Source organism: Jaculus jaculus, chromosome 2 (genome assembly GCF_020740685.1).
Source record: "Jaculus jaculus isolate mJacJac1 chromosome 2, mJacJac1.mat.Y.cur, whole genome shotgun sequence".
NCBI classification, from domain to species: domain Eukaryota; kingdom Metazoa; phylum Chordata; class Mammalia; order Rodentia; family Dipodidae; genus Jaculus; species Jaculus jaculus.
The window spans coordinates 91,021,134-91,165,312 of NC_059103.1; the positions used below are offsets into that span (position 1 = coordinate 91,021,134).

Genomic DNA, 144,179 nt, shown 5'->3' on the forward strand with positions numbered 1-144,179 from the left:
AATAAAACCAACCAAACAAACAAACAAATAAAAGAAGTATTTCCTAATGATTAAGTGAATTTTATTGGACTTGGTTGCAACTTTTCATTTTTTACCTGTAAGTTTATTAATTTTGGACTTGTCCCTCTTTCTCTTAGTTGGGTGTTTGCCAATCATTTTTATCTTTCCAAAGAACCAACTCTGATTGATTCTGTTTCTTATTCTTCTGCTCTCCATTTTATTGATTTTTGCCCTCATGTTCATTATTTTGGGGTCATTTAATGCTTTGGGTTTGGCTTGTTCTTGTTTTTCTAAGACCTTGAGGTCAATTATTGGATTATTTATTTGAGATCTTTCAGAATTTTTAATGTTGATATTCATAGATATAAACTTTTCACTTAGAATTGATTTTCCACCTTCCAAAGGTTCTGGTAAAAATGAAATTTTCATCTGATTTTATTATAAGAATTTTTAAGTTTTCCGTGATTGCTTCAGTAACCTTTGGTCATTCAAGAGTATTTTGTTCATCCTTGAGGGATTTGTGTACTCTCTGTAATCTCCTCTGTTATTGGTTTCTGGCTTCATTACACTATGACCAGTTCTTCTGTATTTGTGTAGACATGTTTGGGGTATTGAATGTGGTTTATACTAGAGAAGCTTTCAGGGTTGCTGGGAAGAATTTAATATTTAACATCTGTTCAGTGGAATGTTGTGAAGATATTAGTTAGGTCCTTTTGTTTAAAAACTACTTTTATTTATTTGCAAGGAGAGAGAATTAGGGAAAGAGTGTGTGAGAGAGAACGGGTGTACCAGGGCCTATTGCCACTGGAAATGAACTCTAGATGCATGTGCCACTTTGTGCATCCAGCTTTATGTGCGTATTGGGGACTTGGACCTGGGTCATTAGGCTTTGCAGGCAAGGGCCTTAAGTGCTGAGCCATCTCTTCAACCCTGTTAGATCCTTTTGATTTGTGGTGTAGTTTAACCCTAAAATTTCTTTATTGAATTTCTGTTCTGATTACTTATCTAAAGATGAGAGTGGTATACAAAAATCACTTACCATTATTGTATCTGAATATGTTTGACCTTTAATGTCCATTTGTGTTTGTTTTATAGAACTGGGAGCCCCAATTTTTGGTACATATGTAGTTACAACTATTGTATCTTTTGATAAATGGTTACATTCTCTTGGTTTTCCGGTTGGTATATTTTTTTTCCCTTTGGTATACTTTTGTTGTGATTTGCCTATCAGGTTTTATTTAGAGATCTTCTTGTTGAGTGACCTGTTCTTGAGGGTCTGATCCAAATACAACACAGAAAGAAGTGCTGCAACAGCAGTGATATGAATCCATACAAGACATAAAAACTCACTTAAACTTGATTGAAGGGCTGGAGAGATGGCTTAGTTAAGCGCTAGCCTGTGAAGCCTAAGGACCTTGGAGGCCCTGGCACACCCATTCTCTCTCTATCTGCCTCTTTCTCTGTCTGTCACTCTCAAATAAATAAATAAAAATAAACAAAAAATTAAAAAAATTGATTGAAGTTCACCAAATCATCACCAGTGGCCATTAAACAGAAAGTGGTAAAACTAATGTAGAGTGTGTTATGAAGTTAAACATTACTTAGCTAATTATGGAAGTAATAAATGAATGAGCTAGGAAAGGAGGCAGGGAAATGGGAAAAAGAAGAAACAAAAAGAAATTTTCTAAGAGGAGTGAAAAAGAATGCTTGGAAGGGAAGAGTTAATGCAAGAAATAAAAATACAAAAGTAATAAATCCCAATAAAGAGAAAATATGAAGACCAAAATCAATAAATGTGAAGAGAAAATAAAAAGTGTTAAATTATATCTATTTATCGATAGAGAGAGAGAGAGAGAGGCAAGTCCTTTTTAATGTGAGAGAATGGGAAGAAAGAGTTGGTATGCCAGAGCCTCTAGCCACTGTAATTGAACTCCAGATGTGTGCACCACCTTGTGTGCATGTATGCCCTTACATGCTTGTATCACCTTGTGCATATGGGTTATGTGGGACCTGGAGAGTCAAACATGGGTCCTTAGGCTTCACAGGCAAACATCTTCACCACTAAGCCATCTCTCCAGCCCTGGTTTACATATTTTTTAAAGACAGTATGACAAATGAAAATACTACTACAAGCACAGTAGAAAGAAAAAGGGGTAATACTCAGGGAGGATTAAATAGAAGAAAACCAGAAAAAGAAAAGAAAACTGAGGAAGAGAAAGGGAAAAGAAAAAAAAAAAGTTCAGTAATGACAAAAATACATCAACAAAATTAATAAATATATGAAGGTGAGTAAAATATTAAAATGTAAAAATGTAATGTTTTATAAATAAGATAAAGCAAAAATATACCAACAATGCAGTAAAAGGCAAAAAGGAAACATGGAGTGGGTGGGGTAGTTAGATTATAAAAAAGATTATTTCTTGGAGTAGTTTTCTCTGGCCCTTTAAACATTGGAGACTGTTAGGTATATGCACTGGGTTTGGGCATGGAAGGTCAATTGAACTGGTGGACTTGTGTTTCCCAGGATCCTTGCTGATGTCCACCAGAGCTGTCCTTAATCATCCCTCTGTGTGTAGCAGGGACCTCTGCTTTGCAGTCTGTGGGTAAAGTATCTGCCATCTTCTTGAAATTCCCCACAGTACTGAATGTGCTTCTGGGAGGCAGATGTTCTAGCTTGGGGTGGAGTGTGTGTGTGTGTGTGTGTGTGTGTGTGTGTGTGTGTGTGGCGGGTGTGTGTGTGTGTGTGGCGGGTGTGGGGAGGGGTGTCTCTTTAGAGTGTTGACAGATAGGGAAGCCATTATAGGACTGATCTATGGAGAGTCAGAGGATCTGTCTTCAGCTAAGTATTAACCCTGCTGCTGGAGGAAGTACGTCCTGGGTGTCAAGCATTCCATGGGAGCTCCAGAGGTCTCCAATAAGGAGTGAAAGGGAGGCTTTCCCAGTGGATCTGCCCTTGGACCCTGGCCTCAGGGCTAGCCCACTCCGGGGTTCCTCTCAGCTCTGCTACTGCCCACTGAGAGTAGGGCTATCTTCTCTGTAAGCTTCACAGCCTGAGCAGAGCCTCCTGCTACCTGCACTGTTCATCCTGTCAAGGTTGGGCCCTCCTATCTCCCCAACTGTCTCCCAGGGCTGGCTGTCTATTGGCTGAGGCTGTGGCAGGTTAAATGCATGCTTCATGCTTATTCTTGTTGTCAAGCACCTAGGCTCTCAAGATGGCACCTGGCCACTGTCTTCCAATCACACAGACAGACAAAATGAGACCCCCACCCCTGCTCCCCATTGCTGACCATTCATTAGGGGAATCGCTATCTCTAAAAACATGCAACTCGATTTGGAGCATGTAAGGTCGGTGGGCTTGTCTGGATGGTAGGACTTCTTGTTTCTTGGATTACTTTGTGGATAAAGCTTCTTCCACTGCCCTCCCTGGGGAGCTGTGTGCTGGGCTGTGTTTTCCTAGGCTTACTTCTTTCCGCAGCACGACACTGCTTCGCTCCACACTTTTACTACCTTTGTGAATTGTGAAACTTCCTTTCTCTCTCTCCCTCTCTCTCTCTCTCTCTCTCTCTCTCTCTCTCTCTCTCTCTCTCTCGTCTATTTTTGCTTGTCCTGATTTTTCTTCACAGGGTCACAAAGAAGCAGTTTCTCCTCTGCCATCAGCTCAAGGCCTGTGACTTAAAAATATATATTTAATTTATTTATTGGAAAAAGAGAGAGAGAGAATGAGAGAATGGGTGCACCATGGCCTCCAGCCACTGCAGATGAACTCCAGACACATGCTGGTTTATGTGGGTACTGGGGAACTGAACCCGAGTCCTTGGGTTTCACAGGCAAGTGCCTTAACTGCTAAACCATCTCTCCAGCCCAAGGTCTGTGACTTTTATTGATAGCTTCAATTTGGAGGAGTTGATTCCTTTTAGAAATTACATTATTAAATGGTCAGTTTCTAGTGGGTAATTATTATATTTTGTGATGATTCTTTATATATTTTGTCAAAATGGGAGGATTTTTTCCTTAGTGCTGTCCATGATATAGGTAAAGCATTTCTCATAAAAATAGACAGCTTGGGTTGTAGAGATAGCTTAACAGTTAAGGCATTTGTCTGCAAAGCCTAAGGACCCAGGTTTGATTCCCCAGGACCCATGTAAGTTAGATGCACAAGGTGGCACACACGTCTGAAGTTTGTTTGCAGTGGCTAGAGGCCCTCTTCCTTGCTCTCTCCCTCTCTCAAATAAGTAAATAAACAAGAAAATAAAATATTGTAGAAAACCTTTAAAAAGAGACAACTTAATAGGGTTTGTGGCATACAGATTTTAAATATTATTTATTTATTTGAGGCACAGACATAGAGAGATAGAGAGAGAAAGTGAGACAGAGAGAGAGAGAGAGAGAGAGAGAGAGAGAGAGAGAATGAATATGGGTGCACCAGGGCTGCCAGCCACTGCAAACAAACTCCAGACACATGCACCACCTTGTGTATCTGGCTTAGGTGGGTACTAGGGAATCGAACCTGGGTCCTTAGGTTTTGCACAGGCAAGTGCATTAACTGCTAAGTCATCTCTCCAGGCCAACATACAGATTTTTTTTTTTAAGTGGCCAGGGTGATAAAATATACTGTAATATTTTCTATGCTGATTTCAGCACATATGTTCAGATGATGTAAGGTGGGAACTAGAATAACATGCATCATATGCTTTCTATTTCAGGCATATCAATAAGAAATTTGTAGGAACAATAATGTGAGGCAAAGAGAATTAATTGCATGAAGTGCCCTTTAGTTACTGTATGAAATAAGTTGAGGCAGCAAGCTTATAGGTGAAAAGGTTTATTTAGCTCACTGTTCTGGAAGTCCAAGTGCATGTTTTGAGGAACTTCCATGCTAGTTTCCAGAGTGGATACACCATTTTACATTCTCACTAGCAGTAAAGCAGGGTTCTTGACATTGGCTCATTCTTGGCTGCCTCACCTCATGAGGGATATAGGCGGGTGAGGAGAATATATGTAGTAACCAGGAGCAGAGGGGACAGGGCAGGGCCAAAGTCAACCACTTACTGTAATCCTTTCCCAAGAATCACCTTCTATGACCACTCTCCCAATGACCCAAAGATCTCTCATAAGGACCCACTCCCAAAGATCCCCCAGGACTTCCCACCCTGGGGATTAAGCCTTTAATCACATGGGACCTTGGAAGGACATTTGGGTCCTCATAAAACATAGCAGAAGTGTATGTGTAAAATATCTTCCACAGGGTTTGGCATATACTGTATAATTTATTCATAGTAAGTGCTGAGAATAGATCAGCAGTTGATGAATACTGGGATAATACAAGGGAAAGAAACTAGTAAGAGGAACTTAAGAAACAGGAGAGACTTTTATTTATTTATTTATTTATTTATTGGTTTTCCAGGTAGGGTTTCACTCTAGCTCAGGCTGACCTGGAATTCACTATGTAGTCTCAGGGTGGCCCTGAACTCATGGTGATCCTTCTACCTCTGCCTCCCAAGTGCTGGAATTAAAGACATTTGCCTCCACACCTGGCTTAGGAAAAGCATTTTATTAAGGACAGGTAACATTTCATCACATTGTGTCATCATTGGCATCCTATTCAACAGGATAGAAATCCATAGAAGTATCCACGATAGCTGGTAATAAAAAAACATGTAAAGTTCATTTGATGAGAGCTTAACTTCTGGATGCTGAGGGAAATTATTCATGTTGGCAAAAAAGAAGATTGATCAATGGTGAGGTCATAGGATGGAGGTACCACAGCTTGTCAGTTTACTCTTTGGAAAAATTTCACACCTTCATTTCCAGTTTGTTCTGCTTCCAAAGATGAAATCCTTTACTTTATAAATATAGTTTTTTAAGAGTAACAGTGTAGTGTAAGCATTAATTGTAAAGCAACTTCTAGGTTATGAAGCCTTTTCTCTAAGACATTCAATCTTTGGGCAGTTATTCAAAAACGTGTTTTTATTCTGAAAGGTTAAAAGCATATACAAAATTTTTCAAAAGGACTTAACCAATCATCATCTGTCCATCTTTTGGACTTAATAATTGTCTCTAATTTTCTAGTCTTGTTCCGTCCATCTTCCTGTACACCTCACAGCTCATACACACTTAAGTGCAGTACTTAACCTAACAACAAGGAGAAGTCAGGTGATCTACAAAATCACAGCTTTTACTAACTGAGTTTATCAAAGAGCTGACGTTGCAAAGTAAACAGACATATTCTAAAGTCCTTCTGTGGAGAAGTGGCCTTTACAATCCATTCTGTAGGGACCCAAGAAGAGGTTGCAGCTATAAAAGCAGGAAGAAGAGAACACTAATTTTAACAAATCCTTAAAGGGCCCAGGGCAGGCCAGTGTGACATTTAGGATCTTTGGCAGCTCTAGATACAGGGCAGTCCTCATTCACTTGTCACTTCTCTGTGTTCATAAGGAAGACAGGATTCAGGCCTGGACTTCTGAAAGTCTGTTACACTTTTTGATGGCACACAAACACACAGCTATGTTCACTTTCTAGACTTTTCTCATGTGCCCAGTAAAACTTTAAAACTCTGGGCAGCCAGGAAAGCATTTTGATCCCAAAGATCCAACTCCTTAGTGGGAAGATCAGAAGCCAAACCCACCTGCCATTCTGAGCAAAAGCACAATGCTGGCGGTATTGCAGAGCCACGGTAAAGGAGAACAGCATGGTACTGGCCTAAAAACAAACATGGGGACCAAAGGACTGTCCTAGAGAACCTGGATACAAAGACATAAAGTTATAGCCATCTAATTTTGGACAAAGATTTCAAAAGCATACATTTTAGAAAAGGTGCTGGGAAAAGTGGATATCCACACACACGTGGACAAATCAAAGAAAGGTCTGTATTTCTCAGCCTGCACAGAAAATCACTCGAGTTGGATAGAAGACCTTAATTTAAGACCCTAAACTTCTAGAGAAAAGCATAGGGAAATAATTTCAACATGTAGGCCTAGGCAAAGAGACACACACACACACACACACACACACACACACACACACACACACTCACATTCTCTCTCTCTTTCTCTCTTTGGTGTGTGTGATGTGGGGGACTGTTTATATAAGTTATATGTGCTGAGGCTTGCATGCTGTGACACTCTGAATGGGTGCTCATCTTCCACCTAGTTGGAGACAGTCCTTCTTGTTGGCAACTGCAGATGCTAGATTAGCTGACTCATGGGCTTTTGGGGTCATTAGGCATGTGCAGCAAGTACTTTTAAAAGTACTGAGCCACCTCCCCATTTTCAAGACTTTCTTACAAGCATGAAAATAGTTCAGTAAATGACCCAATAATTGACAAATGAGATTGCATGAAATCAAAAGCCTTCTTCACAGCAAAGGAAATAATTAACAGAGTGGAAGCTGGGCATGGTGGCATACGCCTGTAATGTCAGCACTTAGAAGGTGAAAGTGATAGGATCAGGAGTTCAGTGGCATTCTTGGTTATATCATGAGTTTGATGTTAGCCTGGGCTGTTTGAGACTCTGTCTTAAACAACAGTGATGGTGATGGTGACACCACTACCACCACCAAAAACAACAACAACAAAACCAAAACTACTTTGAGATTCTATCACACCACTGTCAGAATGACCAGTTACAAAAGTAACTTAACCACAGATGCTGGTGAGGATATGGGGGGAAATAACCCTTCTGTGCTGCTAGTGAGAATGTAAAATGGTGTATCCACTATGGAAATTAGTGTGAAGGTTACTCAAAAACCTAAAAATAAGCCAGACGTGGTAGTGCACACCTTTAATCCCAGCACTTGGGAGGCAGAGGTAGGAGGATCACCATGAGTTTGAGGCTACCTTGAGATTACATAGTAAATTCCAGGTCAGCCTAAGCTAGAGTGAAACCCAACCTCAAAAACCAAACCAAACTAAACCAAAACAACAACAAAAAGCCCTAAGAATAGCACGATCATATGATCCTACTATACCACTCCTGGGAATATACTCAAATGACTCCAAGTCAGAACACCACAGAGACACCTGTGCATCCATGTTCACTGGAGCACTATTCACTATAGCCCAGTTATGGAATCATCCTAGACACCTGTCAACAGATAACAAATCAATAAAGAACATGTGATACACACATACACACACACACACACATACACACACACACTGGAGTTTTATTCAGCTACAAAGAAAAACAAAATTATGTCATTTGTGTAAAGACAGGTGTAATTGGAGATTATCATATTAGTAAAATAAGACAGATCCAGGAAAACAAGTATCACATGTTTTTTTCCCTCATATTGGAAACTAGATTACATACCCACATACACACACACACACACACACACACACACACACACACACACCATAAAAAAGAAATGGAATTATTTGGAAGGAGGAAGATGTCTAATGGAAGAGGAGAGGATAACAGGAATATGGGCAAAGTACATAACTATATTATTGCATATCATATATATTATCATATATACCATAATGAACAAAAATATCATTATGAAACTCATTGTTTTTTAATTTTTATTTATTTATTTGAGAGAGGGAGAGAAAGATTTGACATACCAGGGCCTCTAGCTACTGCAAACGAATTCCAGATACATGTGCCATCATTTGCATCTGCCTTATGCAGATACTGGAGATTGAACCTGGGTCTCTAGGCTTCACAGGCGAGCATACCTTACCACTAAGCCATCTGTCTGGCACTAATTGTTTTTTAAAATATATATCCACAAAGTATTACAAATGTAAATCAATAAAAAATTTTAAAATATGCAATATATGGTCATGTATTATTTAGTCATCAGCAAGAACAAAATTATGTTGATCTCAGATAAAGCTAGAGATCATCATATTAAGCAAAACAGGCCAGCTTATAAGCACAGCTATCAATGCGTTGTGTCATAGGCAGAATCTAGATTTTCAAACAGATATAAAGTAGGAGTGGGATGGTTTAGGAACAAGACGACCAGGAGGCTGAGGTGAGGGGAACGAGAGAGGGTAATGGAGGAGCATGATCAAAATATGGATATGTCATAATGAAGCACCTTGTTGCAGTCCAGTCACATTGCTGGTAGAAATCACCCAACCAAGAGTAGCTTCTGGGAAAAAGAGGTTTATTTTGGCTTACAGGCTCGAGGGGAAGCTTCACGATGGCAGGGGAAAATGATGACATGAGCAGAGGTGGACATCACCCCTGGCCAACATAAGATGGACCATAGCAACAGGAGAGTGTGTCAAACACTGGCAAGGGGAAACTGGCTTTAATACCCATAAGCCCACCCCCCAACAATACACTCCCTCCAGGAGGCATTAATTCCCAAATACCCATCAGCTGGGAACCTAGCATTCAGAACAACTAAGTTTATGGGGGACACCTGACTCAAACCACCACACACCTTATTTTGTACAATTAACATATGCTGATAAAAAAAAGCCCTCAAAAAACAGAAGACCTTTTACTGCTGGACAAGAAAAAGTCCTGCCCTAGGACCAGTAAAGATTCAGTCCAGCTGAAGAAGGGCTAGAAACATAAGCCTCGTGCCTCAGCGAGGGAGAAGAGCCTCTCCTCTGCCCCCACTATGAGTCTTGCACTGAATAATGGGAAGAACATGATGATGCTGGAGGAAAGGTGGGAAATTTTCCTGTGTAAGAGTCCCTTATGCCTTGATTTGTGGAAACTGAAAGGACCTATCCCTGAATGCTGCCTAAAGCTAAGTGTGAGCAAATAGAAGTGAGGTCCTTTTCCTCCCATCCTAGGCTACCCACCAAGTCATAAAGAATGATAATCTTTTATTGGGAAAATAGAAAACAAATTGTAAGGTGAGATAGATTTAAATCCAAGGACATAATAATTACATTAAATAGAAATGTGTCAAATATCCCAATTAGATAATCAGACATTGTCAAGATTATATATTAAAACATGATGGAAGTATTTATTGCCTACAAAAAACAACACCCCACTTTGAATAGAAAATAAAAGAAACCCACTTTGTTTCTGTTTTTCCTTTGTTGGAGACTGAATGCTCTGCTATTGCGTTACATCCACAGTCCCAAAAAAATCCACCTAAAGTTTGAAAACATTGAACAGTTAAAAGGGGAAATGTTACATACAGAAAATATGCATTAGTGAATTAAAAGTAATCTTGATTTGGCTATATTAATGTCAGAGAAAGTAGACTTTAGAAGAAGAGCTATAGCATGGGTGAAGAGGCCTAATAAGATGACCTGCATAAGAAAACGACCACCCTATGTAGTATGTGCACATCTCATCAGAGAATTCAAAAATCCTAAGTCAGAACCTGATAGATGGGGCCCAAGAGACAACTCTGCAATAAAAGGCACTTAAATGCAGAGCCCGAAGGCCTGGGTTCAATGCCCCAGCACCCACATGAAGCCAGATGCACCAAGCGGCACATGCGTCTGGAGTTCACTGCAGTGTCACGAGGCCCTGGTGTGCTTGAATTCACTCTCTGTCTCCCTCGCTCTCTCCAGTAAATACATCAAAATAGTTTGTAAAAAAAATTGGGCTGGAGAGATGGCTTAGCGGTTAAGCGCTTGCCTGTGAAGCCTAAGGACCCCGGTTCGAGGCTCGGTTCCCCAGGTCCCACGTTAGCCAGATGCACAAGGGGGCGCATGCGTCTGGAGTTCGTTTGCAGTGGCTGGAAGCCCTGGCGTGCCCATTCTCTCTCTCTCTCCCTCTATCTGTCTTTCTCTCTGTGTCTGTCCCTCTCAAATAAATAAATTAAAATTAAAAAAAATTGATAAAGCCAGGTATGGTGGTGCATTCCTCTAATCCCAGCACTCTGTAGGCTGATGTAGTAAGATCACTGTGAATTCAAGGCCAGCCTGAGACTACAAAGTGAGTTCCAGGTTAGCCTGGGCTAGAGTGAGGCCTTACCTCAAAAAAAAAAAAAAAAAAAAAGAAAAAAAATGATAGAATTGAAAGAAGGACAGACCCACAAATTTAATTGAAATTTCAGCATTTGTTTCTCACAAATTGATTAAAAAATGTAGTGCAAAAGTCAGCAAAGATCTAGAAAATGTGAATATCAACTTGACATAATTGACATTTATATAGGTCAGAATCCAAAGTAACAGAATATGCATTCTTTTGAATATAAATAGAATAGTCAACCATAATAACAATGTGTAGAGATCACAGCCAATGTAAAATGATTGAACTATATAATATATGTTCTTTGACTACAAGAATCAATAACAGAATCAATAATAAAAAGGCACCTTGGGGCTGGAGAGATGGCTTAGTGGTTAAGCTCCAAGGACCCCGGTTTGATGCTCAATTCTCCAGGACCCACGTTAGCCAGATGCACAAGGGGGCACACACATCTGGAGTTCGTTTACCATGGCTGGAGGCTCTGGTGCACCCATTCTTTCTCTCTCTCTCACTCATTCTCTCTGCCTCTTTCTCTCTCTGTTGCTCACAAATAAGTAAATAAAAATAAACAAAAAAAATTAAAAAGGCACCTGGGAAAATACTGAGACATTTGAGGAATTATACAACACCATTCTAGAAAGTATCTCATGGCTTAAGAAAGAATTCACAAAGAGAATTAGAATATTTGAATTGAATGAAAGCAGAATGTTTGTTCTATTCACTGATCTTGGAATCAGAGTAATGAACAAGGAAGTGCTCCTTTCTACTTTCCAAAAGAGTTAGAATTCTATGTTTCTTTCTTAAATGTTTGGTACAATTCATCAGTGATGCCATATCCCAATTTCTGAGATAGCTAAAGCAATTGTTAGGAATATGTATGTATGTGCATACATGACCATATAGATGCCATTTATTTGCCATTACCAAAAGGAAGCTTCAAATAAGTGATCTCTATTTTATTGCATTACTTTGGGGATGTGTGCAGCTGGAAAATCAGGGCATTTGACATAATAATCAAGCCTCTACCACATACCCAAATCAATATTCTCAATTTTAATCTTAAGAATAAAAACAAACAAAGAATGAGGGAAATTATAAGAACAGAAATCATCAAAATAGGAAATAGAAAAATAAATAAACAAAATGAAAAGCTGAAGCTAGTTTCTTGAAAAGATTAATTAAACTGATAAACTTCTACTTAGGCTAATCAAGAAAAAGAATAGAGAAGACACAAGTCACATTTATCTGAAATAGTAAGTAGACAAACACAAACATAACTGGGAATTTGATATTCATGTTTCAGTAATTGATAGAAAAGAGTTGAACAAGCCAATAAAATTGCATTAAAAGAAAATGAAAAGTATTGTAAAGTGCTCTATTAAATTTAATAACAAGAGAAATTTGTTCCAAGATAAACATGAAAGCCTTATCATTTGTGGTTAAATTTTCCCACAAAGAAAACTCTAGGCTCATATGTCATCACCAGCCAATTGTACCAAACAGTTAAGAAAGAAACACAATTCTGACTATTTTGGGAAACAGAAGAGAATGCTTCCAGGCTAATTTATGACATTAGTGTTATTTTGATTCCAAGAACAGTGAAAGACATTTCCAGAAAAGATAATTTAAGACTAACATATCACATAAAAATGGATGCAATTATCTTCAGCAAACAATTAGCTTTCCCAATCCAATCATGCATAAAAGGCTAGTGCATCATAATCAAGCTGGATTATCCCATCAATGTACAGTTGGTTCGTATTAAGAACCAATTAGTGTGAATCACTGTATCTGTAGCCTCACAGGGAGAGGGTCTTCTGTGATTATATAGGTAAACTAAAAGAGAGACAATTGGCCAATATTAACATATACACCAATGATTAAAATTTTTAGTAAGCTAGGAATAGCTTCTGATATAGAGAATGTGCAACGTACTGACAGTTATTATTCTTTTCTTTTAGGATTTTATTTATTTATTTGCAAGGGGGAGAGAGAGAATTGCACGCCAGGGCCTCTAGCCTCTGCAAACTCCAGATGCATGTACTACTTTGTGTATGTGCCTTTACATGGGTACTGAGGAGTCAAATCCCAGGTTGTTAGGCTTTGCAGGCAAGTGCCTTAATTGTTGAGCCATCTCTCCAGCCCCTAGCTATCATTCTTAAAGAAAGATTGCTTGCTTTCCTAAGATCAAGGATGAGGCAAGTTTACATTTTGAGCACTTCTAAATTGGAAATCTCAGAGACTGGAATAAGGCAAACAAGAAATTTTAGGGTATGCAGATTGGTAATAAGCATTAATTGTCATTATAAAAAAGATCATCAGCTACATACAAAATGCCAATAAATAAAAAAATCTATTGTGAATATAGGAAAATCTCAGGATATTAAGTCAATAAAGGCAATCACATTTCTTTATAAACTAACCACAAACAGTTGAAAATGGAGTATACCAAATACAAAATCAATTGAAACTATAAATTGCTTGTTATAAATCTAGATGTACTTGAGTATTTTTCTTATCTTTGGTTCATAATTCCATTCTGTCTTTTCCACAGACATTAGAATTGATGCGTGCAATATATATGCCCTTTCTATATATTCCTTTCTGATAATTATTTGAAAATAAAATATCTTTGAGAAAATGCACAGTGATTTTGTATATGTCAAACATTTTTAATATAATTACTATAATTTTATGCCCAATTCTGGCTTACATGATCTAGAAAGCCGTGAATACGGACAATAAAAAAACTTGTCAAAATAGCAAATCAAGTAAAAAAAAAAAAAAGACACAGGACAAAAAATTCAGGAAGTCATTAGGAATTGCTCTTTTGGAGGAGAAATATACATCAATTTTTCATTTTGCTTATGTTGTAAATTCAGAAGGTATTTACTTTACCTATTCTCTTGAATGTAAAGGTATTTCTAAAAATTCCTACTTCAGTCCTATATCTTGAGGTATAAGAAATATAACTTTAGCCACTCTTTTTTTCATTAAATGGCGATTGAGATTCAGTTCTCAGGACTGGCTTATGACAGCCCAGTATAGCACCTTTCTAACCCGTGCGTTTATCTGCCAGAGGCTGCCACCTGCAGGCAGAAATGTGGAATGATACATCTACTGAACTGGTTGCCCCCACCCCACAAGGAATTATTGACTTTATTATCTTTGCTTTTCTTCAGGATATTCTTGCTCCCTCTTTCTCTCAAGTCACTTTCTTAGTCCTTCCAGATTTTACCTTACTTATAATTTTTCCTAACTTCCAAGTTTCCGGGAGAGGCAAGCAAGACTTCTGGGAAAAGCCAGGAACAAAGGGTTGTTAATCAATAGCGACCCTGACATGTGGCTGGAGAAAATAGCCACCCAGGGGCCTGAGTCAGTTCCTGCAATACCTCTGGACTAGGACCAAAAAAGGACTTGCCCTAGGCAGTGGGCTCCAGGGCTGAGTCAGTTCCTGCAAAGTCTCTAAAAGATGTCTGAACATGCCCAAAGATGGTAAAATCTGGGCCACAGCCAATCAAAGGTGTACAAATGTAACTGCTGCTTGCTTAGCCAATCACATTAGAAGATGACCTAACCCCCGCCCACAAAAAAAATTCTACTGGCTGTGCTTAAAAGGGGCCTGCTGCTCCTCTCAGGGTTGCCATTTTGTATGGATAGTTGACCCCGCATGCTGACTGATTCTGCAGAATAAATGCTCATTGCTTTTATATACTATTTGAGTCTGGGATCTTTCTTTAGCGATTCTCAGACCCATACATTTGGGGTGCTCCTCTGTACTGTGTGTCTTTGTTCTGCTCTATTCCTTGTTTTTCGAGTATATCTGGTGTCTGGACATAATCTGGAGGCCCACTAAGGTCAGGCGGATGTGTCAATTATTACCTTAGGGCCAGGGGCTTCCAAGTACACTCCAGGCCCCCACCTGTTGGAGCTGGAGAGCTCTAGTCTGACTCTGGTTTTGATATATACTGACAGGTCATGCCCATCTGGTGGAGCCTGTTTATGGGATAGGCCACCCTCAGCATCATTTTGGTTTCTTTTTCAATCCCCGGGAGGTTTGTTTCTGTGTCTGTTTGTGTCTTGTTCATCGTTTTCTACTTTCTTGAGAGACACCACGGGACAGGCGGCGAGTTCCATTCTACTGGACCTAGTCCAGTAACACTTCAAGGATTTAAGATGCCTGGTAGACAATCTAGGTTTAACAGTGTGGCTGGGAAAACTAGCCATCTTTTGCAGGAATGAATGACTGACTTTCAATGTGGGATGGCCAGAGGGAGGCACCTTCCACCTTCCCATTTGCCAAGTTAAAGGTATTGTGTATGGGGATCCTGTGCATCCTGACCTGGTCCCATACATTACTGTTTGGCAATATCTGATGGACAGCCCCCCCCTCCTTGACTGAGACCCTTTTGCCACCAACTCCAACTATCCTGTTGGTTAAGGAGTTGGAGCCACCAAAGGACTGCAAGCCAGCAGTCCTACCTCCCTCTGTTCCCAAGGAGGACCTCTAACCACCTCCCTATGTACCTACCCCCACACCAGAATCCATACCGCAGGTTGTCGCTGTCGATCTGGGCCCAGGGGAGGACAGAGGGAATATGATAAGTCCTCCCCATACATGGGCCTGGACCGCAAGACAGGCAGACTCCACCACAATTCTGCTGCCTTTATGAGCAGGCCCCCCTCCCCCCGATCAGGAGGGCTGACAGTATATGGCCCACATCCCATTTGTCACATAAACCAACTCTAGGAACAAAGGATATTCGTTCCTTGCCAGTCTTCCTAGGGTACTTACTCAAAGGATGCCAACACCTGCTATCTCAGGTCCAAAAAGAGACAATCCTCAGTATCCCCACTCCCAAAACTCGATGAGAAGTTTGTGAGTCCTTGGGCTCAGAGGGTTCTGTAGACTCTTGGGTGTCAGTATTTATGGAAATTGCTAAGCCTCTCTATGAGGCCACAAGGGGGCAGGAGAATGCCTTGGACTGGACTCCAGAGATGGACAGAGCCTTCTACTGGCTGAAGGAGGTGCTCCTTAAGGCCCCAGCACTGGCCCTACCAACATCTATAAGCCTTTCCATCTGTATGTAGATGAAAACAAGCGCATAGCTAAGGGGGTGCTGACTCAAACTCTAGGCCCTTGGAAAAGACCAGTAGCCTATCTGTCCAAAAAGCTGGACCCAGTAGTGCAAGGATGGCCAGACTGCCTATGCATCCTGGCTGCCACCACATTGCTGGTTAAGGAAGCAGATAAGAATACTATGGGACATAATTTGATCATAATTACCCCACATGCCATTGAAGGGATTCTCAAGAATCCCTCAGATTGATGGATCTCTAATAACCAACTGATGTATTACCAGTCTCTGCTTTGCACCAGTGTCTGCTTCTGAACCCACCCCATATCTGATACCATCCTACCTTGGCCCTCAATCCAGTCACTTCACTGCCACACCCAGACCAGGACATTACATATGACTGCTCAATAGTGTTGGACCAAGTCCAAAATGTGAGGCCAGACCTGACAGACATCTCTGGCCGAATGCAGAGGTAGACTACTTCACAAATGGGAGCAGTTACATGCAAGACGGAGTCAGGCATGTGGGCGCTGTGGTAATAACTCTTGACTCTGTAGCATGGGCCTCTCTGCCCTACCACCTGGGACTTCAGCCCAGAGGGCCGAACTAATTGCTCTGACTCAGGCCCTTAAAATGGCCAAAGAAAAATTGCAAACATCTTCACAGACAGCTGATATGCTTTTGCCACGGCACATGTTCATGGGCTCATCTATAAGGAAAGGGGGCTGCTCACGGCAGAAGGAAAGACCATTAAAAATAAAGATGAGATCCTAGCCCTATTAGAGGAGATTTGGCCTCCCCTAAAGGTAGCCATCATCCATTGCCCAGGCCATCAAGTGGGGGAAGATAAAAGAGCAAAAGGAAACAGACTGACCAATAAGGCCACAAAAGAGGCTGCACTATACTCCATAGCCATGGCCTTGGTGGCTGTGGTTCCACCAGGGTTCCCTCTGACCCCCCATTACAGCTCAAAAGATAAGGAGGACCTAACCAAATGCCAAGGACTCTTTTGAAAAGAAGGATGGCTCCATACAGCTGGGGGCTGAATACTTCTCCCTTCAGAATTTGCTAAACAGCTCATTCATCAGATTCATCAAAATACCCATCTGGGTCTTAGAAAACTTAAGGAGCTGCTGAGAACTGCTAACTACAAAAGTTTTCACCTAGGGCCCTTAGTAAGTGAGATCATTTTCCACTGCCCTATATGTCAGGCAGTAAATCCCTTGGCTGCAGGACAAAGGCCCTGGGAAACTGGCTACACAGACAGAGACCAGCCACAAACTGGGAAATAGATTATACCAAAGTCAAACTTGGATTATATGGATATCAGTACCTTTTAGTTCTTGTAGACACCTCTTCAGGCTGGGTGGAGGCATTCCCCATCAAGAAAGAGACCACCACCATAGTGGCTAAGAAGCTGCTAGAAGAAATTATCCCCAGGTATGGACTACCTTCATTGTTGGGATCTGATAACGGACCTGCCTTCATATTTCAGGTAACACAGTTGCTTGTCAAGGTTGTGCAGACAGATTGGAAACTCCATTGTGCCTACCATCCCCAGAGTTCAGGCCAGGTAGAGAGAGGATGAATCGGACCTTAAAGGAGACCTTAACTAAATTAAACCTAGAAACTGGCAGTGACTGGATAGCCCTTGTATAAGGCTAGAAACAGCCCCTATACCCCAGGCCTAACTCCCTTTGAGATACTATATGGGAGGCCCCCTCCCCTTCTGCCTAACCTTCAACCTGATATCCTTGCAGAATTTGATCATCAAAAATACCTGGAATCCCTACAAGCTCTCCATAAGGTCCAAAACAGATTTGGCCAGACTTACACCAAATCTATGAGTCAGCTCCCCCTCCTAACCAGCATTGCTTTGAACCAGGTGATGAAGTTTGGATTAAGAGATACAATCACAAGACTCTTGAGCCATGCTGTAAAGGCCCTCACACAATAATCTTGACCACACCCACAGCCGTGAATGTTGATGGAGTCAGAACCTGGATACATCACTCCCATGTCAAACCTGCAGGGTGAAAGACCACTCATCAGTTGCAACACCAAAGAGGAAGGCCTCCTGATGACTCAATTCCAGAAGGATGGAGGATTCAGCCCCATCCACTGGACCCACTACAGCTAAGACTTTACAAATCTTGATCTTGGTCTCTGCTATGGGTTTGGCCCTTACTGGACCTAACCCTCATGAGCCATATAACCTCATGTGGGTGGTTACTAACATGGCTACAGAGACGACTGCTAATTCCATGTCCCACTCAGACCCTATTGGAACTTGTTTCCTCGATATAACATTTGACTTGTGCCCATTGACTGAAGGGGATTGGGATACCTATGCTGAACCCCAAAACTGCTACCACCCAAATGGTTGCAACATGGTGTGACACACCCCCTTCTATATCTGCCCAGGGAGCAGGAGATCCCAGTCTCAGAAAACAAAAAGGCGGGGGGAGGCGGAATTGTTCTTTTCTGCAAGCTGGCACTGTGAATCAACAGGAACAATCTCTTGGGACCCCCCCAGTTAAGAACGACCTCATTATAGTTAAATGGACCCCAGGGTCAGACTCACCAGGATGGGGATATGTACTGCTGCCCAAACTCTACTCAAACAGTCTCAGTGGACCATGTACTTTTAGTACCTATAATCCAATCACTTAAGTTTACCCCAAAAGGTAAAAAAAAAAAAAAAAAAGAAAAAAAAAAAAGAAAAAAAACCCACAATAAGTGGGGAGCAGGAAACACATAGGGATTATGGCTCTATAAACCAAATAGTGATTTGGGGATATTGTTCACTATTCAGCTTCTAACTCAAAAGATAAAATTCGGGCATAAAGTACCACTAGGCCCCAACCCAGTCCTGCCACCCATTAAAATGTCACCACAGGAGCAGGAGGCTGTGCCTACTAAAAGGCCTAACCTAACAAATAAGACTAGGGTGAATTATATCCCATCGAGGAGTCCTGCCCCAAGTCAGGAGTCCCAACCCCAATCCAGACACTGGGACTTACTCTGGGCCACCTATCAAGTGATAAATAACTCTAGGCCTGAACTCACTGATGACTGCTGGTTCTGCTTAGATGTAATCCCCCCTATTATAATGGAATAGCCATCCTTGGGAATTGCACTGCCTCTGAGGATATTGGGGCCTGCTGCTGGCACCACCTGGGTGTCAGGAGGTTAACTTTGGAACTGGTTGAAGGGAATGGACTGTGCATTATAGGGGGACATAAACCTGTCCCCTCATACTCATAGACACCTATGCCATACCACCCCAAAAACCCCAAATCAGGAGATGTACCTCATCCCTCCAGATGATGCCTAGTGGGCCTGCTCTACTGGCTTGATGCCTTGTGTTCATATTTTAAGTGTCAACCACACTGATGGATTCTGTGTGCTGGTCCAGCTAACTCCTAAGATCCTTTATAATTCAGGTGAAGACATGGAGACTGGACTCTCCCCTGTCCTGACCGGAAGATCAAATTGGGTGGCAGTCACTGCAATCTTTAGTCCCCACCCTGCTAGGACTCAGCGTTGTGGGAGCCACCAGAGTGGGCAGCTCAGCCCTAGCTCCCCAAGACAAAAATTACAAGGCCCTAAGCCTAGCAATAGATGCTGATCTATCTGAGCTAGAAAAGTCTGTTTCACATCTTGAGACTTCCTTATCTTCAGTAGCCAAAGTTACCCTTCAGAACAGGTGAGGACTAGACCTCCTATTCCTCCAACAAGGCAGAACTATGTCTAGCCCTAGGAGAACAATGCTGTGTTTACACTAACCATTCTGGAATTCTCAAAGAATCAATGTATCTAATTCAGAAAAAATTATAAGATAGAGAGAAAGAGAGGCAAAAATCTGAAAACTGGTATGAATCCTTTTTTAATTGGTCCCCTTGGCTCACTACCCTCCTTTCAGCAGTGACAGGGCCCCTCATGCTGTTGCTACTCGCCCTCATCTGTGGGCCCTGTATCCTTAACACGCTCATAAGGTTTGTCAAAGAACATGTATCTACCATTCAGCTTATAGTATTCAAGTCCCAATATCAACCTGTAGACCCCTCTCAAGGATTTCAGATGGAACCTATCTCAAGGGGGGGAATGAGAGAATCAAAATTGCTCCAGTTTACAGCTAGGCCTAAGTTTCAGTTTCCCAGAGAGGCAGGCAAGACTTCTGGGAGAAACCACGAACAAAGGGCTGTTAATCAACAGCAATCCTGATATGTGGTTGGGGAAGCTAGCTGCCCAGGGGCCTGAGTCAGTTCCTGCAAAACCTCTGGACTATGACCAAAAAAAGGACTTGCCTGAGATAGTAGGCTCCAGGGCTGAGTCAGTTCCTGCAAAGTCTCTAAAACATATCTAAACATGCCCCAAAATGGTAAAATCTGGGCCACAGCCAATCAAAGGTGTACAAATGTAACTGCTGCTTGCTTAGCCAATCACATTAGAAGATGACCTAACCCTCCTAAAATTCCCCTAGCTGTGCTTACAAGGGGCCTGCATGCTCCACTGAGGGTTGCCATTTTGTATGAATGGTTGACCCCACATGCTGGCTGATTCTGCAGAATAAATGCTCTTTGCTTTTACATACTATTTGAGTCTGGGGTCTTTCTTTAGTGATTCTCAGACCCTTACACAGAGAATAATTATAAATGAAGTGAGAGAAAAATATTCAAATGAGAACTATAACTCAACCAGAGACCTTATAAACTTAGCTGAATAAAATTTGGAGTTATACTGGCCATGGTAGCACACACCTTTAATCTCAGCATTTGGGAGGCAGAGCTTGAGAATACAGAGTGAATTCTAGGTCAGCCTGTGCTAAAGTAAGACCCTACCTCAAAAAACAAAAAAACAGGGCTGGAGAGATAGCTTAGCAATCAAGTGCTTGCCTGTGAAGCCTAAGGACCCAAGTTCGAGGTTTGATTCCCCGGGACCCACCTAAGCCAGATACACAAGGGGGTGCACACATCTGGAGTTCATTTGCAGTGGCTGGAGGTCCTGGCATACACACTCTTTCTATCTGTCTCTTTCTCTCCCTCTGTTTGTCTGTTGTTCTCAAATAAATAAATAAAACAAAAAGAACATAAAACAAACAAACAAAAATTTGGAGTACAATGATTGTGATGGGGAGGTAATATGATGGAGAATGGAATTTCAAAGGGGAAAGTGGGTGGGGGAGGGAATTACCATGGGATTTTTTTTATAATCATGGAAAATGTTAATAAAAATTTTAAAAAAAAGGGAAAAAATAAAATAAAATAAAATCTCAAGGCCTTGACAAAAAAAATTTGGAGTTAAGTTAATACATGAGATTTACTTTGAAAGCACTGTTGATATTCATGCTGATTAATTGATTTCTAAAGAAGAGTGGGGAGATTTTTTCTTTTTTTTTTTCTTTTTTCTTTTTTTTTTTTTTTTTTGAGGCAGAGTCTCTCTTCAAAGCCAGATTGGCTTTGAATTCACAGTGATCCTCCTACCTCAGCTTCTCAAGTAGTAGGATTTCCGGTGTAAGCCACCATGTTGGGTGAGATTCCAAAATGAACCTGCAATTTCTTCTCAAGGTGGATCCTCTCATGTGTAGGGCGGGGCTGCACTTAAAGACTCTGTAAGATGCAAGCATCTGAGAGATGCTGGGCAGGCTTCCACACCAGGTTGTGGAAGGCACCTGCTTGTGCCTTGTTGTCGGTGCATTGCTGGCACTGGGAGAAGTCAGAGGATGGGCTGTGAGGCAGCATTGAGCAGCTGTTTGTGTAGTGAAGCACACATTGTGAGGAACGCAGGCGCTTGTAGCCCAGGGCCTCATGTGAGGGCTGCAGTACCCTAGTGAGTCCGCCTGAGCTGGAGCCATGCGGCTCAGATGCTCTTTAGCCCCAGACACACAGAAATGGTCAGATGATAAATGGTTTTAAGTTGGTATGATGGGCTAATTTGTTATACAGAAAAAGTTAATTAACTCAGGCTTATATGGTAAAATCTACTAAGTAAGCCTGGCATGGTGGCACATGCTTTTAATCACAGCACTTTGGAGGCAGAGGTAGGAGGACTGTAGCGAGTTCTAGGCCAGCCTGAGACTGCTTAGTGAATTCCAGGTCAGCTTGGGTAGAGAGAGAACCTACCTCGAAAAAAAATCTACTAAATAAAAGCGTTTTAATTAACATTTTCAATAATTCTGTGAGTACTTCCATACATACAGGAAAGAAGACAGAAGCTGTTGTCACAATAGTAGTTCTACTCATCCAGGAGCATAGAAACTCTCCATTTTATGGTATATTGCCAATGTGTTAAAGTTTTTAGAGAAGTTTCACATCCTTGATAAGGCTTATCTTAGGTATTTTATTTTATTTTACTTTATTTTATTTTATTATTTTGGAGAGCTATGTGAATGGGATATTGCAAATTCATTATTGGCATATATGAAAGCCACTGATTTTTATGTTTACTTTTTAAAAAAATATTAAGAACTTACTTTGTATGGTTACATCATGTGTTGGTACCATCTTCTCTCTCCTCCCTGCCCCCATTCCACAGGGGACCTTCCTCAGTGGGGTTGCTGGTATTCCTCATGGGGTTGTGGGTTATACATTGTAGGAGCAACAGTCAGTTATGGGGGGGGGGGAAGGCAGTGGCTCTAGGTATAAAATTCCAACCTGTGGCTCTTGCAATCTTTCTTCTTCCTCTTCTGCAAAATTCCCTGGACTTTGGTGGGTGTATTTTAAGTATACTTCAGTGGTGAGCTCTTAGTAGCCTCTGGATTTCTGCTTTGTTATGTGTTGATTATTCTCAGCATCTGTCTCCTTCACCCTGGCACTGTATGTTGATTTTATATATTGCCACTTTGCCGAATGTATTTATTAAATCTAAGAGTGCCCTGGTAGGGTCTGTAGGGTCTTTAAGTATAGAATCATATAAACTTCAACTAGGGATAATTTCACTTATTCCTTTCCTATATCTATGCCTTGTGTATGTTTCTCTTTTCTTATTGCTCTGGCTAAGATTTTGAGCAATATTTTTAATATAAATGGAGAAAAGTGGTATTCTTGTTTCATTTCAGATTTTAGAGGAAATGTTTTCAGTTTCTCCCCATCTACTATAATGTTGAATATAAATCTGTCATATATTTTATATATATAGATAGATATATATTTTATATATCTCCAACCTTGCATTCCTGGGATGAAATCATCTTGGTCATGATGTATAATCTTAACGTGTTCTCAAATTTAGTTTGTGAGTATTTTGTAGAGAATGTTTTTTCAAATTTTTAAAAATATTTTATTTTTATTTATTTATTTGAGAGTGACAGACAGAGAAAGAGGGAGAGAGAGAGAGAGAGAGGGAGGGAGAGAGAGAGAGAGAATGGGTGCTCCAGGGCTTCCAGCCACTGCAAATGAACTCCAGATGCATGCACTCCCTTGTGCATGTGGCTAACGTGGGTCCTGGGGAATCAAGCCTTGAACCAGGGTCCTTAGGCTTCACAGGCAAGCGCTTAACTGCTAAGCCATCTCTCCAGCCCTCAATTTTTTACTAACAACTTCCATGATTATAAAAAATATCCCATGGTAATACCCTCCCTCCCCCCACTATCCCCTTTGAAACTCCATTCTCCATTATATCCCCTCCCCTTCTCAATCAGTCTCTCTTTTATTTTGATGTAATGATCTTTTCCTTCTCTTATGATGGTCTTGTGTAGGTAGTGTCAGACACTGTGAGGTCATGGATATCCACACCATTTTGTGTCTGGAGGGTTGTAGAGAATTTTTGTTTCTGTGTTCATTAGGGAAATTGGTCTGTAGTTCTCGTTCTCTCTCTTTCTCTCTCTCTCTTTAGTTTTTTTTTTTTTTAATCTGATTTTGGTATTAGGATAATATTGACTTCATAGAAAGAGTTGAGTAGTGTTTCTTTCCTTTATATTTTAAGGAACACTTTGAGAAATGTTGGTATTAGATCTTTTTAAATGTTTGATAGAATTCAGCAGTGAATCCATCTAGACTTGGGCTTTTCTTTGTGGGAAGAATTTTCATTACTGCTTTGTTCTTTGTTCATTATGTCTATTTAAGCAGTTTATAGCTTCTAGCTTTAATTTTGGTAGGTGATGTCACTCAAATCTATAGGTTTCATCTAGGCTTTATCAGTTTCATCTGTTTTCCAGCTTTTTGTAATGTAAGTTTCTATAGTATTTCCTAATAATCTTCTGGATTTCATTGGAGTCTGTTGTGACAACGTTTTTTTCATCTCTAATTTTATTTATTTGGGACTTGTCTTTATTTTGGATAGTTTGGCTAGGGGTTTATTGATTTTGTTAACTTTTTCAAAAATCAAACTCTTTGACTGATTCTATGTTTTGTTCTTTTAGTCTCTATTTCATTAATTTTTGCCCTGATCTTTATTATTTTTAGTGATCTACTGGCTTGGGGCTTGGCTCTTTGTTGTTTTCCTAGCCCTGTAAGTTGCATCATTAGGTTGTTTGAGATTGCTCTAGATTTTTAATGTGAGCACTTAGGCATATAAACTCTCCTCCTAAGACTGCCTTGACTATATCCCAGAGGATCTGGTAGGCTGTGTTTTCATTCTCATTTGCTTCTAGAATTTCATTTTAAAACCTCACTGATTTATGCAATGACCCCACTGTTCATTCAAAGTATATTGCTCAGTCTCTAAATGTTCGTATATTTTCCAAAATTTCTCTCACTGTTGACTACTAGTTTATTCCACTGTAATCTGATAAGATATAAGAAATTATCTTGATTTTTTTTTTCTATTTGTTAAGTCTTACATTGTGAGCTCTTATGTGACCAATTTTGGAGAAACTTCTACATACCACTGAGAAAAATGGATATCCCCTATGTCTTATGCAGAATGTTCTCTAGATATCTATTAAGTTGAGTTGTTATATGGTGCAGTTTAGCATAGAAATGTCTCTTTAGATATTTTTGTTTAGAGGACCCATATTTAAATGTGTATGTGCCAGATTAAAGTCTCCTACTACTACTGTGTTAAGACCTATGTGACTTTTTATGACATTTGGTGCTGATATTTGGTGCATAAATATTTACAATAGTTCTACCTTCCTGATAAATTGTTCCCTTTATTAATGTAGTGACTCTGTCTCTTTTGGCAAACTTTGGTTAAAAGTTGACTTTATCAGATATAACTATGCCTGCTTAACTGATGTTTTCCATTTGCTTTATGTTGTTTTCTGTCCTTTGTGCATCACTGATAGCTAGGTGTGTTTCTTGGATATAACATAAAGCTGGATTCTTTGTTTTTAAAAAAATGAGTTAGTTTATATGTTTTCACTGATGAGTGGAGTACACTTGCATTTAAAGTTATTAGTGAAAGTGTCTTTTTATGACTTTATTATGATTGCCTGTATGTGCTTCTAGTATTTCTTTTCCTTTTCCCCTGTAGTTCTGGGAGTTTGATGAATTGGACACTGTTGATTCTTTCCACTCTCCCCTCTGCTGATCTGTTCCTTACTTCATGGATCTTCTTCACAAGTGCTCTTGTGAGTGTATGCATTCTTCTTTATCCCAACATGGTATTCTTTTAAGAATTGTCTGTAGAACTATTTGGTTGTCATGAGTTACTTACTTCATGTTGGTCTTGAAGTATTTGTATTTATTTATCCATCATTTTTTTTTTTTTTGTATTTTGAGGTAGGGTCTCACTCTAGCTCAGGCTGACATGGAATTCACTGTGGAGTCTCAGGGTGGCCTCAACCTCATGGTGATCCTCCTACCTCTGCCTCCCGAGTTCTGGGATTAAAGACGTGTGCTACCATGCCTGGCTTATCCATCAATTTTGAGAGATTACCTTGCTGTCTATGTGACCTTGCTTGGTAGTTATTGACTTTCATGGCTTGAAATATAACATTTCATGCTTTTCTGGCTGTTAGCATTGCTGAAGAAAGAGTTAAACTTATTGCAATATTCTTGCCTTTGTATGTGAGTTGACATTTTCCCCTTATAGCTTTTAGGTTTGTTTCTTTGCTTTGAATTTTTGACATGTTAACTATGGAAAGGGCCTTTTCTGTGTGTCTGGGCTTCTGAAAACCTCTTCTGTTTGGATGTCAACTTCTTTCTCTAGGTTTGAGAAATTTTCTATTATTAGTAAATTATCAATTATTATATATTATTATTATAAATTGTCAATTTATTTTGATAAAATCTCAGCTCTTTCTTATACCCTGTGTATTCTCAAGTTTGTTCTCTAGAATGTATCCCAGAATTCTTGGAAGTTTTGGTCATGTTCCTTGATTTTTTTCCTCTTACATTTATTTATGAATTATTGCCTCAACTTTGTCCTTCATCCCAATTTTTAAAAATATTTTTATTTATTAGAGAAAGAGTGAGAGTTAAAGTGAGAGTGAGAGAGAGAGAAAGAGAGAGAGAGAGAGAGGCAGATAAGAGAGAGTATGGACATGCCAGGGCTTCTAGCCACTGCAAATGAACTCTAGACATATGTGCCATATCTGGCTTACATGGGTCCTGGAGAATTGAACCTGGGTCCTTAGGCTTTGCAGGCAAGCACCTTAACCACTAAGCAATCTCTCCACTCTAGCCCTGAAATTTATTTTTCTGCCTGGTCTTGTTTATTGGTGATGTGCTCAGTTGTGATTTTTGATTATTTCTTTCATCTCCATAATGCCTGTTTGATTTTTTTCTCACTGTTTTGATTTCCTTGCTGATTTTACGCTCCATGTATAGGGCTTTCTCCTCCAATTTGCTAACAGTTCCATCCACTTTGGGGACTGTCTTCTCAAGATCTTGAATAGATTTCCTTAGTATGTTCATATGCTTAGTTGAGCCTTCTTAATCTTAAGGTCATTGATCCTTTTTAAAAGTGGTGTTCTGAATTCCTTCTCTGACATTTTCCTTATTTCAGTTGTTTTGGTTTCCATTAAAGGGGAGTTAGGAGGCTGGGATGGAAGAATGGCCAATTGTTACCTCATCCTGTGTCTTTCTCATCTGTTGGGATGGGTGTGTCTTGCAAGATTAACTAGTGCCTTTCCACCTTTAGTTGGTTGTCTGTGCCACATGTGGCTATTGAAGTGGCGTCACAATGGTGCTCCTCACTTACTTATCAATACTGGTTTTGCCTGGCTACAAAAGACCCTTTTGTGTTACACCTGTGGCATCACCATGCCTCACAGTCAGAAGCATTGGGTACCTGGCTAGGGGAGTGATTCAGAGACTGTCTTCAGCAAGTTTTTCAGTAGTGAAAGTAGAAAGGGGCTAGGGAGATAACTCAGTGTTTAAAGGCACTTGCTTGCAAAGTGTGCCAAGCCTGGGTAATTCCTCAGTACCCATGCATCTGAAGTTTGTTTATAGCAGCAGAATACTCTAGAATGCCTCTCTCTTTCCTCTTTCTCTCTCTGTGTTTGGAAATAAATAAATAAAACCTTTTTAAAAATAAGGAATAAGGAAAGAAGAAATGACAGGCTATTGCATGAAATGGAAGAGATATGGTTTGGTAGTTGTGAGATTGTCTTAGAGGAAGGAATGTAGAGGAGAAGGTTGTTGTAGGCTTAGAAAAGTGAGGGACAGTCATGGTGATAAAATTTGTGAGGTGTATTTGAAGCTTAGTTAACAATGTAAAGGTTGCAAGTCATTGTAAAACAGCAACTAGGAAGAGAAATTAATCTACTAAAATATTATAGAGAATCAGAGAGAAAAAAGAAACAAAAGTAGATACCACAGACATCCAGAGCCATCAAGAAAGAAAAAGACAGTGAAACCACACACACATCTACATATAAACAGACCAGTCAGTATGAACCAATGAAGGGAAGAGACAGGAGGTGGGGGCATCCCAGCTCTAGTCTATGTTTTGTTTGTTTTGAGCCACACCTGAGAGAAGCTCAGCTGTAGAGTATGCTGAGTCCTCTTCGGGGGTGGAGCCCAGGGTGGGCTAAAGCCACAGGTGGACTTTCTCCTGCAGGTCCATCACAGGCGCTCTCTCTCCTTCAACAGGTTGCTCATCATGGGTGGAGGGGGAATCAGAGCCTGTACCTGTGCCATGCATGCTGGTGCTCTCTCCCCATGTATGTTCTTATATGCATATTTTTTAAGGACTTGTGTTTTCACTTCTTTTGGATATACATTAGAAGTCCAGCTTTTAAAATAAAGAATTAAAAAGCTGCCTGTTGTGGTGGCGCACACCAGTAGGAAATTGCTGAGGTGGCAGAGGCAAAAAGAGCAAGAATAAAAAAAAGACCATATATCCCATGACTCTATTTATATTAAATGTTCAGATTAGTTAAATATGTACAAAGTAGATAAGCTGTTACCAGGGGTTGAGCAGAGGGGATAGGTAGGATGACTGTAATGGAAAACAGATTGCTTTTTTTTGAAAAAGGTACAAATTATTGAATGTTTGACTTTCTACAGAGTGTTTTCCATGGCAGTTTTTACATTCATGTCAGCGATGAGTGAGGGTTCCAGTGTTGCCACATGCCATCATTTGTTACTGATCACCGCCCTAGTGGTGTCTTGTGATTTTCATTTTCATTTCTTCTCTTTCTCCCTTGTGTTGCAGCGTTCCTCTCAGGAAGCAACCTGCACTTTTAGTATTTGTATAATCTTTAAAACACACACACACACACACACACACACACACATTCTTTTAAGATATTGATCAAAATTATAAATTGTTGACAGTTTCAGATAATGGTCCTTTTCATTGTATTTTACTTTTTATTGACAACCTCCATAGACATATACAGTATACCCTGATCATAGTCCTCTACCATCATGGTCCTTTGTAACCCCTCCTTCTCCCTCCACTGAAGCCCTTCCTCTCTCCAAGTTGTCCCTCTTCTACTTTGATGCTACTTTTAAAATATTTTATTTATTTATTTGACAGAGAAAGGGGAAAGAGAAAGAGAAAGAGAATAGGTGCTCCAGGGCCTCCAGCAACTGCAAATGAACTCCAGATGTCTGCACCCCCTTGTGCATCTGGCTAACATGGATCCTGGGGAATCAAACCTGGGTCCTTTAGCTTTGCAGGCAAATGCCTTAACCACTCCAGCCCAATCTTTTATTTCCCCCTCATATTATGTAGGCCTTGTGTAGGGAGCCTCAGCCACTGTGAGGCCATGAATACATTGGCCACTTTGTGCCTAGAAGACAGCATTCCAAAGCCATCCTCCTTTTCTATTGGTGGTGGTTTGATTCAGGTGTCCCCCATAAACTTAGGTGTTCTGAATGCTAGGTTCCCAGCTGATGAATATTTGGGAATTAATACATCATAGAGGCAGTGTATTGTTGGGAGTGGGCTTATAAGTGTTATAGCCAACTCCTCCTTCCCAGTGTATGACATGCTCTCCTGTTCCTGTTGGTCAGGGAGTGATGTTCACCTTGTACTCATGCCATCATTTTCTCTGCCATCAAGGAGCTTCCTCTGGAGCCTACCAAAATATACCTCTTTTATTTCCCCACAATCTGCTCTTGGTTGGGTGAGTTCTACCAGCAATGGGAACTTGACTGCAACAGTAGCAGTTGGTACCAGAGGAGTGGGATTGCTGCTAGACACCTGACTGTGGGGCTTTGGCCTCTGAAAGCTGATTTTCAAGAGGAATGGGAAGGATTTGAAACCTTGGCCTAAGAGATGCCGTGCAGTGCTATAAGTAGAGCTTGATGGACTATTCTGGTCAGAGTTGAAAGACTTGAATGCAGTAAGAAATATAGACTGTGAGGTTTGGCTTATGATAATGAGAAAGAGCTTTGTCTGGACTGGGCTATAAGCAGTTTGTGTGAGAAGCTTGCTATTATGCCCATGTCCTATGAAGGTGTGCAGGGATGCTTTGCATAGAAATGGACTGGTGTGTGCAGAGGGATATAGTACAGAATGAAATCTTTGGGCTTAAGCTTTTGCCTGTTCAGCTGAAATTATATGAGAGATTACAACCTTTGAGATTGGGCCAGCTGACCTGCACTGGGGCCACAGGAAGATCATAGACTCTTTTGAAGGGTTCTGAAAGCCCAGTAAGTGTCCTATTATTCAAAGTCTGCCTTATTTCCCCCCCTTAAATTAACAAATTGGCACTCTACCTGGGATTATGGAGTACAAGGCATTGACTCTTACATTCTTTCTGCTGCCTCTTCCACAATGGCCCCTGAGCCCTGGACAGAGTTATAGATATGTCCCACTTAATGCTGAACACACACATTATCCCTTCTTAGTACGTTGATGAGTTTTGAATGTCCAACTATCTGAAAAGAGAAGTGTTTCTGACGAAAAGTGAGAGCAGCACTAATATACAGAAATATATTTTTAGAAGGCAATTTGATGGATGTAATATATTTCTCTCTAGGGCTTATGACCTCCTCAGCTATAGGCTTGTGATTAGGTTTGTAGTGCTATGCATGAATTCCCTTCCTGGAATGGGCCTCAAGTCCAATCAGAGAGCAGTCGGTTTCTCCCATAACAGACATGCCACCATGGTGCCAGTTGACACATTTTGGTTGTCCATTTGTGCAGCTTGTAGGGTTCATGCTGGTTAATATTGGAGATGACTGTCCTTCCCCAACAGGCTGCCTAGCACTTTCCAACACCATGATACCTAGTCAGCATGGAGGAGGCTTCCAGCTCAGTTCTAACTTCATTTCTCAGTGTCCTGAGGTCAGACATGTGGTGCCTTCAGCATTATAAGAGTCTAACCATCTAGTTGTTGGGCAACCAAGAGCCTTGGCAATGGTCTGTGTTGTTTTAGGGTTGTCAGCAGCCTTCCTAACAATGGGTTTTCTCTTGTCCAACATTTTTTTTCTTTTTGTATTTTTTCACTACAATTGATCCTATTGTTTGCCTTCTCTCTTTGTATAGTTTGTATGAGTTCACTTTAAATATTGAGTTTCATATATGGTAATACTGAGGAAATAACTTCTACAATTGCTTGGAGTAGTTTCACAAAAAGTTTTCTTTTATTATTCTCCTCAATTTTCAATATGTCCTCTAATTTTGTCCCCTGTCTAGAATAAGAATGTGTTTGAAATCCCATTTTCTTTAGTGAAAATGTAACTTCTTTATTAAGCCTTAGCCAATAGTGGATTTCTCTGTTAGGCAAAAAAATAAGCATCATTATCCTGACTGTGAAATACTATTAATAACTTTTAGAAGCATCAGACTTTTGTACTATAGAAAAGTACAGAATAAGATATTCCTTTTTGTTGTAATAGCTAAAAAATGAGTTTTCAGGGACTTTTTGATTATACTTTATGGTGAATTCTTTGAGGCAAAGTTTTGTTCGAAAATAAGAAAGCACTTTTTCCTTCTGTTTATCCTTTCAGGAAGGACATTTACCCACAAAACTAGTTTTCTTGTTGTATTTTCCTTTCCCTTCATCTATTTCTGCTGTATCTGATAGCCTATCGTGATGTAATAGAAAGTGAAATTTTTTGAGTAAATTCCTAGATGCTTACTCTCTGGATGATAGAAAAGAAAAACAGGGAATTTCAGTATGTAATGTTACTTTTAAATGTTCATATCTTTAGTCTTATTAACAAAATACTTTCACAATTAAAGCACATGGATAGTCATATTGATAATCATAGTGAATATGGATGGTCTTGCATGAATATTTTTTTATGGGCCTGGGCCTTCATTTCTCTTGGGTGTCCATATAGAAGTGCAATTGTTGCACCATATGGAAATTTTACATTTAACTCTTTGAGGAACTACTGAGCATTTTCCATAGTCATTAGACAATTTTACCTTTATGTCAGTGATGTCTGAGAATTCTAGTTTTACCATATGTCAACACACATAGGGTTAATTTTTATTGTGTATATACAAGTATAATGCATATTAAGACATTTACAGAGTGTTAAGTGAACTCATAAAACATAACACTGACTTGTAATCATTTTTTTCACTGATTTTTACTTGAGTTATCATAACTACAGAGGGACCAGGAAGTCATGGAATAAGTACATCACCAGGAGCCTTGAGGCCTGGGTGGTAATCCAAGTTCAGAATAACAAAGCTGTGCTCCCTTGGCCGATTTAGTAATCTGAACCATAATGTTCCCATTTTAAACAATCAATCAATGAAGCAACTAATTAATTGGTACAGGGTATTGCTATGGCTGGCCTCAAGCTCATGGTCCTTCTGCTTAGCCTGTCAGGTACTGAGTAGTTTCCCCTTTTGAAAGTGACACAAGAGCCAGGCGTGGTGGTGCACACCTTTAATCCCAGCATTTTGGAGGCAGAGGTAGGAGGATCACGGTGAGTTCGAGGCCAGTTTTAGACTACATAGTAGATTCCAGTTTAGCCTGGGTAAGAGCAAGACCCTACTATAAAAGAAAAAAACAAACAAACAAAAAAAAAACCACAAAGGGCCTGGGATATGAATCTGTGGGTAAAGTGCTTGTCATACAGGCAAGAGGATCTGAGTTTAGATTCTACTAGCCGGGTAAAAGCTGGATGTGGTGGTGCATACCTATTATAGTTTGAATGTAAAATATCTCCCCATAGTCTAATGTGTTTGAGCACTTCTTCCCCTGGTGGTAGAAGGTTGTGGAACCTTTAGAAGATGGAGCCCTGTTGGAAGAAGTGGATCACTGGAGGTGATCCTAAAGTTTTTTTTTTTTTGTTGTTTTTTTGAGGTAGGGTCTCACTCTGGCCCAGGCTGACCTGGAATTCATTCTGTAGTCATGAATTCATGGCGATCCTCCTACCTTTGCCTCCCGAGTGCTGGGATTAAAGGCGTGCACCACCACACTGGGCCTCTGTTTTTTTAAAAAATATTTTATTTATTTATTGTGTGCATCTGGCTAACGTGGGTTCTGGGAAATTGAAACTGGGTCCTTTGGCTTTGCAGGGAAATGTCTTAACTGAGAAGCCATCCATCTAGCCCCTACGGTTCTTTTTAATATTTATTTGTTTTTATTTATTTATTTGAGAGATAGAGAAAGATGCAAAGGGGGAGGGGTTGGAGAAGAAAGGACTTGCCAGGGCCTCCAGCTGCTGCAAAGGAACTCTAAATGCATCTGCCACCTTGTGCATCTCTGGCTTATATGGGTCCTGGGGAGTATGACCCTGGGTCCTTTGGCTTTGTAGATAAGTACCTTAACCACTAGGCAAAATCTCCAGCCCAGCCTAATTGTGTAGCATGGTCTTACTTCCTGTTCTCTTTCTGCTTCCTGACTGTGGGTACAATGTGACCAGCCCTGCTTCATGCTCCTGTTGTCATGCCTTCTTCCCTATATGGAAAGTTGTTCTTTTTTTTTAATTAATTAGTTTTGTTTTTTTTTTTCATTTTGTCCTTCTTTAAGTTGCTTTAGGTCAGGCATTTGGTCACAGCAAGGAGAAAGTAGCTTATGCACCTGGAATTCCAGTGCTAAGGAGGTGGAGATGAGAAGATCCTTGGGGCTTGTGGGCTAGTGCATGGACACACACACACACACACACACACACACACACACACACACACTGACATAGCTGGACCTGACAAGCTCCAATGTTTTTCTGAATGTGAAAGGCCATGGTTGTAGTGTAGAAAGGTTGGTCAAATGAGAAACAAATAACCATGTAAGAGAAATACAATGACTACTAGCCAGATGAGAGAGAGACAGAGAGAGAGAGAGAGAGAGAGAGAGAGAGAAGAAAAAGGAAGAGGAAGAAGAGAGGAGGAAGAAGGAGGAGGAAGAATAAGGAATAGAAGGGAAAGAAGGAGAAGTGGAAGAAGAGGAATAAGAAAGAAAAGAGAAAGAAAGATGGGGACTAGCAGGTAAGGGTGGCTGGCAAACTCTAGTTTACTGTGTTTCCTTACTCATCTTTGTTGGTTCTCTAGCGTGCAGCCTCACTGAGTTTCTGTCTGTGACTCTGAAGTGGAAGGATCTGTCCTTCATCTCCTTAATTCAGGGCTTGTTGGTAAGTAGGCATCCAGACTGGGTCCTACTACACTGTGAACGTCCTACAATCTGGAAGAATCACATCTAGTCAAGTTCAGGTACTATAGGTCTAAGGAAGTAAATGAAGGAAATGGAAAATCATAACCATCGCAACGGTACATTTGTGTTAAGCCAGGATCTTTGTTTATGGGCCTCAGAAAGGGCCTTGCAACCTACTTTAATCTCTTTCTGCTGTTAAGTTTTTCGTGTTTATTTCTGACTTCTTTGGCTGGATTATAAACTCTGTAAGAGAGAGAGAGCCAGATTTCATCCTATAATACAGAATATCCATGCTGCTTTGCAGTCATCGGTATTGAGTTCTTGTGCATTGAGTGACATAATACAAAAATCAGACCTTAACAACTTTGCCAGAAACAGTAGCAAGCCAAATCAAAACAGTACCGGTGCTGGTCACGGGTAACTCACATTTCAGGTAAAAGCACAGACGGCACATCAGGGCACTTTGTCCTATGCAAATGTCTGGATAACAGATAGGTGAGAAATGTCTAGTTGGTTGTTTGTATAAAGGTACAGAGAAGGCAATAAACATTTTAAAATACCCTCATTTAGCTTTCTTTTTTTAAAAAAATATTTGCACTCAAGGAAATGAAGAAGGCAGTGAAGGTTTGGGTATGCAATTATCCTGACTGTCATGTGAGTGGGGTCAAGTTCTTTATTTTCATTTATTGCATCTGACCCAGGACACGACAAAGGTCAGGTGAGCATTTTGAGCTATTGTAGAAGGAGGCATTAGACTTTAAGAAATGGAATTTTGGCCTGTTCTATTATTATTATTATTATTATTTTAAGATAGGCATTATTGACAACTTGAAAGAAAAAAGAGGAGTATACACCCGGCACCCCCAAGCCCCCACCATGTCTGGCCCTGTGCCCGCCTACTTGGCTTTCTTTTGCAATAGTAGAGGAAGAGAAGTGGAGGCAGGGGATCTTTTGAAAAATGCTTTCAGAATTTAAATGTCCAACAAGAGAGAAAGAATTTCTAGGGCTGCATCTGTCCTGTCCCTGGCAACCAGCAATGTCTTTGAAGCCTGTCAGAACCACATAGACAGGATGCGGTCTGAAGGAAACAGCTCGCTATATGGGGCTTGTTGCCCTTTCGTCATCCAGGCATCACCAGCCATGGCCATCTGATCACTCATGCAGTTTTTATTATAGTAAGTAAAAATACTTTGGAAGTTTCCATTTGGAATGCTAACACCTCATGGAAAATTTTGAGAAGCACTTTATTTACTAAAAGAAACTCAATATTTTAATGCATTTTTGTAGTTATTGATACAAACAGGCTACTTTTCTAAAACAAAAAAGATTACTTTTGCCAGGTAGATAATGGGTAGAAGGTAAAGAAATGTATTAAATGCATAAATTGGTATAGATCAAAATAATGACCTTTCATTATGTTGCTTTTCAGAAAATAAATTTAGCAAAAATAATAAAAACATGTCAGATTATCATTGTCAATACCTTGCTATATCTCCTGGTAAATGTATGTAAAAATTAAAACTATGTAAATTTAATAAAGTGCATAATAAATATATTTAACAAAATCCCATATGTGTTTTTAACATTATCCTGCAAGTTTTTCAAGAACTCTAGCATTGAATTATTGATATTTACAAGTAAGGAAACTAAGACACAGTGAGGTTTTCTAAGGGCAGGGGCAACAGTGGTCTGTAAGAGCTATCCCTTTGCCTGTGATATCACATGATCCACATGCACATGTGGTTCACAGTCCTCAGTGGAGAGTTAGGTAGCTGACCATCAATAACTGATAGTGAGACTGGAAAGATGGCTTGGCAGTTAAGGTGCTTGCTGGTAAAGCCAAAGGACCCAGGTTTGAAATTTATGCACAAGGTGTAGCATATGTCTGGAGTTTGTTTGCAGTGGCTGGAGGCCCTGGTGTGCCCATTCTCTCTGCCTTGCTCCATCTCTCAAATAAATAAGTAAATAAACTATATTAAAATCCGACAGTGTTAAAGATACTCAGGTATAAGGCTTTCATGTTCTCAGAAACTATATCTCCTAATGAGAAGAAAAGCAGGTGCTACTGTCAGAAGCAGTTGTCAATCCTTAGAAGGCTTTACACTCCAGAGAGGACTAGGCACCTGCTCTTTTCCCCTGAGAATTTAGCGATATGCTGGTATACTGAAGCTGCCTCATACTCAGGTTTGAATAAAAATGGAGGTTGCTAGGCTGCTATTCTTACATGCTTCCTCTCCAGGGTCCTTCAAGGCCACCGGGACATACTGATACCAACCTGGGAAGCTGGCCTGGAAAGATTTCCTACAATGTTTCCAGCATAAGATCTCTCATGGGTAAATTGGCCCTGAGACCAAGAGTTCTTGGAGGTTTGCATGGGAGACAGAAACAGAGCTCCAGACTGGCCTGTCCTGAGCAGGTCAGGAGACTCAGTGGGGTGAGACTCCAGAGGACCTCCAAGCCAGCCAACCACTGCAGGTATAGCCTGGGTTTTGCGACAGACTGGCCATGAATTTACTGTGTATTCAGGTTGGCCTTGAGCTCGCAGTCCTAGCTCAGCCTCTTTGAGAACATTTGTCACCATACCCATATGGCCCACTTTCTATGTCAGGATAGACTCTCGAGTCTTTATTTTACCCTCTGTGCTTTAGCATTATTTTGTTGCTCAAGAGTGTTTTAGCTTTGGTTGCAGAGTGCCCTTTCACTTGGCTCTTTTACCCACTTCTGACGCCATGTCTGTGTGAGAATGTGTTTGTGTGCATGTTGCTTGGCACTCCTTTACTCTGGCACTAGAAGATATTCCAGGCTTATTGTGTACACTCCCTGCTAGTACTAGAACCAGGAAGCCTAGGATACATTTATTGGAAAACAGTATTAGAAACACAGCTCAGGTGTCTGGTATGCTGGCTGCTACTGCTGCTTCCAGAATAGACTATATACTAACCCTGAGTACACACAAGTGCTTCTGCAATTCTTTCTACATCCATCTGCATCTACATTAAACTATGGATGATTTCATTCTGATGTCCTTTGCTGTGTATTTAAAGGAAAAAATTGGCAACAGATGGTGTCTCAGTAATTTCTATTTCAGTTTGCTATGATTATATGTTCAAACTACTCAGAATCAGTGTCTTAAATCTTTTCTCAGTCTACTCTAAAAATTAGAATGTACTAAAATCAGAGTTCTTGGCTCAAAGGCTTGCATAGAACCAGGAGAAATAAGTAAGAGAAATGAAGAACTGCTCAGGAGGTGTGGTCACCTCACGCTGTGCCTACATAGCAAAGGCAACATGCCATATGAAAGCGGACACACTCTGAGGATTCACTAGGCCCATGTTTCTTGGTCATGGGCATTTCTGGTAACCATTGGCAAAGATGTGTGGCTCACATGTATACAGTAGTTTCAGGAGCTCACTGTCTTGATTGGCAGAGAGCAGTGAACACCACTCAGCATCAGGAAGCAGTGCTAGCAACGCCCCTGTAATCTAAACCAAGAGTTCAAGTCTTCTTTCTAAGCCTATCTCTCATCTAAAAATAAGGTCTTCTACTAGGCTGGGGCTTTGGCAGTCCAGGATGGTGGGAAAAGGGCTGTGACAAGGACCTGGGTGTCAGTGACATACCCTGAGAGTGAAAGGGCAGTATTTGCGTTGCAGAGTGATTTGATTGTGAAGATCAGGTGGCCAATCACAGGGCTCTTAAGAAATGGCATTTACAGCTTAAAAGGAATGCTTGAGGAGGGCTCAATTTGGCCAAAACCAGTTCTATGTGAGTGTCTTAAAAATTCTTGCAAGTGTAACTTGACAGTTAAGGAAAATGCAGGAGAACCAGTTCTGAGATGCAGAGATGGAAGGCCTAGCTCCGCACAAAAGTTCCTGCCCATGAACACCTGATTTAAGAAGCAACTCTTCAGGCAGTGAGAATTACTTGAAAGAAAACGGAAGTATGAAGGAGCAGGTCAGGATCAAACACTTTTAATGGCAAAGAAGACTTGATTAAAAACAGGGAAAGTCAAAGCAATGTCACATTAGGTCTATTTCCACAGACTAAGAAGGTAAGACTATGAAAACATTGATGCTAATCACATTTCTTGGCTTCTACCATCTAGTTGTATACAGAATGCATCAAAGTATATTGGCATGGATTCAATTTTTTAACATGAGGATACTGGTGTAGACTGTACATTTTAAGTAGGGATTACACAAGGTAAAATTATATTTAACTTGGTGCCACAGCTTAAACTGTGCACTGGAAATATAGAGCAAGAAACATGCACTAGTGATTTAATTTGAAAAGTGGAACACTGTATGTGATTCTATAAATGTACCATAATACTCTTGGTCTCTGCCACAGAGCAAAAGTTAGAACCTTTGAAGAACTGCTTTCATTTTGTAACGTTCATATTCATAGCAGCATTGTGTCTCTCTGCTGAGTGTGGTTTTATAGGTGTGTGCTGAGAAAGGGGCAGAATATGCACAGTATTGTGGTAACAGTTTAAAGAAAACAAAACTGAAAAAGGTAGTTTCACAGAGTACATTTCATTTCTGTACATCAACTCTTTGGGCTTTTTATTTTTATGATTATTTTAATTTATGAAGCACTAAGAGGGTTCAAGTTAGTAAGAGGATTTTCAATGATTTTAATTATGAAAGTTTGAAATGTTTTTTTATAGACTCATCTGACATTTTCACTTACTTTTAGCAACAACAAAATAACCAAATATTTTATTGTTGCTTTCTTTTGAAGTAGGGTCTTACTCTAGTACAGGTTGACTTAGAACTCATTCTGTAACCCAAGCCAGCTTTGAACTCAATGGGATCCTCCTATGTAAGTCTCCTCAGTGCTGAAATTAAAGGCATGAGCCATTACAGTTATGTATGTATCCTGTATGGCTCTCAATATACAAGCTTTTCATAGATAGTAAACATAAGAATTATGTTAATGTTTCTATTTAATAATGTTGACTACCATTTATTGAAAGGCTGCCAGATGTAATATATAATATATAATAGTTTAGTCATGTTAACTTTGTCCTTTCACAGATGAAGGACTTGAAGTGTAAAGAGATGTAGACATGCTTTTTACAAATCCTGGTTAGTGACTAGCACAGCCGAGTCTTAAGTTTACGTCTCACACAAAGAGATTTTTAAAAATTTAAAATTCTGTTTGGACTTTGTTGTAATATTTTCCTATAAGCAAAGGAGAATTCTATCTAAATGCCATTATAGTTTCAGCCCATAAGACATTGTTTTACTTGAACTTGTACACTCCTAAGATTCCAGGGATAAAAATAACAGCTAAATTACTCATAGGGGCCCCCAAATATTCTCAACTGAGCCTGGAGAAAACTGTGAGTGCCTGCTGAACTACCAAATCTGGCTGCTAAGACCTTTTGTGCTAAAAATAAATAGGAAAGTCATGATTAAGGCCAAGTCATAAATCAGATGCAATTGCATGTTGGGTTGGGGGTGGGGTAAGGATATGGTTTGAGTTCTTTTCTGCTGTTGAAAATGTTATTTCAAATATTCTCCAAAAGGTTTTGCATTATAACTACTTGGGGAACCTGGAAAGGCATCACCTCAAGCCAGTGTTAGTAATATCCACACCTGGACTTGAACCCTTCAGTTCCCAGACATGCTCTGATGAAGACTTGCCCTAATGTCTTGTGAATCTCATCTTTGCGACTTGGTAGCTTAGATGTTGGTCATTATGTATGTGCATGTCTCGTGGATTTTTCACGTCTTTAAACAACTCCTCTTTATGTTAATGGTCTGCAGGTCTTTTTGGATCTCAAGCATACTTTCTAGTTAACTAAAGCTTTATCATGATTGAAGACCTGACTCATAAGAGAAGGTAGGCAACATAGAACTAGGTACCCCCTCTCCCTTCTAGCCATCTTGACCAGTGAGCGCTGGTCATTTTTCATCATTTTCATACTGCACTCTGAAGAACAGGGCTTTGAAAGTGACTTAGGTACCAGAAGCAGATGAGAGAACAGAGTATAGACACGGAGGTGTTGCTGTGATCCTCCCTTCAGGAAAGAAGGCTTTGATAACTGCTGGGAGTGCTGCTGCACGGCCACCTCCAGCTGTCAGCCCTCTCTGAAGATTGAATGTGGCTGGAGAGAGCTGCCTTTAGCCAGTATGTGACAAAGTCAAAGAAACATGGTAGTTTCAAAGCTCACCACAGGACCACTGAAGCCTGTTGTGACTGTATGCTTAACTTCTCTTGTCCAATCTTGTTTCTTTTACTGTTCTCAGCTGCTGATCCCAGAGGCTCCCCCGTTGATTCCCGGGTGCTCAATGACTGAGTCAGCTTCCCAAGGAACATGACCTGCAGCAAACACAGCCCTGGCAGCTCTTCTCCTATCACTTGTTTATGCAGACAATCCCTGACTTATATGGCTACTTTATAATGGTGTTAAAGCAGTTCTCATTCAATAGAAGCCATATTTCAAATTTTGGTGCTTTTCTGGGGTGGTGGTATACTTACTGTAAGACGTTCTCTTGAGATGCTGAGCAGTGGCAATGAGCCACTTTCAATTAGCCATGCCCTCATGATGGTGAACACGACTCTGTAGTGTGCTCTGTTGCTAAACTATGTAGTTCTGGGCCAAGTGCATTGAATACATTCTGGACTTGTGAATGGGATTTTGATTCATATTGGGTTCATCAGGACATAACATTATTTGTTGAGAAGCATCTGTATATAGAATAACCACGTAACATTACATTTAAGTTAGCTAGTTAAATTGTTTTCCAAATTATCATTATGGTTTTATGCAAAACTAGTTTATTGTTCATCTTTCAAACCAACATCCAGGGTGTATGTTTCTACTTATGTAATTGCTTCTTCTTAGTATTTATTTATTATTTTTTGAGGTATGGTCTCACTCTAGCCTGGGGTGACCTGGATCTTACTCTAGTCCCAGACTGGTTTCAAACTCACAGTGATCCTCCTACCTCTGCCTCCCAAGTGCTGGGATTAAAGACATGCATCACCATGCCCAGCTTGGCCTTTATTTATATTTTACATTTACAAATATAGTCTTGTGTGTTTTAAAGCAGAAAACACACTAGATAATGAAACCATGGCTATTTTTAATATTGCATATCTAAACTCAGGAAAGTTTACTAACAAAAAGAATCATAACAAACCAGGAGATGGCATATATTTTTAAATAAGAACAGAGTATTTATGAATCCCTTTACTCCCAGGAAAACAATTCTTTTAAAGGTTTTGTCTTAAATCAACTATGGTATTAATGATCATACTGTATACAAACTTTTCATTTCTTTGATTAAAAAACTCATTAAAATGCATGACCAACCAGCTTCTCAGGACACAGGAGGAAACCAGTGACAGAAAAGCCAAGGAGCTGTGGTAAATCACTCCATTCTATAGGGCTGTGGGAAATTGGCAAGGCAATATATAACTGATAAAGCTGACAAAATGATAGGGCTTTAATTGCAGAAAAGATAGCTCAGATGTACTAAGCATACGAATGACTATGTTCTGGGTCTTACTAAGCTTCTTCAAAACTCATTCAATAACCAGAACTTATACAACAGTCAAAGCAACAGAAACTGAAAAACACAGCATGGAAGCAGAGGTAGTCCACTTTAACTGTCTGCAAGGCCACATATGCATGTCTGGTATAAGAGCAGCAGACAAGCTTTCTTCAGCTCAGGCTTGCTACTGTTTTGGCGACTTCCAACCTTGATATTTCAGCAAATACCTGGTTAATAAAACATGGCATAGAGAATCAGAAGAATCACTGAGAAGGCAGGGTTGGGAAAGAATAGTATTTATTAGAAAGACTAACAAAGTATTATTAGATTAAAAATTATTTAACATAGCAAGTCTGGGCTATTGGCATACAGTGTCTAGTGAATTTGTTTGTGGCCCAAAATATCAGGCTTAGCTACTTGAGAATTTTGCTTATAGTTTCAGAGCTTTCTGAAAAAAAAAAATTTTAAATTTCATAGGTAATTCCATTAAAAAATAATGCAACATATGAAATTTTAGAGCAACAGTGACAGTATGTACTATAAAATACACTTTCTGGAGAAATAATAAATCAACCAACCATGACATTGAAATACATCTTTTCTAAAAATACAAGTATATAGTAATAATACTGTACATGTACACAAACAGCAATGGCAACCCAAACTGATTAAACTTTACTAATTACAAGTGGCCATCCCAAATCACTATTTTTATATACAATTAATATTTTTGGAGTCAAAGAATTCTAAAAAGTGCAACAAATTGGATCATTTTTTTGCTTCCTTTTCTTTCTTTTTTACTTTTACATTGCTGGGTATCAAACTAAGGATTTTTAGCATGGTAGGCAAGTGTCCTTATGGACGGGAGAGGGTGAGTAAATGAGGTTGTTTTCTCATTTGATAAATATTATCAGCACCTATGAAGTGCCATGACTTTGTTAGGCACTGGCAAGGCAGTTTCTGACATGATAGGTGGGTCTCTGCTCTTGGGAAGTCTCTTGTGTGAAGGAAGAAGCAGACAAGCAAGGTATTGCAACAGTGCAAGCTGAGAAACTATTCCGATCAGCATGCTAAGTGTTGACAGGGGAAGTGCAGTTTCCACACAACGAGGAAGGGGCCAAACACAGAATGCACCAAAACTGGATTTAAAGGAGTTTTTTCTTTTTTTAAATATTTTTTACTTTCATTTATTTATTTGAGAGCATCAGAGAGAGAGAGAGAAAGAGGCAGAGAGAGAGAGAATAGGCGCGCCAGGGCCTCCAGCTACTGCAAACGAACTCCAGATGCGTGCGCCCCCTTGTGCATCTGGCTAACATGGGTCCTGGGGAATAGAGCCTGGAACCTTTAGGCTTCACAGGCAAGCGCTTAACCGCTAAGCCATCTCTCCCGCCCTAAAGGAGTTTTCTTGAAGGACCTGATGTCTAAGCTGAGGACTTAACGGCTATGTAGCTGGTAGTCACTCTGGGTGGGAGGGGCTAAAGAAGGTAAAGCATGGACAAAATTCTGGAAGTCAGAAAGTTCAGGATAGCAGAGTCTTGGGAAGGAAAGGTAGTTCATAAAGGGCTGCAATATACGACCAAGGTACATGCTTTACAGCAATAGTTTAGAAATACTACTGTAACTATACAGTGAGAAATGAAGGCAAGGGAACCAAGTAGGATTCTCTGATGGAATTCAAGGTGCAGTGATGGCTATGTGAATTAAGGTAGTAAGGCAATGATGCTGGGCATCAAAAAAGGTCAAAGAAATGTTTAAAAATAGACGGGATTTGTAACTGCTTTATTTATGTGGGCAGAATAGGAGAGTCAGGAGCCATATAGCCATATATGACACCTACAATTCCTACCTGAGTAGCTGGGGAGAGGATAGTATCCCTTGCTGAGGACAGAAATACATACTACTCATGTTACGTCATGCTGAATTTAGGTACTATGCAACTATCAGGCAAGCAACTGAGTGGATGGAAGTTCCTTGGTGTGAACAGAGCTATGGACTGGGGAGCTGCAGTATGCACAAAGAAACTGCACGCATGGAGTAGTGGCATGGTCACCAGTGGAGTGCTGAGAGAGCAGGCTGTGGGGCTTATCTTCAGTGAACACGAAAAATGTCAGGCAAGGAAATAAAAGTTATAAGACTCTGAATCCACCAATAAGCACAACGTGATAATATGTATATTAGTTCATGTTCTTTTGCCAAAGTCTATTACTAGAAGTACTAATAGGCATAAAACATCATTGGAATCATTTTATTTTTTCTACCCTGTAAAGTCAAAACATTCTAAATGTTTATTATAACAATTACAAATTATGTTTATAAATTATAAATGTTTATTATAACATTCTAAATGTTAAAATCAACAAATTTTTTTAAGACATAAAATATAATCTCCAAATCAAAGAGCCCTATGGCTAGCTTTGACTATTTTTAAGATTTTTATGTTACAACTCAAGTTGAAATTGGTGTCCCAGTGTCTTTAAGTTTTCCTTTCCTGCCCTGTTGGATATTCTCTTGTAGAATTGCAGCTCAGTGACAGCCCAGATTTTCTCTGATCAAAGCCTTTGATCAGAGACAAGTTCCATGATCCCTACATGGGATGGTTATGGAATGGGTGGCAGGGATTTAACTTTAGTGTTTTCTCTTGTTACAGAAAACATGTATGTTTCTTTTCTTTTAAATCTGTAGGAGAAGAAATGGGAATGTGGCTCTCAGTGTGGTTAATCTGTGTATGCTGAGGTATTTTTTTAACAAATGCTTTCCTTATTTATAAGTGCTCACAAATTCTTATGAGGGAAGCACTACCACCACAGCCATTTCTGCTACTAACTCAATGTCATTGAAAGCAGATAAAATGCACACCAGTGGCTCTTGAAGCCAGTGCAAACTGGCTGCAGTGTAGAAATGTTCTGATTGGAAGGCCTGCTTAGGACATGAAGACTGATTTCTACAAAATATTAAATTGATTTACTAATGAATAGTCAGTTTGTTTATAGTTCCAAACTCTTTTAATTGAAGGTAGAGAATATCGATAGTGTAAATAGTAATAATCTAATAACCATAGCACTGTAACTTCTACTTCTTGGTTTGTAAACAATGTTTCTATAATTGTCTTATTTTTAAGACTTGAATGACTAAGAATTGTCTTCAGTCTAATTTGTTACATCATGAACCAAAGAAATTAGCAGTTTCATTTTAGGATAACAGTACAATCTATAGTCTAATTTATTTCACCAAAAGAAAATATTTTATATCCATCAGTCTGTGTTTTCCTCATAACAAGTGAAAAAGTGATGGCATATTGCACTAATCAATAATATATGCAGGAAGAAGAGCATCAAAACATCTTCTAGGTCTTTATTTAATTGGACAATACCCTATTAACACCAGTGCACAGATACACAGTACTGACAGTGTGACTAATAAGAGCCCCTAGGACTTAAAATATTTTCAACAGTAAAGCATTAGTGGAACCAGCACTATTATTATGTCCACTATGCCTTTTATTTTACATTCCAAAGGGAAACTAAAATTCCTGGTAGCACTAGAAAAGAATGTACTTATTAATATTTTGTGCAGATATGCCAAATCTTATGACTTCTATTGCAACTTTGTAGTCTTACTGTATACAAATGAAAACATCTAGCTCCTATGCTGAGCTCATATGGGTAACTACAAAAATGTTACAAGCCAAATAAAAACACAATGATACAATAAAAACTTTTTAAAAGACGTATACTCATATACATATATAATACATTTACTGTCCCTGACTTTTTTTTCCCCCCTTAGGATTATCTGACTCTAGAAATTTAAGTTAAATGTTTTCATTATTTTGTGCTTCAGAAGGAAAGACACTGAGAACTCACAGAACAAATTTTTAAAACTGGATTGAGTAAAAACTTTATCAAGTGGATTAGTAGACAATCTCTTGTTTTAGTTATTGCCATTGCTAGATAAAAGTACCCTTGTACCCCTTTTCTTGTTTATCTTGAATTCCTAGACAATTAGCTTAACAACCTTTTTTTTGGTACAAATAGACTTTGAGACAAAAATGTAAAGATTAGTTTTCTAATGAAACCCAAAGTATCAAAGTCATTTTCATTTTCAAAATGTATTTAAAGAAATGCTTATTTCAATCTAAAACTCCATAGTACTGAATTAAAACACATTAAAAACATGGCTAACCAATTGACTTTAGGAGACTGTTAAGTTATAAATTTGAGCATCTAATTTAGTTCTGTAATTCTTTACCCTCTAACACAGACATTAACAAAAAATAATCTTATTTTTCATAAATTAACATTAAAATATAAATCAAACTTTTGGTGGAAAATCCCCTTAAAAGATAGGAAATACATTGTTTTAAGTGTAAAATTATTACAAAAGAACTATAAAATTATAAACTTTTGAAAAAATACACTGAAAATGTCTGTAGGAAAAACATGCAACTGGTTAAATTCCTGAAAATCTACATTACCATAAGTGAGCCACCTTGGTTGATGAGACTTAAAAATACACAAAAAAGTAATTAGCACCAACACTGTAAATGTTCAAATAGTATACCAAGGAAATTCCAGGCCTGAGTATAACATCATTAAAAGTTATATTTAACCTGAACTTTCCTACAATAATAAATATATTCTTTCAAAACTTTAGAAAATATGCTAGCTTTATTCATTTTTACTACAACATTAAGGTAATGTATGGTAATTACCATTTACTTTGGTTTGGGATAAGCAGGAACAGCAGAAAAACAAGTATTTCCCAAATAATATGGGAGATTTGATGGGAGTGGGGGTGGAACAGTTTTCTAATTATAACTGAGATTTTTTTTCTGAAACGTTTTATTGGAACTCTTTATAACTACATTGCTTGATTTTAACTTTGTATTCCCTGCTTGTTATTTGATGGTGTTAAGATTTGGCATGAGGAAATAAGTGTCTAGAAATGGGTACAGAGCATAATAGTTAAGTAAGAATTTTGAGTAAGCTAGTATATTCAAAATATATTCAACCTTGTTATATCAAAGAATTTACTTTTTGAACAAGATTCACTTATAATTTTAATTACAAAACAGCCAGCATACAATATGAAATAAGCTGAATGATTTTGGCTTTCAAAAAGCCAGAACACATAGCTAATTAATTACAAACATATCTACCCAAAGTCCAACAAGTCATTCAGCTATGCTTTACTGCTGCACATAGACAATGACAAGGCAAAGAACAGCCACCAGTCCAAGGGCTTGTAGGCCAAGGAACCACAGCATAAGCCAAAAGAACATGACTACCACTGGTTCCACAATTCGTTCTCCAAAATACATCCTTGTGAAGCCCATGTTGAGGAGGTTTTTGTTCAGTTCACCAAACAGTGTTCCCATCTTTTTGTAGTCATCAACAACTGGTGCATCACTGTGGCTCTGTGATTCTTCAATGTCCTTAAAAAAAAAGATAGGGAAAACAAAACATAAACATAAAATGAGAAATATGTAAAGACCACTGATAAATCTTCCCCAGTATTGGGCATACTTCTGATAATCATCCAATACATACTTGTTAATTATATTTGCATGTGTATGTATGTACGTGCATGTGCCTGTGGACACCAGAGGACCACCTCAGGTCTTGTTCCTCTGATGCTATCTACCTTTTTTCTTTTTTTTTGGTTTTCTCGAGGTAAGGTCTCTGGGTCTCTCACTCTGGCCCAGGCTGACCTGGAATACACTATGTCATCTCAGGATGGCCTCAAACTCATAGTGATCCTCTACCTCTGCCTCCCAAGTGCTATGATTAAAAGCGTGTGCCACCATGCCTGATGCTGTCTTCCTTTTTAAAGACAGTCTCTCACTGGCCTGGAACTTGCCAAGTAGGTGAGACCAGCTGGTCATTGAGCCCCTGGGGTTTGCCTCTTTCTGCCTCCTCTGTACTACGATTATAAGCATGTGCCAACCATGCCTGACCTTCTTAAAAAAATGTGGGTTGTGGGGATCAATCTCAGGTCTTCATGTTTACAAAGCAAACACCTTATTGACTGAGGCATCTCCTTAGCCTGGGAATGTTTCTTTCCGTTGACATGTAGATCACCACGTCTGTCCCCATCTTTCAAGACTATAGAAAACATTATCTTTTTGACTTCTGTGGAATCAACATTGATGGAATCTCTGACTAGACCACTGGTTCAAAAAAATGTAGGAAATGGCCCAGTCATTTGCAACTGCACACAGGTGGCTGTTAAATCACATTTGTCTTTCTCTTGTTAGTGACCATGTTTCAGAACAATCTTGTCTGCCATCCTTCTGTTTTAAGGCGCAACATTTCTGATTGCTCTGTTCTGGTGAACTACTTTCTCATCCATCCCATGGAACTAAAATTTTCAACAAATCCAGTATGAGTTGACTGGAGTATGACTTGCTGTTCTGGTTGCACTATTCTTGGCCATGGCTGCTATGCTCTTTCAGCCTCAGCTTCAGCTACACAGGCTTCAATGTTTGTACAGTTTCCTGTCATAATGCTACCAAGACTGTAAATGTTTTCTGTTCATCTCACTGGAAGAACTAAATAGTTTTAAAGTAGGATTAATTTTACACCAGGCTGAAAGGCTACCTAGAAGTCCATGGCACCCCCAGAAAATCTCAACTACACATAAAAACAAAAGTATTTATTTCTGTTGTCTCCCAATTAGACCATCATCTCAGCTATTAAGGTTCTGTTTCTTACATTCAAAATCATTACTGTGGTTTTGATAGTTTGTTCCTCCAAAGGTTTAGGTTTAGAGAGATTGGTCTTCAGTGTGACATTGGGAAGTACTACCTCTAAGAGGTAGGGCTTGGTGGAAGGCTAATACATCAACTGGGATTTTGCCCTCAAAAGTGATTACGGTACTTCCTATGGAACCCTTAGTAACTCTTACAAGAAGACTTACACAAAGTCTGGCCTTGTCCCACCACAAACTATCTTTGGACTCCTGGTCTACTACATAATCACTTCCTCCAACAGGTCCTATGAGGTCACTTCCAGGAAGGATTAACTGAAGAAGGAAGTCCTTCCTCCAGAGTGAGTCCTTCTCTCGAGTGGCCAGCTATTCTTCTTTGGCATTGGAACCAAGTTTCATCAGCTTTCCAACAAGTACTGAAGATCAGAGGTGCTCCAGAAATCCTCCAGGTCTTCAGCGCTGAGTTGGGACTGCTGAGGCATGAAGCCACATGGACTTGGCTGCTATTGGATTCCTTGACCCTCAAGTCCACAGAGAGTTTGTATTGGACTGTCCTAAGGTAATCCAATACATTTATGTTTTTAATATCTTATATTTATTTATTTATTTATTTATTTAATTTATTTATTTGACAGAGAGGGGGAGAGAGAGAAAGAATGGGCACACCAGGGCCTCCAGCCACTGCAAATGAACTCCAGATGCATGCACCCCCTTGTGCATCTGGCTAATGTGGGTCCTGGGGAATCAAACCTGGGTCCTTTGGCTTTTCAGACAAACGCCTTAACCACTAAGCTATCCCTCCAGCCCCAATACATTTGTTTTTAACACCAATTCATTCTATTGGTTCTGTTCCTCCAGAGAACCTGGATTAATACATGGGGAGAGGGGTGGCATTTTCTTAAGTGATTGTAGCCTCTGGTAAATTGCCATTGTCTGGTAAATAACCTCCCACCCATGCTCATGTATGCAACACTTATGAATCTCAGTGGGTCACCAAACAACAACAACAAAGGCATCAAAGTTCTGGGGAATTATGGGAAGAAGAGATCAATGGGAGAGAGGAACAACAGAATTGGGGCAAATGTGTTCCAAATACATTTATATGTGTATAAAACTGTTAATTAATTAAAATACAAAACACAACAATAATGATGTTAAAAGGAGAACATCACAATCTCCTGACACAAAGTACCATGAGGATGTACTAAAAGGCATTCTTCAAACAGTGAATGAAACATATTCCTTTAGCAGAAACCATAGATTATCTGTCTTCTATCAGCAAGTAAATAAAAATATTTTTACATTGAAATTATGGACTATAGATGTATTTTCTGTTTTATATTATGCTTACAGTACATCTTCAAGGGAAGAGAGAACTTAAAAATATAACTTTTGTCTGAAATAGTCCAACAAAATAGTATAGTATGGCTTTATGAAGTGGGTTTTCACCATGTATTAGTAATGTGCAAAGAGAACAGAACTCCAGAGGGGCTCATGAGATAATGGGAAAATGGGGCTTAGTGGGGTATCATTGTTAATTCTATGTATTTATACTGTACATATAATTTTTAAAATTATCAATTTTAATTTCTATCAGAAAAGGAATGGGAATGTATTTTTCCCATATGCTGAAAGCTTATCTAAGGAGTTCTTAGCAGCTGCAACCCTTAATTAGCTGAGTGACTCTGTCCAGATGATTAACATAGATTTACATGATCCTTTCTAATTCATGTAAGTTTCTCATAAGTTATAATTATGCATTAATCTCAACTAGTTTTTCCTTACTGGCAAGTGGTGCTTTGGTTAGTTTTATGTTGATTAGCTTGTGTCTATGGGTTCCATGACAATGCACTACAAGCAAATTTGTCCTTGTCTGATATTAAGCCCTTTTTCTTCTTAGAGTAGAATTTATAGAGTCTTTGACTATGTTTGGAATTGTGCTAAAGTGCTCCAGTCCGTCATCTCTCCCTGCTTTTGTACCCAGTCTATTGTTCATCAATTTTGGTTACTTTTTAAATTAATGATGTTTTTCCTAAAGTTTTCACAATTTCTTGTAATCTATACACTCATCATCTTTGGGGGTTTTTGGTTGTTACTGATGGTTTTGAAGATTTTTTTTTTTCAGTACTTTTGTGGTTTTAGTATGAACAAAGTATCCCAATCTGATATAACAAATACTTACTTTAAATTCTTTGTAAAATGAAATAATTTTACAAATGCTTGTGGGTTCTTCAGGGAAAGGAGGGGTTGCAATGTATAACTAACTCAAAGTAGGAAATCAGTTACCACTACAGACACATTGAAGACATGGTGGTGGAAAGCCCTTGTGAGGACAAGTTTGGACAAGCTGTGGTTACTATAACTTATTTATTTCTCTTCTTATTAGAAAGAACTTCAAGTATATACAAAATTAGAGAAAACAGTATAATGAACAACTATATACCTATCAACCAAACTTAATGATTACTAAAATCTTGCTATCTTACTGCTGTACTTCATAACCTGGGAAATCTAACAGACAAAAAAATTGCTAGAACATAATGTATATAGGAACACTAAAGATATTCCACAGTGAATAGAAGGCTCAAACAATCAAAAAATAACACTTGAAAACATGTAAAAAAAATTGGGAAGTACTGTTGAATTAGTGTGGTTTGATCAATCTAATGTCTGTGCTTTTCTGTCTAAACTGTCCCCTTAAACACCACAGTTGTAAAGGACAGGAACAGCTGTGTGCTGGTAATGTTTAACAACAAGCTTTGTAGAGAGCAAGGAGTTCTGACTTGTAGCATTTGCAAAGTCTATAGTATCTTATGATTTCTGTGTTAGTATTTCTATTGTGGCCAATTTCATGTTAAAATCAACCAGCTTGTCAAAATCTCTGAACAGATAACAACTGCCTCTAAGGTTAGCAGCAGTCAGGACCAGTACTTTACTACAGAAATAGCTGAGGTAAATATGTCATGGTTACAGTCAGTAAGTTTGATCCCTCTTTCTTTCTCTTTCTTTCTTTCTTTCTTTCTTTCTTTCTTTCTTTCTTTCTTTCTTTCTTTCTTTCTTTCTCTTTCTTTCTTTCTTTCTTTCTTTCTTTCTTTCTTTCTTTCTTTCTTTCTTTCTTTCTTTCTCTTTCTTTCTTTCTTTCTTTCTTTCTTTCTTTCTTTCTTTCTTTCTTTCTTTCTTTCTTTCTACCTACCTACCTACCTACCTACCTACCTACCTACCTACCTACCAATCATCTATTAAGTTTCAAAAATGACAGATTGAGAAAGGGAGATGAGGCACTTCCTAGGAACTATAATGGTCAAAATCATGTGGGAATGGATCAGGGCAACACACAGAATTCAGCTGGAGGCCGATTCATGAGCTGACGAGGAGAAACACAGCAGTCCTGCACCAGTGTTGGGCACTACAGGAAATCTTTGTTGGTCTAAGCAGAGTACATACCCTCCTCTGTCTCCCAGTAAACCAGACCACAGGTCATCCCCACTTTTTTAAAGAAATTAACTGAAACTAGAAAAATTATGTTAGGAAATAAGTTGTAGAAGTGAGTTAAATTCATAGAGCCAAAGAAACTACAAGTAACAGTATTTTGTTTTTTTCTGGTCTATTTCATGCAGGTTTCAAAACCTTGTTATTCAGTAATTTTTATTTTTCACTGTTTTGGTTTTTTGAGGTGGGGTCTAACTCCAGCCTAGGCTGTCCTGGAACTCACTCTGTAGTCTCAGGCTGTCCTTAAATTCACAGCAATCCTCCCACCTTTGCTTCCTCAGTGCTTTGATTAAAAGTGTGTGCTGCCACACCCAGCTTCAGTAATTTTTAGAAGTACCTATTTACAACATTTAAATTGCCTGGATATAATGTGAAGAGGAATTTTTTTTTTTTTAATTTCAGTATGTATATTTGTGGTTGCATGTGTGTGGGAAAATGTGTGTGTGGGGGTGCACATGCACACATATACATGTGTGTGGAAGCCAGAGGTTAGCATTGGGGTCTTAAGAGGTGCTCTTTCAATGTTTTTCAGCTGAATGGCATCACCAACCACTCTTCCCTCTTCTGAACTTCCCATATCCTACTCATCACCATATCTTTAGTCTAAATTTAGTCCAACTACAGCTATACACTTCAAACAATCTCTTCCTTGCCTAGTCCTGTAATTTTCTAACATTGTTCTAGCTAACATCCCATAGGTCCCCTATGATCTGCATACCACACTGCAGCCACACTGAGTCTTTTAAACTGCAAATCCAATCATGACATCTGTAAGCCCTGGTTAGCCAATATGTAGTATAGCTGCCTCCTCTGTGTTGGACATGGCTATAGCTATCTTTAAGCACAACAGCTGTGATCAGCACACTAGGTTGGTCTATTTACATTCTCTTGTAGAAGGAGTTCAGAAGACTCATAAGACTACAGCAACTCAGAAGACTCTCAGAAGCCCCTCCCCAAGATTCCAGTCATGACCAAATAAGAGGTGAACACTTGATTGGGATGGGACTTCTCAGGTGTAGATGCCTTTAAGATATCCGGGGGACTCCAAGGCTGCAGTTGCCTGAGGTGCCCACATTCCTGTAATCTCACTTATTTGCCATGCTGGAATCAATGGTATATTTGGTCTGACAGCAACTTCTCTATTTGGGGTGAATCGATGTTTCTTTCACATCTCCCTAAGAAAGTCACAGGAAAAATGCTAAAACCTTAACCTGATCTATGAATTCCTGCTCAGTCAAGTTTCTCTCTGGTTTCATTGTTTCATTGACCCCCTTCTGTCTTTCTCTGCACATCTGAATTCAGCAGGGATTTGGATGTGCTCTTTTCTTGCCTACAGCCCTTGTTTCTCCCTTCTTAGTTAAGGCAATTCTTTTTGTTTCACCTTAAGCCTAAGCCTTTATCTCACAACATTAGATACTTGTCTTTCAATGTATAATTCAATGCAAATATTTGTGATTGTTTCCTTAATGTCTAATTGTGCTCTAAGTTCCATGGGGTAGAAGCAATGTCTATTTTTGCTGACTACTTATTTCCCTTGATATCAACACAGTATTAAAATTTAAATCACCAATATTACATGTCCCTATTGTTTTACAGACAAATTTCCCTGACTGAAAGCAAGAAAAGGTGTCTCTTACTCTCTTTTAGCTCTCCACAGACAGGATAGTGCACTAAGTTAGAAACATGGACACTCTTGTGTCTTTCCACAATGTCTGAATTTATTAATTAGCAATATATTCCCAAGGTAGGGCAGTTTCAGTGGCAATAATTTGCTAGATTCTCCTATTTCCAGTACAGCCTTTGTGTAGACCAACATGGGTTCTTTTTATTCCAATCCTAATTACTAACCATAACTCGCAAATTACAAATGCCAGAGCTGAGAAATACGAAAGTCTTTGTCTTGGTAAGATAACAAAGAGAACCCCACAGTAGCTGGATGATCTGTTGCCAGTAGCCACAGAGTCAGGCTGCAGGGTCAGAGATGAACTGCAGGAACATGGTGAAGTGAAGAGCAGGGGTAGGTCCAGGTCCAAATGGATGGATGGATAGACATCATGTCCAGAAAGGCAGATGGTAATTGAGTAGGCCACCTGTGGGGAGTGAGCCAAGCTGAAGCCCCTGGAACAGAAGAGTTCCTGGACAAACACTGGATGGTCAGAAGATACGGTGGTGAGGGCTGTTACCTTTGCAGTACTAGGTCCTGCATGTATGGGGTCCTGGAGAGGGCAACCTTATTACTGGTGCAGGAGAAGTGCTAACACTGACTGCCTACTGTGTTCCAGGCATAACACTTTAAATACATTATCTTTTTTGATGATCTAACAATCTGCCTTTCAGATGAGAAGACTGAAAAGTTTCAAACAAGCTAAATGTGGTGGCACTGCTAATACTTGGTAAGTAGAGATCTGTAATATGTACCCAGACAGTCTTGCTCCAGGGCCTATGCTACCATTCCCCACACCCTCCTTCCTTCAGTATGGCTATGTTACAAATCTAAGATCCTTCTGATGTTGCTCAGTTTCCAGACAAGTTTTGCTTCTCTGAAAAAAAAGAGAAGAATTGTGGCAACATTTTTTTTTTACACAAAATGAGAACATTTTACTCACTAACACAGCAAACTGAACATCAGCATGACTTTTTGCTTTCATCTTCCCTCACAGTTTAAAAGTGAGTTTATCAAACAAAAAAATATTCAAATTTTATTTTCATTTTAGGCACAAATTCAAATGAGGTAAAGTTATTGCCAGACTAGTACATTTTTGTAGCTTGTAAAGTAGTGATTGGAATTCAGAATCAAATGTTGAAAAGAAAAAAAAAAAAGGATTTCTAGCCTCCAAGTAAGAATTTATATATCTGTTTGGCAGAACTGCAATAAGGCAAAAGAAAAAGAAATTCACATATAAACAGTACATGAGAAGAGAAATGCAGGTGGCGCTTTCCCTGTTCTAACATTAATCATTTGCCTTCCTGCCAAATTTTACTCTTTGTGTTGTAAGGCTCTGGTGGAAGAACATTTGTCAAATGGACAGTTCCCTTCATAGGACCACATGACCATGACATGTAAATGGAAAGGCATTCCTAACACAGCAATGATACTGCCATTTTTGTCCATGATGGAAGACAGATATAAAAGTTTAAGGGTGTCCCACTAATTAAAAAATAAAAGGTGAAAAATTATAGGTAAAACCTTAAATAGGATTTTTGAGAAGGATCCTTAAAATAATTAAATTAGTCTCAGACTTGGGAAACTATAACTGTAGAGGTCAGATTCCACAAGCCTGTTAATAAAAAAAAACAGGCTTTGTAAGTCAATTGAACAGAATCCAATTCTGCCACCATCTATTAGCTGTGTGACACAAGCAAAAGCATTTTAGCCACTGACTCTCAGTTTTCCCATCCATAACAGAAGCATGATATAATGCTTGCCTCACAGAATCCTTGTGAAAATAAGAAAAGAAAACATAGGATTATTTTTTTTGTAAGCTTATATTATTACTAATTTTGGTAGAATCAATGCTTTATGAGTTTTATTCCTATTGTTCCACCTACTTGAGATACCTCAGTAATCACCCTCCTCATTATAATTAAATTTAGTTCTGTTTTCCTTAAGTAGTATATGAATTTGATCATAGAGAAATTGAGGGGATACGGAACAATCTGTACACATTAGAGTCACAGAACCTGCTCATTCACTTGTAGAAGAGCACAACATATTTACATAGACAGGCTTGCCCTCAGTGGTTGACAATTTTAAGATTCACTTTCTTTACTTGGATAGATTTATTATGTGTTATAACACTTTTACAGGTCTTTTAAATATATATTATTAACACATTAAGTATATATAATAATATGTTTTATATTTTCATACATGTACAAAATGTTTTTTACTTTTATTTTTTTTTTTTAGGTAAGGTCTTGCTTTAGTCCAGGCTGACCTGGAATTCACTATGTAGTCTCAGGGTAGCTTCAAACTCATGCCAATCCTCCTACATCTGCTTCAAAATGTATTTTTATTACATTTACCCTCATTACCTTCTTCTGTTCTCCTCCCATATCCACCTCTTTCTTCCTTCTCCCTAACTAATCCTCTTTCTACTTCCATGTCTTTGTGTGTATGTGACCCAATGAATTTCATAAGCTTTGTCTGCTGGATGAGGATTTATCTGCAGTAGCATAGGCTCCTTATCAGTAGCTACATCTCTGCAGAAAATGTCTCTCCCCTAGCAACCATTAACTATCTATAAATACTCAGGGAAGGGTGGGGCCTTGTGTGCCCCTTTCCCCTAGCTACCATTATCTGCCTATAGGGAGGGGTGGGGCCTCATGCCTTCCTACTCCATGACAGGCCAACCATGTACAGGTGTTTGCTGGCAAAAACAAGAATGCAATGACAATGTCAGGTTCGAAAGACATCAGACATGGTTTCACCTCACTACAACTCCTTCCACTAAGTCATATTCTTTCCACTTTCTGTTCCACAATGTTCTCTGAGCCTTGAAGGGGGTAATATTGATGTTCCACTTATGGCTAAACTCAACAGTCCCTTATTCTCAACACTTTGACTAGTTATGAGCCTCTACAGCAACTGATGTCCACTGCAAGAGTTTCACTGACCTAAGTTGATGGCAGCACTAATCTGCGAGTATAAGCACACATATTTAGGGGACAATTAGATGGGCATGGCACATTATGTCCATTTAGCAAATTAATAGCAATGGCTTCCCCATATCTTCCCTAGCCACAAGTTTTTCACTAGAGTTGCAATGCTAACTGTGGCTCTCCTGTGGCACAGATTTCAAATTCTATCAGAAAGTGATTGGCTACTGCCATTGTATGTTTGTTACTATTACACCAGTGGGCACTTCTTGCCTGGCCATTCAGTAGTGTATCGTACCAAGACCCTAACTGGGTAAGACTTTTGATGACAATTCTCCTCCAGCAGCCTCTAGTACACTGCACCTTCCAGCACTATGAGAGCTAGCCAGCAGTGAGAACTTGCCCTTCCTGTTTCCAGCTTGATTTCTCTATGTCCTGTGACCAAAGCATAAGGTGCCTTCAGCAATAGCATCTTACCAGCTAGTTCTGGTGGGTAACCAGAAATGTGGCAAATTTCTCTATTCTGAGGAGGCCTCCAAGGCCCCCTTTTCCCTTCACTGTTAGGGAGGTAACTTACATTTAGGATTTTCATTTAATAACCTATGGCTTCTGGTTCAGCTTTTTGAAATTTGATATTTTAAAAAATCAGCTTACCTATTATCAGGCTTCCTTATGGCATTTTAAAAACATGCTTGGTTTGGGTTTTATTTTCCAAAACTAAGGATGTATGAAGAGTCACTTTTTCCAGGGGTGGTGGCTCACACCTTTAATCCCAGCCCTTGGGTGGCAGAGGTAGGAGGACTGCCATGAGTTTGAGGCCACCCTGAGACTACACAGTGATTTGCAGGGCAGCCTGGGCTAGAGAGAGAGAGAAAAAAAAAAAAAAGAGTCACTTTTAACTGTTGTATTCATGGGCAAGATCACACTTTTTGATATTATTGTAGGTTATTTCCTGTACATTAACAGAAATATACTGTTTTTTCCTGCTTAGTATTTATTCCTTCTTCTACTAGCAGCACCTTTATTTTTCTTTAAGGAAACTATTCTGTACTCATTCTTAGGTCTGTGTTGTTGGTTGAAGATGTTTCCACTACACAGCTCCAGAGAAGATTTCATTTTCTTAGACAAATGATTAGTTGAGAAATGACCAACTGATTTCACATAGGCCAATAAAAGCTCTACTCAAGACTTCTGCTGAAACTATAAAGACACTTTTTAATCAGCTGACTAGCTGGTCACTTTATAACCATGATGGGAAAGCTTGTTAAGAAGGAAAGTATACAAAGACAAGAAAAGCACAGAAGCTGGGAGTGGTGGCCGATGCCTTTAGTCCTAGCACTTGGGAGGCAAAGGTAGGAGGAGTGCTGTGACTTCAAGGCTAGCCTGACACTACATAGTGAGTTTCAAAATTCCAGGTCAGCCTGACTAGAGTGAGACCCTACCAAAAAAAAAAAAAAAAAAAAAGGCACAGAGAGAGTCCAGTTGACACAGTTTGCTTGGATTCAGCTAGCACATCTATTTCTGTCCTGTTTATTAACACAAGTCAGTAGCTTCCTACTTTGTAAAAGTAGGTGGAATTGAATTTTGTCACTTGGAATTTAGAGTTCTCATTAAAGAAAATGATAATGAGGATAAAAATAATACTAGTAGTTATCATTAACCTAATGTTCACTACATATTAGATATTGTTTTTAAGTACTTTCCATTCATTATGCCATTTACTGTTCATATGTAACAAGTAAGTTAAAATTTATTATAGTATACATGCCAGTCAGCAGACATAACAAAAAGAAATGAATTTTGTATAGCATAGTAGTTTGTGAATCAAGCTTTCCTTAATGAATGACAACTTAAATCTTACTGTAATTTCTCCTTTCCACTTGTTATTCAACTACTGTAAATTTCATTTTCAAGTTCACTGGCACTACATGTAGTCTATTATTTCTTTCAAGAGAGAGAGAAAAAAAATGAACATGCCAAGGCCTCTAAAAGCTACAAATGGACTCCAGATGCACATGTAATTTGTGCATCTGGCTTTATGTCGGTTCTCGGGAATCAAACTCGGGGTTTTAGGCTTTGTAGGCAAATACCTTAACCACTGAGCATTCTCTCCAGCTCTTTATTTACTTTTTTATTTATGAGAGGGAGGAGGGAAGATGAACATGGGTGCTTTCTAGTCAAGACAAAGCCAATCATGATCACTCATGTTCTGCTTGTCTTCATCTATCAGCTTTGACAGCAGTTTGAACAATCATACTTGCCTTGGATAATTTTCAGAGGTTTTGTGGCTCACATTTATATTGTACGTATTCTCATTGTAGTGCCTGCTTTGATCATGATTTAAAATTTCCTTCTTTTCTTAAAAACAAAATCCCCAATCCATCTCTTAATACCATCCCTGCCCCTCAAAAGAAAAGAGAAGAAAAGCAAGGGAAGTTGGCAGGAAGACTAAGCATGCAAACTGAGCTGGTGGCACTGGTAGAAGGATCTAAGTTCCAAGACTTTCCTGGATAACTTAATGGAACCCTATCAAAATGCTAAGGAGGGAAGAGGAGATAACACAATGGTAGAGTTATGCTAGGCTCTAGGTTTAAACCCTTATTACCGCAAAGGAAGTCAGCAAACCAAACAAGATCAAGCACATAGGAAACTTCAAAGATTGGTATTTTTTCCAGTTTTATAATTATACATTTAACTACTTTCTTTCAATTTATGTATTTTATTTTTTAGATTTTGTTCTACAGTTTTTACATTTCCATGTTAAAATAAAAAAAGGCACCTTGATTTTAAATAAAACAGTTGAATATTAGAAAAGCCATGCTTCCTTTTAAATTTATTTATTTATTTATGAGGGGGAGAGAGAGAGAGAGAGGGAGGGAGGGAGGGGCAGAGGCAGAGGCAGAGGCAGAGAGAGGGAGACTGGATGCGCCAGGGCCTCCAAGCCACTGCAAATAAACTCCAGATGCATTTGCCACCTTGTGCATATGGCTTTCATGAGTCCTGTGGGATTGAATTTAGGTCCTTTGGCTTTGCAGGCATGTGCCTTAACTGTTGAGCTCTCTCTCCAGCCCCATGCTTCTTTTTAGTGATCAGATCAAAGTCAAGAAAAGATGCTGCCTGCTAGGAATGGTGGTGCATTCCTTTAATCTCACCACTTAGGAGGCAGAGGTAGGAGGATTGCTGTGAGTTCTAGGCCAGCCTGAGAATACATGATGAATTTTAGGCCCACTTAAGCTAGAGCGAGATCCTCCCTCAAAAAATCAAAAGAAAAAAAAACAAAAAGATGTTGCACTTAGAATCTTACACATGAACTAGATAGGACTGCTTCCTGACAGCATTGATGTTGCTGCTTGACCATAACATCAAAAGAGGGAGGACATGTTTATTAAACTTTAGGATAGATTTTTTTGGGTGTGTGTGTGTAAGCATGTGGTGAAGGCATGTGTGTGTGTGCAGCTGTGTGTACTGATGACTGATCCCCAGCAACCCCCCTGCCTCAGCAGTTCCTAGTGCTGGTATTACAGGCATGCAAGGTCACACCTGGCTTTTTATGTAGGTGCTGGGGATTCAAACCCGGGTCCTCATGCTTGTGCAGCAAGCACATTAGCCCACTGAACCATCTCTTCATCTCTAGGACAGAATTTTTAATTTTTTTTGTTTTTGGTTTTTTGAGGTAGGGTCTCACTCTAGCCCAGGCTGACCTGGAATTCACTATAGAGTCTCAGGGTGGCCTCGAACTCACGGTGATCCTCCTACCTCTGCCTCCCGAGTGCTGGGATTAAAGGCGTGCGCCACCATGCCTGGCTCCAGAATTTTTAATTTTGTACCTAGGTCTAAGAAGTATAACTTCAACTAGAGCTCATGCTATTATAAACCATGTTGGTATGTCTAATAGATGTATTCAAATATATAAACCATACTTGTAAAATTTAAATTTCTTTTAATATTAACTTCTCATGGTTAGAGAGATGGCTTAGCTGCTAAGGTGCCTGTAAAGCCTAAGGACCTGGTTTTGATTTCCCAGTACCCATGTTAAGCCAGATGCATAAGGTGGTGCACGTGTCTGGAGTGTGTTGGTGGTGATGAAAGGTCTTGGTGTGCCATTCTCTCTCTCTCTCTATCTGCCTCTCTCTCTCAAATACATAAATAAATAAATAAAATATTAAGAAAAATAAATAAGCTATAAAATAAAATTAACTTCTCCAAAATCTATGGTGGGATATTTTCATCAAAATTAATAGTACTTATGAGTTTGGCAATTTTTCAAAAGCGTATAAAAATGCCATTCACATAGCAATGTTTGGTAGTTATTACTTCATGTCTAACAAAAGCTTAGTCTTTGTGTACTGATTTTTTTTTGTCAACTCTAATGATTTCTTTTTCTTTGTAGCTATGAAATACACTGCTGTGCAATTCTTAGTGAACTGTCTAAGTTATCAATCATTTAGACTAAATGGGGAAGAAGATTTAATAGATTTTCATTATTTATAGCACTAAAGAATCTGCAGAGATCTAATCTTATAGATAAAGAAGAGCATGTAGGGAATGAATGAAGGACTTCTGGGTAAGATGGCAGACTGGAGACTGCCTCTGAGTGAGCCAGTTAAGGATAGTCAGAATAAGAAAATATACACTGTAAGTCGGGCATGGTGGCACACGCCTTTAATCCCAGCACTCGGGAGGCAGAGGTAGGAGGATCAGCATGAGTTTGAGGCTACCCTGAGATAACATCGTGAATTCCAGGTCAGCCTGAGCTAGAGTGAGACCCCACCTCAAAACAACAACCCAGAGAATGAAAGACAGTAAGAGCTTCGTAAATCCACAAAGAACCTGAAAGGATAACTGGAAAGCATAGAAAACATGACTGGCAATACAGAGAGCCAAGCACAGCCTCAGCCAGGCTGCTCACTAGATGGGGAGGGGAAGCAAAGATGCTCCCAAAAGGTAAGGCAGAAGAAAAGACAGGTAGTCCCAGCACGAGGGCAAGCCAGGGACGCAGCCCTCTAAAGCCTGTTGAGACAGTGATTTCTCTGGAAGATGGGTCAGCAGTGAGTGAAATTCCATTTTGCCACAGTATAGGACTCAAAGGGCAGAGACTGTCATCCTAAGAATCTGTTCTTAAAAAGCGAACCACTCTGGAGGTCCAAGAGCAGGGAATATCCACAGATCAGAGAGACTCAATTTGGACAACCACAGATCCTAGGTAGGGAAGGCCCAGAGAGAGGTAGTTGTGGAGAACAGGATGCTGACAAGAGGCTGGCTCAGGTTGGGAAGTGCAGAGGAAACAGGAGTCCCATTCTGAGAGCTCAGACAGACCTCATCAATTGAGAATAACACTAGACTTTGATAGCTCATGGATTAAACTTCGGAGTCATCTATTTGCTGTTCACTGTTGTAGAGCCCCAAAACTCTGAAGTTCCAGGATGTACTTGAGACCCAAGGCTGCATCCCTCCAGTAAGGTCTTGAAAGTATAAAGGCAGGTCCTGTCCTCTGTCTGTACTAAGCTCATACTCCCAATGCAAATAGGAGACACCACACATCTCAGACATTAGCCATACCAAGTGTAGTCAGCAGAGGACCCTAGTGTATGTACACACACACACACACACACACACACACACACACACACAAACTACCATGGTGAAGACAGCTCTTGCAGACATCAGACACCTGTCCTGTACAGACTAAGCCAAAAACAGCATAACCATAAGAATGACAAGAGTCCAAGAGTGCAGCTGACTCTCCCCTCCATGTGTTTTTGACAACCCAGAAAGAAACTGCTCCATTATCTTTTGATCCTTAAGATCCTCCATTTTTTAAAGTACATGTTAAGCAGAATTTTTACTTTATTGTATTTAAATTGTTCAAATGTTTTGTTATCCCTGCCATACATTCATATGATTCTATTTACATGTTTTTCCATTGATGGGCAATATATTTTTCTTTTCCTTATTTTCTTTTTAATCTCTTGCCCCTTGTGTTCCCTTCTTTTCACCCTTCTTGACACTTAACAGTATTGTGATTGTATATTATTTTGAATATTCATGTTTCATTTTTATTCCCTTTCTTATATTTATCTAACTTTGTTTCTGAATACTTCTATTATTGAGAAATATTTTTTTCCCTTTTTATTCTTTTTTTGTGTTGACTGATTTCTTCTTCTTCTGTCTTCCCCACCACATCATTCTTCTTTACTCCTTTCCTTTGTGTTTAAACTACCTTCTCTATTTTCTCCCTTTCTCTGCAGCCTTCATCTCACTCATTTAGCATTTTCGCACTTATCTTTAACAACTTTTAACTTCACAATACAGTCTGCAGTAGTATTGCCATCTTTACACTTTTATGGTCAGTGGTGATATATTAGTGGGTTATAATTATTTTTAAGTGTATTTCTATATTTTGTATTGTTTGATATTGCTGATTGAGCAGTTAATTTCCCCTTGGTAAGTGGTACTAAGATTAAGCCCTCAAGAGTAGGCTGCTCATTCAGAGGTTCCCCATTCCTAATACTGTAAAGAACATCAAAACAAACAAATGTGCAAACTGTAATACAGAAATGCAAATACCATGAAAAAGCAAGGCTCGATGATACTCCAAAAGATAAAAACCTCTCAGCTACTGAACTCAAAGACACTGAAAGGTAAAATGCCATATTCAGTTTCTCTCTGGAAAAATGATTGGTGACCTCAAAGAGTTTACAAACTAGCAGACGATTCAGGACTTGGAGAAGAAAGTTGAGATGTCAAAAATACAAAGCAAAGAAATGTCAAGGAAAAAATACCAACTCACCTAAAAAGGCAAAAACACCACAATAACATCAGTTCTCTTGTCATCAACTCTAAAAGCAAGGAACAAAGGAATGATAGATTTCAATTCCTGAAAGCAAATAGCTGAAAGAAAAATTACAACTTACAGCTAACCTAGCTTTTAAAACTGACAGAGAAATAAGGACATTTTAAGCAACTAAGGCAGTTCATGATCACCAAGACAACACTGCTAAAGATATTTAAAGGAATATCATACACAAGAAAGGGAGAATTACAGTCCCACTCATGACAGCACAGGAAAAGAATAAATTTTATGAGAGAAATAGGTGAGCAAAGCAAAGCTAGGAGGGAATCCTTCATGTCCAATATGGGGACCAACAAGGTTCTAACACGAACAGGAGAGAAATAAAGAACACACAATATCCAATTCCAAAACAAACAATAAAATTACAGGAATTAGAAAACATTTTTCAAAAATTACATTAAGTGCAAATCACCTCAATGTACCAATAAAGAGATATAGGCTAGCTTTATTGGATTATAAAATGATATCCAACCTCCTGTTGTCTCTAAGAAACATACCTAACTAGTGAAACAAGCACAGACTGAGAGTTAGAAGATGGAAAGAAAACAAAATCTACCAACTGAATGGCAGCAAAAAGAAGCTGGTATAACTGTTTGGATACCTGATAAAGTAAACTTCAAACCAATATTAGAAGTGATAAAGGAGGACATTATATATTACTAAAAGGAACAATTCATCAAGAAAATATAATAATTTGGGCTGGAGAGATGGCTTAGCGGTTAAGCGCTTGCCTGTGAAGCCTAAGGACCCCGGTTCAAGGCTCACTTCCCCAGGTCCCACATTAGCCAGATGCACAAGGGGGCGCACGCGTCTGGAGTTTGTTTGCAGAGGCTGGAAGCCCTGGCACACCCATTCTCTCTCTCTCCCTCTATCTGTCTTTCTCTCTATGTCTGTTGCTCTCAAATTAAAAAAAAAATTTAAAAAAAAGAAAATATGATAATTATAAATATATACTCAAAATATTGGGACTCCTAATTTCATAGAATTAATGGACATAAAAGGTCAGACAGACCTAGATACAGTAACAGTGGGTGATTTCAATATGTCACTCTCATCTCTAGTTAGATCACCCAAACTAAAAGTTAATAAGGAAATTGCAGAACTAAACACCACCATAAGTCAATGGACCTTATATTCAGAAAATTCCATCCAACAGATACAGAATATACATTTTTCTCAGTAGCCAATGAAATCATCTTTAAAACAGAACACATTCTAGATCACAAATAATATCTTAACAAATACAAAAGGACCTAAATAATTCCTGATATCTTATCAGATTATAGTGGACTAAAACTATAAAAAAAAAAAAAAAAGCAAGAAAGAAATGACATATCTTTAGAGACTAAGCAAAACACTACTGAAAAACCAGTGAGTTGCTGGAACAAAAAAATAAAACATGGAGGAGATTAAAATTTTCTTGGAATTAAATAAAAGCACAATTTGCCAGAATGTTTGGGATGCAGCAAAGATTATAAAATGAATGCCTACAGCTATGAGAATTTACATTACAAATTCAGAGGGCTAGGGAGATGGATCAGCAGTTAAAGGTGCTTGCTTGCAAAGTTTATAGACCCAGGTTTGATTCCCCACTAGCCACATAAAACCAGATGCGAAAAGTGGGGCAAGAGTCTGATATTTATTTGCAGCAGCATTAAACAGTGGGGTGTATTCTCCCCCACCCTTAGATTCCTCTACACATGCAAAGAAATTAAAAAAAATTAGAGAGATAGCAAACAAATAACATAGTGATTAGACAATGGTGTCTTAGGAAACAAGAACAAGTCAATCTGAAAGGCAAGAGACAGCAAATTGCAATGATGATCAGGAAAAAAATTAGAGCACATTGAAAAACTTATATTCCAAAAAATCTGTAAAATTCCTAGACACTTATGACCTACCACAATTAAATCAACAGATCCATAATTATCAATGAGATTGAAGCAGTAATGAAACATCTTACCACAAAGAAAATCCAAGAACGAGAAGTATTCATTGTCAACTTCTACCAAACTTTAAGCTCCATTAACTGTTCCATAAAATAGAAAGGAAGGAACACTGCCAAACTCATTCTATAAAGCCAGCATTATCATTATTGATACCAAAGTTACATAAGGACAAAACAAAGAATGAAAATTATTGACCAGTAGTCCTAGTAAACACAGATACAAATACTTTCAATAAAATTCTTACCAATCAAATTCAAGAATATATTAGAAGATTTATACACCATGAACACGTTGGTTTCATCCCAGGGATACAAGGATGGTTCAGCATACACAAATCATTAAGTGTAATTCAACAAAGACTTAAGGAGCAAAATTACATGAGCATCCCAAAAGAGGTAGAAATGGCCCTTGACAGACATCTATCTTCAGGATAAAGGCCCTAAACCAACCAGGAACATTCTTCAATGTAAGAAAGGTTATGTACAATAAACCTATAGCCAATATGTTAAATGGGAAAAAAAACGGCATTTTCTCTAAAATCTGAAATGAGAAAAGGGTGTCCATCCTGTCCACTCATTTAAGACAATGCTAAAATATTAGCTAGAGCAGTAGGACAAGAAATAAAAGGGATAGAAATAAGAAAGGAGGAAGAAATCAAATTGTTGGGGCTGAGGAGATGCTATATGGATAAGGCTCTTGCTGTGCAAGCCTGAGTAATTGAGTTTGTACTAGATTCCCATTCCCCTTTAAAAGCTGGAAGCCAAAACTGGGTGTGGTGGTGCATGCCTTTAATCCCAGCACTCAGGAGGCAGAAGTAGGAGGATTGCCTTGAGTTTGAGGCCACCCTGAGACTACTTAGTGAATTCCAGGTCAGCCTGGACTATAGCAAGCCTCTACCTCAAAAAACCAAAAAAAAAAAAAAAAAAAGCTGGAAGCCTTGGTAGGATTCCATAACCCAGGTAGTCCATGGGGAGATGGGATGCAGAGACAGGAGAAGTTCATGAAAGCTTGTGGAGCAACACAGTGGCAAGCAAAAATGAAAATGAGGCTTTTCAAGGACCAAACCTGAAAACTGTCCTGTGACATTTACACATGCACATGTGCATCTCTACTTACATTGAGAACATGTGTGCATACACACATACATGTTATAGATATGAATACCAAAAGAATAACAAAATTAAAAAGTCAAACTAGAAGGTTGGGAAGATAGCTCAGCAGTTAAAGGCACTTGCCTGCAAAGCCTGCAAAGCTTGGATTCAATTCCCAAGACACCAACATAAGCTGGACGCAAAAAATGGCACAAGTATCTGTCATTTGTTTGCAGTGGCAATAGACTCTTGCATGCTCCCCCCAAGTAAACAAATAATATTTTTTTAAAAAGCCAAGTTACCCATATTCCCATGCAACATAATCCTATACATAGAAGATCCTAATGACTCAGAAAAATCAGACCTCAAAAATACTTCCAGAAAAATAGGACAGAAAATCAATAGGAAAAAAATCAGTGGCTTTTTTTTTTTTGTGGATATTATATTCCACTTTATTTATTTTTTATTTTATTTTATTTTATTAGTTTTGTATTCAGCAAATACAGGCAGTTTGGTACCATTATTAGGCTCATCCATGACCTACCCTCTCCCCATTGGCCCCTCCTTGTTGAGGTATATGGGTCGTGCATTGTGGAGTTAGCCCTCAGTTATTGGTATGATAAAAGTCTCTGCATATTATGATCCAACATGTGCAGAATCTAAATTGAAAGTTATTTATGTGTATATATGTTTTTATATATGTGCATGTAGGTCACAAAACTAGAAAGGAAATGAGAAGGGAAGAAGAGATGGAATCCATGTGATAAAGAGCAGAATTGGGGGGATCTAAGGGGAAGGAAGGAAACCAACTGGAAGGATGGATGAGGGCAGTTGGGGAGTGCAACAAATAAGAAAGAGTTATTAACACATATGTATGAGAAGGCCATGGTAAAACCTATCACTTTGTATGCTAACATTAAACATTAGCAAAAAATTAAAAAGTTGTAAGTTTATCATATTTCTAATGAAAGAAATTATTTGAAAAATAGAACTTGTAGGGGATGGAGAGCTGGCTCGGCATTTAAGGCATTTATCTGAAAAGCCTAACTACCTAAGTTCGATTACCTAGTTCCCATGTAAAGCCTGATGTACAAGGTAGGCACGTATGTCTGGAGTTTGTTTGCAGCTGCTAGAGGTCCTGGGGCATCCATTCTCTCTTTTTCTCTACCTTGTGTGGTGATGCATGCCTTTAATCCCGGTATTGGGAAGGCAAGGGTAGATCACGTGAGTTCAAGGCCAGCTTAGACTACACAGTGAATTCCAGGCCAGCCTGGGCTAGAGTGAAACCCAATCTCAAAGCGCCACTCTCCAAAACAACACATGTAAATAAATATACCTGATTTGATTTTATGAGAATAGGATTAAAAAAAAATTTAGGTTGATGGTGATATAGTGAAAATGAATAGTTTTTATAGCTGCATTCCAAATTTATAATCCTTCCCTCTCAGCAAGTTTGCATCCACATTTTATGCAAGATATGCTATACTCTATTTGTGGCAAACAAGTTTGCACAGACCTGACTGATTTGTGGACTGATTGATGGCTGCTTACTTTCAGGAAACCACATTCTGATTACTGGTGTAACTAAGCACCACATATTTTTGATTACTAACTTCTAACTCTGCTAATTCACAATCCTTGATTTGTTATAATGTGGGCAAGAGAGACCTTGTCATTAATTTAATTTAATTCACCAAACAATAATTAACTGTCTACTGCAAGCAAGATAAGTGCTATGAGGTACACAAAAAAGTAACTAAGCTATTAAGCTGCTTAATATATCAAGACATGGGCAACCTCCCTCCCCCACATTTAAGCAGTACTGCTCTATCTCTTTCTAATCTAAGTGAATCATACTTTTATGAATGATTCATAGGTTTTCTTATTATTCTGAATGTCATTTCTCAGGTTAGGCAACTCTTCAGATTTTTAGACTTATATGCTTGACTGAAAATACAATGTTTCCATGTGAATGAAACTCCAAATTAAACATGTTCAGTATCAAACTCTGTTGCAGTCAGGTTTGCATTGCTGGTAGAGATCAACTGACCAAGGGCAGCTTCAGGGAAAAGGCTTATTTTTGTTTACAGGCTCAAGAGGAAGCTCCATGATGGTAGGGGAAAATGACAGCATGAGCAGAGGGTGGACATCACCTCCTGGCCAAGAGTAGGTGGACAACAGCAACAGGAGTGTGCCAAATGCTGGCAAGGGGAAGCTGGCTATGAAAGCCTGCCCTCAACAATACACTGCGCCCAGAAGGGATTAATCCCCAAATTTCTAACATCTGAGGACATGGCATTCACAGCACCTAAGTTTATGGGGGATACCTGAATCAAACCACCACATTCTGCCCCTGGACCTCATAAACTAATAACTATTCATAATGTAAAATGCAATGCATCCAGTCCAACTTTAAAGTGCCCATAGTTTTTATCAATCTGAATGATGTTCAAACATTCTCATAGTCTAAGATCCTTTAACTGAGCCATAATCCAAAAAAAAAAAAAAAAAAAATCCTACCAAAACCCATAAAAGCACAGAATAAACACTCACAGTGCAAATGATGGCATTGGGCAGAGTTAAGAAATGTTCAACCAATACAAGATTTAAACATGGCAAACATCAAATACTGTAGCTCCAATTTCAACAACTCTAGTCAGTGACAAATCTACAAGTCTGACAATTCTAACCAGAAACAAGTCTCTAGTATTACAATTCTTCCCCTCCAGCTAGGCAACTCACATCCTGGAAAACTTCATCCAGGGCAGGCAGCTCTCCTCAATAGCCCTCTCATGGTCCCAGCATCTCTACTTGGTCTCCACTGCAACACATGGTCCATCCTCACAGCTCCATAAGGTCTTCATGCAGCATACAGAAAACCTTCTTCACATTGCCCACAGCCATTTCCAAAACACAAGACCGTGTTGCAAATTCAACGATCCTCTATTTCCTGCATATTTTATACTCCATAATACCAGATAGGGTGCCAGTTTTTTAATCTAGGGGGACAATAAAGCAGAGTTTGAAGAACAGGACACTCCCTCAGCATTCAGGCTCCTTCAAAAGAGTCTAGAGGCTCCTAAGACCTCATCACTGAAGTAGACCTAAAATGAACCCAACATGGTGGTATTTACTGAAGAATGGAACTTATTAGTGGATACACCACTAACAAAAGGCTTCCTGTTTCCTAGCAACCATTAACGGCCAACAGCTCCACAGGGAAGAGTAGGGTCTCATGTTGATGGGCCCAGTTTTATACAGGATTATAAGATGCTTAATTTAAAATTTTTTGTTTATTTATTAATTTGAGAGTGAAAGAGAGAGAAAGAGGCAGAGAGAGAGAGAACGCACATGCGAATGGGCGCGCCAGAGCTTCCACCCACTGCAACTGAATTCCAGATGCATGCACCCCCTTGTGCATCTGTCTAATGTGGGTTCTGGGCAATTGAGCCTCGAACCAGGGTCCTTAGGCTTCACAGTCAAGTGCTTAACCACTGAGCAATCCCTCCAGCCCAAGATGCTTAATTTTAAATTATACAATGCATGGCCAAGAGAAGACTTCTAGCGAAATGTTTTTAATCTCTGCATAAAAAGGTACTATTACTTTATTATCCTCATTTTTCTCATAAGAAAACTAGGATATAGAGAAGCTAGGCATTTGTCTGGGGATATATAACTGATGACAAAGCAAGTTTGAACCCAGGCAATCTGTGTGCTAATAAACCATAATAATAAATGTGTGCCAAATAAAACTAAAAAAAAAAACAGTTCTTGTAGTTTTAAGTTTATCCTTGTCATTTAATTTTTTCCTGCTTTTCTTTGCTATGTCTTAGATTTTGTAAATATATTTTAAGCATTAGTTCTTCATGAAGATGCTGTAAGCTGGATGCCATTAAACTCTCTAAGTTTAACAGACTCTGCAGGACTTCCCTAGAGTCCACTAGCCAGCCAGGACTGAAAGCATGAGTATTCTGGCAACAAATTCTGACTCTGTTAGGTTACATTAAAACACAAATTTTTTGAAAATGTTTTTCTTTCCTTATTGAAATGTGCTTTTCTTAAACTAACATAATTTCTTTATCATTCTCACCTCTTCAAATCAAGTAACCAAACTCCTAAACTCCTTAGTACAATAGAGTATCAAAAAGAAAGCAAAGTATTTAACAAACACATTATAAAATATGATTACATAATCCTTAAAAGAGGTATACTTTTTAAAAAGAAATTTATTTGTTTATATATTTGAGAGAGAGAGAGGAAGAGGCAGAGAGAAAGAGAGAATGGATGCACCAGGATCTCCAGCCCTGCAAACGAACTCCAGATGCATGCACCTCATGCAGCTGGCTTATATGGGTCCTGGGGAATTGAACCAAGTCCTTAGGCTTTGCGGGCAAACACCTTAACTGCTAAGCCATTTCCCCAGCCCAAGAGGCATACTTTTTAAAAGAAGTTTGTTATAACTAAAGTAAGTCTACTTTTCCTTTGATCTTTCTATAAAGGATTTAAATTTGCTTATAATGAAAGAAATGAGTAAAATAGTAAATAGGGAACTAGGAAAAAGGGGTTGGATGAGAAACAAATTAAGAATCTAGATTATAGAAAAATGTGCTACCACAATTACTAGACAGAGACTCAAATCTGGCTCTACTCCCCTAAATAATGAAAGCAAAGGAGTGGCAGAGCTGAGTGGGTAATTCCCACTTTCTTTAGGCTTCAGCTCAACTATTACGTCAGTGGATTATTCTATAATCACCTCATTTTAAATATTTTTTTAATTAATAAGAGATAGAAAGATTGGAAGAGAGAAAGAATATGCCTCCAACCACTGCAAACCAACTCCAGATGCATGTGCCATCTTGTGCATCTGGCTTGTGTGGGTCTTGGGGAATAACCTGGGTCCTTTGGCTTTTCAGGCAAGCACCTTAACCGGTAAGCCATATCTGCACCCCAGTTACCTCATTTTAAATAGCAATGCTACACATACCCATTATTTCTATTTATTTTCTCTGCCTTTTAATTTTTGCCATAGCATTTATTACCCACAAATGTTCATTTGTTCATGGTCTCCTTCCCTCCCTCCCTCCCTCTCTCCCTCCTTCCCTCTCTCTCTCTCCCATTTATAGTATCAGATTAATTTGAGAAGACATTTGAATCGTTTTGTTTATTTGTATCCCAGGCTAGAGCAGGGCCTAGAAAATAGCAGGAGCTCCCTGCAGTCTTAGATTGTATAGGTAAGACACATTAAAGAGAATGGAGCCACAAGTACTGCTCTCACTGGTAGTGTGACAACTAGCTATAGGGATGGACACTATGGTCAGTCAAAATTCATCAAAGCAGAATTCCAGAGGCAGACAACTCAACTAAATCAGACTTCTAACAGACCCACCAAGGTTTAGTGAACACTGTGAAGAAGGGGTGGAAAGATTGTAAGAGCCACAAGGTGGGAAGGAATATCCTGAGTCATGGTCCCTTCCATCCAGAGAAACCGATTAAGGTATTCAGGATACCATATACCTTATAAACCCACTGAGGAGGGCCTTAAGTGGAATAGGGTTGGGGGAGAGGAGATATAAGAGTACAACATTTTTAAAACTTCAATTAAATTTAAAAAAATAAAAATTAAAAGCAAAAAAATTCTGAATCATTCAGCTGAGGAATTTACAATAGAGAAGGCAAAATTTAAATGCTCTACTTCTGGAAACAGTCTTCAGTTCACGTAAAAATGTGACCAAGAGGATAAAAAAATCATTTTATATTTAATTGGAAGAATAAAAAAGTTTTTTCAAACAAAGGTATTACACAAAATTATACCAAAGGACAATAATATAATTTTAATTTTTAAAACTTTTTTTATTAATTAATTTTGTATTCAGCAAATACAGTCAGTTTGGTACCATTATTAGGCTCATCCGTGACCTACCCCCTCCCCTTGGCCCCTCCTTGTTGAGGTATATGGGTATATTATGGAGTTATCCCACAGTTATGGGTAAGATAAATGTCTCCACATATCATGGCCCAACATGTGGCTCTGAATATTAATAATCTTATCCTTCATTTTCCCAAAGTTCAAAACATTTGCACCATGCTTTCTTTTTGATCAGAACACTGATAAGCTGCAGTTGTCGCTGTAAGAAAACAGCCACAAATGAGGCAGGCCATTTCCTCTTCCTATGCCAAGTTTAGGCAGTTTCCAGAGGTTAAATAAGAAAAATAAATAAATAAAACAATGAACCCCTGTGGTGGTTTGATTCAGGTGTCCCCCATAAACTTAGGTGTTCTGAATGTTAGGTTCCCAGCTGATGGATATTTGGGAATTAATGCCTCCTGGAGGGAGTGTATTGTTGGGGGCGGGCTTATGGGCTTTATAGCCAGTTTCCCCATGCCAGTGTTTGGCACACTCTCCTGTTGCTGTGTTCCATCTTATGTTGGCCAGGGGGTGATGTCCACCCTCTGCTCATGCCATCGTTTCCCCCTGCCATCGTGAAGCTTCCCCTCAAGCCTGTAAGCCAAAATAAACCTCTTTTTCCCAGAAGCTACTGTTGGTTGGGTGATTTCTACCAGCAATGAGAACTGGACTGCAACAACCCCAAAACACACAAACCTTTTATAATAAAGAAAAATTAGATTTGAAAATAGAAAATAGCTTCTGCATTAAGCTAATTAGAAATCTAGTTTATCTACTCAAATGAAATTACTTTTCAAATGTCTTATCAATTCCTTTAAACATATACATCTCTTGACACTTACTGAACCAAAATACAACTGGTACGAACTCTTAAGGTCTTTGCAGGTGGCTGCTAGATTACTGTGAGCTCAGAAGACAAAAAAATGAAGATAGTATGAGATAAGGTTTCTACCCATGCCTCCTAAGACAAAATTGATAGTATCTTTAGATTTATATTCATTAATTTATTTTGATTTGCTTTTTCCAGGTAGGGCCTTGCTCTAGCCCAGGCTAACCTGACTTGGAATTCACTATGTAGTCTCAGGGTGGCCTCAAACATATAGCAATCCTTCTACCTCAGCTTTCTCACTGTTGGGATTAAAGGCATGTACCATATACCCAGTCTAGGCTTACTTTTTCATCTTGCTTTCTCTCTTCTCTTGAATAGGAATGTGTGAGAATAAAGGGGGGGGGGTCAGTATTCTTTTTCCTATCCAGTATCAATGACCCATTAAAGCAAAAAAAAAAAAAAATCAACTTCAGATGTACATAACAACAAAATTTAAGTTGATTTTTTTAACCTAGAGAATTATTTTTTAAAATCTGATTTTTTTTAGATTAGGAAGTTGTAATACTCAAGAGCCATTATTTATTCCATAAATCTAAGAATCACATATATTAGAATTACACTTCTATGATGTGATTAGTTGAGGGTAATAAGAACAAAACCAGTGGAGAAGATGAAAAGAGAGAAGTAAGGGAGAAATAGAGAGCTAATATTTAATGAAAGCTTACTGTATGCTAGGCATTTTGCATTAAAATAATGCTGCCTTAGGTGATGGGTAACACCATACCTATTACAAATGTGGAAAGAGTCTTTGAGGGATTAAGTAATCAGGACCAGGTAAAAAGTAGTATAGCAAGGCTCAAACTCTGAACTATTACACTTTAAAATCTCCTTAACTGTTTCATATTTATTTTCTACAAAGAGGAAGAAAACACAGGAGAAAGAGAAATGGTCAGAGAAAGCAGCAGAGATAAATGGGGAAAAAAAATATAAACGCACAATGGGAAAATGAGCCTGAATGGGCAGATGTGATTACATTAGCATAGAATTCATCTATACTCATAGCATTTGTTACAGTATTGCTTGCAAACTACCTTTAAAAGATCTGAAATTAATTGTACATAAATGAATATCTAGTGTTAAACTACATAATATAAGGCAACTAGCAGATGTGTCAGAAACTAATCTACTATTGTGTGACGGCCTTTTTCCAATTATAAGAAGAACTGGCTTCAGAGGTTAGAGACCTGGACTCTCATTTGCTGTGACCAGGAACAAATAACTTGTCCTATTGGCTTCCTGTACATCATTACCAAGAGTTCAAATACTCACTTTCCTAGATATATGTTACTGAGGGGAAAGGATGGTGACTACTGTGGATTGGTTGGTCTGTCTGTCTGTCTGTCTGTCTGTCTGTCTGTGACTACTGTGGATTGGTCTATCTATCTATCTGTCTGTCTGTCTGTCTGTCTGTGTACTGAGGGGAAAGGATGGTGACTACTGTGGATTGGTTTATCTATCTGTCTGTCTGTCTGTCGGTGACTACTGTGGATTGGTCTATCTATCTATCTATCTATCTATCTATCTATCTATCTATCTATCTATCTATCTATCTGTTTGTCTGTCTGTCTGTCTGTCTGTCTGTCCGTCCGTCCGTCCGTCCGTCTGTCCGTCTATCCGTCTATCCATCCATCTATCAATCAATCAGTCATCTATTTCCTGGCTAAAGTGTAGTTTGTGCTCTTGGCACTGGCATCAGTGGAGAAATAAAAAGATGGGAAATATCAAGCCTTACTTCAGATCAACTGTATCACAGTCTTCTTTTAACAAGAGATGGCATGTATACACAGTAATGCTGAGGAGCAATGCTCTCTATATTGACTTTCCCTTGGGTTTTTAAATCCTAAGAATGTTTAAAACTACCTTTGTCAGATTTCTTTTCACTTAGGATTCTGTTTGAAAATCAGGTCCTACATCTAACATTTGCATGGTAGTATGTGCTAGAAACTGCTCTAAAAGCAGTTTTACAGATTATCAGATCATGTAAACCTCCAAATAATCTTATGAGCATGATATAATTATGATTCCCATGATGTAGGCAAGTCTCTTTTATCATACTAACAAAATATAAAAGCTTAATATAGACTTTTATAGGTAGGTACAAATTGTTTCCTTTTCCTATAGTTGTTTGTGCTATACTTATATATTACTACAAAATACAAGATTGGAAAGGAAAGTAGAAACTGGGTTATTCACTGATTAGAAAAACAATACTTCACATAATACATAAAATCATTCTGAAGATAAGTATATAGAATAAAAACATGAATGCATATATATGAAAGATAACATAGTTGGCTATTTGTTATAGTATTAGAAATTCTAAACAAAATATAGAGAAGATAAAGGTATTAATAATCAATGTGAAATAAGGGATTGATATCCTTATAATAATGCTAATAGCAAACAAAAAAGTCTAAGAATATAATTTAAAAGAAATACAGAGCTGGTGATATAGCTCAGTGGTAGAAAGCTTGCTTAGTGTAAGCAAGACTGAGTACAATCCCCAGCACTGACCCCCCAAAAATATAAATCTAGGAGCTGGAAAGATGGCACAGCTGTTAAGGTGCTTATCTGAAATGCCTAACAACCAAGGTTCAATATCCCAGTACCCACATAACACCAAATGCACAAAGTAGTAAGAGAATCTGGAGTTCTTTTGCAGTGGCTGGAGGCCCTGGAGCACCTCTCTCTCTTTTCTTCCTTCCCTCCCTCCCTCCTCTCTCTCCTTGCAAATAAATGAACAAAAGAATACAATATATAGATTGAGATACCCACCCAAATGATCAATGTGTGTAAGATACCATGCAAACATAAATAGTGAAATGTCGTTGGCACAAAACTGATTGAACTGCAGATTATTACCATGTTAAGTTAAATTAGCCAGACTCAGAAAGACAAGTGTTACATGTTACTCTCAAACATGGCATCTAGATTTAAAAAAAGAAACAGATGTGAAAAGGCTGGAGAAATAGTTCAGTGGTTAAGGCACTTGCCTGTGAAGCCTAAGTACTCAGGTTTGACTCTCCAGGACCTACATAATCCAGACACACAAGATGACACATGAACACAAGGTGATGCATATGCACAAGGTGGCACAAGTGTCTGGAGTTCTACTGCAGTGGCTAGAGGCCCTAGTGTGCCAATTCTGCCTTTCTCTCCCTCATAAAGTAAATTTAAAGATAGACATGAAAGTAGAAGCAGATGCTTAGAGAAGAGGAAGAAGAACAGGGGGAGTGGGGAAAGGAGATAAAAGCAGAATGCAGAATTAATATAATTATTTTTATATGCAGTATGAACATGTCAAAATGAAACCCATTATTTTGTATCATATATGCTCAATTTTTAAAAACAGAAACACAAATGCACACTCAATATTCAAATGACGTAGCAAACTTCTCTGGCAATATATTACAACATTAAGATAGAATTTTGTGCACTAAAATGAAAAGGTTAACATACTATTTAGTGCCAACTCATACACTAGTGCTGAATATATACATTGGCATGACCCTTATTTCTTCTTTTTATTTCTTAGATGCTTTAATCTTTACTGTATCCCAGATATTTAAAAAAGAAAAAATAGCTGGGCATGGTGGCACACACCTTTAAACCCAGCACTCAGGAGGTAGAGGTAGGAGGATTGCTGTGAGTATGAGACCATCCTGAGAATATATAGTGAATTCCAGGTCAGCTTGGGCTACCTTGAAAAAAACAAAAACAAAAACAAAAACAAAAAAAAGAAAAAAATAGCCAACCACTATAAAATACATCTGAGGACAACTGAGAACTTTTGAATATAGACTGCATAATTTATAACAATATAGAGTAACTGCTAATTTTCTCAGATGTGATAATGGTGGTGGGGTCAAGCAGAAGGTGTTTTATTTTCAGGCACTGCATATGGAAATATTTATGTGGGAAGTGCTATGATGTCTATGTTGAAGAAACATCAATAGATACTGGGGAGAGACAATGTGAATGTAACAAATGTTAACCACTGGACAAATGGCAAAATTAGGTGATAGGTGATGGTATGCAGGTGTATAATCTTTAATTATGTAAATTTTTCTGTGTAGAAAAATGTGTGTTTAAAAACCTAGTGTTAGGTTGGACTGGTTAAGGCTCTTGCTTGGAAAGCCTAAGGACCCAAATTCGATTCTCCAGTATACACATGAAACAGATGCACAAGGTAGCACATGTGTCTGGAGTTAGTCTGCAGTGTCTGGAGGCCCTGGCAGGCCCATTCTATATGTCTCTTTCTCTCTCCCTCCCTCTTTTTTAATTTTTAATTTCTTTTTTTTAGAGAGAAAGAAACATACATATACAGAAAGAATTAATGCAACATAGCCATAGGCACTGCAATAGAATGCCAGACACTTGTGCCACCTAGTGGGCATGTGTGATCTTGTGCTTGTTTCACCTTTGTGCGTGTGGCTTACATGGGATCTGGAGTGTTGAACATATTAATTTCAACATGCTTAGCAGTTGAACTGCTAAGACATCTCTCCAGGCCCTCTATCCCCTCTCTGAAATAAATAAATAAGAATTTAAAAGCCTAGTATTATGTAATTTAGAAGAAAGTAGCCATATTTAAAAGAAAAACGAAATAATGTGGCTGGTGAGAAAGTAGTGTTTTAACCTTTCCTTATTCTTATAGTATTCTTATATTCTTATAAACCTTAAAAATAGCATCTCTTAGCAGATTTTGTTTGCAAACACATTTTATAAGGCTTAAAAGATAAAATAAAATATATATTTTTATTTTTATTTTTAAACTATTTTTATTTATTTATTTGTAAGCAGAGAGAGAGAGAGAAAAAAAAAACAAAGACACACACACACACACACACACACACACACACACACACAGAATGGGCGTGCCTGGGCCTCTTGCCACTGAAAGCAAGCTCCAGATGCATGTGCCACTTTGTGCATCTGGCTCTACATAGGTACTGGGGAACTGAACCTGAGCCATCAGGATTTGCAAGCAAACGCCTTAACCACTGAGTCATCTTTCCAGCCCAAAACATATCATTTTAGTAAGAGTAGAAGAAGAATAAGAGCCAAGGATCTTATTTGCTAATTAAAATGTACACACACAGTTTTGAAAGAGCCATTTTATCTATTTCACTATAAACCTAAGAAATTTTTATCTCTATGTAATATCATTTATGTTAAGTACAGCATTTAACAATCTATAATACATGTACACTTAACACACATTATTTATGTCAAATATACTTAGCATACATATACGTATATGTTTCAATGTATGTATGGCTCTTTGCATAATTAGTGGGACCAGTACAAAATGACAGTGCAAGGCTCTTCTTAAAAGATGAAGTATAAGACACTTTTAGGCATGTTGAGCACAATTCTTTAGGATGTTTCAAAATGCTTCCATGAGTTTGATTCACTAGCCTTGTTCTTCCACTTCTAGGAATCTGTTTCAGTGTAGAAGAATGATATTTTATACAGCAATATTTATGAGTTTGATATAATTTATTTTATTCTTTTAAAACTCTTTTTTTTTTTAATGGGGGCAAAGGGAGGAGATGGCATGTCAGGGCCTCCTGCCACTGCAAATAAACTCCTGATGCATACTCCACTTTATGCATCTGGCTTTACATGAGTACTGGGGGATTGAACCTAGGCCATTAGACTTTGAAAGCAAGCATCTTTCACTGTAGAGCCATCTCCCCAGCCTGGTGAAATAATTTAAATGTGCCCTTTTGGAGGAATAGGCTACTAGGCAGTCCTAAAAGCAACTTTTACACAGAATTTTTCCTAATGTAGGAAAGTGATACAAACTTCCATGTAGATAAGATACAAAACTGTAACAAAACGTGACTATGGACATACTTATGTCAAAACACATGGAAAGATATGGAAAGAGCAATATCAAGTGCTTGATATCAAAGTAATATCTGGAGTAGAATTTAAAATGCTTTTTTTCTACTTTGTATTTGTTCTTATTTTCTAAAGTATACATTTTTTATAATAATACAGACAGACCCAACAACTAGAATCAATGATTAACAAGTCAATTTTGGGATTATGGGATTGTCCTATATTTTTTTTTTATAGGAGGGCTTCTTAGGTTACTGTGAACTATAAACTAGTCCTCACTAACATCACAGACAAATGGTAAGAAACCCAGAGATGTGCAGTGTTCCAGCAGGGCACTTCCATCAATCCACTTGCACAAGAATGTTCCTGGATCATCTCTCCTGCACACAATTAACACACATGGGACAACTGTGTCCAATCCTGTCAGTTCCCTGGATATGACCTCAACATACTCCTTTCCCTTGCTTAAAGGCCTGACTGCTACGTCAATCAGACACACTTTCTTTTTTTCAATGCTTCTTTTCCTAGGATATTTGATTTTTACCCAGATTTCCATAGTCAATCATCCTTCCTGGAAAGATTAAGGCAAAAAGGATAGAGGAATGTTACTTAGCTTTTCCTCAATGTAATAGGTGCTAAGGATAAATTTTAAAGTGTTATACTGACAGTACATGAGTAGTTAACAAAACAACCAAAATACAGATATATTTTGCTCTGGCATTTTAAGAACAATCAGGCAAAGATGGGTTTTGTATAGGCAATGCAGATACAGAAGGCTGAGGGATGGGAATGAACCTTTCAGATAGAACTGGAAAGAACAATCAGTGAAGAAAAGGATAATGTAGAAGCCTTTATCCTGGAAGTAGCCCAGGGCAGAAACTTGCTTCTTATTAGTAAAAGAAACTCTGATGGAAACAGAAAGAGATTTAATATAGAAAATTATAAACTGAAAAAGCTGAGGCGCACAAGTGAGATGTCTCTGGAACACTTCACCTTGGCCCTGGTCATTGTCAGACATTTCAGTTGGTTACTGCCTTCAATTTCCTCTTAACATCCATGAGGCCACCAAGACTCTCGGACACCAACTGAACAGGTTCACCAGAATAAGACAGCCTCTGCCTCACTTCAAACTAATTATATTTTTGCTTTGTTTTTTTTTTTGTTTTTCAAGGTAAGGTCTCACTCTAGCCCAGGCTGACCTGGAATTCACTATGGAGTCTCAGGGTGGCCTCGAACTCATGGCAATGCAGGTGTAATAATTTTTAAAACGTGGGTCCTAAGCTATTGATTTCATGCCTTTAATCCCAGCACGTGGGAGGCAGAGGTAGGATCACCATGAGTTCAAGGCCACCCTGAGACTCCATAGTGAAATCCAGGTCAGCCTGAGCTAGAGTGAGACCTACCTCGAAAACTAAAAAAAAAAAAAAAAAAAAAATTATTACACCTGGAATCCTTCTGCCCCCAAACAAAATGAATAAGAAGATATTTCCATAATGAAAAACTAAAATGGCTCCGTGAAATGCTTTTAGTTGTCAACTTCACTTAATTCTTCTTCAAATATTTTCATATGTGTTAAATAATTTCCACCATCATTACATGACAATGCATCAAAAAATAAATTTCATTCTCAGGGTGTGAAAAAGACTAGAAAATAGGCTTTGTAATATTACCAAAAGATGATTGATCACAGATGTTTGCTTTTTTCATTAGTGGGTTGGGTTATACCATTTTTATTGTCTATTTTTGGCTTCTTGATATAAAGTTCTTTTTGGTGTTATAGCAAGATTGCATATTTCAGGTATGATTTAAAAAAATTACTACTTGTGTGAATTTAGAGTACATAAATTATTATGTAAAAATAAAATATAACTTTCAAGGGAAGGTAGAAAAATGAAATTTCATGACATACAACGAAAGAGACAGGTATGTGATAGGTTACCTGTTTTCTAGAATGTATGTTTCATTCTTTTTGTTTATCTTAGTTCCAGAAACAATTTTGGTAAGACCAGAATTACTGATATATCTAGAGGTATACTACTGGTCCTTATAGCTGTACTGATTAAGTCCATATAACCTTAAATGAAATATTTTACATGTACCTTTTCAGCCATTTGAAAATTCATTTTTGGAAAGGGAGTTCTTATGGCTGTTTCTTCACTGTCCACTTGTTCAACAAAGAGGAAATCAAGAGCTCTACCTACTGAGTCATGCATAGTACAGTTAGCTAGGAAAACCACCAGGTAGGGAAATAGGAAGATCTAGATACCAATTATTTGCTTCAGTCACCACCCCCTATATTGTCAAAGATGAACAATTACCTTCTACGCAGTGATCAAACCTGCTAAGGCATATTTTGTGTCCCACAGTGTTATTGCTGTTTCCTAAGTTACTTTATTCATGCATTTCGTGATAATGGAGTTTGTGATGTGTGACAAGAAAGACAATGGAGAGGTTTGATAAGAGAGGAATTAATTGATTATCAAATGTATAGGCTTATGTGATCCTAAGGATGTGCCTACTTCAGGTATTTCTGGAAGTCTAGTGACTGTACTTACTGGTAAAAAAAATCCATCCCACATGCAATTCAACTTTTATATTTACCTGCATGCTAATCTGTCTGATATCTATCCGATGTCATTAATTTCCATTATCACACTCTGTGAAAGGAGAGCAAATAGAGAGCTTTAGGAAGTACTCAATTTCTCTCTTTTTTTATTGTATGGCCTCCACGTTTCCTTGCCTTCCCTTTGATGTAAACTGAGAGCAATTTTCTTCTTTTTCACTTTTAAAATGAACTTTGGGTCTCCTGGCGTTCGTGGGAAGCTGCCGCTCAGGGACAGCCCCGTTCAGGACGACTTCTAACCCCGGTGCACGCGTGCCTCGGCCGCGGCGCGGGATCAGCGGCGTTTCCCGCGGGCCACGTTCAGAGAGCGGCTCAGGTGGATCCTGAACCCGCGGCGCCGAGGTCGGGCCACCGTGCCCCGGGCCGCGCAGCCCCGCCGCCCCTCGCCGTCCAACCGCTGTTCCGCGGCCGCCGCCCTGCGCGGGCCACTTCCGCCGCCTGCCCGGGCTCCGCTCACCTGCTCGCCGTCTTCCTGCCGCCGGCCGCTCGCCCCGGGCTCCCGCTCCGCCCGCGCCTCCCCGTCCTCGTCGCGCTCCGCGCTGCCTCCGCCGCCCCGCAGCAGCTCCCCGACCGAGCACATCCCGCAGCCAACTCCGGCCGCCCGCGATGGATGGCCGCCGCTGGGCCCCGCCGTGACGCTCGACAGCCGCCCAGTCCGTAGCGCTGGCAGCTGAGAGGAGACAGCAACGCGCGCCCCGCCAACCTGGGCGCCCGAACTGTAGAGCCGCCCGACCCTCCAGTCAGTGCCCCGGCCCGCGGGTCACTCAGCGCCTCGCCCCGCCCCTGGACACGCCCGTCAGCTCCCTGGCCCCGCCCCAGACACGCCCTGTGCCTCCAGTTGGCGCCCCGGACCCGCCTGTCAACGCCGTGGCCCCACCCCTTCCAGTCAGCGCCCCGCCCCACCAGTCAGCGCCTCGTTCCGCCCCCGAACCCGCCAGCAAGCGTCTCGCCCCGCCCCTGGACGCGCCCCGCCCATTCTGTCAGTGCCCCGGCCCCGCCTGTCAGAGCCTCGCCCAGCCCCTGGTCCCGCCTGTCAGCGTCCTGGCCCCGCCCCCTCCCGCCCCTCCTGTCAGCTCCTCGCCCAGCCCCGCCCCCAGGCCCCTCCTGCTGAGTCTAGCTTTACTCCGCCCCAGTCACCGGGCGGGAACTCCGTGGGAGGGCACCCCTGGAGGGGCGGAGCCAACAGCCCTGTATACATAACACACTAACTGCTTAAAGGAGAGTGTATATATGAAAGAAGCTGGGGGTGCAAAGGAAGATTGTGTGTTTCTGAGGGACCAACAGAATGTGTAATGAAAGCCTGGGCGTAACTGCCTGTGAGAGACTCCATCTGCACACGACAGACTGAGACAGTGTGTGTACTAGAGATTTTATGGGTATGACAGGATGGTATGTGAGATCTTATGTGTGTGAATGTGTGACAATATAGGCATGAGGAGAAACAGCAACACAAATTGCATGAACAGCTAAGTGTGAGAGACGGGCTGTGTGTTAAAGTGTGTGCATATCTAAGAGATTACATTTGTGAGGAAGGGGGGCGAGGGCGTGCGTGAAGAGAATAAAGAAACACATATGTGTCCAGTTACACTTTCCATTAGAGATTCTGCTGCTGGCTGCCTGTGTGAATAGTGGTGGAACCTCTGCGACAATAAATGTATCTCTGTCATTTCTCTTTTTGTTCCTCTGTTGAATGCTTACTGGATTTTTGGGATCATTTTGTGGTTGATGAGCCACTGTTTACATTTCCACAAATGCAGCCAAAACTAGATTTCTCTCGGTGAGTGATAAAAGGACACATCAGGTTGTATTTTTCTTACTAGCCCATTTAAGGGGAAATCATGAGGCATTTACAGCAAAGTTTTGTGTTTATCTCTTATCTGTATATTGAGAAAATGATACAATGTTGTATGGATAAAATACCAGACTAGCTGTCAATGGAAACAAGTATGTGTAGGTATGGAAAGGAACAAGTTCTGGGTGTCTTCTGCTAAAAAATAAGGAACTCACAAGCTTATTTTAAAGAACTGTTTCCTGGTTTGTGGTAGTCAGGACATTCATACATTCCCCCCCCCCCACTTACAACTCACATACTGTCTCATATAAATCTAATTTTGTATACATAATTTTTCATAGTCTAATATCCACCTAGTTCCTGTTTCATACAGTCTCTCACAAACCTTCTTTAAGTTTATCTCACATGTACAGTCTCCCTAGGAGTTAGAAATTATGCTTTTGCACATCACAACCTAGAAAATGAATGTTTAATTCCTTTCTTAAAGGTCATTAAAGCCCCATATGATATTTAATATATACATGTAATCAGAAACCAGTGTCAGTTTGTTAGAGAAGAAGGGACTCTGTCAGAGGGGAAGGGGAATAAGAGAGGGTCAAAGAGGGAACAGCAGTATGATCAAAATGCATTATATCCCTGTATGGAAATGCTGCAGTGAGACCTACTATTTAATATAATTAAAGAACAGTAATAAATGAATGGGGAAAATGTTACCATGGGAACTTAAAATATGCCTGATGAATCTCATTTTTCTTTGTTTTTTTTTTACCTTTTTTTATTGACAACTTCCATAATTGTAAACAATATCCCATGGTAGTTTCCGTCCCCCCCACTTTACCCTTTGAAACTCTACTCTCCATCATATCCTCTCCCCCTATCAATCAGTCTTTCTTTTATTTTGATGTCATGATCTTTTCCTTCTGTTATGATGGTCTTGTTTAGGTAGTGTCAGGCAGTGTAAGGTCATGGATATCCATGCTATTTTATGTCTGGAGAGGCATGTTGTAAGGAGTCCTACCCTTCCTTTGGCTCTTACATTCTTTCTGCCACCTCTTCTGCAATGGACCCTGAGCCATAGAAGGTGTGATTGAGATATGTCAGTGCTGAGCACTCCTCTGTCACTTCTTCTTAGGACCATGGTGCTTTCTAAGTCATCCCAAGGTCACTGCCATCTGAAAATAGAAGGTTCTCTAACCAAGAGAAGTGCTTACTGGGAAGTTTGGTGAGTATAGTATATACATTTAGCCAGACAACAGCAGACATTACACCCCTAGGGCTCATGACTGTTGTAGGTTTTCAGTATCAGGGTTATATTCCCTCCCATGGAGCAGGCCTCCAGTCAAATTAGAGGGTGGTTGGTTTCCCCCATAACAGATGTGCCACTATTGCACCTGTTGACTCATTTGGCCTGGCTGGCCAAATATAAGGCTTCCAGTGTCCACTGTTGGGTATCTTCACTGGTGATTTCTCTCTCTCTCCCATTGAACTGCATGCAGCATACCTTTTTCCAGCTTTCTGTCAGCTGGTCTACATGGAGGAGGTTTTCAGCTCAGCTCCAGCAGGGTTTCTCTGACCTTGCTGCCCGAGTATGTGGAGTCTTCAGCAATAGGGTCTTACCATCTACTCCTGGTGGGAAACCAAGGGCCTCGGCAATGGCTTGTCATATTTTGGGGGCATCCAGGACCTCCCTGGGCAATAATTCACTGGAAGGTATCCCATCCCTGGGACTGAAAATTTCTAGTAGGAATCTATGACTCCTGATTGTTCCATTGTCCAAAAAAGTAGGTTTCCATATGACTTATTTATTTGCTCTTAGATTTTGATTAGCCCTCCCACTACCTTTCCTTTACTCAGTCTCTTCCCCTGATCTCACTTTGGCCTTTTCACCCCCATTAATCATTCCTTTAATAGAATAACATTTTCATTTTTGATTTTTTTTTGTTTGTTTTTCAAGGTAGGGTCTCACTCTAGCTCAGACTGACCTGGAATTCACTGTGTAGTCTCATGATGGCCTTGAACTCATGGCAATCCTCCTAGCTCTGCCTCCTGAGTGGATTAAAGGCATGTGCCACCATGCCTGGCTTATTTTTGAAATTTTAATTTGGCTATTTTTCTTATAGAACAATTAAAAAATCTTTAGAATATTATCCCATTACTGCTAACCCTATGAATTTTAGGTGCATCTTGAGTTTTGCCCTCTTTGCTTATAGCTATTTGACTCATAAGTGCAATAGCTATGCACGGATCAATCGGGTAAAGAATGACAGAAACTCCTTGAGGACTCAGAAGGCACAAAATGTTTGCAGATGGCTAAGAGGAAACATACCTATCCCATTTTATAAGACAACTCTTACAAAACTCTTTCAGTGACAAGAAGAGAGAAATCAAATCATAGCTTGTCTAGGAACAGAGAAGTGACTGTTGAGTGCCTAGCCATAATGGATTATCTGCATTATCCCTCTACAGTTCAGGGGAGAAAATGAAAGAGCTGGAGGATGGGGAGGAGTGTTGTAGAGTGCTGTCTTCTGGATCTGACAAAGTCATTGCACTCATGAGCTCACAATAGCTGTGATTGGGTCCATCAACATTCTGTCCAGGAAGAAGGAAGGCCTCAAGAAGCCCCTCTTACCCTGAAGAGCTGCTGGCAGTTATATTGCTGGGGAAGGAGGAGGCAGTTTCTCTTGCAGAGTAGCCACTAGTAAGTTGTCCGTGCTCTGGTAAATAACCCTCTACCCTTTCTTTTGCAAGCAACCCTTATTAAACTCAATGGGTCACACACACACACACAAAACCAAAGTAGAAGGGGGACTAGTTGGAAAGAATGGGTTCAGCAGGAGCTGCAAGAAAGTAATGGGGTGAATATGATCAAAATATGTCATACATGCATGAAATTGTCAATAGATTAATTTTTAAAAATTTCTTTGCATGAGCATGTGTGTGTGTGTGTGTGTGTGTGTGTGTGTGTATGTGTGTGAGTATGCACAGACACACACACACGCATGTGCTCCAAGGCCTCTTGCCACTGCAAATGACTCCACATGCTTAAGCCACTTGTTATTTATTATTTTTTTATTTTCCGAGGTAGGGTCTCACGCTAGCTCAGGCTGACCTGGAATTCATTATGTAGTCTCAGGGTGGCCTTGAACTCTTGGCGGTTCTCCTACCTCTGCCTCCCAAATGCTGGGATTAAAGGCGTGCGTCACCATGCCCAGCTATTAAGCCACTTTTTGAGTCCAGTTTAGGTGGGTTTAGGAATTGAACTGAGACCTGCAGGTTTTGCAAGAAAGTGTCTTTAGCCACTAAACCACCTTCTTAGATCCAACAAAAGGTTAAAAATTGTAAAAGGAACAACAACAACACAATAGTAACCTTTTGGTCTTTATGGTCTTTTATGGACTCAGATTTTTGTTGTTGTTGTTTCTTACTGAGATAGGGTCATGCTATGCAGCCTAGGCTGGCCTCAAACTCAAGACTTTCCTGCCTCCATCTCCAGAGTGCTGGGATTACAGGGTTATGTCTTCTCTAGCTCAGTCTTCTCTGTTCTTTGGACAGTGTTTCCATTCAGCATTTCAGCAGGTTCTTTCTTATCAAAGACTAGTAGGCACTGGATTTAGCACATTTTTTCCTTTGTTTTGATTTTTAGAAGTAGGGGCACTGGATTTAGATGATAGATAGTTAGATAGATGATAGATAGATAGATAGATAGATAGATAGATAGATAGATAGATAGATGATAGATAGACAGACACACAAATATTGTTGCAGTCAGGTTCACATTGCTAGCAGAAATCACCTGACCAAGAGCAGCCTGTGGGAATAAAAGGGTTTATTTTGGCTTACAGACTCAAAGAGAAGCTCCATGATAGAAAGGGAAAATGGTAGCATGAGCAGAGGGTGGACATCACCCTCTCACCAATATCAGGTAGACAATAGGTACAGTAGAGTATGCCAAACACTAGCAAAGGGGAGCTGGGAATAACACTCATAAGCCTGTCCTCAACAATGCCCTGCCTCTAGGAGGCATTCCCAAATCTCTATCAGCTGGGAATCTAGCATTCAGAACACCTGTTTATGGGGGGGACACCTGAATCAAACCACCACAGCTATACAGATGTATTCATCTAAAATATCTTTTTTTATACCTGCAAGTTCAGCCATATATCCCTCTATCATACAGTTTCCATTTTAATCTACCTCTAGTGTGCTTCTCTTGGCAAAAGAAAAAACTTTCACCCAAGAGTAGCTAGAATCCTGACCTTATGTAGGAATGAAGTTAGAACCTTTTTCTTAGCATTGTCTTCTAGTGATTTTCTTTTGGAACTAGAATTTTTTTTTCTCCTGATAATTTGCTTTTTCCTAGATACCTAAAGAACCATTTCTATATATATATGCCACTGTACAAAAAGACATTATTCAGATTATATATCAGATCACACATTTTGAAGCACATCTTATGGGAAGAGTGGGCTATTTTTACTTTCTGCACAATATGAATAACATTTACATAAAGATATCAGCTTCCTGCCCATGGGAAATATAAAATTGTTATTCCTAGGCAGCTATAATGTTAAACAGTGTGCATTTTAGTTGTGATTTTATTAGTGTATTCACCTGTGTGTAGCAGCAGGAAGACATCTAACCAGTGCACCTTGCAGCAAACATGCAGCTTGTGCAGTTGTTGTGAGAAGTTTTAATATTCCACATTCACTCCTGTCATGACTTATTTTTTCTGACTTATTTTTAAATGTGTTTAAAAAAATTATTTGAGAAAGAGAGAGGGTGGCGGGGTAGAGAATGGGTATGCCAGGGACTCCAGCAACTGCAAACAAACTCCAGATGCATCTGCCACCTTGTGCATCTTGCTTACATGGGTACAGGGGAATCGAATCTGTCTCCTTAAGCTTCACAGGCAGGTGCCTTAACCACTAAGCCATATCTCCAGCTTGTTAAATCCTCTTTTACTCTTATTTCATTTGTACATTTTTTTTCCAGAGAAAAATATAAACTCAGAATGATCTGTACTTCTTCAATCATAGAATCTTTAGGAAAATGGAGTAAAAGGTGATAACTTCCCTAACGTTCATTTTTTCATTTGAGTCTTGGTATACTGGGATGATGTGAAAAAGCTTCCAGTATTTCCATTGTGTTTTTCCTATAGTTTATATCTGCTTACTTGCTATTTATCAGAATCTTCAGAATGAGGAGTCATTTTTGAAATATTAACTAGAATTCCAGAAAACAATATGTTTTCTGGCCAATACTTAAATTTAAAGGAAAATTTGGATTTAAAAGGAAAGGAATGCATTGGCAAACTTTTGTTTCATCTAGGGCTCCTGCCGTTAAGAGGAAGTACATCAGGAAAGCTGAGTGAATATTTCTCAGTGCTCTCTTCCCAGAGTCAATGTGGATTAGGAGGAGAGATTTGCCCTTCCTCTTGGAATTAGTTTCCACCCTCTGCTTTATTCCCCTTCTCTGGTGACTGCTTTGCATTTAAGTACACCACTGATTTTTTTGCTTTACATTAGGAATGCTGCAGTCATTGGAGGGGGGGGGGAGTATTGAGAATGCTATTTAAACCCACTAGTAGAGAAAAAAAATGGCAATGTAACCAATTACAAACTACCATTGAATAACTGTTAGCAATCTTTAAATTGTGGATAATACTTGAGCAAATGAATAAACTCAGTCCTTAGTTCTGCAAACTGCTAACATTCTTATGACAGTACATACCAGGAAGATATCTATAACCTTTCACTTACTAACCCCAGACCTAGGAAATGATTCAAAGGGGTGTGGCTTGGCCATAGAGGATAGTTACAAAGAGTACAAAGTTGCAGTTAGATAGGAGAAAGAAATTTTTCATAGCTGCTACACACTGTGTTGGCCCTAATTAATAATAATTGTATACTATAAAATTGCCAAAAGTATACGTTTAAAATGTTTCACCTAAGAAACAGAGTTTCTAGATAACTAATTAGCATGATATAATAAGTCCATGATATATACATATATCAAAATATTGCATTCTACTCCATGAATATATAACTATTATTTATAAACAATAAACATTTTGGGCTGGAGAGATGGCTTAGCAGTTAAGCCGCTTGTCAGAGAAGTCTGAGGACCCCTGTTTGACTCTCCATGTCCCGCATGAGCCAGATGCAGAAAATGATGAAAGCGTGCAAGGTTCACTATGCGCACAAAGTACCACATGCATCTGGCGTTTGACTGTAGTGGCTGGAGGACCTTGCTCACCAATTCTCACCCCCCCCCCATTGATCTTGCTCTTTCACATTTTAAAAAAAGGCCAATCTGTGAGGCTTGCCTCAAAAAAATAAACCATAAATCAACATTTTTTAGAGAGGGAAAGGCTATCTGTATATAGATGTTCAAGAACAGTAGCACTTGGAAGGCAGAGGTAGGAGGATTGACTTGAGTTTGAGGCCATGCTGAGTCCTGAGACCACATAGTGAATTCCAGGTCAGCCTGGGCTAGAGAAATACCCTACCAAGAAAACAAACAAAGAAACAAAAGAGAAAGAATTGTAGTTCAAGCACAATAATAGTGATAGATGAAGATCTGTGATAAACATTTTTAATAATGTCAAGTGAAAGACTACAGGCTGTTGGTGTGGTGGCGGATGTGTGTGGTCCTAACATTTAAGAGATGGAGACAGGAGGACAGAGTTCACTATGTCCAGCTTCACTTTCCATCTTAATTAACCTAATCAACATAATCCCTCACTGACCTGTACATAGGCTATCCTAATCTACATAGTCCCTCATAAATGAATTTAGGTCCTGCCAAGTTGCTAATCAATATGAACCAACACAGGCAGGTCAGTATGGTAGTATATTGGGTCCACTTCTGAGTAAGACTGTTGATGACTTTTCTCCCCCAGCAGCCTGCATACCACCTTCTGGCACTATGGGAGCTAGCTAACAGAAAAGAGGTTTTCAGCTTGCTTTTTCTATGTTCAGTAACAAAAATGTATGGTGAAAAATATTAATATTGCTTTTCTGCATGTGTATGTGATAGGCACACTTGTATGCATGTTCACGTGTGTGTGTATGCATGTGTATGTGGAGACCAGAGGTCAATGTTGGGAGATCTGTTCTTTTAGTACATGTGCATAGTATGTGTGGTATATGTGTTATATGATGTGATATGTGTGTGTGTGTTGTACTCACATGTGTGTGTTGATGCAGTGCACCATGTGCTCACCTGCAATGTTCCATGGGTTCATGTGTGGTGGCTGGAATAGAACTTTAGGTGTTTCCCTCCATCAACTCCCCTGCCTGTTTCTTCCTTGGGATGGAGTCTCTGAGTCTCTCACTTATCCCAGAGCTGGCCATTCTCCTTGGAGATTGTCTGCTAGCCACATGGCTGGAGTTACAGACATGCGTGGCCACTCCCAGATGTGTGGCTTCTGGGGATTCAAGCTCAAGCAGTCTCAGGCCCCCTTAGGTGCTCATGCTTGTACAGGAAGTGCAGTTAACCACTGAGCCACCCCTCAAGCTCAGTGTAGGGGATCTTAATCTCTCCCTCCACCTTATTCTTTGAGGTAGGTTCTTTTGCTGAACCTAGTGTTAGTCAGTTTGGCTAAATTAGCTAGCCAGTGTGCCCCAGGAACTCCCTGTGTCTGCTTCCCTAGCACTGAGATTACAGGCATGTGCCACCATGGCCAACATTTACATGGGTTTGGGGGTCTTGTCTCAGGTCCTCATGCTTGTGCAGATAGCATTTTACCCATGAAACTATCTTCCTGTCAGTGAAGACAAAATTTGAAAAGCACGTATAGGTGATGTTTCCTTGTAAAATTAACTTTAATGTTTTAATTTAACAATACATCATCCTTAATGATCCAGATTTCTTTTCCTTTAAAATGAGGTTTCTGCTACACAAAGCCTGGTAGGTTCAACTTCATAGCTGAAAGTTCTATTACCTTTTGTTGAATAATTTAGATTTTGAATGGGTTTGGATCTTTTATTCATGTGACTCTCAATAATTTAGAATCTTAGAGCTGGAAAGGAATTTAAGAAATGGTTTACAGCAAACTCCCACCCAATGTCACAGTCCTTCTCCAACACTTCTGACAGATGGCCGCCCTTACTCTGCTTGAAGGCTTCCAACTTTGGGAAAGTCAGTACTTCCTGATACCACCTGTTCAATTCCTGAGTGACTCCAGTTTCTAGCAAGTTCTTTCCATCTTCTGAATTTAAGCTGAATCCTTATCTGCTTTGCCTATTTGTCCTAGTTAATTCCCAAAATAGAAGACAACAAATCAATCTTTTCTTTCTTCAAGACAATCTTTTGGAATTATTTAAATGCTCATATGTGTATGAGCCTGTGTGTGCACATTCATATGTGTGGTGTGCATTTGTGTGCAGTTATGGATGCATCCATGTAAGCGTACATGTGGAGGCCAGAGAACAACCCCAGTGTCATTACTCAGGAATGCTGCTGACCTTTTCTGGAGTCAGGGTCTCTTATTTGCCTGGAACCATTAGGCTGGATTGGCTGGTCAGTGAGTCCTAGGGAACTACCTCTTTGCTTCCCCAGTGCTGGGATTACAAGAGCATCCAACCACACAAGCATTTATATGTGGGCTCTATGCATTCAACATGAGTTCTTATGTTTTCACGGTAAGGACTTTAGTAGCTCACCAGCTTCTGGAATTAAAAAAAAAACAAACAATTTTTGTCTTCTCTTAATCTTTATTATTTCAGTAGTTACTTATGTGTTTTGCCATTGTTACTGAGTCTATCATCTTTCTAAAAATTATTCTATTGTTTCCTACTTTTTTATTTCAATGAGGATAATTCTATTCTTTGGCACAGAATTGAACAGGATATTTACTAAAACATAAAATGCATTTTACCCTTCTCTCTATGTCATGAGCACTATGATTGATTCAAGCATCTATGTACACATATGTCATCTAATTATAATTCTAAGAGATGTATAGTTTTAAGTTTGCAATGAAATAACTCCCTTCTTCAGACTCAGTGAATAGGAAGTCTCATACTATTTTTTAATTTTTAATTTTTGTTTATTTATATATTTACTTATTTAAGAGTGACAGATGGAGAAAGAGGGGGAGGGAGAGAGAGAGAGAGAGAGAGAGAGAGAGAATGTGAAAGAGGGGGGATGGGCACATCAGGGCCTCAAGTCACTGCAAACGAACTCCAATGCATGCGGCACCTTGTGGGTCTGGCTTACATGTGTCCTGGGGAATCCTCCAACGGGGTGGGGGGCAATCCTTCACGCGGTGGTGGGGGGGGGAATCCTCCAAAGGGGGTCCTTAGGCTTCACAGGCAAGCACTTAACCGTTAAGTCTCCAGCCCGGTCTCATACTATTTTTGCCTCTACATTTGTTTTGAAAATTTTCACACCTTCATAAAAGTTGCATGAATAATCCGCAACTATTACCCTATCTTTTCTGTATTTGTTTTCCAGGGCATATGCCTCCTGAGCAAATCTGGACTCTCAGTGACTCTGTGAAGAAAATTCTAGACTTCTGAGAAGAGCACTGCTGTTCCCAGTGGTTATTTGGGTAGATCTGGAGCAGTGGCGGTGGTGCAGTACAAGAGTTAACAATTTTAAATGTTGACTTTGCCTGAATTCAAGTCCTGGGTCTCTGTAATACTCTGTACTCATATTTACAAAACACAGGGCATTACTGGAATCTAAGTTGATACTCAAAACAGTAGGTGTGGTGGTGCACATTTGGGAGGCAGAGGTAAGAGGATTGCCATGAGTTTGAGGCTACCCTGAAACTACATAGGGAATTCCAGGTCAGCTGAGGTTAGAACAAAACCCTACCTCGAAAAACCCCAATTCCAAAAACAAAACAACAACAACAACAAAATTTTAAGTGGTATTTCTAGCTGGGCAAGAAATAAGATTGTAAATAGCATCTGCCAGTATGGTTCTAGTTGATAGGAGCCTAGATCCAGAGAGGCAGATGGGCTTCATTTCATGTACCTATTATGGGTCCTGCCTGCTTGTTACACTGCGAGAAGGCTGTGAGAATTTACTGGGGAACAGTGTCTACCACTGTATGCGAGGTGAATTTCACTTCTCACTTTAGTTTTCTTTGTGCGACCATTTCACACTGATTGCTCCTTTCTTTTCATTTTATGAGTGAGGAAACCTCATTTCTCCCTGCCCTGATGAAATGCCCCTTTTCAGCTTTGGCTTCCTGGAACTTGTGTTGCTCACCTCCATTTCCGCAGTGTGCCAGAAGATTTCCCTCTTGCCATCACATTGAGCCTGCTGGTTTCTGTGGTTGTCAGGTCACCACTGAGGACAGATGCTGCTGTGGGCGGGAATTTGGCAGGTTCCACAGTTTTCCATGAGCATCGTGTGCTCCCTAGGCTTGAGCAGGAAGCTGGTCTCCACAGGCCGACCTGGTGCAGGAAGACAGCCCTTGTGTAGGTGGTTTTGAAGAAGCCTCCTTCTGGCGTTCCTATACTCTGCTTATTTGAAGTTTCTGGATTGTAGTGCTGAAATGACCTTCAAAATGTGCCTGTGACTGAACAGTATCATGCTTGATTTTGCACTTGTATTTTTATATATTTTACAAGACGATTTAGGTCCAACTTTTGTGTGTTATTAAATACATTTCAGTCAAAAGTTTATTACTTTTAATTTTTTGGTACAATTCTACAGATATCTCAGTAAATGTTTATAATAATTTCGCTTTAACTGTGGAGGAGCAATTAATGATGTAATTTTCATTAGTGTTATGACTTACAAGCTTTTAGGTTATAGTCTAGATAAGACATGTTTTTCGAAATTATTTCCTGAAATTTATTTAGCTTCTAAGTCACCAGCAATAGACTAATTAGCTAGAGTAATTAAACAATATTTTCTTTATTTGCACAAGGAGAAAAAGAGGGAGAGAGAGAGAAAGAGAGAGAGAGGGAGGGGGAGAGAGAGAGAGAATGAGAATGAATGGGAGTATCAGGGCCTCCATCCACTGCACATGAACTCCAGATGCATGTGACACTTTGTGCATCTGGCTTTTTGTGGGTACTGGGGAATTTGACCCAAGTAATTAGGCTTTGCAGGCAAGCACCTTAACCACTAAGTCATCTCTCCAGCTCCTAGAGTAGACCAATTTAATGTTTGTGTTTTCTGCTATTCTTGTTGTTTTTCTGCTAGCTAGAAACACCTGTTCATTTCAGAGATACTCCTCATTCTCATGTACTTAAAACCCACTAAATATAAAGCACTTGTCCACGTAAGATGTTTTAGAGTCATGAACATGTCAATATAAGTTAATGAAACAATCTTAGAGTCTTTAACCATTTCTTTTCTAAAAGAACATTTCAATCTGTCTTGTCTGAGGCTTATGTTTGCTGTCTCATGTAAGGAGGGGAGAGCAATCCAAAGTGGATTCCCTATAATTGTTGACAATTGCTAACCTATTACTGTATTGTACTAAGCATCTAAATCATCACAGCCTTCAGTAATTGTTTAATGGAGTGTTTATAAAGTGGTTCACTTTGATTATTGAATGAAATATTCTTGCTCAAATTTTGCCTGACATTTCTAAATACATATTTCCAGAGAAATTTGCATTATAGTCTTGCATGTTAACTTAAAATGTTCAGTTTGAAGGTTAAAACATGTTTTTCTCCAAGGTAGAATTTAGGGCTGAAGGCCAGGATTAGCGCACTTGCCTAACAAGACCCTGGTTTCAATGACTACCACTGGAAAAAAAAAAAGTAGTATTTAGATTATATCTTTTAACAGTAGCAATATTAGTAGCCTTATTTATGGCTAATGTATTTTATCAATGCTAAAAACAATTAACAGTTTCATATTATGTATTTAACAAACTTTTTTTATTTTTTATTTTTGTCTTTTTTTAAAAATTTATTTGAGAGCGACAGGTAGAGAGAAAAGAGACAGAGAGAGAATGGGTGCTCCAGGGCCTCCAGCCACTGCAAACAAACTCCAGATGCGTGTGCCCCCTCGTGCATCTGGCTAACATGGGTCCTGGGGAATCGAGCCTAGAACCGGGGTCCTTAGGCTTCACAGGCAAGCACTTAACCACTAAGCCACCTCTCCAGCCCTTAAACATCTTAAAAGTTACTTTTTAAAACCTTAAGAACTTTGATATCAAGTATGTAATATAGCTTTTTAGTTGTATTAAAAGTCCTTTCATGGGCTGGAGAGATAGCTCAACAGTCAAGGCACTTGCTTGCTAAGCCTAATGACCTGAGTTCTATTCTCCAATGTCCACAGAAGGCCAGATACACTACATGGCACATGCATCTGGGTTTCATTTGCAGCAGCAAGAGGCCCTAGCACACCTATTCTCATTCATTCATTCATTCATTTATTCATTCTCTCTCTCCTTTCAAATAGATCAAAATTTTTTTTTCTCAGGTTCATTTACTCTCCTTACAAGTGCAGCTGCTTCATATTCAAAGTCATGGACCACTATAAAAAATTTCATAAGTAACTGGCTTCAGAAGACTTTAGGTTTTCAATGTGTACTAGTAAGTATTGACTATAGTGTGTCCCCCTGTTTAAACCAAGATAGTGATTACTATCACTCTTTGTGATAATAAGCAATTGTGCAAGAAATATCTGATATGAAGTTCAGAAATAAGTTACTTTGGGATATGTCATGGTTACAGGTAAAATGATGGGCATATATGTAGTGCAGAAAGTATTTGGTAAGTGCATGGACTTGATTGTCAAATTGCCAATTTTTGTTGGCCTGGGCTTTATCTTCTGGTATGACATTCACTAGTACTGGAATCTCTGTCAAGTTCCTGCAAATGGGAACCAGGTTCCTACCTCATGGAGGTAATTAAATGAGAGAATACAAGATAAGCTTAGCAAAGTTAATTTTATTATATTTATTAAATTTGCATTAAAATTACAGTCTAGGGCTGGAGAGATGGCTTAGCGGTTAAGCACTTGCCTGTGAAGCCTAAGGACCCCAGTTCGAGGCTCAGTTCCCCAGGTCCCACGTTAGCCAGATGCACAAGGGGCGCACGCGTCTGGAGTTCGTTTGCAGAGCCTGGAAGCCCTGGCGTGCCCATTCTCTCTCTCTCCCTCTATCTGTCTTTCTCTCTGTGTCTGTCGCTCTCAAATAAATAAATTAATTAATTAAAAAAAATTACAGTCTAATTATACTGCCAATAATAGCCTTATTGTAAGCTGCAAGGGACTTCAGATGAATTAACTTTATTTATTTTTACAAGATATGTTGATTTTTAAAGTATTTGTATTCATATAGAAAATTCAGAACTATTTTTAATTAGAGATATTTGTGATAAAGATCTTTATTTTTCAAATTGAATTTGTAGGATTAGAGTTAAAGAAGCCTTAAGAAAACATCTGTTCCACCTTCTATTCACAGATAAGAGATCAAAGTCCTCTAGAGTTTTATTTATACCAAATTAAAGTCTATCACAGAAGGGAAATCCTTGATTGTGATAATTTTTATGGTAGTAGACATTAACCCTGTATGTAAAGGGAAGAAATGGGAAAGTGAAGACCTGATACTTTCCAAAAATGATCTGTCCAGATAGTTAATGGTATTTTTTCCTGTAGATTATAGGTCTGTTTATTGTTTTACTGTAATTATTAGTGGCCCCTCAACTCTCAAAGGTGTCATGGTTTGGATAATATATGTTTCTTCTGTCTAATTATGTTTACATAGGCAAAAAGTAGCAACTATCTGGTAAACTGTGGACTTTGCTTCTTGCTGTAAAAGTGGAGAATTGCTGGACATGTTCTTCTTCTTCTGGTTGTAGTCTGCTGGAAGAGGCATTTGTTAGTTGATGATTTAGTGGGGACGGAAAGTTCTATTCACCTGCTGGAATAATATGCAAAATAGTCTGTGTGTGCATGCACATGTGTGCACACGTGCCACATTTTTCTGGAAAGTGTCTCTATATTTTCTTATCAAAGTCTCATAAGTTCAATGACATCCTAAAAGAATGATTGCTAGTTCCTGACCCTAGTTGCTCTGTTATGCCGTTATTAAATTTATAATAGACAGGAAGAAATTAACTTCAAATAATGCTTTTATAATTAGAATACTTCCATCAATTTAAAAATCTTCAGAGAAAATTATTTCATTGTACTGTACAAAATGTTTAGAAAATTCTTTGACAGTGAGGTGTTTGATAGGAGACTACATAGAGGGTGGGGAAATGATAGTTCCAAATAGTAGGCTTCTGATATTCTTTTAAGCCAATGGAATAGAATTCTTGTTAATTTTTGACCAGAGGAAATGACCATTTCCTATACTTTAATGATATGATCTGCATTCAATGAATAATATTGTGACTGTGCATTGTGAAATCATCATACAAGGGCCTGTTCAAGGGATATACTCATCCTCTTCATTTTTAGGAGAATTGAGAGACTAGGAGACAGCCATTTAATTAACTAACCTAGTACATAGACTCAGATAAGCACTCAGTACTATGCTGGAACAGATACATGCTGGAAAGGCGGGGTGAGCTGTGAGCTGGGGCAGTGATAGGATGTCCTTTTGTGATCAGCAGCTGGGTGGACACAGACTTTAGGAATGTAATATGCTGAGTTTCTTTTTACTTCTGATCTTCTCTTTCTGCTTTTAATCAATTTCTTCCTTTTCCTGATTCCCCACATTTTTTTCTCCAAGTGGGAAGGGATAAAAATGATTTCCTAAAATGACTAACAGAAGAACACGTGCTCTGAATACAAAGCATGGAGCTCCCTAGGATAGTCTAAATATACACTTCAATCCAAGTACAGACAGGAAAGTTTTTTTTTTTCTGTTTTTAAAGGCAACCTGCTGACCAGCTGAGGAGGTTTGAGCTTTATTTTCTGTCATCTCTTTAAAGAACGGTGCCATGAATTTTTCAAATGATAACAAGTAGGAAAAAAGACAGTGCAATTGCTCAATTTTAAATAATTGCCTAACAAGGGAGCTGAGTCCCAGAGGAGGGCTGACAGAAATAGCTTATGCTTATTTTATCTGCCAGGATTTCAACTTTACATAGAGAAAAATGAAATCTATGTAATTAGAGTATGTTAGCATTAGAAGGTCTAAGTTATTAAATGGGTAAAACAGTTATGCAAACATGTACAAAAATTCAAATACAATGATAATTTATAAAACCATAGAAATACACACTTTAACTTAGTGAAGAGAAGCTATGTCTTCTGAGAAGAATTTCACATAATACATAAAGTTTTACACATACTTAATAATGTTTTTGTCAGAAAATAATTCTAATTGCTACTTGCTTAATTTGTAAATATTAAAACTCCTTGGTAATTTTATTGGAAAGCTAGTATGCTTGGGAAAATATTTTAAGTATGCACATGATATCCTCACTTTCCTATCTCACTTGAAGAACTGGAAGCCCAGGGGGAGATGAGAGTATAGAGCATGTGGTTTTGACGTACATTTCCCTGATGACTAGTGATACCGAGCCTCTTTACCTGGGCTTGTTGGTGGTATATACATCTTATTTGGAGAAATAGCTATTCAAGTCTTTTGTCTATGTCTAAAATTAGGTTTTAAATGTTCACTTGTACAATTCTTCATATATTCTGGATACATGTCCTTTATCAAACATATAAATATGTTCTGATTATGGGTTGTCTTTTCACATTGTTGATAACAACCTTTAAAGAAAAGCATAGAAGTTTTAAATTTCAGTGAAGTCCAATTAATCTACTTTTATTTTTATATTTATGTTTTGTTTAGCCATAACCTTTAATATATTATCTGATAAATAATTTAGTAATCCAAAATCACAAAGATTTAGACCTGTTTTTTTTTTTTTTCTTCTTCTACTGGTTTTATAGTTTTAGTCCTTACATTCAATCTGTCATCCCTTAGAGGGATTTTTCTTTTTTTTTTTTTTTTTTTTTTTTTTTGGTATATGGTATGATGCATCAGTCTAGTTTCATTCTTTTGCATGTGGGTATCATTTATTGAAAAGATGTTACTTCCCCATGGAATAATCTTGGCACATATATTGAAAGTTAATTCACCATAAATTGAATGATTTTGTTTTTTACTCTCAATTCTTTTCTACCTATCTATATTTCTATATTTATGCCATTAGCACATCATTTTAGGCACATGAACTACCTCTGAGCTATATCCCTACTCAGTACCACATTATTTTGATTGCCATAGCTTTGTACTAACTTTTGAAATCAGAAAGTGTGAGTCCCTGAATTTTTCCATTTTTAAATTGTCTTGGTTATTCTGAGCTCTTTACAGTTCTATATTATAGCACAGTTTGTTAATTTTTGCGATAATGTGTAAAAGGAGATAGCTGGGAATTCTCAATATTTACTGAAGAGTAGATAGATTGTTATAATAGCTAAGTACCATAGAGACTAAAAAAGATGAAGCTCAGTTTTTATTCATTTAAAAAAAATATTTTCACCTATTTATTTGCTAGGAGAAAAAGTGTGTGTGAGAGAGAAAGTGTGTGTGCCAGGACTTGTTGCTATTGCAAATGAATTCCAGATGCATGGACTACTTTTTTATATCTGGCTCTACACGAGTACTGGGGAATTGAACCCAGGTTGATAGGCTTCACAAGCAAGCACCTTTAACTACTAAGACTTCTCCCCAGTCCCACAGTTCTTACTCTTAAAAGGCTCATTACCTACAAATACTTTAATTATCAGTTGATTGCCTCTCAACCCCAACGTCACTGTTCAATATTGTGGTAGGTTAAATGTAAAATGTATGTCTTCCATACCCTTAGGTATTTTTGATTGAGCTTGAAATTTGAGCTAGCAGTCTGCTGGAGGGTGGATCTTGTACTCCAGCCCTGAGGTGTGTTCAGAGCAGTTGGAGCTCTGGATAGTCATGCTTGCTGAATGTTTTGTGGTGTCTCTCTGCTGTGATTTATGGATGTGAGTCAGCTCTTTCTGCCACTGATGGTCTCTCTCCCCCTGTAATCTCTAAGCCTGAAATAAACCCTTTTATCCCAGAAGCTGTTTCTGGTCAGGTATTTGTCCAGCAACAAGAAAGCAGCTACAACAAGTATGATCTTGAATAACCAGGCATATCTTGCCTTTACCATGGGCATGATGCTAGACTTTCTTAGCAGAGGCTGTTGGACAGGTGTTAACTGCTGTTTATGGCAGCTGCTTCATGATGAGTTGGCATGAATTGGAGGACATCTCGGGAAACTGCTTCAGCTACATTCCCAGCATGTGTGGGTACTAGGTGACCTTTCAGGCTCAATATTCAGGTAAAAGCTTCCTGTAGGCCCTGTGACAGCAGTTGGAGCCTCAAAATCTTCCTGCCTACATATGTGTCTTTATCTTTTGTTCAAGTTTACATGTGGATTGCCAGCAGCTGCTAGGGTCCTAGGGTCTGTGATTTCCCTGTTCCCTGGATATCCACACCCATTGTGTACCCACACACTTGTATTAGTTACTGTTCTCATTGTTGTGACAAAGTACCCAATGAAAGCAACTTAAGGAAGGAGGGAGCTATTTGGGCTCTCAGTCTGTCAGAGCCACAGAACATGAATGAGGTGTCTGATCACATTGCATCCACAGTCAGGAAGCAGAGAACAATGAACTCTGGGGCTCAACTTCCTTTCTCTTTTTTATTCAGTCCAGGAGCCCAGTCCAGGAAGTGCTGCTGCCCATACTTAGGGGGAGTCTTCCCACCTTAATCAATCTAATATAGAAACTCCTTTGCAGGCATATCCAGAGATTCATCTCTTAGGAAATTCTAGATCCTGTCAAGTTGACAAATGAGATTAAGCATCATAGTCATTGGTACCACCTGTACTCTGTAGACATAGTTCCAGCTCTCCCAGTGACCTCAGACCCGTCCTGGTCAGGATGAACCAGTGAACTTTTTTCTGTTTGCATTGTCAGTCTAAAGAATGCCTTCTCCAATTCTGACTTCTCCAGTTCCAACTGCAGGCTTAGGGAGGAACCTCCCTTCCAGCTTTGTCCTTCCTTGTCCCTCCCTCAGATCTAGTTTTCTTTATTGCTTCCATTTATGTGGGTATCAGAGTTTAGTAATTAATTACTACATTTCTTTTGTGTAACCCACTATGTGAATAGACCCATTCTAATACAAGAAATTATAGTTATATCATAATATAAGTAAGTCATATTTTAAGGAGATAAGAATATGGGCCTCACAGTCTATTGATGGGGTAGGGATCTTTTCATAATAAACAATTAAACTTGAACCTGGAAGGGTAAGGATTGCTTTGAGCTTGCCATCAAGGAGTTCATATTTTCAATGGTTGTCTCAGAGTTTCACTTCAACAGTAAATACATTTACAAACCAAACTGTACTCTGTCCCCAAAGGCTGTCTTTTACTCATAACTTAAAATCTTCCTCTGAATTTTGTTACTGGTCTGGTGGGAGTTGCTAAAGAAAAGTATTAGAGCCAGAGGGCATTCTTAACCCCACACAATATTTTTGAATCAGATTATCACCTCAGAATTGTTTAACCAATGTTTAAAAGAAGGGTTTTGAAAGAATGTTTAGTATGGGTAGAAATGAACACCCACAGCCATATGTACTAATTCATTTCCTCTCCAAATGTTTTCATACTGTGGGGTAGTTATGGCCTCTGTTTTGGAAGGATGCTTTTCCTTTGAAGTAGTCATTACAGTTTTATTCCCTATATGTATGCCAACTACACATTACTTTTTATTCCCCTTTTGCTTGCCAAATTCTTTTAATTTTTCCATCATTTCTTCATAAATATCTAATAAATAATTATGATTTATAGGGCTATGCAAAGTGTGGTCTTTGGACCAGTTGGGTTACCATCACTTGGGAGCTTATTAGAAGTAAATGCTTGGGCCTTCCCCTGGACTTTCTGAGTCAGGATTGTTGGGGCATGTCATCTACAAACTTCATGCTTGAAAACTGCACAATTGATTTACAAAAAAAAATTACCAACAAATCTCATGGTATTTTAAATAAGTTTATAATTTTGTGTTGGGCTTCATGTAGCCCAAAGGTCACAGATTGGACACTCCTATACCTAAAAATTTAAAAAGACCTGAGTTTGTAAAAGATTTCTTTGTCCACCTGAAAGGCCTTTGGATCTATCACTTTTAGAACATATTCATCAACATTTTGCTTAAAATTTCACCTCTAGAATCAAGTAGATGGTATTACATATGTTTTCTGATAAAGGAATGTTCAGTTTGCCATGAGTAAGAGAACAGTCCTGGAATTCAGAGAGTCCATTTCCAAGTATGATTTTGTCACTGTGGATTTAGGTAGAACTCTCATTTTTTCTGATTTTAAGATACAGTGTCCTGTTGGCACTTAAGCCTGGGGACATGCAAATACTTAGGGAACAAGCCTGGTCAATAGCACTTCAGAAGGAACTAGGAATGGAACTGTCAGGGAACCAAGCACAAGAACCAGTGGAGAGTGCTGCTATTGTTACCTGATTCCCTGTCTTGACAGGTGGGTCCTCAGCCAGGACAACCACAGGAACCTGGGCTGAGTTCCAAGACAAGGTGTCTCTTACCTGAGGTGCCGGAGTTTCTCCCCAAGGAGTCAGTGTGTAATTAGCAGGCTTAGTGTTCAGATGGTCAAGGTTAGAGTGAGGACACTGCCCCAAACTGGGTCACAGTAGCCTGCATGAACAATTTGTTAGTGAAAGAGCAGAGCTGAGCCTGGATCCACAGCAGCTGGCTATTGTAGGTACTTGTTCCACAGTCACACTGGGTGGCATTAAAGAGAAAAAGAGGAATGGATGAGTAAAGTCTAGGAACATAAAGTTATGAGAGTTAAAATGACAAAGAGAGGTTAAGACTATACCAAACCAAAAGGGAAAAAAAGATGTTATGAAGAATTGAACCCAATAAGAGGCTTTTGTTGCAGTAAAAAGCTAAATTTAAAACTAAAGAAAATGGATGTGGTTTACACATTCTAAAAGTGAAGAGGAAGAAACCTCTTTAAGAGTAGCTTTGTCAAAATTCTAGTTCTTTCTGTGCACTCAGACTTTTGGCTTCTCATGTTAGATTTATTCTCAGTTTATTCCCAGTGGGAATAAGAAATGATACAGATGAGGCTTCTCTTTCCTTCTCCTAGCAAGTTTCCTGCACACCACTATTAGTCTTATATCCAATAGCTTTTCCAGGGATACAGTGTATCATCTAGAGAGTAAACTTTATTTCCATCTTCTGAATTTCATCTGTGTTATTATCCAGAAACCCTTCCATTTGTGTTTGAAAATTGAAAACAATCAAAATTATATTATGTACCTCTTTCACATAATGTTGAATCCATTGTACTTTTTTCTCACTAAAAAACCTGAAAGTTGGGCTGGAGAGATGGCTTAGCGGTTAAGCACTTGCCTGTGAAGCCTAAGGACCCCGGTTCGAGGCTTGATTCCCCAGGACTCACGTTAGCCAGATGCACAAGGGGGCGCATGCGTCTGGAGTTCGTTTGCAGTGGCTGGAAGCCCTGGCGTGCCCATTCTCTCTGTCTCTCTCTCTCTCTCTCTCTCTCTCTCGCTCTCAAATAAATAAATAAAAATAAAAAAATAAAAAAAAAAAACCTGAAAGTCTTAAGTAAATAAAAAGAAAAGCCACAGAATGGAAGAATGCATTTAGTATTAATATTTCTGTTGTAGTCAGCTTTATGTTTCTGGAATGTACCTCTAGACCAGACATAGTTTATGGGAGAAAGAGATTTATTTCAAGCTTACAGCTGACATCCACCCCCACTTTTTTTTTTTTTTTTTCGAGGTAGGGTTTCACTGTAGCTCAGGCTGACCTGGAATTCACTGTGTAGTTTCAGAGTGGCCTGGACCTCACGGTGACTCTCCTACCTCTGTTTCCCAAGTGCCGGGATTAAAGGTGTGCACCCCCATGCCCAGCTTGAAGCTGATCCCTTTTGCATATCCACACACAGAGAGAAGAAACTACCACCAGCACCACCAAAATCAAGCACACACCAGGAACCCCAAGCAGAGCTCAAGCCTCTGATACCTTTAGGCTGGAATTCAGATCAGTCCCCACTAACACCTTAGAACCCCAGGATCTGCCCTCACTGACACTTCTTTCAGCCAGGTGACTAGAAATCCAAGTTATAGCTTTAATAAAACATGTGAGCCTATTGGGGGACATAAACTCAGAATACCACCTTATCCAATAAAGTCTTGCATCCTGATCAGAAATTCCATTACTCTTGAACATACATTAAGAGAATTGGAAATATGGAGCCACATAAAAATCAGGATATGCATGTTCATAGTAGCATTTTTATAATAGCTAGAAACTAAAAGCCATTCCAATATCCATGGCTGATAGACTGATTAACAAAACGTAGTCTATTTATACAATAAACAATTTCAATAGTAAACAGGAAAACTCACTAATCTTTTCTACAATGTGAGCAAAAACTATAATTGTGTCAAATGAAAGAAGTCTCACACAAAAATCTACATGTTGCATAAGTTTCTCTGTAAAAAATCTTTTTTTTTTTTTTTGGATGTAGGGTTTCATGTACCCAAGGCTGCTTTTGAACTTGCTATGCTGTCAAGAGTGGCCTTGAACTCTTGATCCTCCTGCTTCTAGCTCCTATATGCTGGGATTCCAGGTGTGTACCACCATATCTAGTTTATGCAATACCAGGGAATCAAACCTAAGCAAGCTATATGATCAATGGTGTAAAATATTTTGAGATTTTTCTGGAGTTGAGATTAGAAATGAGAATGACTGTAAACAGGCACCAGAGACTTTTTAGGAGTAAAGGAAGTGTTTTAAAGTGAAATTGTAGTACACAATGTTTACTGAAAATCACCACTGCACCTGTAAAATGAATGAATGAATTTTATGATATATCAGTTGTGCTTTTTTATAAAAATCCTTAAAAAGGCCTATAGTCACAAATCCACTTATATATTTCTCCTTAGTAAGTGAAATTAATAGCTTTTCAGAGGCTTTAACTTTATAGTTTGAGCTTCTTTCATCTGTAAGCTTCAATTTTTGATGAGAAAAGTGGGGTTAGAAACATTGACTAAGCAGACTCTACTAAGGATACATTTATTCTTTCCTTCAGTTGTAGGATCTAGACTCCAGAATGAAAAGATCTTAGAGTTATGTTATAAACCAATGGCTAGTCATGTGGAAATTAGCTTCTATAAACTGAGAGATATTGTCAATGGCATGTTTGCCAAAGTGGAAAATTTTTCAGTGGTGTAAAGGCATGGGTAAATAAAACCACTTGGAAACATACTAGATTAGTTACCTTTCCCATTGCTGTGACAAAATGCCTGACAGCAAGCAAATTCAGGGAGCAAGGCTTTATTGGGGCATAGAGTTCAAGTGTGTACAGTGGCAGGGGAAGGCATGGCAGCAGGAACAAAAATCAGTTGGTCACATTGTCAGGAAACAGAGAGTGATGAACATTGACCCTTGGCTAGCTTCTACTTTGTATTCAATCCGTGACCCATGAAGTAGTGCTACACATTTAGTGTGGATCTTCCCACCTCTATCGTACTAATCTAGAAGCATCCATACACAGATGCCCAGAGGCTTGTTTCATTGGTGATTACAGATCCAATCAACTTGACAATTGAAATTAACCATCACAAATCCACCCCCTGTCAACTTGATATTCAGACATATCCCTTCTAAACCACAACCTTTGACCATTATCCCACACCTTTACAATTCACTCCTAAACAGGTCCCCCAGACTTTTGCTTCTATGAATAAGAAAACTCATGAAGTTAATATGAGTGTAGCACACCTCCTCATGGGCCGGGCGGCTCTGCACCTCACCTCTAGGGTCCTATGTAGCTGTGGCCCTAAGTCTAGTTATGGGTCTAATAGGCTTACAGGCAAAGCTGGGTGGGCGCTGAGGGACCAGACTTTTCTTGTTTGGCATCTCCTTCATGGAAAGTCATTGTGGGTTCCACAGGTAATACAAGATGAATTCCCACAGGCAAAAGTGGAGAGGGAAATAACTTCATGGGAGGATGTGGAGAGGTTACTTCCTCAGGCAAAAAACCCCCAAAAACAAACCCACCAGAATCTGAGAGCTCAATGCCCTCAAATTTACGAGGGTCCTTTCACACATCTCTCCCTCAAGTTAGGGAGTCCCACTCTTTTCCAATCAGTGACTTCACTTTATTCATGAACACCCTTTGCAGCTGGCACTGACCAGTCATATGTTGGAGACTAAGGTTTGGTTTTTGACAACTTCAGCCCTTTGGATGCTAGAGAGAAAAGACTGCTTAAGGGCACACTTAGAAACCTTTTTGCTCACGTGCATCTAGAACTAGGAAATTTCATCTTAAAAATAATTTTTCCCCTTGCTTTTTTATCCACAGATGCAGTAAGCATGTAGTCAGCATCATTATAATCCTTACTTTTCCAGAAATTTTCAAATGTTTTATATAGAGAATCATGAAGTTCCTTGCCTTCACAAGGGGTGAATTAGGAGTTTCAAATGCACTTGCCTTGCATTGTTCATTTAATAGTTCACACCATGGATGATCAGTGCTCTCCTTGTTTCCAAGAGGATCTTCAGTAACTTTAGCCTTAACTGAACTGGAGAGCCAGCTAGACTCCACCAAACCCTCTAGAGAAATTCAGCCTCACACTTCTGTTTTGTTAGTCCCACTCCTGGTACTATAATCTATATTAGTCAGGGTTCTCTAGGGGAGAAAACTGGTGGAATGAATATATTCTTCAATGGAGATTTATTAGATTGCCTTATATGATATGGGCTGAGTACTCCAACAGTGGCTATCTGTAAGCTGGAAGTGCAGAAAACACAGTAGCTGTTCAGTCCCTGAGGCTGGATTCCTCAGTAGTCCCAATCTGATGCTGAAAGTATAGAGAATTCCTAGAGAGCTGATGTTCTTCCATCCATGTTGGAAGACTGAAGAAACTGGGTTCTGATGCAGGGAAGGATGGCAGCAATAGCAACAATAGGAAAGATGCATCTACCAGTAAGATGCAAAGGCAAGCAAGCCACACTGCTTCTTCTTGGACCTCTTTATATCTGGGCTACTGCTGGAGGTCCTGACCAGTGTGTGTGGGGGCCAGGGGTGTCTTAACCCTCAGACCCACTCAGGGCCATATCTCTTTTAGAACTCCTGATACAAGAAAGTTATCAGTGGAGATTAATCATCACACATGAACAAAGTGAGAATTTTATTTTCAAGGATAATTTTGGGTTATCCTTGGATACTCCAAGAGACATGGCTATTTATTTTTTCATAATATTTTCAAATATGATACATTGTTCATTGTATCCCTTTCATTTTTTTGTTTTATTTTAATTTATTTATTTGAGAGTGACAGACAGAGAAAGAGGCAGATAGAGAAAGAGAGAATGGGTGCGTCAGGGCCTCCAGCCACTGCAAATGAATTCCAGATGCGTGTACCCCCTTGTGAATCTGGTTAACGTGGGTCCTGGGGAATGGAGCCTCGAATCAGGGTCCTTAAGCTTTGCTAAGCCATCTCACCAGCCCATCACTTTCAGTTTTTAAAAATAATTTTTATTTATTTACATGCAAGAGAAAGGCAGATAGAGAGAGAATGGGCACATCAGGGCCTCTAGCCACTGCAAACGAACTCCAGATGCATGCACCCCCTTGTGCATCTGGCTTTATGTGGATACTGGGGAATTGAACCTCTGTCCTTAGTTTTGCAGGTAAGCACCATAACCATTGAGCAATCTCTCCAGACCTCTTTCTTTTTTTATTGTTCTAATAATTAGGAACTCATTCTTCATACAATTTGAATTAAGACCTCTCTCTATAACTTTCCTTGGAATCATATGTTGGGAAAGTTACTTATTGCTATGACCAAATCCTTGGCAAGTATCAATTCAAGTGAGGAAAGTGTTTTGTTGTTTGTTTGTTTTGATTTTTGTTCACAGGTTGAGGACACGCACTACACCATGTTGGGAAAGGCATGGTGGCAGGGGGCACTACGGTGGCAGGAGTGTGCAGCTGGTGTCCCTCTCTTCCTTACCTATTGGCAGATTAGGAAACAAGAGCTTATACAAGTGGGAGGGCTATAAAACGGCAAGCTCTGCCCCAGTTACCTACTTCTTCTCATGAGTTTCCACCCACTAATGGTTCCACACTTTCTGAAACAGCATTATCTAGGGACCAAGTGGTTAAGCACATAAGCCTTTGGGGGATATTTCTCATTCAAACCACAGTTGTTGTTTTTTTTTTTTTTTTCTGAAAATGTGTGATGGCTCAAATGACTGGACGTTTCCATGGTTCTGTTGACTCTTTTACCATGCTGAAGGGCCTCCAATAAATTTGAAAGTGAAGTTTTGAATGAATTCAGTGTATTGCTATAAGAAAATATGACTTGCGTTTTTCACCTATGAAGAATAAAGTCCAACAAAGAGACCATTATTGGCCAAGTTGAGGAAATGATTACAAGGCTTTCTATGAGCAGGAATTTAAAATTCTATTTTTTATATGATTTTGATTCTCCAAAGTAAATTCCCTTTATCTTTCCAATACTTTAACACAGCTTATATGAATGTATGTGCAAGTGTTTTTGGAGGCTGCGGTTGAAAAACACAAGATGATAAATTCTTGCATGAATATATGCAGGCTGACAAGCTATCAGGTGCCATATCTTTTAGTGGAAGCTGCCCCAAAAGTGGCCACAGAAATACAAGTTTTGGAAAATTGTTAAAAATTTACTGGAGTTAAAAGGAGAACATCAAAGCATTCTACTTCTATTAACATACTAATATTCATTTGTTTTCAAAGATAGTGAAAGAGTTAACATTATATTAATACTATAATTCTGGTGCAAGTAAATATTTTTTCGAGGTAGGGTCTCACTCTAGCCCAGGCTGACTTGGAACTCCCTATGTAGTCTCAAGATGGCCTAGAACTCACAGTGATCCTCCTACCTGAGTCTCCTGACACCATGCCTGGCTTTTGGTACAAGTCAACCTTTAAGAGAAGAGAATTGACATGTATGTTTAAACTGGCTCTAGGGTATATAATCTTTTCTTTCACAAGATAAGATGAATGAGGTTGGATTCAATTTATGCTTTTGGGATCCCTGCAATATGATTTTTTAAAATAACATTCACCTCACCTCTCTCCAACCCTAACTGCACCCACAATGCTACCTCATTCCCCTGGTCATTCTAGATTTCTAAATAATGAATTGATACTGCTATTTCTCAAGGTCACCTGGGACTTTTTGTTTTTCTCTCTGGGTCAGTATTTAATCCATGGAACTGCAATCATTCTGGGGATTAAACACGGGGAGCTGGTTGAAGAAATTGTTGAGGGTGGTACAGAAAGGCAACAGTTGAAGGGAGGTAGTGAGAACCTACTGGGTCCAGAGGCACACCTACAGTGTGGCCCAGAGGCAGTGGGGTTATCAGTTCTGAAATGCCCCACCCAAGAGTCCCAGATAGTCACTGGAATGTATTGGGCTCACTCCCTGCAAACATTCTTGCCAGTTCAGTGCCTTGTTTACCAGCAGCCGCACCACAAGGAAATGGCCTTTGCCTCACTCACTTCTGCCTTCCAACTCTTGCGTGTGTGTTAGAACAGAATTGAATTTTCTCCAGAGCTGCAGCAGCAACCGTTTTGGGGAAGTGTGTCTCAGTAAGCTTCCCAGTGTCTGTGACTAAAAACTTGACACTGAAGAGGCAGGAGGTCTGAAAGCCAAATGATTGCACCCGGAACGCACCGTGTCCAGCACGCCTTCCTTTGTGCCCTAGCACAGTTGCAGGCTCATTTTTGGCTAAATCAACATTCAGTGTTTACACTACTGTGACTGTGCAAGTGTTAGGCTCTGTGAAGCCATGCTATACACTGTACACTTCTTAGTACATGGTAATTCTTTTGCACTTAACAATTATGTCATCCTGTCACAGACAGATTTACTAAGACCTTCCTGCTGATTTTTTTTTTTTCAGGTGTTACAAACAGTTCTGGCACATGCTTCACTCTAAACAATGTTTTGAATATATTTACATGTGATGGGAGTGTCCGCTTTTGGTACATTCAAATTTCACTGATCCTCTGTCTCAATTTTCAGCCTTCAGCCTCTACACTATGCCTTGTACCCCTTTCTGACTCCACGCCAGCCACATTCCATTACACTCTCTTTCTCCCCTCCTCTAAAATCTCTTTCCTCTCATGGTTCCCTTTTTAGTTTCATGATCTACCTACCCCATCGTATACATACATACATACACACTTACTTTTAAATCTTGGTTCCCCATATGATAGTAACCATAAGGTATTTGTCTTTCCAAGGCTGGCTTATTTTGCATATCATAATGATCTCTAATTATACCAAATTCTTTGCAAATGCCATGCTTTCAGTTGTCTTTATAACTAAATAAAATCCCATTGCATATATGTAACTATGTGGTATGTATACACAATGGAATTTTATCTATTTTTTCTATTTAATTTCCTTTTAGTTCTTCCATTTTCTCCTCCATTATAAATAATTTTAGAAAAGAGAACTAGAAGCCTGTTGAATTTACTGTACTAACTCAAAGTCTGTGGATTTCCCCCTCAGCCTACATTTCCCTCCATAAGGTTTACTTGACTTTTTTCTTCATTTGGTTTTTTGAGGTAGGGCCTCACTCTAGCCCAGGCTGACCCAGAATGCATGTTGTAGTCCCAGGCTGGCACAGAAATTCTCCTACCTCGGCCTCCTGAGTGCTGGGATTAAAGGCGTGAGCCACCATGCTTGGCTTTTACTTGATTATTATTAGAAAATTCTGAAACCTTACAAAAGTTTAATGTGGGTTTATATATAAACCAAATAAGTCTCAGAAAGCTTAAATAATCCTAGTACTCAGGAGGTGGAGGCAGGGGTTTGCAAAGCTGAGGCCAGCCTTAACAGCATAGCAAAACCTTGTCTCAAAAAAAGGATGCGGGCTGGAGAGATAGCTTAGTGGTTAAGGCGCTTGTCTGTGAAGCCTAAGAACACATGTTGAAATCTCCAAGTCTCCCATAGCCAGATGCAGTGATGTAAGCACAAAATGTCGCACATGCGCCACAAAGGGGCAATGTGCCTGGAGCTCATGGGCAGCAGGCTAAGGCCCTAGCATGCCCATTTTCTCTCTCTCGCCAAAATTAAAATAAATTAAAAAGTGGATCAATGAATGAATGCTTGAATGAATAAGTCAAGATCAAATAGGAAGCAAGTGGCAGCGTCAGGACTTCTAAATACTGTGCATTAGTGTTGTATTTTATGTTAAAAGAATCATATACAGCTTTGTGTTTGGCTTTTTTTTTTTTTTTTTTGCTTAGCATTATTTCTGAAATCTATTCATATAATCAGTAACAGTAGTGGACCATTCTCTCTCTCTCTCTCCCTCTCTTCCTCTTTCCTTTTTTATTTCACCTTAAGAATGTACTGCATTGTTATCCACTCTATGGATAATTGATTAAATTTAACAGCTGCTTTCAAAGAGAGAATTCAGTATAAAGAATTGGTTTAGTGGACGTTGGAGACTGAATGCGAAGGGATCATTAGGTAATAAAAAATAACTGCAGGAAACAGCTTGTGGACACAGGGAAGAGGTTGAGATCATTAGAACCCACAGGTTTGGTGCAGCCTTGCAGAGCTGGAATTGTGACATTTAAAGAGGGATTGTTGCTTAGCAGGTGGGGATGCCTTAAAGAGGGAGTATGAACTAGATTTCTTCCTGTTTGCTCCTCCTTTCTGCCAGCCTCTCAACAGTGGCTGTTCGCTCTAGTATTAGCAATTGGTTACAGTTTTCAGTTTTGTCCTCACATTCTCAGAATCAGCCTTTTTGTACCTTTTAGAGACGTCAGCACTGTCCATACATTAAAAAATATATATATTTGAGACATAGAGAAAGAAAGAGGCAGTCACACGGAGGGAGGGAGGAAGGGAAGGAAAGAGAGAAGGAGAGAGAATGAATGAGTATGGGTGCTCCAGCACCTCCTGCCACTGTAAATGAACTCCAGACTCATGTGCCACTTTGTGCATCTGGCTTTACATGGGTACAGGGAATAGAACTGGAGCAGCCAGAGTTTGCAAGCAAGTGCTTTTAACTGCTGAACCAGCCCCCTATCCAGGCATCCTTGTGTGTATACATGCATGGTCATGTATGAATGGGTGCACATGTGTGTGCAAGTGAACATACATGTGTGTTTGTGTGTGCACGCATGGGCATGTGAATGTGGAGGGAAAGAGGTCAACATCAGATGACTACCTTAGTCATGCTCCACCATGTATTTTTTAGTTTCACTCGTTTATTTGAAAGGTGGGGGTGTGGGGAATGGGTACCTCAGGGCCTCTTGCCATGGCAAATGAACTCCAAATGCATGTGTCAATTTTTTTTTAGAGAGACAGAGAGAAAGGAGAGATAAAGAACTGGCAAGCCAGGGACTCAGCCATTGCAACTGAGCTCCAGATGCTTGCTCCACTAGGACATGTGCAACCTTGTGCTTGCCTCACCTTTGTGCATCTGGCTTAGGTGGGATCTGGAGAGTTGAACATGGGCCATAAGGCTTCTCAGTCAAGTGCCTCAACTGCTAAGCCATCTCTTCAGCCCATATGTGTCACTTTTTCTAACTGGCTTTATATAGCTACTGAGGAATGAGACCAAGAACGGCAGGCTTTGCAAACAAAAACCTTTAACTGTTGGGCCATCTCCTTAGCTGTCCACTTTATTTTTTGATTCAGAGTCTCTCACTGAATTTGGAGCTCATCAATTTGTCAGATTAGCTAACTAGTAAGCCCTAGGAATCCTCTTGTCTCTGTCTCCCTAGTGCTGGGGTTATCAGTATATGACTTCACATCCTACATTTTACTTAGATGCTGGGGATCCAAACTCAGGTACTCATGCTTGTGCAGTGAGCACTTTGCTGACTGGCTGACTGAGCTATCGCCTCAGCCCCTATTATCTTTTTTTGTTTGTTTGTTTGAGGTATTGTCTCACTCTAGCCCAAGCTAACCTGGAACTCATTATGTAGTCTCAGGGTGACCTCGAACCCATGGCGATCCTCCTACCTCTACCTCCTGAGAGCTGAGACTAAAGGTAAGTCCACCATGCCCAGCCTACTATTGTCTTTTGATGAAAAATAGTTGTGAATTTAAAAATATTTCACACACAACTGAAAAAATTTGGCAAGGAGTGGGCATCTTTAGAATTCTGCTTATAACAGTTTGTCTTTGTTTTCTTACCACACTGTCTTAATTACTATGGTTTTAAAGTAATTTTTTTTGTATCTAGCAGTATAAATTTTTTTATGTTGGCTGACATGCATATAGAAAACTCAAAAGGATAACAGTCAATAATCTGTTAAAACTGACGAAAAGCATCAAAGATAGATGATGCCAAATTGTCCCTTCAAAACTTTGCATCCATTCACTGTTTCTTACTAGTGTATGTATGAGAAGGTTGGTTTACTGTCATTCATGGGAAGACTAGGTTTAAGCAAGTGCCTTTTGTCATTTTTTTTTTAATTAAGAGTAAAAGCCAAGCAGCTTCCATGGCGGCGAGCCTGATAACCTGGGCCAGGGTGATGCACACAGATGCTGAGGATACTCCCAATGCACCAACAAGGTGATGCAGACAGATGCTGAGGATACTCTCAATGCACCAGTGCAGAAATGAGAAGCTGCTGAGAACTCAACGCTAAAGTGCAATTAAAGCACAGCCACCAAGACTCAGGGAAGTTTGCAGAAGAGGAGGCAAAAAGAATGTAAGAGCCACAGGATGAGAAAGACTATCCAGAGACATTGCTCTACCCACAATGACAGACTGCTGCTCTCACAACACATAACCCACAACTCCATGGGGAACACTGTCAGTGGAGTGGGGGCAGGGAGAAGTGAAATGATGGCATCAACACATGATATGTTCATGCAAAGTTTCTACTTAATAAAAAAAAGGAATAGAAGCAAAGCAAGCATGCATTTTTAAGTTAAATTTTATTTTTGTTTATTTTTATTTATTTATTTGAGAGTGACAGAGAAAGTGGGAGAGAGAGAGAGAGAGAGAGAGAGAGAGAGAGAGAGAGAGAGAGAATGGCAAGCATGCATTTTTAATGGTTGTAGTGTATATTCAGTTTTTGAATGCCCTGTTGGTAATGATTTTGTTTTGTTTTATTTGTATATTGTCATTTTAACATTATTAAAGTTTCTGACATTGTTGTCATTTTATTGGGTTTGGGGTTTTATGTCACGCAGAATCTTTTTCTTATTCTTTCACGATCAAAAAAGAAGTCCTAATATTCTTTTCTGGACATTTTATTGATTTTTTATTGTTTGATGTGTTTAAATTTATGAACTCACTTAAACTGACACTGGGATAAAATGAAGTCATTTTCAGTTTTGAGGCATCTTGCAACAGTGCAAACATCTCCTTCATTGACCTCTCACAACTCTTTCCCTTACTTGTATTGTAGCTGTTGCACTTTTCTGTAGTATTTTCTAAGAACAAAGAGCAAATAATTTGGATACTGTTCCTAACTCCCAAGTAAAGATAGGACAATGATTGCAATTTTTATCTCCTTAGCAAATGATATTCTGTACTTGTTGGTTTTTTTCTTCTTGTTTCCCAGTGCTAGAGACCTAGGGCTGCCCACATGCTAGAAAAGGACTCTGACCCTGAACTCCACCCGTCACCAGAAATTCACTGTTTGGGGAGTCAGTGGCAGGGTTGAAACTCACTGGTGAACTCTGAGCAAAATTTGAGTTTTGATGCAGCACACAGAATCTTAAGCAGCATTGTTAAGAAAACTAGCAGGAAGCTGGACAGCTTTGAAAAAGTGACAACCTAGTTGTATGTTGGCCCAGGCACAAAGAACTTCCTTTTAACCTTTTTATTATTTATGTAAGAATAAGAGCTTTATTCAGTCATGTACTGAAAACAATTGTGTTGCATTTCAGAGATTGACTCATAGGCAGGTTTGCGTGAAAATGTCATGGGGCTAAACACATGAGAGAAATCTTCCTCTGAGTTTTCACATTTCAATCTCTTTTTTTGGTTGTTGTTGTTTTTTTCAAGGTAGGATCTCACTCTGGCTCAGGCTGACCTGGAATTAACTATGTAGACTCAGAGTGGCCTTGAACTCACAGTGATTGTCTTACCTCTGCCACCAGAGTGCTGTGATTTAAAGGTGTGCGCTACCACACCTGGCTTACATTTCAGTCTTGATGTAAACAATTAGAAACCATTCCATAAAGCTTATATTTTGTGAAATGTTCTTATGAGTGTGTTTGGTCATAGAATTTGGGAAAGACCTAGCTTACTTAAGAAAAGATAACAACTAGCTTGCTAATTATTATTGAATATTATGTCTTTTTCTTTAGCTTCTTCTTCTGTAAAGCTGTAATAAAATGTTCTATTAACAAAGTTTTTGTTAGATATCCTTATATACTTATTACAGAATTTATGCAAGTATGTAAAGTCTCATGTGTTTAAAAATTTTTAAAAAAATATTTTTAATATTCTATTTACTTATGAGAGAGAGAGAGAGAGAGAGAGAGAGAAGAGAGAGAGAAGAGAGAGAGAGAGATTGAAAGAATATAGGAGTGCTAGGGCCTGTAGCCACTGCAAACAAGCTCCAGATACGTGTGCCACCTTGTACCTCTGACTTATGTGGGTACTGGGAAATCGAACCTGAATCCTTAGGCTTCACAGGCAAGTGCCTTAACCACCAAGCAATCTCTCTAGGCCTTAAAATTTTTATTTATTTATTTTTTTGAGGCAAGGTTTCACGCTAGCTTAGGCTTACCTGGAACTTACACTGTGCCTAGGCTGGACTTGAATTCATGATGATCCTCTTACCTCAGCTTGGATTAAAGTCATGAGCCATCATGTCCAGCTAAGTCTTAGGTGTTTAAAAATAATAAAATCATAAGGTTTCCTTGAGGACAGTCAGTCTAAAATCTTAGATTTTTAAAAATAATGCTTGAATGAACTGTCAAAGCTCTTTGATCAGTGACAGTTAACTTTTCTACATTTGGCCATATTTAATCATATCAATGGCGTTTTTACTATTTTTATTGCACTTCTTATTTTGGTACCATGGGCTTAAATTCAGAGGGGAATAATCATGGAAGTGAAGGAACATAGAAACATGAAAGAATGTTTCCAAGAGCCTGGGAATGTTTCTTCTGTTGCAGAGTGAACTGGGAATGCAGACAGATGTTTGAAGTCTCTATGAACTGCTGTTCTATTTAATGTGGATTATGTTTAATCTGTATGATCCCAGAGATAATCATGCACTATGACATGAGTCACTACCAGAGTTGGTTAAGGGTGGAATAGCTGCTTTGGGTCTGACCATAGCAGAGAGAGATGGGTAGGCAGATCACTTGGAGAGACTGCTACAGATGACACTCACACATTGATCCAGTTCCCACAACACACAGGGACTCCTTGAAATCTGCTTCCCTCTAATGTCCATATGTCCCTGGCCTTCCAGAATCCTTTCTGCCTTCAGTCTGGCTTGTATACTGTATTAGTTTTCTTTCTTGGTATGCTGTAACCAAGTAGTACAAGTGGTGATTTTAGTTGACAGAAATTACTTTTCTCACAGCTCTGGTGGCTAGGAGTCTAAACCCAAGATGCAGACAGGGCTGAGTCCTTTGAGATTCTCTCCTTGGTCCATAGACAACTATCTTTTTTTGTTTGTTTTCAAGGTATGGTCTTGCTCTAGCCCAGGCTGACCTGGAACTCACTCTGTAGTCCCAGGCTGGCCTCAAACTCACAGCAATCCTTATAGGCCTCCAAAGTGCTGGGATTGAAGGTGTGCACAACCATGCATGGCTAGATGACTATCTTTGTGCTCAATGACTTTCTGTCTGTGTCCAAATTTCCTGAATATGTCTGCCTCCTGTTCTTTTCTTTTTTTTTTTTTTTCTTTCAAGTTAGGGTCTCAGTCTAGCTCAGTCTAACCCGGATTTCACTCTGTAGTCTCAGGTGACATTGAACTTATGGTGATCCTCCTACTTCTGTCTTCTGAGTACTGGGATTAAAGGCCATGCCCAGCTTTATGTTCTTTCTTTTTTTTAATGTTATTTTTATTTGTTTATTTTTGAGAGAGAAAGAGACAGAATGGGTGCTCCTGGGCCTCTAGCCACTGCAAATGAACTCAAGACACATGTGCTACCATGTTCATCTGGTTTATGTGGTTTCTGGGGAATTAAACCTGGCTCTTTAAGCTTCACAGGCAAGTACCTTAACTGCTAAGCCATCTCTCCAGCCCTCCTTTTAAAAAGTAATGATGCCAGGGGCTGGAGAGATGGCTTAGCGGTTAAGCGCTTGCCTGTGAAGCCTAAGGACCCTGGTTCGAGGCTTGATTCCCCAGGACCCATGTAAACCAGATGCACAAGGGGGTGCATGCATCTGTAGTTCATTTTCAGTGGCTGGAGGCCCTAGCACACCCATTCTCTCTGCCTCTTTCTCTGTCTGTCACTCTCAAATAAATAAATAAAGATAAACAAAAATTTAAAAAAAATGATGCCAGCCCATATTGATCAAGGCCTACCATAATGACTGTACTTTAGCATGATGACCTCCATAAAGGATCTATTTCCCAAGAAGGACATTCAGAGTACCTGCCGGTTAGGGCTTCCTATGAATTTGGTGAAGAATTAATCTAAACTATAGCAGAAACTGGATGTGGAAGATAAAGACTGGTAAAGCTTGTAAATTCTAGAAATTAGCCACGGCAATTCAATACTTTGCAAATTTTCTAACTCTGCACTTATTCTTGCTAAGTAAGAAATTACTCCAAAGTTACCAGCTTAAAATAAGCATCTCAATTATGCTCACGGATTCTGCTAATCAGGAATTTGTGCAAACCATACCACCAGTGGTTTAACTGTAGAACTTGCTGTTTGGGGTTTGGTTAAGAAGACTCGATGGCTGGGGCTGGAACTGGAACCCTCTGGGGACGTCTTCATTCATTTGACTGGTGCTTGGTGGCATTTTTTGTCAGTTGGTATGCCAGAAGAAGTATCCAAAGAAACAATTTCATGTGGCCTATTTCCTTGTTTTCTGGGCTTCTTCAATGTAAAGTACCTGAGGTGATTGAACTCCTGTGGCCCCCATAGACTCATGTGTTCTGAATAATTAGTCCTCAGTTGGTGGAGCCTTACTAAAGGGGATGTGTGCTATTAGGTGTAGACCTTGAGGTTTATTAGTCTAGCTTGCCAGGGATAGCTAACTCAGCTCACACTTGTTGTCGGCTAGCTGCTACCTCAAGAAGTGTTTTTAAGCCTCTGCTCTGCCATGTTCTCTTGCCCTGACACAACTTCCCCTCAGAGACTGTTGGCTAAAATAAATGCTTTCCTCCCATCAATTGCTTTTGGGTCAGTGGTTTGTCCCAGCAAGGGGATGGCAATTCCAGCACTCACAGGAGTCAGTGACCATCTAAAAGTTAGTATCTTGCAAGCAAAGTGGAAGCTATGTCACCTTTTTCTTACCATGCCGTGTCACTTCTGCTACATTCTGGTGGCTAAACAAGAGTGACACTCAGATGTGATATTGCACATTTGTAATCCAAGGTACTTGGATTTAAGGCCTGGACAATTTAGTGATTTGCTGTTTAAAAAATAGTAGCAACAATGATATACTAGAGTGTGTAGCTCATAGATAGAACTTTTGTGTAACTAAGAGGCTCTGCCATCAATGCTAGTACTGAGAAAAAGAACAGGTTTAAAGAAAAGGGGTGAGTCACAGGCACTCCCAGAGTCTAGAACCAGGGACATAGATAAGAGATGATAGATACACAATTGTTGGATCTTTTCTCTCCTGAAGTGCTTTTTGTCCTGACAGATCCTCCTCAGAGAGGAACAACAGTTCCCTTCAAGTTAGTAACATTTGCATGTCTTCAGCCCTAACCTCCTAATTTTCTAGCAGACACTGCTTTGTAGTGGGTCTTTAGTTTCTCCATGTTGACCTCTGGCTGCCTCTTTACTCCAGGAGCCACATGATCCACACCTGGGGCCCTGAGAGACAAACACCCTTTTCCTACTTTCTTTGGATCTTCAGGTCTTGTCCACCACAACCATACCTTGTCTAATCTGCTCTGTCATTTACTGTTTCATATTCTGTCTTCAATTTCCTTTTCATTTGTTATAGTTCATGACATGTTATGACCACAGAAATAGCTCTATTGTGTGTAAGAATCAAATATGACAACTGAGGAAGACTTATTACGAGTTGTTCATGGTCAGGCTAACACCACAGCTTTGTCTCATTAGCCTTCTTGCTGCATAGGGAGAGTCTACCTCAGCATTTACCCATCTTCAGAGGCTGTAGGCCAAAGTGTTTCAGGGGTACATGGAAGTTCCTGCTGCCTAGGGTAGGGCAAGGGGAAGGACTTTCTTCTCCTTTCCTCTCCCATGCTTTCCCCAGCAGTTCTCTGTTTGCCTCCTCAGTTTCAGCACTTGCTGAGGTGGAGGTGGAAGGTTGAGTCATATTAGCAGAATCAGTCTTACAGTCTTTAGGATTTACTGCTTCAGGCACCTCAACTTCTTCAGACTTTGGGGCATCAGAGGCAACTCTTAAGGTGACAGTCCAATGTTGACATCTTGCTCCTGTAAGCAGAAGTGTCACTTTCCCCACAGTGGGGTTTTTGTAAAGTCCCAGAAACAGTTGGTCACACTTATGTCAGGTTAGAGGAAGGAATTTCAGGAGTGTTTCCAAACCAACAAGATTGCATGGCATTTAAAAGATGTCTGTGAGAAGAGCCTTGTGAGGAGAGCAGACATGGGCTTTTGAGAGGTAGTTATTCTTGTAGCCGAAGCTCTGCCTTGTCCTTCTCTAGTTATCTCCACAGCACAAGCAAAGAGCCATCCTGGAATGAAAGCCTTCACATAATTCTCCTGTAGTATTTAAAAGATAAAGCCCAAGATCTTTAATTTCTGATAAAAGATACTTTGACATATACTCTGAGGGAGACTTCTCACCCGTGTTCAGGATAAAGACACCCTAGGCTGAGGGTGAACCGCAGAAGGTACATTCTCCTAGGCTGGACAGGGTTGGTGGCTAGCCTAGGGAAAGAAACCAAACCCCAAAATGGATTGAGACGAAAGTTGAAAAAGAACATTTACCCAAGCTACATATTAATAAATGGAAGTAACCACCAACTATGTAGGCTACTCAATATGTAAAAATAGAGAAAAAATATATTTTTTAAATTTTTATTTATTTATTTGAGAGCAACAGACACAGAGAGAAAGACAGATAGAGAGAGAGAGAGAGAATGGGCGTGCCAGGGCTTCCAGCCTCTGCAAATGAACTCCAGACGCGTGCGCCCCCTTGTGCATCTGGCTAACGTGGGACCTGGGGAACCAAGCCTCGAACCGGGGTCCTTAGGCTTCACAGGCAAGCGGTTAACCGCTAAGCCATCTCTCCAGCCTGAGAAAAAATATATTTTTTTAAAATTTTATTTATTTATTTGAGAGCGACAGACACAGAGAGAAAGACAGATAGAGGGAGAGAGAGAGAGAATGGGCACGCCAGGGCTTCCAGCCTCTGCAAACGAACTCCAGACGCGTGCGCCCCCTTGTGCATCTGGCTAACGTGGGTCCTGGGGAACTGAGCCTCGAACCGGGGTCCTTAGGCTTCACAGGCAAGCACTTAACCGCTAAGCCATCTCTCCAGCCCGAGAAAAAATATTTTATACAGCATATGTAAAGGGAAAATCATCCCACAATTATATATATATTTTTTGAAGGCATAAAGAATTATTCTTTGTGTGTGTGTAGGTTCACCAGGATCTCCTACCACTACAAATGAATTCCAGATGTATGTGCCACTTTTTATATCTAGGTTTATGTGGATGGCTGGGGAACTGAATCCAGGCCAACAAGCTTTGCAAGCAGTCTTTTAACCACAGTTATCTCCCCAGTCCCATGAACAATTGTTTTTCTTCTTTTTTTAAAAACTTTAAAATTTAAAAAAAAATTTTAATTTTATTTTTTTTAAATTTATTTGAGAGTGACAGACAGAGAGAGAAGGAGGCAGAGAGAGATGAGAGAGAAAGAGAACGGGCACACCAGGGCTTCCAGCCACTGCAAACGGACTCCAGATGTGTGCGCCTCCTTGTGCATCTGGCTAATGTGGGTCCTGGGGAATCGAGCCTTGAACCGGGGTCCTTAGGCTTAACAGGCAAGCACTTAACCACTAAGCCATCTCTCCAGCCCCTCTTTTTTTTTTTTTATTAACAACTTCCATGATTATAAAAAATATCCCATGATAATGCCCTCCCTACCCCCCACTTTCCCCTTTGAAATTCCATTCTCCATCATATCCCCTCCTCCTCTCATTCAGTCTTTTATTTTGATGTCATGATCTTTTCCTCCTATTATGAGGGTCTTGTGTAGGTAGTGTCAGGCACCATGAGGTCATGGATATCCAGGCCATTTTGTGTCTGGGACGAACACGTTGTAAGGAGTCCTACCCTTCCTTTGGCTCTTACATTCTTTCCACCACCTCTTATGCAATAGACCCTGAGCCTTGGTAGGTATGATAGAGATATCATAGTGCTGAGCACTGCTGTCACTTCTTTCCAGCACCATGATGCCTTCTGAGTCATTCCAAGGCCACTGCCATCTGAAAGGAGCAGATTCTCTACCAAAAGTGAGAGTAGCATTAATAAAGGGTATGAACATTAACAGAAGTGCTTACTGGGCAGTTTGATAAGCATAGTATATACATTTAGCCAGACAGCAGCAGACATTACCCTCCTAGGGTTCATGACTGCCTCTGGCTTAAGTTTTCAGTATCAGGGATATATTTCCTCCCACAGAGTGTGACTCCAGTCCAATTAGAGGGTGGTTGGTTTCCACCATGACAGACGTGCCACTATTTTGCACCTGTTGGCTCATTTGGCCTGGCTGTCCAAATTTAAGGCTTGCAGTGTCTACTGTTGAGTATCTTCACTGGTGATTTCTCTCTCTCCCATTGAACTGCATGTAGAATGGCTTCTTCCAGCTTTCTGCCAGCTGGTCTACATGGAGGAGGTTATAAGTTTAGTTCCCACAGGATTTCTCAGTGGCCTTGCAGCCCAAGTATGTGATGTCTTCAGTAATAGGATCTTGTCATCTATTCCTTGCGGGAAACCAAGGGCCTCTGCAATAGCCTATGATCTTTTGGAGATATTAAGGACCTCCTTGGCCAACAACTCACTGGAAGGTATCCCATCCCTGGCACTGAAAATTTTCTAGCAACAATTTATGACTCCTGAGTGTTCTTTTGTCCAAAAAAGTAGGATTCCATATGATTTATTTATATCCTCTTAGATTTTGATTAGCCCTCCCTCCACCTTTTCTTTACTCAATTTCTTCCCCTGACCTCACTTGGGCATTTTCACCCCCATTAATCTATTCTTCTACTTACATATATACGATACCATCCTATTAAATACCCCCCATCAAAAAAGATAAACTACCTTGGAATAAACCTAACCAAGTAAGTGAAGGATCTCGACAATGAAAACTTTAAAACACTCAAGTGAGAAATTGCAGAAGACACTAGGAAATAGAAAAAAATCCCTTGTTCTTGGATCAGAAGAATCAATATTGTGAAAATGACAATCTTACCAAAAGTAATCTTCATATTTAATGAAATTCCCATCAAAATTCCAATGGCATTCTTCACAGAAATAGAAAAAAACAATCCAAAAATTCATTTAGAATCACAAAAAGTCTCGAATATCTAAAACAATACTGAGCAACAAAAATAAGGCTGGTGGTATCACACCTGATTTTAACCTATACTACAGAGCCATAGTCACAAAAACAGCATAGTACTGGCACAAAAGCAGACATGCAGGTCAATGGAACAGAATAGAGGACCCAGATGTAAGTCTGGGTAGCTATAGCCTTTTGGTATTTGATAAAAATGCCAAAATTACTAATTGGATAAAAGATAGCCTCTTCAGCAAATGGTGCTGGGAAAACTGGATATGTATCTGTAGAAGGATGAAAATAGATTCTTCTCTATCTCCATGCACAAGAATTAAGTCCAAGTGGATTAAAGACCTTAACATCAGACCTGAAACTCTGAAACTGCTAGAGGAAAAGTAGGGGAAACCCTTCAACACATTAGTCTTGGAAAAGACTTTCTGAATATAACCCCAGTTTCTCAGGCAATAAAACCACAAGTTAACCACTGGGACCTCATGAAATTACAAAGATTTGTATGGCAAAGGACACTGTGAATACAGCAAAGAGGCAACCTACAGAATGGGAAAAAATCTTTATCAGGCTATCCATCCGATAGAGCATTAATATCTAGGATATACAAAGAACTAAAAAGAATTAAATAATAGGAAATCAAACAAGCCAATTAAAAAATGGGCTATGGAACTAAATAGAGAGTTCTCAAAAGAAGAAATATGGATGGCATATAAGCATCTAAAAAATGTTCTACATCCCTTAGCCGGGCGTTGTGGCGCAGGCCTTTAATCCCAGCACTCGGGAGGCAGAGGTAGGAGGATTGCCATGAGTTCAAGGCCACCCTGAGATGACAGAGTTAATTCCAGGTCAGCCTGGATCAGAGTGAGACCCTACCTCAAAAAACCAAAAAAAAAAAAAAAATGTTCTACATCCCTAGTCATCAATGAAATACAAATTAAAATTACATTGAGATTCCATCTCATTCCTATCAGATTGGCTACCATCATGAAAACAAATGGCCATGAATGCTGGCAAGGATGTGGAAAAAGAGGAACCCTTCCACATTGTTGGTGGGAATGCAATCTGATCCAGCCATTGTGGAAATCAGTGTGGAGGTTCCTAAGACAGTTAAAAATAGATATACCATATGACCCAGCTATAGCACTCCTAGGCATATATCCTAAGGACTCATCTCATAGCCTTAGAAGTACGTGCTCAACCATGTTTATTGCTGCTCAATTCACAATAGCTAGGAAATGCAACCAGCCTAGATGTCCCTCAACTGATGAGAGAATAATGAAGATATGGTACATTTATACAATGGAGTTCTACTCAGAAGTAAAGGAAAATGAAGTTAGGAAGTTTGCAGGCAAATGGATGGATCTGGAAAGGATTTTACTAAGTGAGGTAATCCAGGCCCAGAAAGCCAAGTATCACATGTTCTCTCTCATATGTGGATCCTAGCAACAGATGATTGGATTTATATTTGTTTCCTATTGAGTTTAGTTGACTTAGTACATTTGGTACATAGATGCATCAAATTAACAGGGATATAGACTAGTGTTGCTATGTGTGGGAGAGCATGAGAAATACCAAGGAGAAAATTATTTGTATAACTTTTCTGGGAACTTGAAACCTAAATTCACATTGTAAATTATCTGGCTATATGCTTTTTGAAGTATACATTCTTGCCTGAAAAAAATGAAGTCAAGGGAATATGATTACTAGTTTTGCCGTAACAGTTTTTTCCATGGCTTCCTAAGTGCCATTGCATTGGACTTTTTCAGTTTCTATTGTGACATGCTGTTTGTTTTTCTGGGGACTTTGCATTTGTTCTTAGAATAATTTCTTTCCAATTTTTACCTAGATTACCTGAATGAATCCCATACTCATCAAATTACCTTTATTGTCTCAGAGAGGTAGTCCTTGATCCTTCAACATAATCACATAGTTTGTACTTGCTCTTTTTGTTAATTATAATTTGTAATCACATATTGCTTTTGTGCTTATTTCTATCTTGTTTGGTTCATCCAGTGAATAGTAAGCTCATGAGGGTGAGGCATCTACATAAACAAACCCCAGGACAATGCCTGAGACTAAAAGGGCATTCAGTGTTTTTTTGTTTTTTTTTTTTTCCATCTTCCAGCTCCACTAGGACCAGGTAGTTTCATTACATCTGGCCTTGAAGTTATCATCTTCCTTCCTCAGTCTGTCAAGAGCTGGGGTCACAGGCTTGTGCCAGCCCATTTCACCTCAGTGAATTTTTTTTTGACTCAGTGAATATACTAAACTATTTGTTTGATTATACTAAAATGCTCACAGAATTTCTGAAGCATTTTTTTAAATTGTTTTGTTTATGATTGATATCACCAGACTGCTAATGCTGAGAGAGAGCATAAATAATTTAGAGACTGAATATCTGGCAGCTTTGGTTTAGGTGCTGTGCAGCATAAATTAACAGACATAAAAGCAGAGGTTTGAGGTAAGGGGTTTGGAAAACTGCTAAGCAGCACTGCTGACTCGGAGCTGGATGCTAATTGTGGGAGAGGCTTCATTGCTTATACTCCCCAATGCGATTCCCAAGTTTCTCCAAAGGACACATGTGAAAGAAACCATTTTCTCTTAACAAAAATTGAACAATGGGATCATGGGCATGGGTAGCAAATTATGTACAGTATAAAACATGTGTCACCAATTTTATGGGGGACTGAAGTCTTTTCTTCACTAGGATTTGAGATCAAATCAATATTAAGAATGTGCTTTTGGGCTGGACAGATGGCTTAGCAGTTAACTGTTTGCCTGTAAAGCCTAAGGACCCCGGTTTGAGGCTCAATTCCCCAGGACCCATGTTAGCCAGATGCACAAGGGGTCGCATGCATCTGGAGTTTGTTTGCAGTGGCTGGAGGCCCTGGTGCACCCATTCCCTCTCTCTGTCTATCCATCTGCCTTTCTCGCTCCGTCTGTCATTCTCAAATAAATTAATAAAAAATAAACAAAAAAATAAAAAAAGAATGTGCTTTACTTCTTTTAATGTTCATACCTATATATTTATGCTACTCCCACTTTTGGTTAGAGAGCCTTCTTTATTCAGATGGCAGTGAACTCTGCGATGACTCAAAAGGCACCATAGTGTTGAGAAGTGACAGAATAGTATTCAGCACTGAAACATCTCTATCATACCTTCCATGGCTCAGGGTCCATTGCAGAAGAGTTGCTGGGAAGAATGTAAGAGCCAAAGGAAGGGTAGGACTCCTTACAATGTGCTCCTCCCGACACAAAATGGTCTGGATATCCATGACCTCACAGTGCCTGACACTATCTACACAAGACCATCATAATAGGAGGAAAAGATGATGACATCAAAATAAAAGAGGGACTGATTTGGGGGGGGGGGATATGATGGAGAATGGAGTTGTGAAGGAGAAAGTGAGGTGGGAGAGAATAATCATGATTTATTTTCTATAGTTATGGAAGTTGTCAACAATATAAAATGGGAATGTGCTTTAAATAATAGTACAATAATCCACTGTGGAAGAAGAAGTGGTTTGTGAAAGATAAACAACTACCTCATTTTAAAATTCAAGATTGTATGGCCTATTTTTTTTTTTTTTTTTGGTTTTTTGAGGTAGGGTCTCACTCTGGTCCAGGCTGACCTGGAATTAACTTTGTAGTCTCAGGGTGGCCTTGAACTCGTGGCGATCCTCCTACCTCTGCCTCCCGAGTGCTGGGATTAAAGACATGCGCCACCACGCCCGGCCGGCCTACCTTCCTTATTGTCTACCTGTTCTAAAATAGAAAGAGCCACATCAGCATACACTGAATGGTGTGCAACCTTGCTACTAAAGTCAGACCTTGAATGTCAGTTTACATAAAGCCATTTGTGAGGGTCACACCTTGGGAAAGCCACTTTACACCAGCCAGTTGACTGATACGTTTGGGGGAAGTAGAGATTTCATATGAAGACATACTAGAATAAGGGGCTGAGAGGAAGATTGGCTTACTTCTCTCTACACATTGAACCAATTCTCAAATGTCAAATCACAAGCCAGATTACACAGGAAATGCCTGTTGACCTTTATTTTCTGTTCATGAGCACTGAACTTCTACAGTTCAAAAACAAAAGTTTAACTTTCAAGTTACTTTTGGCAGAGGCATTGGCCCGCTCCCCTGCCCAGTTCCTTCTCTGAAACCTGGAGGACAACTCGAACAGATGTGTTGTAGAGTACCATTTCCTAGAATAGTAAATAATAGGCTAATTCTTAACTTGGAACCTTTATTCTGCACCAGGCGCCATGAGCTCAGAGCTCTTGTACAGGTGGTTTCGTTTAGTCCTCATTAGATATTTATGATGTCGGTATTGTTATCATGATCTCTAGTTCATGGAAAATAAATCTGAGGGTTAAAGGGTTAGGGTAACACTCTAATAAGTAATATAGTAACCATGTCTGAACTCAGGTCAGATGCTTGTAAACTTTTGTGCTGCCTCTCTGTTTAAAAAAATATTTTATTTATTTATTTACTTACTTATGAGACAGAGAGAAAGAAGATAGTGAGTATAAGCATGCCTAGGCCTCCAGCCCCCTGCAAATGAACTCCAGATGCATGTACCATTTAGTACATCTGGCTTTACATGGGCACAGGGGAATTGAACTAGTGTCTTCAGACTTTGCAAGCAAGTGCTTTTAACCACTGACCCATCTCTCTCGTCCCCTGTGTTGCTTCTCTTAATGGTTATCCATTAGAGATGCCTTGATGGATTCAGTGTAAGCTTAATACAGTGGAAAACACGTGGTAAGTGTTATGTACCTGCATTGGACTTACAGCATTGAGAGTAATGCTGCAAAGATTAGGATTGTTTGCATGAAATACCCTGTATGCTTATCTGTGTGCAAAGAACTCTGCCTCACTCCATTCCTCAAATCTAATTATCTGGTTTGAACTCTAGGACTACCACATAAGTAATTTGATAGAATTTTTCTTAGTCATCTTAAAAGTATAGAAGCTGGGCAGCAAGCTTCTGATTTCCCTTTTCCATGGTCTCTCTGAGACACTGAACTGTATATCACTCCCATCAAAATTATCCCTAAATATATAGTGATACCCCTTTAAGGTTTTTATTTCTTTTCTGAATGATTAATGTTGGGGGCTCTGAGAAGTTTTCATCTCTATAGATACCTTAGTGCTAAAAGCCTTAGTGCATCAATAGTTACTCATTTCTAAATTTATATAAATCTTAACTTGATTTTCATTATAGTGACAGCAAGAAACCCTCCATCCTTCAGATTTCTTTGCATCATTAAATATTTGAAACATTTAACTCCCCACTATCACTAATCATGGAATGTGGATATTGAAAGAGAAGTAGGCTTAAAATTAACAATGCAAAAATAACAAATTGTGTCATTTCAATTTGCATGAGGGCCTTTTATGTTTGACAACATTGAAAGTTTTGGGTAAATTGCTCTTTTAATAATGTGAAACATTAGGGGTAAATTTTATCTAAAACACTTCACATAAAATACTTATACACAGCCTTAGCTAAAGCAGTTTCTGCAGCAAAGCCTCTGCTACAAGGCATCACCCACTGGAAGAGAAGGTCCCTCTCCTGACCCTTGACCCTTAGAGGTAAACCCTGGCTTACCCAAAGCTGTTTCACTCTGCATTGTGCCTTTTAGAATGCCACTAGAATGCCTTTTCTCACACATTTCAAGTCCTCCTGCTCCCCACCATTCTCCAGCTTTCTAACTCTCAGATTTGGGATTCCCCTTACACTTACTATTTTTATTCTACGTAGTTCCTTAAAACTTTCGATTCTCTTTTTTAGGGCCCATGTAAGCCAGATGCACAAGCTGGCCCATGCATCTGGAGTTCATTTGCAGTGGCTGGAGGCCTTGGCATGGCCATTCTCTCTGCCTCTTCTCTTTCTCTCCTTCCCTCTCTCAAATAAATAAAAATAAAAAAAAAACACTTTAGATTCTCAAACATGACAATCATATGCTTCCTTTTTCAGAATTTTTGTTTTCCTTATTTTTCCCTGATGGAAATAAACTTTTCCTCACTTTAAAATTCATATATAAATTGTGAAAATGCCAGGTTAATTGTGATGTTTTCATCCATGCATGTGACATACTTTGATCATGTTCATCACTACTTCTCCCTCTCTTATGCTTTCCTAATCCCCTCCCCCAGCTGTTCTGCTTCTGCTCTTAGGGGGTCCCCGCCCTTAGCTTCCACATATGAGGGAAAACACATGGTTCTTCTTTCTAAGTCTGGATGCTCTTGCTTAATGAATTTGATGAGTTCTAGTTCCATTCACTTCCTGAAAATAACATGTTAGCTTTTGATTTTTATCCAACTGTATATATTACATTTTATTTATCCACTCCTCCACTGATGGGCACCAGAGCTGATTCCATACCTCAGTTATTATGAGCAGTGGCAGGGTACATGTGGCACTGTGGATATCTTTGTGGCATGTCGACTTGGATTCCTTCAGATACAAACCTGGGAATGGTGTATGTGGAATACATGGCAGTTCTATCTTCAGGCCTTTGAGGAGCCTTCCTGTTCACTTCCACAGTGGCTGTACTAATTCACCTTCTCAACAGTGAATGAGTCACGTTCCCCACAGCTTTGCCAATCTTGATCATTGTCTTCCTGCTGGGCGAGATGGGATCTCTAAGTAGTTTTTTTAAAAAAAATTTTTTTATTAGTTTTCTATTCAGCAAATACAGGCAGTTTGGTACCATTATTAGGCTCATCCGTGACCTACCCCTCCTCAATGGCCCCTCCTTGTTGATGTATGTGGGTGGTGCATTATGGAGTTAGCCCACAGTTATTGGTACGATAAATGTCTCTGCATATCATGACCCAACATGTGTCTCTGACATTCTTTCTGCCCCCTCTTCCGAAAAATTTCCCTGAGCTATGTTGGGTTCATTTTTGGTCTGCTTCAGTGATGGTGTTGGGGGCCTCTGAGGCTCTGGCTCTCTGATTTGGTAAGAGTTGATTTTTCTCTGTGTTGGTCTCCTTCCCCCTTGTGCTGGTATCTGGTTCATCAGGAAAACAGCACCCTTCCTTGTTTTGCCAATTTTCCTTAGTTTCAGTCATGGCCTTTTTGAGGTATGATGGGGTGGCTCTCTCCTTAGGATCTGCTTCTATCTGAAAAAGAGAAGCAGAACCTCCAACGGAGAGTGAGTTAGCACCAGGACAAGTGAGATAACCCTTACTTTTTTAGTAGAGAGTTTAATAGGTGTAGGCACTCTTGTACCCCATGATTGATGGTAGCTTGATATTGGAGAGTGGGCTTATGTTTGGATATGGTTCTGACTTGTTTCCCAGCTCCAGCTATGGGTCCCATACCACTGAGGGGATCAGTTAGCCAAATCAAGAGCAGTTGGTTCCCCACCATAGTTGTGTGCCACTACTGCATTTGTGTGGGCATCACAACAGGTTATTTGTTGCTAAGTAGGTTAGACCATGAGTTGTTTGGACAGATATTGGTCATTTCCCCCAGTCACCCATGTAGCACCTTCTGGCACTAGACATGCTGACTGTCTGGGGACTGACTCTCTCCTGGCCTCTAGCCATGCCATTCCATTTTCCGTGTCAGCTGCATATGGAGTCTTCAGCAATAGGGTCTTACCACTGACCTTTGGTGGGTCATCAAGTACTCTGACAGAAATCTGTCATTCTTTTATGAAACCTTAAAGGTTTCTCTGATCAAAAGCTCATTGTGGATGATAGCCCCATGCTGGTATTGGGAGTTACAGGTCAGTGCTCACTAAGAAAATGAGGAAAAAGATAACTAATATACAAGAGTTAGAGAGAAGAGAGAGACAGAGAGAGAGAGAGAGGGGGGGGGGGGAGAGGGAGAGGGAGGGTGAGAGGGAGGGTGGGAAGATGTAGAAGATTTAGGTTAGATTTGATCCTACCCTCTCCAGTGTCTTGTGGTTCAGGTGCTTCCTGTAAGGGCCTGGTGAAGGTTCAGCCATTTGGTCTGCCTTTTCAGAAGTAGAATTTCATGGTAACATTGCCCTTTGGGTCTAGATTAGTGTTTCCCACCCCTTTGATGCCCTCCCCTCCCTCCCCCTCCATCCTAGTGTCTAGTCCATGAGATGCTTTCTGGGTATGTAAGGTATCTTGGGTATATTAAGGTTAGGTGCTATAGATGAGTGAGACCTTGTGGAGATTTTTTTTTCTGTGATTGGGTAAGTTCACTGAGAATGATCTGTTCTAGGCTCAACCATTTTTTTCCTCAAATTTCTTTGTGCAAACTGAATTATCTCCCCAGAACCTTAAATTTCATTTCTAATAGGTGTTGAACTATCCAGACCTATCCATTAGATAGATACAGTGTATAGGACTCATGATTCTTTAGATATCCTCAAAATAACTGAACTTTTATTTTAAATTTAGAAAGAAAAAAGAATATCACAGTTAACTATCCATTATTCATTAATCCACCTTAGAATAAATATCAAGATATAAAATACAAGTATAATTACATATCCACATATAATAATAGAAGGGACTGCTCATGAAAATTATAGCTTACATTGAAAGTAGCTAGTGACTTTTTCATGGAATACTTCTGAACTGACAAGCATGCTAATATTTTTCAGAGTGTTTTGATGATCATGTGAACCATCCCTTGTTTTATTTCCGGCTAAGTTGTGCAATGTATTGGTACAAGTTAAAACTAGGGAACTGTGTGAAGTTTTGAGTAATATGAGTCTTACACAATATGTAAGCCTTCAGCTGCTGATCTGGTAACTTATTTTGATTTTTCCTTATCACCCCCACCCCTTTTTAACTTTAATTTACTAGCATTAGGTTTGGTTACCTTTATTATTTTCAACACCATGGCACCATCTACTGGTGGACTAGTGAACAGTCCTGTACGCTTAGACCAAGAGGAAGCGTCCTATTCTGCTTCCTGTGTCTTTGAAGTGCACGAGTCAGCCCACACTACAACCTCCTTGACGATTCTGTGCATCGGTCCCGTAAGTCAGTGTTGGCTCCCTGTTGAGTCATGGTGCTGCAGTGCTGACTTTAGTGCTTCTTAGCGCCTAGATTTGTCTTTCTTTTTTTTTTTTTTTAAATGTTTTTTGTTTATTTTTATTTATTTATTTGAGGGCAACAGAGCCAGAAAGAGGGAGAAGAACAAGGAGAGGGAGAGAGAGAGAGGGAGAAGGAGAGAGAGGGGGAGAGGGAGAAGGAGAGGGAGAGGAAGAGGGAGAGGGAGAAGGAGATGGAGAGGAAGAGGGAGAGGGAGAGGTTGAGAGAGAGAGAGAGAGAATGTGCACACCAGAGCCTCCAGCCACTGCAAATGAATTCCAGATATGGGTCCTCGGGAATCGAGCCTCGAGCCGAGGTCCTTAGGCTTCACAGGCAAGCGCTTACCGCTAAGCCATCTCTCCAGCCCTAGATTTGTCTTTCAGTTGCTGTTTTGAACTAGGTCCGTGCTCAACCCCAGCTGCTAAGCCTCCTCTGTAAGTGTCTCACAGCTCAGAAGTACACTCCTGCCTGACCTCACATGGGATGCCTCTTTGTGTATTTTGCCATTTCTAGAAGCTGCTTTCCGCACCCTGGCTTTACCTTTTGCATTTATCTAGCTCTCCTCTGCAATTTGTCCCATGCTCTAGCGAAATATTATGGTGCCAGTCTATTTTCGGGCAGGGCACTTCATCTTAAGTACATTTTCTTCCTTGACACACCTTTCCTGACATCAACCTTGTGGTGGTTTGGGTTAGGTGCTACTCATAAACTCATGTGTTTTGAATGCTTCCTTCTCAACTGGTGACAGTTTGGTAGGTGGAGCTTTTCTGGAGGAGGTGTGTCACTGGGGGTGGCCCTTGAGGTTTATTAACCCCCAATTTGCCAGGGTTAGTTGGGTCACTCTCATGCTGTGGTGGTCTACCTGCTTTGGCAGGGCTGATGTCCAGTTTCTGCTAGTGCCATCCTTTCCCCTGCCATCGTGGAGCTCCCTCTTTAGTCTGTAAGCCAAAAATAAACCATTTGCTCCTACAAAGCTGGGTTTGGTTTGATTTCTTTTATTTTTAATTTAAAATATTTCAAAAAATTATTTGACAAAGGGAAAGGGAGAGAGGACAGAGAGAGAGAGAGAGAGAGAGAGAGAGAGAGGAAGGAGAGGAGAGAATGGGCTCTCTCCAGGGCCTCCATCCACTGCAAATGAACTCCAGTCACATGTGCCCTCTTGTGTATCTGGCTAACGTGGGTCCTGGGGAATGGAACCTGGGTCCTTTGGCTTTGCAGGCAAACACCTTAACCGCTAAGCAATCCCTCCGGTCCCTGGTTGGATGTTTTGTTCCAACAATGAGAAAGTAACTGAAACAAACCCTGACACTGCATCCTCTGAAGCACTCAGTTGCATGAGCCTTCAGCTGGTCTCATTCTAAGGCTGCCTAGCTGAGTTCTGGTAGACCCTTGTTACATGTCCAGATCCCCACATTTCTCCAGGGGATTTGACTCAGTGGTACTGCAGGTGGCCTGGAGATCTACATTTTTGTATGTGCCCCTGGGGATGTTACATTTGGGAACCTCCAGTTTTCAGGAAAAACTGCTTCTCTGAGCAGAACAGAAGGCCCTACATTAGATGGCTTGGGTCTGTCCTTGTAACTTCATATTTTAACTTGCACCTGCCATTCTTCAAGCACGTGTTAGTCTCCTGAATCTTTTTTTTAATGTTACTTCCTAGCTAGAAAATTTCTTCTCCTCTTTCAAATATCAGAAAAATGTCACCTTCTCTCTCTTTCTTTCTTTCTTTTTTTTTTAAACCATCCTCTGACTTTCTTCCTTCATGCAGCAAGGTTAATCTATGCCTCTAACCTCAGTTACAGTCATACATATCACATTGCCAACTTCATATCATCTCCTGTTGTATGTGACCTTGGAAACATAAATAGCAAGTGGTTTTCCAAGCCTGGCCCGCGAGTCTCATGCTTCAGAATAGTCTAGCACATCACACGTGATCTTAAACAGTCTTCCCCTAGATCTGCTGAATCAGCATCTCCCCGATCCAAGCACTGAGCAGGCCCACCCTACTTATCTTCTGAGAGCAGATGAAATCAACCATGTTCAGGGTGCTGTGCTATAGACCTGAATCAGAATCTTTAAGGTGCAGTCTGCAATCAATGAAGTGAATAGCACAGCAAATCTTCCATCCATTAACATTTCAGGACCACCATTATATAAGCTGTTAATACTAAGGACATCTGCTGAAGGGCAATTCAGCATAAGCAGCATTAGTGGACAGGACATATGCCTGAAGTATGAGCACTCAGCTTTTTCAGAAGCCAGAGGGAAAGTTAATGGTGGTGGCACTACTTCCTTTTTATAAGGCTTGTTTTTATTTCAGTTAGGCTTTTCAATTTTACAAAAGGTAAAACGCATATACTTGAGAGCAGCATCTTATTAGTAAAAAATTTTATTTATTTATTAAACCATTTGTCTTCTCCTTTAAACTTCCTGGCTTTAGAATATTCTAGCATCCTAATAGTACAAGGGTAATCTATATTGCTGTCCTCATTTTCTCCTTGTGTATTTTGAGTAAGCTTTTGGAAAAAGCATTTGTGTTCCAAATGCATTATGTGCAAATGTATTCTCTATCCTGAACCAGTGCCACCTTATGTTTTGTTAAAATAATGTTACTTATTCTTTTGTTCATTTTTACTTATTTATTTGAGAGTGATAGAGAGAGAGAGAGAGAGAGAGAGAGAGAGAGAACGAGAAAGAGGCAGATATATATGTATAGGAAGAGAATGAGAGCGCCAGGGCTTCCAGTCACTGCAAACGAACTCCAGATGCATATGCCCCCTTATGCATCTGGCTAACGTGGGTCCTGGGGAATTGAGCCTCGAACCGGGGTCCTTAAGGCAAGCGCTTAACTGCTAAGCCATCTCTCCAGCCCAGTTACTTATTCTTTAGTGGGATATAAAATGATAATGGGTTTATCCACAGAGGCAAACACAAACCGGAAGACAAAACAGCAATATGACACAAACAGAGGGTCATTGAGGCTTCTCATATTTCCATAGTCTTTTTAACCTAAAGACTCTTGATAGTTCACAAAAGAATACTCTCACTTTTCACCCTGGGAGATTTCAGCCCGTAAGTGGAATTAAACAACTTTGAATTCTCTTTAGATGGAAATGGAGTTGCTGTATCTTCTCCATCTGGGCCCAGAGCCAGATTGAGCTCATTTTCTTTCTGACTCTGATAATAATGCAAACCACATTACTTCCATGTCAATGAAACATAGTCATCCATTTGAGAAGATGTAAGATCAGCCAAAAAGGAGATAATTCGCTTGTAGTCTATAATAATGACTAAGTACCTATTTATGATGAGAGAATCACAAAGACCCACAGTCCCTGTCTGGAAGAAATTTACTAAGTATATATAGACAATATATTCATACACAACTATTGCATGACCAGAAGAGAGAAACGTCTTCATGATGCCTATGTTGCAGCCATAATAAAATTGAGAGACAAATACTAGTAAGGTAGCTTTTCTTTGTTATATAAATTATAGTTTTATATCCCCTCTCCCCTGATCTCCTTTTTCCTGAAGGCCCTCTTCAGTAGTGTTATTGCTATTCACTGAGAGGTAATTAGAGTCTCAGACAGTTTGGGGGGGGGGTGCTGTGCCCCAGGGTATTCCTATCCACGCCCATTAGATAATAGTAAGAACTTGAGAAAAGATACTTTTTTGTATTTATTTTGATAGCTTCTTTATAATAATTATCAATGTTTGTGTCTTTTTTTTTTTTCTTCGAGGTAGGGTCTCACTCTGGTCTAGGCTGACCTGGAATGAACTCTGTAGTCTCAGGGTGGCCTTAACTCATGGCAATCCTTCTACCTCTGCCTCCCGAGTGCTGGGATTAAAGGCATGCACCACCACACCTGGCTGTGTCTTTAATTTACTCAAACTAAGAGCTTCTCCATATAGTTTATCCTAAGCTTGAATTTCCTTTTCAAATTCCAGTAATAATTACCTAATGCCTTCTCATTTTACATTGCTTTGCTAATTCTTGTGTATTTTTTTTAATTGTAAGTGACTTAAAAATCCAATGTATGCCAGTTTAACTCAAAGGAGAGAGTTTATTGGATCATTAACCTGGAAGTCTAAAAGTAGTGCTGTCTTCATAAGTGCATGGTTTCAGGAACTCAATGTCCAAGGACCTGCATTTTCTTTTGACTTGGCTCTGACTCCCTCTGGTGGTCCCTAAGAACTCAGGCACATACCCTCTCACATTCAATTCCAGCGTAAAAGCCCACTGTTACTGTAAAAGAGCAATGGCTGGCTCTGCCTAGGCCATATGTCTGCATGGCTTAATAAGGTAAAGAAATAAAACATGTCACTTATTGTTGGTGAAAGACAACTGTGAGAATAATTTGATGGATGTGAGAGGAAGATGGGTTCAATAACATAAATTGAGAATACTGTAGATCACCAGGATATGGCAATGGCAGACTGGCCAAGTCTTTCTTGTAACCCTTCATTCCCCACCAAAGTTTACTTTGCTTTGAGGGTGAAAAAGTAGAACCTTAGTCTTCTCATAGACGTAGTCTTTAAAAAGTACGTGGAACCACTGAGTTGCATATGTCCTGTAATTTCTTCTGAACTGTAGCAATAAGATAAATTTCTTTACCTCTCCTTGGGATGAATTAAGGAGAGGGCTGGCTACAACATTTGAAAGTCATTAATGTGTTAAAAATGCTGTGTGAGGGGCTGGAGAGATGGCTTAGTGGTTAAGCGCTTGCCTGTCAAGCCCCTGGTTCGAGGCTCGATTCTCCAGGTCCCACATTAGCCTGATGCATAAAAGGGCACACACATCTGGAGTTTGTTTGCAGTGGCTGGAAGCCCTGGCGTGCCCATTCTCTCTCTATCTGCCTCTTTCTCTCTCTGTCACTCTCAAATAAATACATAAATAAATGAACAAAAAAAAATTTAAAAAATGCTGCGTGAGGAAAGAGTTTTTCCTTTCTAGTAATGCCCATCCCTGAGCCATTCCCTATGAGCTGAAAATGGATAGGCCCACTCTGAGTCACATGGATAGGACCAAGGATAATGTGAGATCAACACAACCCACATTCCATAGAATGGTAACAAAGAACTCATTCCAAAACAGAATCCAAATGCACATGCTGCAACCAGGGGAAAATTGATTCTGATGGCAGGAACCACTAACTTTCTCTGAGCATCTTACGTTAGTTATGGTTATAAAGTAAGCACTGCCAGTTCTCTCTTTTGTGAAATGAGTGTAATAATATTTGCTTAAGTGTCATTATAAGGAGTAAAAGAGACAGTTGTGTAAAAACTCTTGTGATTGTCTCCTGTAGGTTTGGTGGAAGGAAGCCATTTGATCCCATGTCTTATAAACTTATAATTTCTGGGGAAAATGCAAAGTGCACATTCTCAGAAAATAAGACAAACAAAGCAGAAAATATATCAGGCTGGATATTCTCAGGGAAGAGAGTGTAAACTGCAGAGGGATAGGAGGCAATTTTGTGATCAACAAACAGAGTGGGCCAAGCTGTTATGCCAATACTGGTTTCCTCATGTATAGCCATGATGGACAGGGAAGCTAATGCAGTGTTCTCATCACAGACAGTGTTGAATACATGGCCAATTCCTTGTCACAATTGCTGACAGTATGTACTGTTGGCTAATGTTTCATACTGCTAGTAGAAATAAAACTTGGCAGCTCCATGGGAGAAAGTCACTAGTGAGTTAAACAACAGTGCACAAGCGTGCAAGCCCTAAGTTTGGCCAGCCAGGCCAATGGGCCAATGGGTGTAATAGTGGCACATCTGTTATGAGGGAAACCAACTGCCCTCTAATTTGACTGCAGGCCCACTCCATGGGAGGGAATACATCCTTGATACTGAAAACCTACAACAGGTGTAGTCATGAACTCTAGGGATATAATGTCTGCTGGTGTCTGGCTAAATGTATATACTATGCTCACAAAACTGCCCAGTAAGCACTTCTCTTAATGTTCATACCTATATGTTAATGCTACTCTCACTTCTAGTTAGAGAACCTTCTCTTTTCAGATGGCAGTGACCTTCGAATGACTCAGAAGGCACCATGGTGCTGAGAAGAAGTGATAGAGATGTGCTCAGCACTGAAATATCTCAATCACAACTTTCATGGCTCAGGGTCCATTGCAACAGAGGTGGTGGAAAGAATGTAAGAGCCAAAGGAAGGGTAGGACTCCTTACAACATGCTCCTCCAGACACAAAATGGCCTGGATATCCATGACCTCACAGTGCCTGACGCCTACACAAGACCATCATAATAGGAAGAAAAGATGATGACATCAAAATAAAAGAGAGACTGAGAGGGGGAGGGGATATGATGGAGAGTAGAGTTTCAAAGGGGAAAGTGGAGAGGAGGGAGGGAATTACTATGGGATATTGTTTACAATTATGGAACTTGCCAGTAAAATATGTCTTTATTAAAAAAAAACAAAACAGTGGAGTCCTAGAACATTCCAAATTCTCAAAATGGGGAAAGTTGCCAGGGATGGTGAAGTGAGATGCTGTAAGGGCAGGAAGCTACTAAAAGCCTGTCGTCAAAGAGACATTGAAGGTTTGGGCAAACGGACATATGGTTAACTCTTCTCTGGTACTTGCTCCCACTGAGAATGGAAGGAGGTTTGTATCACTGCCTAGGAGGGCACATGGCAAATAACCTAAGAGTTAGCAGTGGACATTGGAAATTCCTCCTAGTGCTGGGAACTTTTCCCTGGCATGGTTCTCCATCATCCTTGCTTCCTTCTACTTTGACAGACTCTTTTTCTTTCTTATCAGACTTCTTTCTTTTCTTTTTTCCCTGGCACCTTTACTGCCTAGGGAATCTCAAAACCCTTCTAGTCATTATACAGAGTGATTAATTTTGTCATTCTTCTGCTTCCCATGTATATCCTGGGGACCATCACTTCAAAATGAAAGACTTCATTAACAAAAAAGGAACAGGGTTGGAGAGATGCATTACCAGTTAAGGAACCTGCCTGCAAAACCAAAGGACCTGGATTCAATTCCCCATGACCCATGAAAGTCAGATGCACAAGGTGGCACATGCATCTGGAATTCATTTGCAGTGCCTATAGGCCCTGGTACATCCATTCTCTCTTTGTCTCTATCTGCCCCTCTCTCAAATTATATATATAGAAAAAGTAACAGTTTTCCCATCTAAAAAATCATTATTTTTTAAATATGATATTCACCTTATATCAATGACTTGGAACCAAATCAATTGTTACAATATCACATAATATTTTATTTATTTATTTATTTATGAGAGAGAGAGAGAAAGACCGAAAGCTTGGGTGTTCCAGGGCCTCCTATCACTGCAAACTAACTCCAGACACATGTACCATTCTGTCTATCTGGTTTTACATGGGCATTGGGGAATTGAACCCAGGTCATCAGGCTCTGCAAACAAGCACTTTCAACTGCTGCTCCATTTCGCCATCCCTGACAATATCTGTTAAAGGTATGTGCATATATAATTGGCTACTGAGATGAAGGCAGCAGAAAAAGGATTGGAAGATTGTTACCATTTTCTTCAAGTCTTTTCATGTGGATTAAAATGTTGTAGAGGCTAGAGAGATTGTTTAGTGGTTAAGGTGCTTTCCTGCAAAGCCAAAGGACTTCGGTTCTATTCCCCAGGACCCACGTAAGCCAAATGCACAAGGTGGTGCATACATCTGGAGTTTGTTTGCAGTGTCTGGAGGCCCTGGCACACACATTCTTTCTCTCTTTCTATCTCTGCCCTATTCTCTCTCACAAACAAATAAAAGTAAATTATTAAAAATTAAAATGTTGTAGAAAAGCTCATGTCACTTACATATTCCTTTTCCTTGTGACAGTTTTTTATCATACGTTACTCATACTTAACAATGAATTTAATGATGACATTTTAATACATGTAACTGTATTTTTCATCATATTCAAACCCTCCCCTACTTCCATTGTCCTTTCCTGTTCCCCCTCCATATTTATAATCAGTTCCCCTTCTACTCCCTTCCACTTTCATATTTCTTCTCTCCCCCTTCTCTCCTCATTTCCTCTTGTTCTTTTCTTTCCATTTCTTTTCTCTCTTTTTTCTTCCTTGAGTTTCTCCAGGGTTGCCCACAGGGGAAAAAAAATCATTATTTCTATCTTTTGAGTAATATTTCTTTGTTTTCTCTGCTACATGTGACTCTTGCTCCCTCCTTCCAGCAACAGTAGGTAAATGTGGAGTGGAAAACAACAAGAAAAAGCAGTTATTTACTCTGGAGGAAGATTATTTTTATTTAAGGTTTTCCATCTTTAGATTTTGTGCCATCTTTCAAAAATGAGAAAAAGTTATAAAAATCATAATTCCAATATTGTTTTAAGCACTCCAGGCTAGCTACTGAATTATAAACTTCAAAAACTTTAGCAGCTCAATATGATGCTGTGTTCTCCATGCAGTAGTCTGTGGGATACCCTTGGCCTTCTCCGTGTGGTGACTCAGGTAGTCAGGCTTTTTCAATTAAGGGCCTCTGGTGAACCCTCTAAAGATAGTCATAAGACAAGGGAAGAAGTAAATCAGAGATCAACAGGAGGTTAGTTCAGGGGAAGTGCCCTAACATGGCATGTTTTGGGTTGGGGAGACAGCTCAGTCTGTAAAATGACTGTGTTGCAAGCATGAGAACCCAACTCAGATCCCCAAAGTTTATGTAAAATAATCTATGCATGGGGCTGAGATGATGGCTTAGTGGTCAAAGGCTTGTTGGCAAGGCCTGACAACCTGAGCACTATTCCTTAGGACCTAAGTAAAGCCAGAAGCAAAGTGACACATATTTCTGCGACCCCAATGTGCTTATGATAATGGGGAATGGAGTCAGTAGTACCAGGAGCTTGTGGGCCAGTTAGAGTGGGGTTTCCTTGTAGCAGCAAGATACCCTGCCTCAAAGAAAGTAGAAGATCGCATACCTAGAAGCTGTCCTCTCCCCTCCACACATGTAGTATGGTGTATGCATACTCACACACATACATATGTGTAAATAAATAAATACAATAAATAAATAAATAAATAGACAGACAGACAGACAGACAGACAGACAGATAGATAGATAGATAAATAACCCAGGTATGGTGGCACCTACTTGTAAACACAGCACTGGGGAGGTGGAAACAGGCAGATCTTTGGGGCTCACTGGCCAGCCAATCTGTCCCAATTATTTGAGTTCTAGCCCAGTGAGAACCCATCTCAGAAGGAGGATGGCACCTGAAGAATGAAATCTGAGGTTTTCCCCTGCGCGCGCGCACACACACACACACACACACACACACACACACAAAGAAGTGGTATATTTTACTTTCCTACACATGGCTGGGAAATTAGTCTAAGCATGTGGTTGGGAGGGGGGGATAAAAGAAGCTTAGGAATATGATGCGCCGATAGCATGTTGGATGGGAAATATGGGCTTTGGACACAAACTGATGTTTTAAACTCTGTTCCTCTACTATGGTAATAGACTATCTTTTAGAAACCAGTAACATTTAACATGAACAAATTGGGAATCTATATACTTGGCACGGTTTTAGGTGCCAATAGTACAGAGATAAAGGACTTTTCCAGGAAGAACAACAGTCTGGTGATGGGGAGGGCACTTGTGTCTTTTCTGGGGGTGGAATCATTGTCATGGACAGAAGCATAATCACAGCTATCTGTGTCAAGGCCCTGCAGACACACAGGGTATGTGCAATTGACACAATGAGAGATGCTAAAAAGGCTCCAAAATGCATCTCTGAGGAGGTTTCTTATTAGCTTGGAGTTTTAGAAAGAATAGAAGATCATGAGGAAAGTGGTGTTTGTGGGAGGGCAAAAGCCTGGCCATGTCACGGGAGGTGAAAAAAAAAATCATGCTTAGGAAACTGAGTGTAACAAAGCAAAGGAAAATCAATAGGTATGAGTCCCAGACTTCAGATAATATTCTGAAAAATTTGCCTTGGAGCAGATGAATCATTTCTCCTCTAAAATCATGGGGACAATTAGCCTTCAAGGAGGAAGGAAACACAGCCTTAGATGAGATCAGGATCACAGAGAAGAAGCCATGTTCCCTTCTTGGATAAATTGTTATGGTCATTCTCATATATTAAAAAGGTTGGAAAAATCTGGGTGTGGTGGGGCACACCTTTAATCCCAGCACTTGGGAGGCAGAGGAGGATCGCTATCAGTTCAAGGCTACCCTGAGACTACAGAGTGAATTCCAGGTCAGCCTGAGCTAGAGTGAAACCCTACCTCAAAAAAACAAAACAAAACAAACAAACAAACAAAACAAAACAAAACAAAAAAAGAATGCTGGAGCTTTTGTGAATAATGTCACCATGGCCTCAGGTACACAAGTGTCTGTCTTAAGTTTTTTTAAATTGCATTACATATAATGTTTACTTTTGTGTGTCTGATATGTGTTCATATGTATGTTAGTGTGCACATGCAGAGACCAGTGTTTGATGCTGGGTATCTTCCTCAAAAATGCTTCTACCTTACTTTGTTGAAACTGGGCACATTCTCACTCAGCCATCTCCCTAGATCTGGCATTTAATTTTTTGCAGAGTCAGTGTACTTGCTGTTCTTTTTAAAAATTTTATTTATTTTATTTTATTTATTTATTAGAGAAAGAGAGAGGGGGGAGGATGGACATGGTAGGATCTCCAGCCACTGCAAATGAGCTCCAGATACATGTACAACCTTGTGCATCGGGCTTACACAAGTTCTGGTGAGTTGAACCTGGGTCCTTGTACTTCACAGGGAAGTACTTTAACCGCTAAGGCATCTCTTGAGCCCCTTGCTGTTATTTTAAGCATCATTTGCACTGGGTGAATGCTGCCAGAACACATTCTTGTTTGGCATAGAGCCCCAGGACAAGTAGTACCTGTGTTAGGTCAATGGTATGTAGCAACCACTAGAGAGGGCTTGCTTAAGCACTCTGAGCACATTTTCAATTAGGCTTTCCTGCCTTGTGTCTTCATATACACACACTGATGCACACAGCATAACTATCAGTAACATTCTTTGGCTTATCTGCTCACTGTAAAAATCATGCAGCCCTCCTGGTTCTTTTTCCACTTCTTTGGCCATGTATCCTCACATTTTCATAACCACATAATCCTCTAAACACTTGCAACCTACATATTTTGCTGAGGCACATCTCCATTTTGATAGTTAGCATTGTGGCTAAATGTCATTAGAAAGTCCTCTGACTATGATTGCTAATTACCTTCAAGGCCTTAAAAAAGTACTCTAGTTTTTGCTTAGTGGTATTCCTTTCAGAAAACACAATTAAGCAGTTGGTCTGAAGTGCAGACACATAATACTCAGCCAACAGGTTTGCAACATCAACCTGTACTGCCTCTTTCCACATGGAAGAGTCTCTAGAAATAGGAATATCAGTTGAAACTCACCTCAAGAGTTTAACTTAAATTTCTTCTATAGTGGAGCTAATGAAGAGCCAGCTGGACTTACCATGTAGTCTTTGTAAAAGAACAGAAATAAATAAATAAATGAAAAGGGAGGGAAAGATTATTGCCTTGATGGAAGTTTCTTTTTGTTAAACACCGTTAATTAAAAAAATTAGTTTTCTATCCATTATTTTAGATAATATCAAGGCAGAAAGTTTGATGGAAAATACATTATAGGCATAGAGAACATTGGCAACTACAAATTTTTAAACCTCTGTGGAAAAAAAAGCCATAACCATATATTCTGGGAAGAAGACAAATAGAAAAATCCATGGAAAATTGATTGTTAATGGATAATCAAATTTCCCCATTAGATGGGAATTTGATTGCTCCTTTTACACCACATCCATCATCTTTTCATCAGAGAAGTGAAATGGGATCTGGGTCACAGTTTCAGTATGTCACGGGAGCATGGCTAGCTATGCTGCATTATGGTAAAGAAAGCTTTTTGTGAACTATTAAAGCAGTTTGTTTTATTCAAGCATGACCATTATGGATGTAAGATCCACTGCATAGTTCATAGCAAGCCAGCAGACTAGAATATTTAAGTAGATGCTCAACAAACAGAACAAATTTAAAAATACTGGTCAATATATAGAGTAGGCTTCTCAAGGTTTTCTTTTGAAATAGTTTCTTCATTGCTTTAGTGGGCTGTTGAGAATTGCAGTGATTTCAGAAGAACAAAGAATCTTCAAGAAGTTTAAGGCTATTTGTCAAAATGTATAGTGGGTAATTAGGATAGAAAGAGAGGAGAGTTGGAGTTGTGTTTTCATTTTTAAGTCAGTACCTTTTCCTCATTATTCTTGTTCTTTTTTTTTCTTCACCAATAATATAAAGAAAAATTAAGGTGTTTTGTTTTTCTGAAAGACTTAATT

The 144,179-nt window shown here is 39.5% G+C and overlaps 1 protein-coding gene across 1 annotated transcript; it reads right to left on the minus strand.

Moving 5' to 3' along the window:
• Window positions 1–41,663: 41,663 nt before the first annotated feature.
• On the minus strand, window positions 41,664–81,919 carry Fam241a (family with sequence similarity 241 member A). Its single transcript, XM_045144396.1, has 2 exons — window positions 81,797–81,919; window positions 41,664–46,817 (listed from the first exon to the last, which is right to left on the minus strand). The coding sequence occupies exons 1-2, from the start codon at window positions 81,917–81,919 to the stop codon at window positions 46,572–46,574; spliced, it is 369 nt and encodes a 122-aa protein (XP_045000331.1). The 3' UTR covers window positions 41,664–46,571.
• Between the last annotated feature and the right edge of the window lie 62,260 nt (window positions 81,920–144,179).

Bases quoted from the DNA above. Each gene is read 5' to 3' on its own strand.
- Fam241a (XM_045144396.1), bottom strand. From the start codon at position 81,919: ATGTGCTCGGTCGGGGAGCTGCTGCGGGGCGGCGGAGGCAGCGCGGAG. The intron at 46,818-81,796 runs GTGAGCGGAGCC...TTTTTTTTTAAG, and splicing joins GGCAGGAAGACGGCGAGCAG to GACATTGAAGAATCACAGAG.